At 48.8% G+C, this 144,179-nt stretch overlaps 3 protein-coding genes and 1 non-coding gene across 4 annotated transcripts in view; all 4 read right to left on the bottom strand.

Annotated features, from left to right (window-relative positions):
- LOC140715534 (extracellular superoxide dismutase [Cu-Zn]-like) overlaps nucleotides 1–14,121 on the bottom strand; it is a 26,273-nt gene extending 12,152 nt beyond the window's left edge. Inside the window, exons 1-2 of the mRNA XM_073027887.1 lie at nucleotides 14,065–14,121; nucleotides 11,530–11,681 (exon numbers count right to left, since the gene is read on the bottom strand). Of these exons, the coding sequence (XP_072883988.1) occupies nucleotides 11,530–11,681; nucleotides 14,065–14,121 (209 nt within the window). The remainder of the gene's footprint in view (nucleotides 1–11,529; nucleotides 11,682–14,064) is intronic.
- The window catches only part of LOC140715999 (retinol dehydrogenase 11-like), a 51,557-nt gene extending 32,889 nt beyond the window's left edge, over nucleotides 1–18,668 (bottom strand). The window contains exons 1-4 of the mRNA XM_073028631.1: nucleotides 18,590–18,668; nucleotides 17,920–18,111; nucleotides 16,501–16,662; nucleotides 16,165–16,281 (exon numbers count right to left, since the gene is read on the bottom strand). Coding sequence (XP_072884732.1) covers nucleotides 16,165–16,281; nucleotides 16,501–16,662; nucleotides 17,920–18,111; nucleotides 18,590–18,668 — 550 coding nt within the window. The remainder of the gene's footprint in view (nucleotides 1–16,164; nucleotides 16,282–16,500; nucleotides 16,663–17,919; nucleotides 18,112–18,589) is intronic.
- A 10,902-nt stretch (nucleotides 18,669–29,570) lies between these two features.
- Nucleotides 29,571–86,471, bottom strand: LOC140716000 (uncharacterized). The gene is made up of 6 exons (XM_073028632.1): nucleotides 86,323–86,471; nucleotides 79,337–79,392; nucleotides 59,426–59,545; nucleotides 52,689–52,840; nucleotides 31,956–32,073; nucleotides 29,571–30,346 (listed from the first exon to the last, which is right to left on the bottom strand). Exons 1-6 carry the CDS (start codon nucleotides 86,399–86,401, stop codon nucleotides 30,218–30,220), a joined length of 654 nt encoding a protein of 217 aa, XP_072884733.1. The 5' UTR covers nucleotides 86,402–86,471; the 3' UTR covers nucleotides 29,571–30,217.
- A 41,282-nt stretch (nucleotides 86,472–127,753) lies between these two features.
- trnas-cga (transfer RNA serine (anticodon CGA)) lies at nucleotides 127,754–127,835 on the bottom strand. The gene has a single exon. It is a non-coding gene; the product is annotated as a tRNA-Ser (tRNA).
- Nucleotides 127,836–144,179: the final 16,344 nt, after the last annotated feature.

Genomic DNA, 144,179 nt, shown 5'->3' on the forward strand with positions numbered 1-144,179 from the left:
GGAGTAAACGAGACCTTTTCAGAATGGCAGGCAGTGACTAGTGGGGTACCGCAAGGCTCAGTGCTGGGACCCCAGTTGTTTACAATATATATTAATGATTTATACGAGGGAATTAAATGCAGCATTTCCAAGTTTGCGGATGACACGAAGCTGGGCGGCGGTGTTAGCTGTGAGGAGGATGCTAATATTGGAGTATAAAAGTTGCATTGTTTGCTGGGTAACCAAAACTATGTAGTCAGCTTTGAGTTTGCTATTTGCTATGCATGTATCCAATTTAGTAGGAGAATGAAATCTTAAGAATGTAGAAGACAATGGTGTGTTAATGAGAGGTAGCTAAGAGATGTAGATTAGAACAGGATTAAGTCAATGGGTAGAAACAATAGTGGCGGATGTACTTGTGATACGCAACTGTAGACCGATTGGATATGCTAATACAACAAAACCAGGAGATTGCTATAAAAAATGCTATGTACAGGGATCGGTGGGCAATCAGCGACTAGCTCAATGACTGTCTCAGCTTTGATTTGCGAATTAAAGTTTAATACTTCTTGAAGAATCTTCTGCGTCTCCTGGTCGTTTGTGGGGCACGAGAAACCACGACAAAATTGGCGACCGCGGCAGGACCAGAAAGAAACCCGCGGAAAGGAAACGGCAGATTGGGGACGCTTCCCAGTCCTCTAGGGACCCCCACAAGGCTAACAGAATTAAGGGTGCACCCAAACAAAAGGTAAGTGCTTTTTGCGACAATTTGGACTAAGAATTCTGTTGGTTTTGGGGAGATCTTGGAGTCTCAGAAGTGTGGAACCACTGCCGAAGGGTCTCTCCGGTCCAAAGAATCTGGCAGAATTGGAGGCTCAGAGGATTGATCAAGAACACTGCAGTGAGGGTAAGTACAAATAAGCTAATAAGAAGTTAAGTGAAAAAAAAATTCCACGTGGTGTTGGTAAGTCCCTGTGGATGACCGCTTCGTATAAAACGAAGGTCTGAACGGGCAGGGAAAGGGAACATAGAGAAAATCCCTGTGGATACTGCTTCGTATGAAACGAAGGTCTGAACGGGCAGGGAAAGGGAACATAGAGAAAATCCCTGTGGATACCACTTCGTATGAAACGAAGGTCTGAACGGGCAGGGAAAGGGAAAATAGAGAAAATCCCTGTGGATACCGCTTTGTATGAAACGAAGGTCTGAACGGGCAGGGAAAGGTAACATAGAGAAAATCCTCGTGGATACCGCCTTAAGAGATAAGGGTCTGAATAGACGAGGTGCAAAGAGAAAGTTCTGTGGATACTGCTCTGAATAGAGGTCTGTACAGGCAGAACAGAGTAGGAAACAAGGACAGTCCAATATATAGTTTAAAGCTCTGGTAGATAGACGATAGACTAGGCATAGAATTAGAGTAAATAATATTATACAGTAAACGAACTGTGAATCTCTGAAATACCTTAAAAAGAGAGAACAACATGACAGGTAAAGGAATGGCAGTAGAGATTCTGAGCAAAAAATTCCCAGTAAATAAATATGAGATCACAAAAACTTCAGAAAAATGGGAAAAGAGAACCAAAAACCTGGTCACAAAATGGCCAAGAGAAGGAACGTTTGATGTAAGCTTGTGCGAAGAAATGAAGGCACTAATTAAAAATTACAAAGCAAAAGATAAATCTAAGAAAAGAGGGCAAAAAAGAGAACGAGAAATGGAAGTGCTAAAACTCTTCAGAACGGAGGGAGAAAGGCTGAGGAGGACAGGTAGAATATTGATTACAAACGAGGAAGACACTAAGGTGCTGGAGAAACAGCCTGTTAGGGAGAGAGAAGGGTACGGTGAGAAGCTGGCTTCAGCTCCATACCCGGATGCGAAAGAAACAGAAAAGCCCCCTCCCTATAATGAGGAAGGAACCCCTAAGCAGTGCCCCCTGCTGACGGGAACAGTAAACATGCAGGGAGAAGTACAAGTTTGGGATAATGAGGAGGAAAAAAGACAATATGAGAAGGAAAAAGCGGCGATATGGAAGGAGATACAGGCAGAAAGGATAAAGGTGGAACAGGCAAAGAGAGAAATGAAAGAAGAGATTGAACGGATGAAATACTTCAGAGAGGAAAAGGAGTATGAGGAGTATCGGTTATACCATAGAAATAAACAGACTAGAAAAGAAAGTGGCTCATCAGGGCAGGAAGAGATGAGGCATTCAAGAGGAAGTGGAAAAAAGATAGGAGATGAGAGTCTTCGAGAAACACAAGAGAGAAGGGAATCAAGCATGAGTAAGGATCATGAGGAGTCCCTGCCACAGGTGTACAGGCACGGACAGGAAGAAAGAGAAGGTGACTCATTGGAGGAGCAAGAGTTAAGTGGAGAGAGAAAGGATGCGAGAATTTGTGGGGAAGAGGTAGGAGGCAGAAGCCTAGAAGAGCAGAAGGAGGCGGTAGGGGAGCGACTTGTGGAAGTAGAGAGAGAGCTAGATAAGTTACTGAGAGGGGATTGCCAGAGGAGATGCGAAAAATACTCCAGGGGCCAACCAAGTATTGAATCAAGACAGAAAGGAAGGACTCCACAGGGAGACTGAGGGAAGAAGAGGACCCCGGAGAAATTTGTGTGGGAGGCAGTAAAGACATACCCTGAGACAGATGGGGAGTCAGGCGAGGAGGAGAGCCAGGGCAGGTGGGAAGAAGGAGGAAGAATGATGCCGTTGTTAGTTAAAGGATCAGGACAAGTGCAGTATATCCCTTGGGGATCCCAGGACCTAGAAGGGCTGAAAAACACTCTGCCCAATCTACATGAAGGAGCAGGGAAATGGATTAGAGCCTTAGAAGAAGAAACGGCAGGACGATTATTGGCAATTGGAGGTTTGAAGGCACTATTGATAAGGTTGATGGGAACCTCCAAATTTAACGAACTAATGGAAATGGCTGGCATTGTAAACTCGAACGACCCGAGAACTGATGGAGACGGGTTTGACAGAGTGAGGCAGAGGGTATGGCAGGCCCTCAGGAAGCTTTATCCACCCAAAGTGGACCCCAAAGCCTTAAAGGGGGATCCACTGGGAGACACTGAAAACCCAGCAGCCTACGTAGAAAACCTGTTGAAAAGGTGGAGACTGGAGACTGAGCAAGAGGTGGAGAATAGCTTATTTATGACCTCATTGTTCCGACATAGCATTTTGGATGCAATGTCTCCGCAAGTAAAATCCAAACTGGAGGAAGTGGTTGGACTGACGTCAATGACCCCACAAGAATTTAGAGACCACGTAGTCCATGCGGTTGAGAACTACCGGAAAGACAAACGAAGGTTGGCTGAGCAGCAGGAAGAGGTGCAAAGAAAGTTAATACAAATGCAGCTCGAAGAACTCAAAAAGAAGGAAAAAGAGAAAAGCAGAAAGATGCTGCCAGCAACCACCGGTCCGAGTACAGCCATCGAACTGGATGAAGCACCGCTATATGGAGGGACCGATCATACTGTAAGACAAGGGCCGGAAAACCCCATGCCAATAATCAACGCCTTTGGAGGAGCATTCCCACAAATGCCCTATCAGGAACAGACGAAGTTCAAACAGCCCAGACAGGACTGGAAGTCCCAAGGAGGGGTACAGAGGAGCTATGGGCAGAGGGGACCAGTGAGGAAACAGGGGGAACGAGAGGTAGAGAGATTGTGCTGGGGATGTAATCAGCCAGGTCACATGAGAAGAGATTGTCCGTTTACACCATGGCCTGTCACACACCAGCAGGAACCGATAAGAAGGGAACCAAAGTTTAGCCAAGGACCAGCCCCCACAGGCCCAAGTGGACCTGTGAACCCCTATGCGAGGTATTAGGGGTGCCCCGAGAACTCGAGTGGGAAAGGACATTACCCAATGATAACAAGGGAGGCAGATGAGGAACCCATTGTTCAGGTTATGTCAGAAAGGCAACTGACACCAATGATGATAGATACTGGAGCCACGTACACTTGCGTACAGCCACAGTATGCCCTTCAACCTTCCCATGTCAGGAAAGTTTATTAAGACAGTAGGGTTCTCGGGGAAAACGCAGTTGACACAGTGCACGGCTCCAGTGCGGTTGAGAATGGGAAATAAAGGAATTGTTTTGCCGGTGCTAGTATTTAAACGAACTCCGATTAATTTGTTAGGCAGAGATGCCTTATTGAAACTGGAATTAAAATTAGAATGCACCAGAAATGGGCTGAGTGTGGAAAGAGCAGGGGCTCAATTGACAGTGCGAGAAGACAAGAAGGATAGGAGTCTTTTGGATAGGAGACATCGCAGACCAGATTCAGGAAACCTGGGAAAAATGGAAAAAGGTCGTGCAGGCTATATTACCCAGGGCTGTAATGCCCAAATCTGAGCTACATTGTACAGTGATTTTTGACAAGACTCAGAACAGGGAGTTAGAGGAGAGATGGCACCTGGAGGCATGTACCCAACAGCACCTGGAACGGGAGGCTGTGATAATTGGAAAGCAAGGGGCAGCTTTACAAGTTAAGTGGAACACCTTTTTAGAAAAATGGTACAGGATACCGGAGGCTGTGCACAACGTAACGTTGTTGGTAAACAAGGGATATCAGTCTAAAGACTTAGGACGTTTGGTTAAGAGTGCTGAAACCGTAACAGTGTGGAGGAAAATCACACCGGAGGTGTGGATGTCAGAAGACAACAATTGCATTAAAATAATGGTAAGTGTAGATATGGTAGGGACAATGAGAGAGGTCGAAATAACTCCCCAACCACACATGCCATTGCTGGGAAAGGAAAGAGGCCAGCAGAAAGATAGAAGGTTAGATGAGTTGCCATCTATTCTGTGGTCACAGCATGACACGGACGTAGGGAAAATAAAAACAGTTAGTCCGGTGGAAATAAGGCTGAAAAAAGGAGCAATTCCACCCAGGAGACCACAATACCCTCTAAGACCAGAAGCAGAAGAGGGAATAGCATCGACAGTGCAGGAGTTGCTTGAAATAGGAGTGCTTAAAAGGACAAACAGTCCATGCAATACCCCGTTGCTACCGGTCTTAAAAGCAGATAAATCTAAGTGGAGATTGGTGCACGATTTGTGAGCGGTAAATGATGTGGTAGAGGACTGGCCAGCGGTAGTCCCCAACCCACACACGCTTTTGACTAATGTTCTGCCAGAAGCGAGTTACTTTTCAGTGATTGATTTGTGTTCGGCTTTCTTCAGCATTTCTCTGGCCGACCAGTGTCAGTATCTGTTTGCATTTACTTACAGAGGTGCTCAGTATACCTATACCAGAATGCCGCAAGGATTTAAACATTCACCACACGTTTTTAATCAGGTGTTGAAGGCAGACCTAGAGGGCATACCATTGGAAAGTACATTGTTACAGTATGTGGATGACCTGTTGATTTGCTCCCACAGTGAGGAACAGTGTGAGCAGGACACTATAACTCTGTTAGAGAAGCTGGCGCACGGAGGACATAAAGTATCCAAAAAGAAACTGCAATTTTGCACGCAGCAAGTGGAATACTTAGGCAGGGTAATATCCAAGGGAGTGAAGGCGATAGCACTAGATCAGATTGAGGCAATAACTAAGGCCCCCAAACCCCAGACTGTAGGGCAGATGATGACGTTTTTGGGAATGGCAGGGTACAGCTCAGATTGGATAGGAGAATATGCTGAGATTGTGGTACCTTTGAGAAAGATAATGAAAGAAGCAGGACATACAAATTTGAAGAACGGTTTACAGTGGAATGGAGAGGCGGAGATAGCTTTCAATACTATTAAGCAGGAATTGCAGTCAGCACCAGCATTAGCTTTGCCTGACTATGAGAAGGTTTTTCATTTGTATGTATCCAACCGACAGGAGGGTTATGTCACAGCGGTTCTAACACAAGAGACAGGCACAGGAAAAGCAAAGCAGCCGATAGCATACTACAGGACGAGACTAGATGAGGTGGCTCAGGGGTACCCATCCTGTTATCAGGGATTGGCGGCGCTGTACTATGCATATGAAAAGGCATCATCTGTAACCCTGGGCTATCCTGTGACTCTGTACACACACCACAAAGTAGCAGAATTGCTGGAAAGAGGGAAATTTGTGCTGACGCCAGCCAGGATAGCAGCGTATCAGATGCTATTGACATTTCCAGACATAACTATACAGAGATGCACTACCAGTAATATAGTCGATTTTGTTCCTTTGGGCTATGAAGGAGAACTCCATGATTGTGTAGGGAAGACGATGGCATTTGCCAAATTGAGAGCAGATTTACGGTCAGAACCACTAGAGGATGCAGATAAAAAGATTCTGTTCGTAGATGGCTCTTGTTATAGGGATTATGATGGAAATCATACAGGGTTCTCAGTAGTGCAGCAGGATCAGTTGAGCTATAAGATTATTAGGATGGAGTCCTGTCCCCAACCGTGTTCCGCCCAACAAGCGGAAATCAAAGCCCTGACAGCTGCATGTGAAATGATGGAAGGTGAGAAAGTAGACATCTATACTGATTCGGCATATGCTCATTGTAAGATTCAAAATTAAGATGTGCGTTTCTGACAGGTCCGGGTTAAAGTCAAAGGACAAATGCGATTTAATTATGTCTAGGGACAACTGTGATTTAATTATGTCTGGGTTAAAGTCTGTAAACAAGTGTGATCTAATTATGAATGCAGAAGCCTTGACAAAATTAACTGTTTGTGGAATCATTGAAGTCCTGAGATATGGACTATTGTTTTACAGAAACGTGTAAAAAAACAACTCCAAATATGGAATGGGATAAGACTATGTACCTCCCGACTCAGGGAAGAGGGGTGGTAAGGAAGAAGGATAAAACCTGCTGCCCTGTAAGGTTCAGGGTTCCCTTCTCTGAGGGGGCCCAGCTCTGCAGAACTGTTAATAAACTTTGTTTCCTTGAATTTGTCTTGAAGCCATTATTCGGGAGCGTGACTCGTTTCTGACACTCATGGAGTATGCCATTTGTTCGGGGCAGTGTGGAAACAGAGAGGTTTTAAAAAAAGCAGTGGAGATCCCATACAACATTGTCAGCAAATTCTAGACTTAATAAAAGCCATAACGAAACCTAAAGCATTGGCTATAGTAAAATGCCAGGCACATAAAAAGGAAAACGATGTAATAACAAAGGGAAATCAAGCTGCGGACGAGGCAGCCAGAAAAGCGTCTGGATGTACATCAGCTGTCATTGCCCCCCGGGTAAGCCTAGCTCCAGAACCTGAGGTAGAGGACCTAATTGAAATACAAGGTAAGGCAACTTTGGCAGAACAGACGATGTAGAAATGAAGGGGGGCCAAGCAGAACCCGGAAGGCTTGTGGACATGGAAGACGGTTTGTTGGTAGCGTCCACCCCTCTACTGACGATTCTGATTTCAGAAGCGCATGGGATTGACCATTGTGCAAGGGGGGAAGTGATAAAGAAAATAAAGAAGGATGGTTTTTGGTCACCTTATTTACAGGCTTCAGTGGACTTTGTCTTGCCACAGTGCGAGGTATGCGCACAGAATAATGTTCGGAAGGGAATTACAACCCCAATAGGTCACATTCCTGTACCTGAAGGACCATTTAAATATTTAGTGATCGATTACGTAGACATGATAAAGACAGTGAGAGGGAAGAGATACATGCTGGTAATAATCGATCGATTTAGCAGATGAGTGGAGGCGGTACCTTCAAGAGATCAAGGGGCAAAGACAGTGGTAAAATTTCTGACAAATGAAGTGATCCCAAGGTTTGGAATACCTACAGAAGTTAGCTCAGACAATGGTTCAGCTTTTATCTAGAAAGCGGTCAAATTGGTACTACAAGCGCTGAGGATAAAGCAAAGATTTGGATGTGTATACCACCCTCAGTCGCAGGGCATGGTAGAGAGAATTAATGGAATCCTGAAAGCCAAACTGAACAAAATCTGTGCAGACACTGAACTTAATTGGGTCGATGCTTTACCGTTAGCATTGATGAGTTACCGCATGCAAACTAATCGAATGACATGCCTGACACCGCACGAGATGCTCACTGGGAGGCCCATGCCAGTGCCCCAGTGGAGAGGGCCGTATTAGGGACCTAGTTTGGAACAATTGGAAATAGAATTGAAACAATACATGCAGCAGCTAACTATGATACATAGGTCTATTTATGCACAGGAAAAACAGAAAGAGCCGGAGACCGTACAAGGGGAAGGACCGATCAAACCAGGAGACCAGGTTTACCTGCGAGTTTTTCGGAGAAAGTGGAACGAGCCAAGAAGGGAGGGACCCTTTACGGTGACCAAGGCATCACCCACCGCAGTTCAGGTAGAAGGACGCTCCACCTGGTACCATCTGAACCACTGCACGAGGGCAGTCCTGCAAGGGCAATCAGGTGAGGTGTCCGAGGTAAGTGATGCGGAAGAGCAGTTAGCAGGAGACAGACAGCAGGAACAAGAAGCTGACACTGCACCGCAGGAGTTTGATCAATTGGTAAGGGAAATTTTTGATTCTGAGGACGGGCCTGAAGACCCTCAGGATGTGGTGGATAGTAGGGCTTCTTCAGATAATGGGGATGAGCTGGGAACGACCAGTCGTGCCCCCGGGGACAAAGCACCCACATACTCCAGTGCAGACTTGGAAACCATTAGTGTGGCAGATACGGAATGGGACTGTTAAGTCCCCACAGAACCTACAGAAAAGAAGTAAGAGGAGCACAACACTTACCTCCTCGCCATGGTTACAGACACGGACTAATCAGTGGTATCAATGGGCAACTTACACGGCAGGAATGATGAAGAGACAGAATTGTTATCTGTGCTCAAGGGAAAGCCCCACTCAGCATGTAGTTCCCATGCCTTATAACTCCTCCACCTGCACGCGGTGGCAAAGAGAGCACAGGGAACAATGTGAACGACGGTGTCCAGGTTCGGTTAAGGCTTGCTTCCTGAAGCTTTGTGTTGTAACAGATCCCTGCTATCAAAGCTGTATGAGAAACGCACCAGTGTGCCCATATTGGTGGATGTTATATCAGGCTTCCTCGCAGTTTGTGTGATGTTTGGAGAGAAGTGCTGTACTTTTATACCAAGTAACACTAGTCCAGAAGGATCGTTTACTAAGGCAATGTATAAGTTGAAAAGTCTAAGAAAGGAAGTTAAACAGAATGCAGGGTTTGGACATCAGTCATTTGACTGGTTAGAAAGTAGACTCAGAGGATGGGGAGCATGGCTGACTAAGATGGCAATAACTGTCAGTATTGTATTGTTGAGCTGTGTGCTTGTGCTGTGCTGTTTTCTTCCTTGTCTCAAATCTCTTGTAGTGCGTGCTGCAACCAAACAATTTCCGATGCTCGAGGCAATTACTGAAGCAAGCTTAGTGGAGAAAGAAACACCGAAAATGTATCGTTACAGCCTACAACACCTGCAGGATGAACAAGAGCAAAGCGACAGTGTGGGAGTAGATTGTAAGGGCTTCTGAGTTTTTTCCCCTGTCTCAGGTACAAAGGGACAGGTTTTTGGCTCAGCGGCCCAGGGTAACAGGGAGAGAATACTTTGAGGTCTATTGTAGTTTAACCCGAGATTTGGGAATAAGTGCTTGAGTTTATTGGGGCTTTTGTGTGCGGACTCTTAGTCTTCTTTCTCTGTGGGGATATATTGGAGTATAAAAGTTGCATTGTTTCCTGTGTAACCAAAACTATGTAGTCAGCTTTGATGTGGATTATGTAGTCTGAGTTTGCTATTTGCTATGCATGTATCCAATTTAGTAGGAGAATGAAATCTTAAGAATGTAGAAGACAATGGTGTGTTAATGAGAGGTAGCTAAGAGATGTAGATTAGAACAGGATTAAGTCAATGGGTAGAAACAATAGTGGCGGATGTACTTGTGAGATGCAACTGTTGACCAATTGGATATGCTAATGCAACTAAACCAGGAGATTGCTATAAAAAATGCTATGTACAAGGATCGGTGGGCAATCAGCGACTAGCTCAATGACTGTCTCAGCTTTGATTTGCAAAATAAAGTTTAATACTTCTTGAAGAATCTTCTGCGTCTCCTGGTCGTTTGTGGGGCACGAGAAACCACGACACTTAGAGGATGCAGGGTGACTTGGATAGGTTGGGTGAGTGGGCAAATTCATGGCAGATGCAATTTAATGTGGATAAAGGCGAGGTTATCCACTTTGGTTGCAAGAACAGGAAAGCAGATTATTATCAGAACGGTGGCCGATTATGAAAAAGGGGAGATGCAATGAGACCTGGGTGTCATTGTACACCAGTCATTGAAAGTGGGCATGCAGGTACAGCAGGCGGTAAAAAAGGCAAATGGTATGTTGGCATTCATAGCAAAAGGATTTGAGTACAGGAGCAGGGAGGTTCTACTGCTATTGTACAAGGCCTTGGTGAGACCGCACCTAGAATATTGTGTGCAATTTTGGTCCCCTAATCTGAGGAAAGACATTCTTGCCATAGAGGGAGTACAGAGAAGGATCACCAGATTGATTCCTGGGATGGCAGGACTTTCATATGAAGAAAGACTGGATCGACTAGGCTTATACTCACTGGAATTTAGAAGATTGAGGGGGGGATCTTATTGAAACGTATAAAATTCTAAAGGGATTGGACAGGCTAGATGCAGGAAGATTGTTTCCGATGTTGGGGAAGTCCAGAACGAGGGGTCACAGTTTAAGGGTAAAGGGGAAGCCTTTTAGGATCGAGATGAGGAAAAACTTCTTCACACAGAGAGTGAAGTTATTTAACATATTTAAGAGGGAGTTAGATATGATCCTAGTGGCTAAAGGGATCAGGGGGTATGGAGAGAAAACAGGTACAGGGTTCTGAGTTGGATGATCAGCCATGATCATACTGAATGGCGGTGCAGGCTCGAAGGGCCGAATGGCCTACTCCTGCACCTATTTTCTATGTTTCTATGTTTAAGGGTTATATGGGTCGGCACAACATGGAGGGCTGAAGGGCCTGTACTGTCCCGTAGTGTTCAAGGTTCTGTACCTCCCACCTGATGGTACCATGGCTACCATGACGAAGCTGACTAAGTTTACAAGTCTCTGCAGTTTATTTCAATCCTGTTCATTAGTGACCCCCTCCCCCCACCTCAGACGGTGATGCAGCCGGTTAGAACGCTCTCCACGATTGATCTGTAAAAATTTGCAAGTGCCTTTGGTGACACAGCAAACCTCCACAAACTCCACAGTCGCTGCAGTGCCCTCTTTATAACGGCATCGATATGTTGGGACCAGGTTAGATCCTCAGAGATCCTGACACCATGAACCCACTCCTTCCTGTAGAACAACGGTGGGCGCTGTTGGGCTGGAATGGTCATTCGATGCTAGTTTCCATGGTTCAGAACACAGTCTGGGAAGGTGGTCGAAATGGACTTACAGAGGGGCGGGGTGGGAAAATCTCTGGGAGGGGGAGCTGCGCCAAGTGTCACCGAGGGCCAGGACTCTACATCCAAGGCAGTCGGGGCGGTTTAAGATGGCCTTCTCTAACGTCTGCCGGTGCTGCCCCTTGTCCCTATCCCTCGTGTCCGAGAGGCAGCAGGGGGTTCTCAGGGGTCTGACACCCTCCCCACAGGACCCTGCTTTTGTCTTACCTGCCATGCCGCCTGTTATGAGGGTTGTAGTGCCCTCCCAATGTCTCACACCCTCTTGTCAAATCTCCAAACTCGTGGATGTGGACACCATGAGCCTTCTGGCTGGTTGAGAATCCGTGAAGGTCCAGAAGAATCCCATTCTGATCACCTCTCTGTGTCACCAGGCATGGAAATTAGCAGATTGTAATCCCCCAATATATTCCCAAACACAGAGTGAATCTCCCTCCACACCGTCCCATTTCACACTCCCGGGGTCAGACAGAGAGTGAAACTCCCTCCACACTGTCCCATCACACACTCACGGGGTCAGACACAGAGTGAATCTCCCTCCACACTGTCCCATCACACACTCCCGAGGTCAGACTCAGAGTGAAGCTCCCTGCACACCATCCCATCATACACTCCCGGGGTCAGACACAGAGTGAATCTCCCTCCACACCGTCCCATCACACACTCCCGGGGTCAGACACAGAGTGAATCTCCCTCCACACCGTCCCATCACACACTCTAGGGGACAGACACAGAGTGAATCTCCCTCCACACCGTCCCATCACACACTCCCGGGGTCAGACACAGAGTGAATCTCCCTCCACACCGTCCCATCACACACTCTAGGGGACAGACACAGAGTGAATCTCCCTCCCCACCATCCCATCACACACCCCCGGGGTCAGACACAGAGTGAATCTCCCTCCACACCGTCCCATCACACACTCCCGGGGTCAGACACAGAGTGAATCTCCCTCCACACCGTCCCATCACACACTCCCGGGGTCAGACACAGAGTGAATCTCCCTCCACACCGTCCGATCACACACCCCCGGGGTCAGACACAGAGTGAATCTCCCTCCCCACCGTCCCATCACACACTCCCGGGGTCAGACACAGAGTGAATCTCCCTCCACACCGTCCCATCACACACTCCCGGGGTCAGACACAGAGTGAATCTCCCTCCACACTGTCCCATCACACACTCCCGTGGTCAAACTCAGAGTGAAGCTCCCTGCACACCATCCCATCATACACTCCCGGGGTCAGACACAGAGTGAATCTCCCTCCACACCGTCCCATCACACACTGCCAGGGTCAAACACAGAGTGAAGCTCTCTCCACACCGTCCCATTACACACTCCCGGGGTCAGACACAGAGTGAATCTCCCTCCACACCGTCCCATCACACACTCCCGGGGTCAGACACAGAGTGAAGCTCCCTCCACACCGTCGCATCACCCACTCCTGGGGTCAGACACAGAGTGAAACTCCCTTTACTTTGCCCTTTCACACACTGGCGGGCGTACAGTGCATTGATAGACAATAGACAATAGGTGCAGGAGTATGCCATTCGGCCCTTCTAGCCAGCACCACCATTCACTGATCATGGCTGATCATCCACAATCAGTACCCCGTTCCTGCCCTCTCCCCATATCCCTTGACCACACTATCTATAAGAGCTCTATCTAACTCTCTCTTGAATGCATCCAGAGACTCGGCCTCCACTGCCTTCTGGGGCAGAGCATTCCACATATCCACCACTCACTGGGTGAAAAAGTTTTTCCGCATCTCAGTTCTAAATGGCCTACCCCTTATTCTTAAACTGTGGCCTCTAGTTCTGGACTCACCCATCAGCGGGAACATGCTTCCTGCCTCCAGCGTGTCCAATCCCTCAATAATCTTATATGTCTCAATCCAAGGGCTCATGGGAACGTAGAACCCTACAGCACAAACAGGCCCTTCGGACTGTTGCGCGCCAAAACCTTTCTCTGTGACTTTATCTACCTGTGATGCCACTTTCAAGGATATGGATCTGTGTACCCAGATCCCTCTGTTCTACGACACTCCTCAGTGCTGTACTCTACATTGCAGACGCACCCTAGTTTGTCTTCCCAAAAGGAACACTTACCATTGTCTGCCATTTTCCAGCTGGTCCACGTTCTAACGTAAGCTTTGTTAGTCCTCCTTTCGTCCCCTACACCCCTAATCCTGCTGTCATCCTCAAATTTGCTTATCCAGTTAACCACATTATCATCCAGATCATTGATACAGGTGACAAACAATAATGGACCCAGCACTCGACCTGTCACAGGCCTCCAGTTAGAGAGGCAACCTCTATTACCACTCTCTGGCTTCTCCCCAGAGACAGAGCCAGTGTCCAATCAAATTTACTACCTCATTTTGAATGCCAAGCGACTGAACCTTCTTGACCAACGTACCACCTGGGAGCTTGTCAAAGGCCTTGCTAAAGGCCAGGGAGATAACATCCACTGTCTTGTCTTCATTAACTCTGCTGGTAACATCCTCAAAAAATCTGTAAGGCTGGATAGACACGACCTTCCCCACACAACGTCATGTTGACTATCTCCAACCAGTCCATGTCTATCCAAATATTCATATATCCAGTCCCTGACAATACCGGCCAATAATTTCCTGGCTTATACTTAAGAGCCTTTCCAAAACGACGGAATAATATTAACTATCATCCAGCACCTCACGTGTGACTAAGGACATTTTAAATACCCCTGCAATCTCTACACTAACCTCTCTCAGGGGCCGAAGGAACACCTTGCCAGGCCCTGGGGATTTATCCACCCTCATTTGCCTCAAGACAGAAAAGACCTCCTCCTCTAATCCGTGTAGGGTCCATGATCTTGCTGCTGCTTTACCTCACTTCTGTAGACTCCTGCATAAACACAGATGCTCAACCATCTCTTTCAGCCCCAAGTATGGAGTACAGCTGATCTTCCAGAGGGCCAATTTTACCCCTTGCAATCCTTTTGCTCTTTATATATCTGTAGGAGCCCTTGGGAATCTCCTTCACCTTGACCGCTAAAGCAAACTTGTTCCTTCATTATGTCCTCTTGCATTTCTTATATTCCTCAACTACCTTATTCGTTCCTGCCCTGCCTATAGTTGCCCTGCACCTCCTTTTCAGTAACCAGGGCCTCATCATCTCTCAAACCAAGGCTCCCTTTTCCATAGATTCTGCCTGGCTTGCTGAGTTCCTCCAGCACTTTTTCTCTGTGTTTCCTAAACCTGCCGTCCTTGCCTTTTATTCTGACAGGGACATGCAAGCTGTGCTCTCAAAATTTCACTTGTGAAGGCCTCCTGTTTAAAGAGTAGACCTTTGCCAGAAAACGCCCTGCACCAGTCCACACTTGCCAGATCCTTTCTGATACCATCGAAATTAGCCTCTCTCCAATTTAGAATCTCAACCCGATGACCAGACCTATCCCTATCCTTCTCCGTAATCACCTTGCAACCAATGGCATGACGATCATGGGATACAGAGTGTTCCCCAACACAGTTTTGTGTTTTCACCTGCCTCATTCCCTAGTCGGACATCTTGTATCACACTCTCTCTAGTTGCGACTTCAGTGTACCGATTAAGAAAACTTGAACACTTTTGACAAACTCCAGCCCCAGTCGATATGAGGAAAGTTAAATCACCTTATGTTTTGTGCATTCTTTCCACAATGTTGTTCCTCTAAATCTGGCAGAATGTTGGGTAGTAGGTTGGCTGGGTAAGTTAACAAATTTCATGACACATGCCCGTGATAATAAACCTGATTCTGTAGGATAATCCCATTAACGTGGCTACAACGTTCTAATTACTCAGCTCCACCCATAAAGCCTCACGAGACGAGTTCTCCTGTCTGTCCTGATGGGGCGAGGCTGTGACATCTTCCCTGTCTAGTATTGCCACCCCTCTATCACAACGAACACAACGGAAGCTGGGAATACTGGGCTGCCAGTCCTGCCCTCCTGCCACCGAATCTCACTGAGGGCTACAATGTCCCATTCTCTGAGCTCATCCACCTTTCCTCCAATACTATATAACAATTACAGCACGGAAACAGGCCATCTCGGCCCTTCTAGTCCGTGCTGAACGCTCACTCTCACCTAGTCCCACCGACCCGCACTCAACCCATAACCCTCCATTCCTTTCCTGTCCATATACCTATCCAATTTTGCTTTAAATGACAATACCGAACCTGCCTCTACCACTTCTACTGGAAGCTCGTTCCACACAGCCACCACTCTCTGAGTAAAGAAATTCCCCCTCCTGTTACCCTTAAACTTTTGTCCCCAGCTCTCAATTCATGTCCTCTTGTTTGAATCTCCCATACTCTCAATGGAACTGCCAATCCACGTCAACTCTATCTATCCCCCTCATAATTTTAAATACCTCTATCAAGTACCCCTCAACCTTCTACGCTCCAAAGAATAAAGACCTAACTTGTTCAACCTTAGGTGCTGAAACCCAGGTTATATTCTAGTAAATCTTCTCTGTATTCTCTCTATTTTGTTGACATCTTTCCTATGATTCGGTGACCAGAACTGTACACGATACTCCAAATTCAGCCTTACCAATGCCTTGTATAATTTTAACATTACATCCCAACTCCTATACGCAATGTTCAATGCTCTGATTTATTAAGGCCAACATACCAAAAGCTTTCTTCACCACCCTATCCACGTGAGATTCCAATTCAATACTCTTGTATTGTCGGAATATACGCAGCTCGGAACGCTGCACCCACTATGCGCTCAACCGTTCGTGTGTAGGTTTAACAGCATCTTTCCCCGCTATCTGCTCTGGCCCCGTTCCCCTGTACCTGCCCCCTCCCCCAGGTTAACCTTGCAGGTGCCGAGCGAGTTCACGGGTGAAGAGGATGTTCGCCAACTTGCTCTGGCAGTGCGACAGCAGGGAATCATAATGCTCATTCATGTTGATGTCGTTGAAGCGAATCTTGCCTGCGAGAGGAATGGAGGAGAGAGGGGAGATGAGGGGGTGTGACAGGAATGGAGGGACAGAGGGAAGGGCTGCGGCGCTCCTAATACTGCCCCACCCACGGAGCTGCTCTCCCACCTCCCTCCTCACCGCCCCACCCACAGCACGGCACTAGCTCCCCGTTGTCTTACCCCCCCCCCCCCAATCACCTTTCCACCTGCCACCTTACCCCAGCCTCTCACCGAGGTAGTGTGCCCGGCTGGCCACGTTGATGATGCGGCTTGGCGCGCCGCGTTTCAGCTGTTCTAAAAGCAGGATGGTCAGCAGGAAGTGGCCGAGATGGTTGACACCGATCTGCAGTTCAAAGCCATCCTTTGTCACCTGTCTCGGACCAATGGGAGCCCCTGGGCAGGGGGAAAGGAGATGGAGGGGGTGCAGATAGAGAGGGGTTGGGTGCAATGTGGCGAGAGAGGGGCAAGTGTGAAAGAGGGGGGTGGCGAGGGGCGGAGTGAGAAAGGGGGGGTGAAAGAGGGGGGTGGCGAGGGGCGGAGTGAGAAAGGGAGTGGACAGCAGTGTGAAAGACCGAGGGAGTGTTGAAGGGAGGAAAGAGAGAGAGAGAGGGAGTGTTGAGGGGAGTGAGAGAAAGAGGTGATGGTTAGGTGTGTGACGGGAGGAGTGTTGGGGAGGTGAGAGAGTGGGTGGACGGTGAAATGGTGAGGGGAGGGGGTGACAAGAGGTGAGCAGGCGGGAGTGAAAGAAAAGATGGAGACGGAGATAGGGAAGTGGAAGAGAGGAGTGGGGATGACGAGAGAGAGAGAGGTGGTGTTCAAAGCATTAATGTTGGCTCTTCAGTTCGATACTGAATTACTCACCATGACCTGATCCCACACTCAATACCGACCCATTCCTCTCAACTGCCGAGCTTTCAGCTGAACTGCCGTTCATACTGAGCGAGTGATCGGGGTTAGTACACCGTTCAAGTCGCTGTACTGACTGGTGTCCCCAGCCTGGGATCGGTGCGGAAACACCCGCTGCGTCGAGACGTGTGAATGAGCTGGACACGGGAGGTGCGACGCGGACTTCGTGCGTGACGCGGATGCCGGCTGTGCTGTGGACATTGAGGAAGGTCGAGGCTGCAGCGGAAGAGAGGTGGATGCAGGGTGGAAGCGCAGAGAGTACTGTGGAGCATGCAGACGGGGGGTGGTCGAGCCGTGAAGAGTGTACTCGCGGGATGGGAGGACTGCGGAGGACCCCGAGTTGACAGGTTGACAGGTCTGGCCGGTGAGGGCTGGACTACCGAGGCGCGACACTATAACCGCTGTAGAGTCTGGCCAGTGTTGGTGAAGTTGTGCTGGAGAAAGTATAGAAGAGATTCCCCAGACTTGTTTGGAGGAGAAACTGTCGTGGCTTTACCCCAAGGTGCCCTTTTCACCTATTTAGTACCCTCCCTCTCCCCTCCCCACCACCCTTCCGTCGTCTCGCTCTCCCCTTTCCCTATCCTCCTCTGCTTCCCCTCCCCTTCCCCTTTTCTCCTCTCCACTCCCTGCTCCCAATTCCCCTTCCTCCCTCTGCCTCTCTACCCTTTCTCTCCCCACCCCCTTCTCCCTTCCCACTCCCAACCCCATCCCTCTCCGCCTCTCCCCTTCTGCCGCGGCACCGACCTGCGTTGTTGATGAGCACGTCGATCTTGCTCTCGGTCTCGGCTATCTCCCGGGCGAAGCTGTGCACGGACTGGATGGAGGCCAGGTCCAGCCGGGACACCAGGACCTGCTCGTTCCCCGTGCTGGCCCGCAGCTCCTTCGCGACCTCCTCGCTGCGCTGCGTGTCCCGGCAGGCCATGATTACACGTGCTCCTGTGGCAGGGCAGCAGGTCCGCAGGGATGAGGGGTGGGGGGGGGGGGGGAGAGGGAAGGGAGGTGATTGGGGGAGGGGAGAAATGTGAGGGGCCAGAGGAAGGTGGAAGAGGGGTAGGGTTATAGAAGGAGGGGAAGGAAACAGAGAGGGGGAACAGTGGGAAAAGAAAGGGGGAGGGAGTGAGCAGGGAGGCAGGAGGGAAGACCAGCGAGATGAGCAGAGAAGAGAGAGGGAGAGAGTCGGGCTATGGGGGATTGGCGCTGTATGACTGAAGGTTCGAGGAGGGGAAGGGGGGCATGTAGGGAACAGATCTGCGTGGGTAGGGGGGTTTGAGGTCAGGATTGAGTTGGTGCCCGGTTGTCGGGGGGTGGTGGAGATGAAGGAAGGTGTCTGTGTCTTTGGAACCCATGCCTATCTCCAGTTCATTTCCACGTCCGGGAGCAAGTGTGGAGGAGGCTCCGCGTATACAGTACCTACCTCTCCTCGCTAGTTCTCTGGCCGTCTCCTTTCCAATGCCGCTGTTGGCACCGGTGATGATCACGGTTTTCCCCTCCATCCGCCTGGTGCATCGGCAGACGCCTCCCGCGATCCAGTAACGTAAGATCACGAAGCCTGTTCCTTGGGAATAACGCAGTGTATACAGTCTCCCCGAATCTCTGCCTGTTCCAGACCTCTTCCGCCTCTCCCCTCCCCATCGATTCCTGCCAGGCCGGTGCTGAGTGACACCGCCTTTTGGGGGCTGTTGTAAGCCCGGGTCTCCGCTAGAGAGGTTACTCGACCATTACGCATCAAAGGAATTGGCAATGACCGGCTCCAGTAAGAGAAGGTCTGACCGCCCGCTCCCGAGTCCCCATGAACGGTGGTTCCCGTTAACCAGAGACACGGATAGATGCCTCACCCCGGCCTTCCCGCAGGTAACCCTGCTGTCAGCGTCGGCCACACAGTCATCTCAGAGGCCTCCGTCACATGAAGCCCTAGGTGGGGGACCATACAATCTTGTACCAATTCCACACACTAGAGGGGGCGCCGCCGCGTTGCGGGAGGGGAGTTGGGGAGGAGGCGCCGCGGGAGGGGGGTAATTCAAGGGCTCATGGATTCTATTGGCTAAAGACCTTGGGTGACACTGGGGGGTGGGGGGGAGGGAGAGAGGGTGTTGGGAGTGACCGGGTCCGAAGAATCTGTGGTCCATTATTTTCTTCATGGGGGGTGGCGGGACGGCCAGTGCTGTTGCTGTTGCTGTGCGCGTGTCCGGGCGGAGGACCGCGCAGCCCTCACCTGCGATGGCCACTCCGGTGATGAAGTAGGCGTGCTGGGACATGAGTCGGAGGGCACACTTGACGTAGCGGTAGGAGACACTGGCTGTGATGGCAGCTGCCTCGCCGGGCCTGATCACTAGGGTCCGTCTCATGGTGCTTATGCCGACGGCCAGCGCCTTCTGACGGGCTGCAAGCCTGCCTATACACACTGACCACCAATCTCCGGCCACTGTCCACCTCCCTGGGCAGTAACTGTCGCCGGGACAACTGTTGTTGGGTGGCAGTGGGAGCCGGTGACAATTCGCCCCCTTGCTGACGTCATACTTGATATCACCGACCATTCTGACCAATTAGATTCCCTCATTGCAGTGACTGGACTCTGTGCTCTCTCACCGCTCCTCCCACAGCACAGCGCTCCCTCCTCGTTCACCATCCCGCAGCGCGGCGCTCCCTCCTCATCCACCATCCCGCAGCGCGGCGCTCCCTCCTCGTCCACCATCCCGCAGCGCGGCGCTCCCTCCTCATCCACCATCCCGCAGCGCGGCGCTCCCTCCTCGTTCACCATCCCTCAGCACAGGGCTCCCTCCTCGTTCACCATCCCTCAGCATAGCGCTCCCTCCTCATCCACCATCCCGCAGCTCGGCGCCGCCTCCTCGTTCACTATCCAGCAGCGCGGCGCTCCCTCCTCGTTCACCATCCCGCAGCGCGGCGCTCTCTCCTCGTTCACCATCCCGCAGCGCGGCGCTCCCTCCTCGTTCACCATCCCTCAGCACAGCGCTCCCTCCTCGTTCACCATCCCTCAGCACAGCGCTCCCTCCTCGTCACCATCCCTCAGCATAGCGCTCCCTCCTCGTTCACCATCCCTCAACATAGCGCTCCCTCCTCGTTCACCATCCCTCAGCACAGCGCTCCCTCCTCGTTCACCATCCCTCAGCATAGCGCTCCCTCCTCGTTCACCATCCCTCAGCACAGCGCTCCCTCCTCGTTCACCATCCCTCAGCACAGCGCTCCCTCCTCGTTCACCATCCCTCAGCATAGCGCTCCTTCCTCGTTCACCATCCCTCAGCACAGCGCTCCCTCCTCGTTCACCATCCCTCAGCATAGCGCTCCCTCCTCATCCACCATCCCGCAGCTCGGCGCCGCCTCCTCGTTCACTATCCAGCAGCGCGGCGCTCCCTGCTCGTTCACCATCCCGCAGCGCGGCGCTCTCTCCTCGTTCACCATCCCGCAGCGCGGCGCTCCCTCCTCGTTCACCATCCCTCAGCACAGCGCTCCCTCCTCGTTCACCATCCCTCAGCACAGCGCTCCCTCCTCGTTCACCATCCCTCAGCATAGCGCTCCCTCCTCGTTCACCATCCCTCAGCATAGCGCTCCCTCCTCGTTCACCATCCCTCAGCATAGCGCTCCCTCCTCGTTCACCATCCCTCAGCACAGCGCTCCCTCCTCGTTCACCATCCCTCAGCATAGCGCTCCCTCCTCGTTCACCATCCCTCAGCACAGCGCTCCCTCCTCGTTCACCATCCCTCGGCACAGCGCTCCCTCCTCGTTCACCATCCCGCAGCGCGGCGCTCCCTCCTCATCCACCATCCTGCAGCGCGGCGCTCCCTCCTCATCCACCATCCTGCAGCGCGGCGCTCCCTCCTCGTTCACCATCCCGCAGCGCGGCGCTCCCTCTTCATCCACCATCCCGCAGCGCGGCGCTCCCTCCTCATCCACCATCCCGCAGCTCGGCGCAGCCTCCTCGTTCACCATCCCGCAGCGCGGCGCTCCCTCCTCATCCACCATCCTGCAGCGCGGCGCTCCCTCCTCATCCACCATCCCGCAGCGCGGCGCTCCCTCCTCACCCACCATCCCGCAGCTCGGCGCTCCCTCCTCGTTCACCATCCCTCAGCATAGCGCTCCCTCCTCGTTCACCATCCCGCAGCGCGGCGCTCCCTCCTCGTTCACCATCCCGCAGCGCGGCGCTCCCTCCTCGTTCACCATCCCGCAGCGCGGCGCTCCCTGCTCGTTCACCATCCCTCAGCACAGCGCTCCCTCCTCGTTCACCATCCCTCAGCACAGCGCTCCCTCCTCGTTCACCATCCCTCAGCATAGCGCTCCCTCCTCGTTCACCATCCCGCAGCGCGGCGCTCCCTCCTCGTTCACCATCCCGCAGCGCGGCGCTCCATTTTGTATAACAAAAGAACAAAATTTTATATCCAAGTACAATAGTTAGTGAATTCATATTAAAACCAGTTATGATAATTATCAATAACGCACTCAATTCATCGGGGTGCCCATCATTTCTGGAAATCCCCCACTGTATTATAATGGTCGCAAACTCTCTCTCCAAAGACAGCCGCATGTGACCCGGGAAGAGGAACAGGCAGTCGGCTCGGGCAGAAGACCTCGACAGACCGTTGCCTGGACCGTCAAATGCTATCTTGGCCAGACCCAAGCGAAAGCCTACCAGGAGATCCTCCGAGAGATACCCCCCCTCCTTACTGGGTGCCCCTAAACCAGGAGCGCGGGTCTGAGGTGCAGGAAGAACTTGAGGAGCATCCCCTTCAGATATTGACACCCTCTCCCACACCATGGAGACACGGGGCTCTCCCTCCTCCCGTCCACAGACAGGACAGGTGGACGGGGTATCCGTGAACCTGCTCACTGACCTGTGCAACACCCTCCACCCCGGGTCCCCAGTTGTACAGGGGAGAAAGCCCCCGTATAGAGAGACTTCCATTGGGGACCAACCCACCCACCTCACCGCCACGGCGTGGCCGGCTGACAGGTATAGGCAATGAAGTGTGCAAGAGCAGCCCATACGGCAGCTGTCTCGGCGCGTCGTGGGTATCTCCGCGACCCTCGGAGGCCGGAGCGACTCCGCACCCCCGTGGCGGAATGGGAAATGACCTCCCCCGCAGCCCGAGCGCCGATCCCTGTAGGTGCAGGAGCACTCTGACTGGGAGGAGGCCCTTCCCTGGACCAGCCACGTCTCCCGGAAAAAACCTGGCAGTTCCCGCATAGCGGCCTGGCCGATGCTCGCAGCAGGGAGCCACGAACCCTCCTGAAGGCAGTGCCCCCGAGGAAGAAAGTGCGTTGCCTGCGCATTAGGGTTAGGCTCAGTGCGCACGTACCTCTTCAGGGTCCTGAGGTCCTGACCACCCTCCGCAATCAGAACCGCAGCAGAGACCCAGCGCCTCCTGTTCCTCTGGACCCTGGCAACAAATACAGTGAACGGGACTAAAGTGACCAGCCGGCGCCAATGCATGGAGGCTACCAGCCGGTTGACGACCAGAGCCCTGCTCCGGTAGGAGGTTGTGCGGAGAAGACCCGTCCAGCGCCCTGCTCCGGTAGGAGGTTGTGCGGAGAAGACCCGGCCAGCGCCCTGCTCCGGTAGGAGGTTGTGCGGAGAAGACCCGGCCAGCGCCTTGTTCCGGTAGGAGGTTGTGCGGAGAAGACCCGGCCAGCGCCCCAGCCAGGCAGAGACTTTCGCCAATCGAGTCTCCGCGGTGGAGCTCAGGTAGACCCCCAAATCGAGGGGGTGTACGGTGCTCCACTCAAATGCTCTTAGTCCCATCACTAAAAGACCAGAGCACTTTCTCCAGATGACCCTGAAGGAGGGCGCGGTTGAGCAGAAGGGTTGTCAGTCTCGCGTCCTCTGGTCATAAGCAGACAGGACAGCCTTCATCTCCGCCTCACGCAGAACCAGACCTGTCAACCGCTTCCGAAGAAGGCAGAGGGAAGGCTCTACGCAGGCAGAATACAATTGCCCCGACATCAGGCAGCCCCCTTCCCAAAGCTAAAGTGCTCAGTCAAGGATTCAGTAATCTTTATCAGGCGCTCCGCAGCAGCGTGCAACAAGGGCGACAAAATGCGGTCCGAGTCCGAACGCGTGCCGGGCGACTCCCGAGCAGGTGTCAAACGCCTTCTCCTGATCGAGAGAGAGAGAGGGAGAAAAGGTGACCTTCCCGCCAGCCTCGCGGGAAAGGTGCATCCGTTCTCGGAGGAGGTGGATATTGTCCTGAATGGACCGGCCCGGGACCGTGTAGGACTGGGCTTTGTCCGGGCAAAGACCCGGAGGCACATTGGGCTCCGATCTCAGGCGGCAGCAGGAGCACGACCGCCCTATGCCAAGAGAGGGACATCTCACCTGTCCGCCAGGCCTTCGCCTGGGTCTCTGGGCTGTGACGTGACCACAGGCTTGGATGAGGCGGGACTATGATGTCAGTATGACACGCTGCGACAGAGCGCTGGGACCCTCAGTTGTCAGAATGGAGAGAGAGAGAGAGAGAGAGAGAGAGAGAGAGAGAGAGAGAGAGAGAGAGAGAGAGAGAGAGAGAGAGAGAGAGAGAGAGAGAAGGAGAGGGGGAGAGAGAGAGAGAGAGAGACAGAGACAGAGACACACACCGGTTCCGAAGCTGCTGCAGCAGTTTGCTACGATACGGGTAAAGTTTGCTGCTTACCCATGCCCAAAAGATGGAGCTGTTCAACGGCACATGGTGCACAGAGAATGTGTGACTGTCGCTTCGTGTAATCCGCATGCGGATTGTTGTTGGAGTATGCTGTGGAACCACTTTTGTTAACCCTTCCCTGGATGCGGGTGTAGGTTGTGGTTATCACTTGGAAGAAGGGATATTTCCGTGACATGTCACCTATTTCTACCCGTTTTTTGGAACGACGCGTCGGATAACATCTTCGGCGGCTGTTATTCTGTTTGGCCAGCGTGGGATCTGTGGGATTCATCGTAATTTCCTTCTCTCTACACTTTAAGGTGGATTTACAAATCTCTCCCCTCACTCGTTTGTTCCGTCGATTACTGAACCTTTCTACTTTGCCGTCTAAAGACCTTAAGAATTATTCTATGCTTGCTAGTTTGGGAGCTACATATACACACAGATCTATACGCATAACACTGTTAACTTCTGTTTATTTCGTTTAAGTTTCTATATTTTGGTAGATATTAATAAAGTTAGTGGCTTTAACATTAAAACCTGATTCATTCGTGACCTATTGCTGCTGGTACGTAACCGGGTAGTCAGCAACCAATGTGTCCCAGTAGACCCGGAGGAATTCCACAATCAACCCGTCCAACCCCGGGGACTTACTCCTTCGGAGTCCCGGGATGGGGGTAGGGAAAAGCGAGGCCCTGTGGTGCCGCAACAGCGGACTCCTCAGCCTGGCCTTCTGGCGTTTAGGGTAATTCTTACGAGTATGCCCAGATTCCTTGGAGGCATGGCACCGCAACCGGCCCGTGGCTTAGCGGATCCGGCAGGGTCACACTCCAAAGTATCCCGCAGCCGCTCCCGGTTCCGGCTCCATGTTCCCCTTGGCTTGAGCGGCATGCAGATGACCGGCGACCTCACCTCCACCGGGCGATGGAGGAGGTTTACTTCGTGGAGGTGGCGGGGCACGTATATAGAGGGTCACCTCCTACAAGGGGCCTGTAGCCGGGGTCACCTCCTACATGGGGCTCTACCGGCACGAAGACCCTTTCGACATCTATCCCCCTACTCGGGGCCAGGGACACCTCTCCAGCGGACGCGTGGGTGGAAAAGGGAGCTGACGCACCTTGCCGATCCCAGTAACACCATTGTCCCCACCCGCAGCCATAATAGCTCACTCCTCCTCAGCGCTCAAGGGAATACCAACCGTTCAGGATGAGGATTCATCAACGAAAAGGCAGAGCAACCTCGATGGGCCGAATGGCCTAATTGCTCTTCCTATGTCTTGTGGTCTGTCTACCCGTGGTTCGTCCAATGCGAGCCTTTAGAGTTATTCTTCCGCCACAAGCATCTTGCGGAGGCAGCTCGCCATGTGAAAGCCCCACGCTGTCAGAAATCAAACGCCGTGGAATTAAAACTCCGTCACAGCAGCACTTCGCCAGGGGCAGTTCCGAGAAGAGAGAAGGGGTAGGAGACCCCTCCAGACGGGCCGTCAAAGACGAAACTGCGCTCTCCTCCACCTTTCCTCCGTCCCCGCCACCGTTCTTCAGGACTTAATTCCCCAAGTAAATCGACTTGTTACGAGAGCTCACATACCAACAAATGTCCCACAGTGTGGCGCTCCCTCACCGCCCCTCCCGCTGTGCGGGGCCCCTCAGCTGGCGCGGGTTGAACAGTCTGAGGGAGTGATTCGGGAGAAATCCATCCCTCCCATCCCTCCCCACGGACCTCCCTCCGGGCACTCATCCCTGCAAACGGAAGAAGTGCTACACCTGCCCCCACACTTCTTCCCTCACCACCATCCCAGGCCCTAGACAGTCCTTTCAGGTGAGGCACCACATCACCTGCGAGTCAACTGGGGTGATATACTCTATCCGGTGCTCCCGATGTGGCCATTTATACATTGGGGAGACCCGCCGCAGACTGGGAGACCGTTTCACCGAACACCGGCGCTCAGTCCTCCAACAGTGGCGGGATCTCCCTGTGGCCACACACTTCAATTCCACAGACCACTCCCACTCCGACATGTCTGTCCATGGCCTCCTCTACTGTCAAGATGAGGCCACACGCAGGTCAATGGAGCAATACCTTATCTCCCGCCTAGGTAGCCTCCTTCCTGCCGGCATGAACATCCAACTCACTGACCTCCGTTGATACCCCTGCCCCCCACCCTTACCCCCATCCCTATCTATTATTTTAGTCTGGTTCTCTTTCTCTCTCTTTTGCCCCCCTCACTATAATCTCCCCCCAGCCCTACCTTTCTTTCTCTTTTATTTCCCATAATTCTCCACCTTCCCCCTAGCCAATTTTCCTCCAGCCTATCACTTCCCAGCTCTCTACTTCATCCCTCCCCCACTTCTTATCCCCCCTCGACCGTCCCATGTTACTTCAGTCCTGATGAAGGGTTTCGGCCCGAAACATCGTCACTACCTCCTCCCATAGATGCTGTCTGGCCTGCTGAGTTCTGCCAGCATTTTGTGTTTTTTATTTATTTCCAGCATCTGCAGATTCACTCGTGTGACCTATTAACCAGTGCGTCTTTGAACTGTGGTCAGTTGGAGAACGTACACCATCCTTACAGACAGCGCCGGGAATTGAACCCAGGTCGCCAGTACTGTAAAGTGTTGCGCTACGGCGCCGCCTTTAGTACGCAGCCGCAACAATGACGAACGGGCTTGGATGTGATTGGCGAAATGATTTAAAAACTTGTATATCATATCAGCTCTCCTGCGCAGCACCCTGCATTTGCCTGACACCTAGCCCCTCCCTGAGCCTCCATGGACGATGGCTTGTGGGTGTGCGCAGCAAGATCCCACAGGTAGACAGACCACAAGATCAATTAGGCCATTTGGCCCATCGAGTTTGCTCTGCCTTTTCGTCTTCTCCCTCAACCTCATTCTCAAGCCTTACCCCTGACCCTTGATGCCCTGACCAATCAGGAGCCTCTGCTTTAAGTATGTGTGACTTGGTCTCCACAGCCGCCTGTGGCAAATAACTCACCACCCTCTGGCTGAAGATATTTCTCCTCGTCTCTGTTCTGAATGGACATTCCTCCATTCCGAGGCTGTGCCCACTGATCCCCCACTCCCAGAAACATCCTCTCCACATCCTCCCTAGGTCTTTCAATATTCAGTAGGTTTCAATGAGATCCCCCCCCACCCACCCAATTCTTCTAAACTAGAGAGAGTACAGGCCCAGAGCAATCAAACAGTCCTCACACATTAACCCTTTCACTCCCCATTCATTCTCACGAACCTCCTCTGTACGAAGCTCAGGAGAAAGATGAAAGCATGAAATTATCAAAAAAAAGAGGGGAGGGGTGGAACGGACTGAAATTCACCACCCAGAGTTGGGAGAAAAAGGAGTAAGCGGAGATTCCTTTTCCCCGCGAATCTTAAGATCTTTTTTCCTCACATAGCACGATCAAGATTGCGTTTGAGTAAGGAACCAGTGTTTTTGGATATTAGACCATAAGACATAGGAGCAGAATTAGGCCATTTGGCCCATCGAGTCTGCTCCCCCATTCAATCATGGCTGATCCTTTCCTCTCCTCCTCAGCCTCAGTTCCCGGCCTTCTCCCCAAAACCCTTGATGCTGTGTCCAATCAAGAAACTAGCTCTGCCTGAAATACACCCAACGACGTGTCCTCCATAGCTGTGCATGGCAAAAAAAAATCCCACAAATTCACCACCCTCTGGCTAAAGAAATTACTCTGCATCTCTGTTTTAAATGGACGCCCCTCTATCCAGAGGCTGTGCCCTCTTGTCCTAGACTCCCCCACCATGGGAAACATCTACTCCATCCAGGCCTTTCAACATTCGAAAGGTTTCAATGAGATCCCCCCTCATCCTTCTGAATTCCAGTGAATACAGACCCAGAGCTATCAAATGTTCCTCTGTGATACCCCTTTTGTTCCCAGAATTATCCTTGTGAACCTCTTCTGAACCCTCTCCAATGTCAGCACATCTTTTCTAAGATGAGGAACCCAAAACGGTTCACAAGACTCAAGGTGAGGCCTCACCAGTGCCTTATAAACCCTCGGCATCACATCCAACCTCTACCACTGCATCCTCACCACCGACACTACCTGCAAGTTAACCTTTAGGCTGTTCTGCACAAAGACTTCGAGGTCCCTTTGCATCTCATATTTTTGGATTTCCCTCCACCCGTTTAGAAAATAGTCCGCACATTGATTTCTACAACCCAAGTGCATGACCACGCATTTTCCGACATTGTATTTCATTTGCCACTTTCTTGCCCATTCTCCTGATCTGTCTAAGTCCTTCTGCAGCCTACCTGTTTCCTCAGCACCACCTGCCCCTCCACCAAGCTTCGTATCATCTGCAAACTTGGCAAGAAAGCCATCTGTTCCATCATTCAAACCATTGATATACAGCATAAAATGAAGCAGTCCCTACACAGAGCCCTGTGGGACACCACTAGTCACTGGCAGCTGACCAGAAAAGGAACCTTTTGTTCCCACTCGCTGCCCCCAACCAATCAGCTAATGCTCTAACCATGTCAGTAACTCCATGGGCTCTGAACCTGGCAAACAGCCTCACGTGTAACGCCTTCTGAAAGTCTAAATGTACAACATCCACTGCATCCCCTTTATCTATCCTACTTGTGACCTCCTCAGGCAGGATATGAAGTACAAGGTGATAGGTGCTGAGCCAGATCTGCTGTGGTCAGATTGAACAACAGGACTGTCAGGAGAGTCTGACCAGCCTCCAGTTTCTCAAGTTCTTCACACCCAAACTCTTATTTCAGAAACTGAGGAGCCCTGACCTCACTCACCATTAGAACCCTCCATTGTTCTGTAACCACCTCTGACTCCTACAGCCCTCCCTGCCTCTGTAACTACCTCCCTCGCCTTCATCTCTATGCACCCCTCCAGCCCCTACATCCCTCCACATCTCTGTAACACACTCCCTCTATGTCTCTCCAACCTCCTCCCTCTCCATCTGTGTGAATCCCCTTCAGCCCCAGCACCCCTTCCTGTCTCTACATCCAGCTCTTACAACCTTTCCTATCCTCATTTACCCCTCTTCTCCCTACATCCCTCCCCATCTCTGTGATCTCCTCCCTCCTCTACAACCCTCCTGCCTCTGTTACATCCTCTCTCCACTACACCCCTTCCAGTTTGTGACCCTCCTCCTCCCTCACAACCCTCCCCCGCCCCTACAACCCTCCCTCCTCCACTCCCTCTACACCCTCCCTGCCTCTGTGACCCCTTCTTCTCCCACACTCCTCCTTGTCTCGTAACAACCTACAGCTCCTACAACCCTCTGTATCCTCATACCCCCCTTCCCCCCATACACCCCTTTTCTTCTATGACTCCCCTCCCTCCCTTACAAATCTCCTCATCACTGTGACCCACTCTCCCCATCTATGTAACTATCTTCCTCCCCTACACCCGCTCCCATCTCTGTAACCTGCGTTGGTCCCTCCACCCCTCCGTGTTTATGTATATCCCTCACTCCCGTACATCTCTCCTCATTTCTCTGACTGCACCCCCCCCCCCCCCATACCAGTCCGCATCTCTTGTCCTCCCCACTTTGGGATTCTTGAGGCCCCTGCTATTTCTAGACAGGGTGTACGTGGGGAGGACCGGCTCCCTGAAGGCCCACGGACCAGTGGACCCAGAGCACAATGTGACGTGTGCTGTGGGTGAAGTCACGTGACTTCATGACATCATGTGACGGCGCTGTGGGTGAAGTCATTGCACAGAAGCAGGTAAGTCGGTTACAGAGAAGAGCTTTGAACAGACACCGAGGGTGGTAGTGATCGTTTATTTATTGTGTGAAGCCCACCAGCGCCGGGGGCTGGGTGGGAGAGCAGGGAACCTGAACACTTGCCGCTGGTCTTCGGATTGGCCATCCCAGGGAACTCTCAGGAAATGGGACAAGGTGTCGGGATCAGTGACTCCCAGCCAGGGCTTTCGGGTCCTGTGCTGGAGAGTCCCTGGTCCGATGGATTACAGTCCTGCAACCACCAGCTTTAACCTCTACCGTCCCACTTCCTGAGGGCTCTCCTTCCCACGGAGAGGAGGTGGCATCGAGGGTTGGATTCTTGAGTCAACCTGCGGACTATGACTCTCAGGGACTTGAAATATATGATTAGTATTTCTCTTAATAGTAATTATTTTGTAACAGCCTTCTTTTCTGCTATCATAATTATATGTGCTGCGCGTGACTGTTGGTTCTCCTTGGCCCTGCAGGAATGCTGTTCCATTCATGTGTATCACTGGGTGACGATTAAAGTTGAACCTGGACGTGGAGCATGAGGTCCTGTACTTGAATCTGAAACTTCGGACCTGGATTTGGAATTTGGGTCTGCAGTCTAGGGTTTGGTCCCACTGAGCGGGTGAGGCGGGACACCGAGGGAGAGACTCCGGCTGGGGGGGCTGTAAGGCTCCGCCTCCCTCACTCCTGGGGCCAGCTTCTCTGGCTGGAGACCCCGATCACACAGCAGGCCAGTCGGAGGCCTGCATTTCCATGCTCTGTGCTGCCGGGCGAGTCCCGGTGGCCCATGTCATCCTCGTTCTTGTGAATCTGTCGCAGGGAACAAGAGATGGGTGTTAGTGGCAGGAGTGTAGAGCACGTTATGAGCAGGATGCATGGCAACTTCGCCTGTACTGACCAGAAACAGCCTCCCCGACAACACCCTCCTCCACGACTCCCTCCCTGTTTCCATCCATCCTCCTGACCCTATATTCCTCACCATCTCAATGACCCCCTCCCTCCCCTACACAATCCCCTGTCTCTGTGACCCCTCCCTTCCCTACACAATCCCCTGTCTCAGTGACCCCTCCCTTCCCTACACAATCCCCTGTCTCTGTGACCCCTCCCTTCCCTACACAATCCCCTGTCTCAGTGACCCCTCCCTCCCCTACATAATCCCCTGTCTCGGTGACCCCCTCCCTCCCATTCACCCCTCCCTGTCTCTGTGACCCCCTCCCTCCCCTACACAATCTCCTGTCTCGGTGACCCCCTTCCTCCCATTCACCCCTCCCTGTCTCTGTGACCCCCTCCCTCCCCTACACAATCCCCTGTCTCGGTGACCCCCTCCCTCCCATTCACCCCTCCCTGTCTCTGTGACCCCTCCCTCCCCTACACAATCTCCTGTCTCGGTGACCCCCTCCCTCCCATTCACCCCTCCCTGTCTCTGTGACCCCCTCCCTCCCCTACACAATCCCCTGTCTCGGTGACCCCCTCCCTCCCATTCACCCCTCCCTGTCTCTGTGACCCCCTCCCTCCCCTACACAATCTCCTGTCTCGGTGACCCCCTCCCTCCCATTCACCCCTCCCTGTCTCTGTGATCCCTCCCTCCCCTACACTCCTCTCGACTCTGTGACCCCCTCCCTCCCCTACACAATCCCCTGTCTCGGTGACCCCCTCCCTCCCCTATGCTCCTCTCGACTCTGTGACCCCCTCCCTCCCCTACACAATCCCCTGTCTCTGTGACCCCCTCCCTCCCCTACACTCCTCTCGACTCTGTGACTCCCTCCCTCCCCTACACTCCTCTCGACTCTGTGACCCCCTCCCTCCCCTACACAATCCCCTGTCTCGGTGACCCCCTCCCTCTCATTCACTCCTCCCTGTCTCTGTGACCCCTCCCTCCCCTACACTCCTCTCGACTCTGTGACCCCCTCCTTCCCATTCACCTCTCGCTGTGTCTCTGACCCTCTCCCTTGTCTACACCCTGTCTCTGTGACCCCTCTCTCCCCTACACCTTTCCCCGCTCTGTGATCACCCCCTCCCTCTACACAACTCCCTGTGTCTGTAACCCCTCCAGTCCCTACCCACCTCCCCATCTCAGTGACGCTCTCTGGCCCCTATACCCCTCAGTAACCTCTCTACTCCTAATATAAATTTTTCTCCACATTGACCCTCCTGCAGTGAGCTGCTGCCTCTCTGTCCCTCCCGCAGTACGGTACTCCCTCATGCCCCTCCTGCAGTGTGGCACTCCCTCACTACCTCTCCCTCAGCACCCATACATTGCTTGCGGCAGATCCCTCCAGGAGAGTTCATACCTCGGAGTTGAAAGCACTTGCGTTCTTCGAATGGGGGAGGGTGCTGTGAATTATTCCCCACTTTCCTGCTTTTATGCTTCAACAACCTACGAGGAGAAATGTGAAATGCCCTCCCCGCCCTCACTCACCACGACAGAACGGCCAATGATTGAGTGAGGCCCGTGGAGATGCAGGTGCATTTGTGCTATTGTTTGGTAGATGTCCCCCGTGGCGTTGGGTCGAAAATTCCCCAGGTCTCCTGCGTGACTGTGGGAAGAATAGAACAAGACTGAGAACGTGTCGGCTCCCGCAGACTCTCCCGGGTTAACGGACATCAGTGAACACAAGTGCCATTCTTTCCTCTAACCCGCCATAGACATCCGCCCTTGCGTTAAACATCACAGTTCGAATCCAAAAGCAGCGGGAAGACCGGTCGGGTGGGGTGTCGGGGCAGTGGGTATCTGGAAGCAGAGGATGGGACGGGGGGGGGGTGGTGGGAGGGGGTGATGAGGGAGGCTGAGGGTTACGGGAGGGAGAGGGTGATGGGAGGGGGAAGAGGTCTAGAGGATGACTGGAGGCAGAGGGTTACGGGAGGTGGTAACAGCAAGTGGAGGTTAAGTGGAAGAAGAGGGTGACGGGTAGTGAGGGTGACGGGAAGTGAGGGTGACGGGAAGTGAAAGTAACGGGTAGTGAGTGTGACGGGTAGTGAGGGTAACGGGTGGTGAGGGTGACGGGAAGTGGGGGTGACGGGTAGTGAGGGTGACGGGAAGTGAGGGTGACGGGAAGTGAAAGTAACGGGTAGTGAGTGTGACGGGTAGTGAGGGTGACGGGTAGTGAGGGTGACGGGAAGTGGGGGTGACGGGTAGTGAGGGTGACGGGTAGTGAGGGTGACGGGAAGTGGGGGTGACGGGTAGTGAGGGTGACGGGTAGTGAGGGTGATGAGAAATGGGGGTGACGGGAAGTGGGGGTGACGGGTAGTGAGGGTGACGGGTAGTGAGGGTGACGGGAAGTGGGGGTGACGGGAAGTGAGGGTGACGGGTAGTGAGTGTGACGGGAAGTGAGGGTGACGGGAAGTGAGGGTGACGGGTAGTGAGGGACACAGGAAGTGAGGGTAGGTCTGGAGTTGTGTTTTGTTATTGGAAGGCTGTGTACTGCGGGGACTGGTGTTGAATCCCGGCTACACACTCTACAGGTTTCAATACGGGTGGCGGGGGGGAGGGGGTAGTCCGAAGTGGGGCTGATTGGGCAGAGCCGCTCCAGATGCATGCTGATCCTGACGAATGGATCCTGGCGTGCTTTGGGAGATGGAATGGGTGCAGGACGTCGGTGCCGGCGAGGTGCAGTGGGTAGAGCTCACAGCGTAAGTGGCCCAGTCTGCCTGTGTGTGGAGTTTACGCACTGTTGCAGCCGTGCATCTGTTCTCTATCAGCTTTGTATTCTCGGTTGTGTTCGCTGTGTTTATAATGGTGAGTTGTCACAGGAGCGGGGGTGGTAAAAACGAGGGGAATAAGTTGCGCACTAGTGCCTTTCTCGGGGCTGTTGGACGCCGGGGACCGGCGGATGTTATGTCTTTTGTTGGCCGCTCGATTTCACTTAGTTTCATCGCTTCAGGATTGTATGCACGTTACTTGCTAATAAAGGATCGAATTCAGCAGTTCTCCAGCTCCAACAATCGCTATTGGTGTGCGTGCAGGGTGCGTAGAACGAGTATTACAAATCTGCAGTGGCAATTGGATAGTTAGAATTCGCCGCACGCACACTCTTCCAATGATTGTGGGGGTTCCCTTCGGTGCTCCAGACCCCTCCCAAATCCCAACACGGTGGTGGGTTAATTAGCTGCTGGAGATTGTCCGCAGTGTGCAGGGGTGAGGGGTAGAATTTAAAGGGACGGACAGGAAATGATAGATTAGTGTAGTGGGTTGTTGAAGGTCGATGTCGACTAGGTGCCCTGATGGGACCGTTTCTCCATTGTAGCACAGAGAACCAGAGGGCCTGAGCCAGGAGTCCGTTCACCGTTCCCTCTCCGCTGCGCGGTCGCGCGCCGACGGGAACGCTCCCGCGTGCACACGCTTTCTTGCCGCGCAGCTGGGATTTTCTTTTGATATGAAATGCCGCGCAGTTCTCGGGCCTCGTAAACGTTTCCTGCTCTCAGCGCAACGGTTGCTGCGCGCAGCTGTAAGAGAATCAGCGGGAACGCTTTGCGCGTCCAAGCATCACGAAGATGAGACTGCGGGTAGAGGGCGTGGAGGAGATGGCACACAGGACACTGTCTTAAGGAGACAGGGCACAGAATATTAGAGCAGGGAGGCTCGATACATCTTTTTGTGCCACGGCTGGCGTACTGGTCAGCACTGTAAGTGATTGTACTGGAGGGAGTGCAGAGGAAACTCACGGGGTTGTTGCCCGGTGTGGAGTGTTTCATTTACGGAGGGGCATTGAAGAGGTGGAGGAGGCCGAGGTATCCAAAGTTAGAGGCAGAGTGAAAAAAGACCTCGTGCTCCCGGTGTATATGATGAAGAAATATCTCGGGCTTCCAGCCGGGTCCAGATGTCCATTATAACCGACGTTTCTGCCAGCTTCATCAGGGATGATGCCTGGGCGTGTCTGGTCCGGTGGTACTAATACCCCGTAGTTCCACCCTCCTGATTGGTTAGTCCTCATCCAATGCGGTTTCTGCTCTCCACCTTGGGTCATGGGTTTCCATGACTTCATCGTGTGAGATAGGGGTGAAGGAGGAAGACTGGATGCCCCCCAAGGCTGGCAGGTCGTGTCGGAACTGAACACTAACCCAGAGAGACCACAGACTGACTGTGTCCAACACGTTACAGGAGAGATGCGACCCAGCGAGAGGGATCCAGGTGTGACATGCGGGTCCGAGTTGAGGACCAGCATGTCTCTGTCAGGACGGACAAGGATGACAAGGCTTGAGAACTTTGGAGAATTACACATCTCTGCGGGTAGAATTAAACATCTCTGCAGGTAGAATCACACATCTCTGCGGGTAGAATCACACATCTCTGCAGGTAGAATTACACATCTCTGCGGGTAGAATCACACATCTCTGCAAGTAGAATTAAACATCTCTGCGGGTAGAATCACACATCTCTGCAGGTAGAATTACACATCTCTGCGGGTAGAATCACACATCTCTGCGGGTAGAATCACACATCTCTGCGGGTAGAATCACACATCTCTGCGGGTAGAATCACACATCTCTGCGGGTAGAATCACACATCTCTGCGGGTAGAATCACACATCTCTGCGGGTAGAATCACACATCTCTGCGGGTAGAATCCACACAGACGGTTGATAATGCAGGTCTCCGGGCGACACCGACTGGTGAGTTGCCGATACTGGGGCAGGTTGTGAGAGGGTTCAGCAGGACCTAGCCCAGCTGGAAATGTAGGCTGGGAAATAAAAGTGAGTTCAGATGGAAGAGGGGTTGAGACAGTAAACGGTGTTACCCTCAGGAGAGGGATCTAGAAATGCAAGCGTGCAGCTTCCTGAAATGGCAATGTAGAAACATAGAAAACCTACAACACAACACCGGCCCTTCAGCCCACAATGCTGTGCCGAACATGTACTTACTTTAGAAATTACCTGGCCCTCTATCTTTCTAAGCTCCATCCCCCCCAAGAGTCTCTTAAAAGATCCTATTGTATCCACCTCCACCACCGCTGCCGGCAGCCCATTCCACGCACTCACCACTCTCTGAGTAAAAAACTTACCCCTGACATCTCCTCTGTACTAACTTCCAAGCACCTGAAACCTTGCCCTTGTGGCAACCATTTCAGCCCTGGGAAAAAGCCTCTGACTATCCACGCAATCAATGCCTCTCATTATCTTATACACTTCTATCAGGCCACCTCTCACCCTCCATCTCTCCAAGGAGAAAAGGCCGAGTTCACTCAACCTATTCTCATAAGGCATGCTCCCCAATCCAGGCAACATCCTTGTAAATTTCCTCTGCACCCTTTCTACAGTGCAGCGTAGGTCAAGTGGTTAAGTCGTTGGACTAATGATCTGAAGGTTATGAGTTCGAGCCCGAGCTGAGTTAGTGTGTTGTGTCCTTGAGCAAGGCACTTAGCCACACACTGCTCCAGTCCACCAGCTGAAAATGTGTACTGCGGGTTAACCTCGCGATAGACTGGCGTCCTATCTGGGGTGCCTGGTGAGCCTTTTTTAACTTTAACTCTTTCTATAGTTTCCACATCCTTCCTGCAGTGAGGTGACCAGAACTGAGCACAGTACTCCAAGTGAGGTCTGACCAGGGTCCTATATAGCTGCAACATTACCTCTCAGCTCTTAAACTCAATCCCACAGTTGATGAAGGCCAATACACCGTATGCCTTCTTAACCACAGCCAACCTGTGTAGCAGCTTTGAGTGTCCAATGGACTCGGATCAACATCCCTCTGATCCTCCACACTGCCAAGAGTCTGACCATTAATACTATATTCTGCCATCATATTTGACCTACCAAAATGAACCACCTCACACTTTTCTGGGTTGAACTCCATCTGCCACTTCTCAGCTCAGTTTTGCATCCTATCAATGTCCCGTTGTAACCTTTGACAGCCCTCCACACTATCCACAACACCCCCAACCCTTATGTCAACAGCAAATTTACGAACCCATCCCTCCACTTCCTCATCCAGTTCATCTATAAAAATCACAAAGAGAAGGGGTCCCAGAACAGATCCCTGAGGCACTCCACTGGTGACCAACCTCTATGCAGAATATGACCCGTCTACAACCACTCTTTGCCTTCTGTGGGCAAGCCAGTTCTGGATCCACAAAGCAAGGTCCCCTTGGATCCCATGCCTCCTTACTTGAGGGGCTGGTAAAGAACATCTATGGCATAGGTAGTAGGTGTGTTGAATATATCATCATTATGTGCCACGTCGTATGACGTGGGTGATCATCGTCTATCGCCACGATTGTCATTGGCTAATCTTCTTACAGAAGTGGTTTACCGTTGCCTTCTTCTGGGCAGTGTCTTTACAAGACGGGTGACCCCCGCCATGATCGATACTCTTCGGAGACTGTCCGCCTGGCGTCAGTGGTCGCATAACCAGGACTTGTGATCTGGACCGGCTGCTCGTACGACCTGCTCCCAGTGGCTTTGCATGACCCTCAGTGGGGGGGGGGGGGGAGGGTGGTGGCCTAAGCGGGTGCCACACCTTGCTCAAGGGTGACCCGCAGGCTTGCGGAGGGAAGGAGAGCCTTACACTTCCTTCGGCAGAGACACCACTCGCTGTACTTTCCTCAATCACTTTAAAATTATGCCCCCACCCCCCATCTCCCGGTATTAGCCATTTCTGACCAGTGGGAACAGCCTGGCTGTCCACTCTATCAAGTCATATCCCTCATCCTGTTTCACTCCAAAGAGAAACGCTCTAAGGCATGTCCGATCGAAGCACAATATTCCAAGCAGGAACATCCCAACTACAAGCGTTGAGATGTCACATGAAAAGGCCGGAAGTAACGTGGACGGTGTGTAGCTCAGTCGATGGTTGTTCTCCCGATCTCACCGATTTACTGGCAAACATTTTGTTGAAGGAGGGCGGTCTGGTGCCGCCCCCTATTGTTCGCTGGGCAGAAGTCAAGCTGTACTGTGCTCTCCGGCGTTCATGGAATCCGCGGAGGTCGGGTCGATTAAATTTCCTGACAGTGTCTTACTGATATCTGATACGTACTTGCTATCTTTATGTGCTTTGCTCTGTTGAGTGACTGTTGGTATTTTGTTTTGAACCTTTGCCCCGGAGTAACGCTGACGGTATTCATACATTTAATTATGTGTTTATTGAGATACAATACGGAAAAGGGAGTGTTGTCACTGTACTGTGTGTTACGGTGTGTCAGAGAATGGTTGTTACACAGTACAGTAACTCCCTGTGACACACCGTAACACAATGTACAGTAACAACACCACAACATGTGACACCCTAACACACAGTACAGTAACTACACCACTCCCTGTGACACACCCTAACACACAGTACAGTAACTACACCACTCCCTGTGACACACCCTAACACACAGTACAGTAACACCACTCCCTGTGACACACCCTAACACACAGTACAGTAACACCACTCCCTGTGACACACCCTAACACACAGTACAGTAACACCACTCCCTGTGACACACCCTAACACACAGTACAGTAACTACACCACTCCCTGTGACACACCCTAACACACAGTACAGTAACACCACTCCCTGTGACACACCCTAACACACAGTACAGTAACAACACCACTCCCTGTGACACACCCTAACACACAGTACAGTAACAACACCACTCCCTGTGACACACCATAACACACCGTACAGTACCAACACCACTCCCTGTGACACATCCTAACACACAGTACAGTAACTACACCACTCCCTGTGACACACCCTAACACACAGTACAGTAACAACACCACTCCCTGTGACACATCCTAACACACAGTACAGTAACAACACCACTCCCTGTGACACACCATAACACACCGTACAGTACCAACACCACTCCCTGTGACACACCCTAACACACAGTACAGTAACTACACCACTCCCTGTGACACATCCTAACACACAGTACAGTAACAACACCACACCCTGTGACACCCTAACACAAGTACAGTAACAATACCACTCCCTGTGACACACCGTAACACACAGTACAGTAACAACACCACTCCCTGTGACACACCCTAACACACAGTACAGTAACAACACCACTCCCTGTGACACACTGTAATACACAGTACAGTAACAACACCACTACCTGTGACACACCCTAACACACAGTACAGTAACAACACCACTACCTGTGACACACCCTAACACACAGTACAGTAACTACACCACTCCCTGTCGCACACCCTAACACACAGTACAGTAACAACACCACTACCTGTGACACACCCTAACACACAGTACAGTAACTACACCACTCCCTGTCGCACACCCTAACACACAGTACAGTAACAACACCACTACCTGTGACACACCCTAACACACAGTACAGTAACAACACCACTACCTGTGACACACTGTAATACACAGTACAGTAACAACAGCACCCCCTGTTACAGTGCAGTAACAACACCGCAGGTAAAGGCTACACAGGCAGAAAGGGAAGGAGTGGCCACTAGACAGCGTAGCAGTAGGCAGGTAGTACAGGAGTTCCCTGAGGTCATCTCCCTCCTAAACAGAAATACTGTTTTGGATACTGTTGGGGGAGATGTCTCATCAGGGGAAGGCAGCAGCAGCCGAGTTCATTGCACCATGGGTGGCTCTGCGGCACAGGAGGGAAGGAAAAGGAGTGGGAGAGCTATAGTGATAGGGGATTCGATTGTAAGGGGAATAGATAGGCGTTTCTGCGGCTGCAAACGAGACTCCAGGATGGTATGTTGCCTCTCTGGTGCAAGGGTCAAGGATGTCTCTGAGCGGCTGCAGGACATTCTGGAATGGGAGGGTGAACAGCCAGTGGTCATGGTGCACATAGGTACCAACGATATAGGTAAAAAACGGGATGAGGTCCTACAAGGTGAATTTAGGGAGTTAGGGGATAAACTAAGAAGTAGGACCACAAAGGAAATAACCTCTGGATTACTACCAGTGCCACATGCTAGTCAGAGTAGAAATAGGAGGATATTTCAGATGAATACGTGGCTTGAAAAATGGTGCAAGGGGGAGGGATTCAAATTTCTGGGGAATTGGAACCAGTTCTGGGGGAGGTGGGACCGGTATAAACAGGACGGTCTGCACCTGGGCTGGACTGGAACCAATGTCCTAGGGGGAGCATTTGCTACTGCTGTTCAGGAGGCTTTAAACTAATGTGGCAGGGGGATGGGAACAAGTGCAGAGAGACAGAGGGGTGTAAAATGGGGGTAGAAGCAAAAAGTAGTAAGGCAGGCAAATCCAGGGCAAAAATCAAAAAAGAGCCACTTTTCAACATAATTGTGTAAGGGCTAAGAGTGTTGTAAAAACAAGCCTGAAGGTTTTGTGTGTCAATGCAAGGAGCATTCGTAACAAGGTGGATGAATTGAATGTGCAGATAGTTATTAATGAATATGATATAGTTGGGATCACAGAGACATGGCTCCAGGGTGACCAAGGATGGGAGCTCAACATCCAGGGATATTCAATATTCAGGAGGGATAGACAGGAAAGAAAAGGAGGTGGGGTAGCATTGCTGGTTAGAGAGGAGATTAACGCAATAGAAAGGTAGGACATTAGCCTGGAGGATGTGGAATCGATATGGGTAGAGCTGCATAACGCTAAGGGGCAGAAAACACTGATGGGAGTTGTGTACAGGCCACCTAACAGTAGTAGTGAGGTTGGGGATGGCATTAAACAGGAAATTAGAAATGCGTGCAATAAAGGAACAGTAGTTATAATGGGTGACTTCAATCTACATATAGATTGGGTGAACCAAATTGGTAAGGGTGCTGAGGAAGAGGATTTCTTGGAATGTACGCAGGATGGTTTTCTGAACCAACATGTCGAAGAACCAACTAGAGAGCAGGCCATTCTAGTTTGGGTATTGAGCAATGAGGAAGGGTTAGTTAGCAATCTTGTCGTGCGAGGCCCCTTGGGTAAGAGTGACCATAATATGGTGGAATTCTTCATTAAGATGGAGAGTGACATAGTTAATTCAGAAACTAAGGTTCTGAACTTAAAGAAGGGTAACTTTGAAGGTATGAGACGTGAATTAGCTAAGATAGACTGGCAAATGATACTTAAAGGGTTGACAGCTGGCAGGGAACATAAAAACTGACTGTAAAAGCTTTTATAGATACGTGAAAAGAAAAAGATTGGTCAACACAAATGTAGGTCCTTTACAGTCAGAAACAGGTGAATTGATCATAGGGAACAAAGACATGATAGACCAATTGAATAACTACTTTGGTTCTGTCTTCACTAAGGAGGATATAAATAATCTTCCGGAAATAGTAAGGGACCGAGGTTCTAGTGAGATGGAGGAACTGAGGGAAATACATGTTAGTAGGGAAGTGGTGTTAGGTAAATTGAAGGGATTAAAGGCAGATAATTCCCCAGGGCCAGATGGTCTGCATCCCAGAGTGCTTAAGGAAGTAGCCCAAGAAATAGTGGATGCATTAGTGATAATTTTTCAAAACTCCTCAGATTCTGGATTAGTTCCTGAGAATTGGAGGGTGGCTAATGTAACCCCACTTTTTAAAAGAGGAGGGAGACAGAAACCGAGGAATTATAGACTGGTTAGTCTGACATCGGTGGTGGGGAAAGTGCTAGAGTCGGTTATCAAAGATGTGATAACAGCACATTTGGAAAGAGGTGAAATCATCGGACAAAGTCAGCATGGATTTGTGAAAGGAAAATCATGTCTGACGAATCTTAGAGAATTTTTTGAAGATGTAACTAGTAGAGTGGATAGGGGAGAGCCAGTGGATGTGGTATATTTAGATTTTCAAAAGTCTTTTGACAAGGTCCCACACAGGAGATTAGTGTGCAAACTTAAAGCACATGGTATTGGGGGTATGGTATTGATGTGGATAGAGAATTGGTTGGCAGACAGGAAGCAAAGAGTGGGAGTAAACGGGACCTTTTCAGAATGGCAGGCAGTGACTAGTGGGGTACCGCAAGGCTCAGTGCTGGGACCCCAGTTGTTTACAATATATATTAATGATTTAGACGAGGGAATTAAATGCAGCATTTCCAAGTTTGCGGATGACACGAAGCTGGGCGGCTGTGTTAGCTGTGAGGAGGATGCTAATATTGGAGTATAAAAGTTGCATTGTTTGCTGGGTAACCAAAACTATGTAGTCAGCTTTGAGTTTGCTATTTGCTACGCATGTATCCAATTTAGTAGGAGAATGAAATCTTAAGAATGTAGAAGACAATGGTGTGTTAATGAGAGGTAGCTAAGAGATGTAGATTAGAACAGGATTAAGTCAATGGGTAGAAACAATAGTGGTGGATGTACTTGTGATACACAACTGTAGACCGATTGGATATGCTAATACAACAAAACCAGGAGATTGCTATAAAAAATGCTATGTACAAGGATCGGTGGGCAATCAGCGACTAGCTCAATGACTGTCTCAGCTTTGATTTGCGAATTAAAGTTTAATACTTCTTGAAGAATCTTCTGCGTCTCCTGGTCGTTTGTGGGGCACGAGAAACCACGACAAAATTGGCGACCGCGGCAGGACCAGAAAGAGACCCGCGGAAAGGAAACAGCAGATTGGGGACGCTTCCCAGTCCTCTAGGGACCCCCACAAGGCTAACAGAATTAAGGGTGCACCCAAACAAAAGGTAAGCGCTTTTTGCGACAATTTGGACTAAGAATTCTGTTGGTTTTGGGGAGATCTTGGAGTCTCAGAAGTGTGGAACCACTGCCAAAGGGTCTCTCTGGTCCAAAGAATCTGGCAGAATTGGAGGCTCAGAGGATTGATCAAGAACACTGCAGGGAGGGTAAGTACAAATAAGCTAATAAGAAGTTAAGTGAAAAAAAATTCCACGTGGTGTTGGTAAGTCCCTGTGGATACCGCTTCGTATAAAACGAAGGTCTGAACGGGCAGGGAAAGGGAAAATAGAGAAAATCCCTGTGGATACCGTCTTAAGAGATAAGGGTCTGAATAGACGAGGTGCATAGAGAAAATCCCTGTGGATACCGCTTCGTATGGAATGAAGGTCTGAACGGGCAGGGAAAGGGAACATAGAGAAAATCCCTGTGGATACCGCTTCGTATGGAATGAAGGTCTGAACGGGCAGGGAAAGGGAACATAGAGAAAATCCCTGTGGATACCACTTCGTATGGAACGAAGGTCTGAACGGGCAGGGAAAGGGAAAATAGAGAAAATCCCTGCGGATACCGCTTCGTATGAAATGAAGGTCTGAACGGGCAGGGAAAGGGAACATAGAGAAAATCCCTGTGGATACCGCTTCGTATGGAACGAAGGTCTGAACGGGCAGGGAAAGGGAACATAGAGAAAATCCCTGTGGATACCGCTTCGTATGAAACGAAGGTCTGAACGGGCAGGGAAAGGAAAATAGAGAAAATCCCTGTGGATACCGCCTTAAGAGATAAAGGTCTGAATAGACGAGGTGCAAAGAGAAAGTTCTGTGGATACCGCTCTGAATAGAGGTCTGTACGGGCAGAACAGAATAGGAAACAAGGACAGTCCAGTGTATAGTTTAAAGCTCTGGTAGATAGACGATAGACTAGGCATAGAATTAGAGTAAATAATATTATACAGTAAACGAACTGTGAATCTCTGAAATACCTTAAAAAGAGAGAACAACATGACAGGTAAAGGAACGGCAGTAGAGATTCTGAGCAAAAAATTCCCGGTAAATAAATATGAGATCACAAAAACTTTAGAAAAATAGGAAAAGAGAACCAAAAACCTGGTCACAAAACGGCCAAGAGAAGGAACGTTTGATGTAAGCTTGTGCGAAGAAATGGAGGCACTAATTAAAAATTACAAAGCAAAAGGTAAATCTAAGAAAAGAGGGCAAAAAAGAGAACGAGAAATGGAAGTGCTAAAACTCTTCAGAACGGAGGGAGAAAGGCTGAGGAGGACAGGTAGAATATTGATTACAAGCGAGGAAGACACTAAGGTGCTGGAGAAACAGCCTGTTAGAGAGAGAGGGAGGTACAGTGAGAACACTGGCTTCAGATCCGTACCCGGATGCGAAAGAAACAGTAAAGCCCCCTCCCTATAATGAGGAAGGAACCCCTAAGCAGTGCCCCCTGCTGACGGGAACAGTAAACATGCAGGGAGAAGTACAAGTTTGGGATAATGAGGAGGAAAAAAGACAATACGAGAAGGAAAAAGCGGCGATATGGAAGGAGATACAGGCAGAAAGGATAAAGGTGGAACAGGCAAAGAGAAAAATGAAAGAAGAGATTGAACGGATGAAATACTTGAGAGAGGAAAAGGAGTATGAGGAGTATCAGTTATACCATAGAAATAAACAGACTAGAAAAGAAAGTGGCTCATCAGGGCAGGAAGAGATGAGGCATTCAAGAGGAAGTGGAAAAAAGATAGGAGATGAGAGTCTTGGAGAAACACAAGAGAGAAGGGAATCAAGCACGAGTAAGGATCATGAGGAGTCCCTGCCACAGGTGTACAGACACGGACAGGAAGAAAGAGAAGGTGACTCATTGGAGGAGCAAGAGTTAAGTGGAGAGAGGGAGGATGCAAGAATTTGTGGGGAAGAGGTAGGAGGCAGAAGCCTAGAAGAGCAGAAGGAGGCGGTAGGGGTGCGACTTGTGGAAGTTGAGAGAGAGCTAGATAAGTTACTGAGAGGGGATTGCCAGAGGAGATGCGAAAAATACTCCAGGGGCCAACCAAGTATTGAATCAAGACAGAAAGGAAGGACTCCATAGGGAGACTGAGGGAAGAAGAGGACCCCGGAGACATTTGTGTGGGAGGCAGTAAAGACATACCCTGAGACAGATGGGGAGTCAGGCGAGGAGGAGAGCCAGGGCAGGCGGGAAGAAGGAGGAAGAATGATGCTGTTGTTAGTTAAAGGATCAGGACAAGTGCAGTATATCCCTTGGGGATCCCAGGACCTAGAAGGGCTGGAAAACACTCTGCCCAATCTACATGAAGGAGCAGGGAAATGGATTAGAGCCTTTGAAGAAGAAACGGCAGGACGATTATTGGCTATGGGAGATTTGAAGGCACTATTGATAAGGTTGATGGGAACCTCCAAATTTAACGAACTAATGGAAATGGCTGGCATAGTAAACTCGAACGACCCGAGAACTGATGGAGACGGGTTTGACAGAGTGAGGCAGAGGGTATGGCAGGCCCTCAGGAAGCTTTATCCACCCAAAGTGGACCCCAAAGCCTTAAAGGGGGATCCACTGGGAGACACTGAAAACCCAGCAGCCTACGTAGAAAACCAGTAGAAAAGGTGGAGACTGGAGACTAAGCAAGAGGTGGAAAATAGCTTATTTATCACCACACTGTTCCGACATAGCATTTTGGATGCAATGCCTCCGCAAGTAAAATCCAAACTAGAGGAAGTGGTTGGGCTGACGTAAATGACCCCACAAGAATTTAGAGACCACGTAGTCCATGCGGTTGAGAAATACCGGAAAGACAAACGAAGGTTGGCTGAGCAGCAGGAAGAGGTGCAAAGAAAGTTAACACAAATGCAGCTCGAAGAACTCAAAAAGAAGGAAAAAGAGAAAAGCAGAAAGATGCTGCCAGCAACCACCGGTCCGAGTACAGCCATCGAACTGGATGAAGCACCACTATATGGAGGAACCGATCATACTGTAAGACAAGGGCCGGAAAACCCCATGCCAATAATTGTCTTTGGGGGAGCATTCCCACAAATGCCCTATCAGGAACAGACTAAATTCAAACAGCCCAGACAGGACTGGAAGTCCCAAGGAGGGGGACAGAGGAGCTATGGGCAGAGGGGACCAGTGAAGAAACAGGGGGAAAGAGAGGTAGAGAGATTGTGCTGGGGATGTAATCAGCCAGGTCACATGAGAAGAGATTGTCCGTTTACACCATGGACTGTCACACACCAGCAGGAACCGATAAGAAGGGAACTAAAGTTTAGCCAAGGACCAGCCCCCACAGGCCCAAGCGGACCTGTGGACCCCAATGCGAGGTATTAGGGATGCCCCGAGAACTCGAGTGGGAAGGGACATTACCCAATGATAACAAGGGAGGCAGACGAGGAACCCATTGTTCAGGTTATGTTAGAACTGACACCAATGATGATAGATACTGGAGCCACGTACACTTGTGTACAGCCACAGTATGCCCTTCACCTTCCCATGTCAGGAAAGTTTATTAAGATGGTAGGGTTCTCGGGGAAAACACAGTTGACACAGTGCACGGCTCCAGTACAGTTGAAAATGGGAAATAAAGGAATTGTTTTGCCGGTGCTAGTATTTAAAGGAACTCCGATTAATTTGTTAGGCAGAGATGCCTTATTGAAACTGGAATTAAAATTAGAATGCACCAGAAATGGGCTGAGTGTGGAAAGAGCAGGGGCTCAATTGATAGTGCGAGAAGACAAGAAGGATAGGAGTCTTTTGGATAGGAGACATCGCAGACCAGATTCAGGAAACCTGGGAAAAATGGAAAAAGGGCGTGCAGGCTATATTACCCAGGGCTGTAATGCCCAAATCTGAGCTACATTGTACAGTGATTTTTGACGAGACTCAGAACAGGGAGTTAGAGGAGAGATGGCACCTGGAGGCATGTACCCAACAGCACCTGGAACGGGAGGCTGTGATAATTGGAAAGCAAGGGGCAGCTTTACAAGTTAAGTGGAACACCTTTTTAGAAAAATGGTACAGGATACCGGAGGCTGCGCACAACGTAACGTTGTTGGTAAACAAGGGATATCAGTCTAAAGACTTAGGACGTTTGGTTAAGAGTGCTGAAACCGTAACAGTGTGGAGGAAAATCACACCGGAGGTGTGGATGTCAGAAGACAACAATTGCATTAAAATAATGGTAAGTGTAGATATGGTAGGGACAATGAGAGAGGTCGAAATAACTCCCCAACCACACATGCCATTGCTGGGAAAGGAAAGAGGCCAGCAGAAAGATAAAAGGTTGGATGAGTTGCCATCTATTCTGTGGTCACAGCATGACACGGACGTAGGGAAAATAAAAACAGCTAGTCCGGTGGAAATAAGGCTGAAAAAAGGAGCAATTCCACCCAGGAGACCACAATACCCTCTAAGACCAGAAGCAGAAGAGGGAATAGCATCGACAGTGCAGGGGTTGCTTGAAATAGGAGTGCTTAAAAGGACAAACAGTCCATGCAATACCCCGTTGCTGCCGGTCTTAAAAGCAGATAAATCTAAGTGGAGATTGGTGCACGATTTGTGAGTGGTAAATGATGTGGTAGAGGACTGGCCAGCGGTAGTCCCCAACCCACACACGCTTTTGACTAATGTTCCGCCAGAAGCAAGTTACTTTTCAGTGATTGATTTGTGTTTGGCTTTCTTCAGCATTTCTCTGGCCGACCAGTGTCAGTATCTGTCTGCATTTACTTACAGAGGTGCTCAGTATACCTATACCAGAATGCCGCAAGGATTTAAACATTCACCACACATTTTTAATCAGGTATTGAAGGCAGACCTAGAGGGCATACCATTGGAAAGTACATTGTTACAGTATGTGGATGACCTGTTGATTTGCTCCCACAGCGAGGAACAGTGAGCAGGACACTATAACTCTGTTAGAGAAGCTAGCGCACGGAGGACATAAAGTATCCAAAAAGAAACTGCAATTTTGCACGCAGCAAGTGGAATACTTAGGCAGGGTAATATCCAAGGGAGTGAAGGCGATAGCACCAGATCAGATTGAGGCAATAACTAAGGCCCCAAAACCCCAGACTGTAGGGCAGATGATGACGTTTTTGGGAATGGCAGGGTACAGCTCAGATTGGATAGGAGAATATGCTGAGATTGTGGCACCTTTGAGAAAGATAATGAAAGAAGCAGGACATACAAATTTGAAGAACGGCTTACAGTGGAATGGAGAGGCGGAGATAGCTTTCAATACTATTAAGCAGGAATTGCAGTCAGCACCAGCATTAGCTTTGCCTGACTACGAGAAGGTTTTTCATTTCTATATATCCAACCGACAGGAGGGTTATGTCACAGCGGTTCTAACACAAGAGACAGGCACAGGAAAAGCAAAGCAGCCGATAGCATACTACAGTACGAGACTAGATGAGGTGGCTCAGGGGTACCCACCCTGTTATCAGGGATTGGCGGCGCTGTACTATGCATATGAAAAGGCATCATCTGTAACCCTGGGCTATCCTGTGACTCTGTACACACACCACAAAGTAGCAGAATTGCTGGAAAGAGGGAAATTTGTGCTGATGCCAGCCAGGATAGCAGCGTATCAGATGCTATTGACATTTCCAGACATAACTATACAGAGATGCACTACCAGTAATATAGCCGATTTTGTTCCTTTGGACTATGAAGGAGAAACCCCATGATTGTGTAGGGAAGACGATGGCATTTGCCAAATTGAGAGCAGATTTACGGTCAGAACCACTAGAGGATGCAGATAAAAAGATTCTGTTCGTAGATGGCTCTTGTTATAGGGATTATGATGGAAATCATACAGGGTTCTCAGTAGTGCAGCAGGATCAGTCGAGCTATAAGATTATGAGGGTGGAGTCCTGTCCCCAACTGTGTTCCGCCCAACAAGCGGAAATCAAAGCCCTGACAGCTGCGTGTGAAATGATGGAAGGTGAGAAAGTAGACATCTATACTGATTCGGCATATGCTCATGGAGTATGCCATTTGTTCGGGGCAGTGTGGAAACAGAGAGGTTTTAAAAAAAGCAATGGAGATCCCATACGACATTGTCAGCAAATTCTAGACTTAATAAAAGCCATAATGAAACCTAAAGCATTGGCTATAGTAAAATGCCAGGCACATAAAAAGGGAAATGATGTAATAACAAAGGGAAATCAAGCTGCGGACGAGGCAGCCAGAAAAGCGTCTGGATGTACATCAGCTGTCATTGCCCCCCAGGTAAGCCGAGCTCCAGAACATGTGGTAGAGGACCTAATTGAAATACAAGGTAAGGCAACTTTGGCAGAACAGACGATGTGGAGAGGAAGGGGGGCCAAGCAGAACCCGGAAGGCTTGTGGAGCATGGAAGACGGTTTGTTGGTAGCACCCACCCCTCTACTGACGATTCTGATTTCAGAAGCGCATGGGATTGACCATTGTGCAAGGGGGGAAGCGATAAAGAAAATAAAGAAGGATGGTTTTTGGTCACCTTATTTACAGGCTTCAGTGGACTTTGTCTTGTCACAGTGCGAGGTATGCGCACAGAATAATGTTCGGAAGGGAATTACAACCCCAATAGGTCACATTCCTGTACCTGAAGGACCATTTAAACATCTAGTGATCGATTACGTAGACATGATAAAGACAGTGAGAGGGAAGAGATACATGCTGGTAATAATTGATCGATTTAGCAGATGGGTGGAGGCGGTACCTTCAAGAGATCAAGGGGCAAAGACAGTGGTAAAATTTCTGACAAATGAAGTGATCCCAAGGTTTGGAATACCTACAGAAGTTAGCTCAGACAATGGTTCAGCTTTTATCCAGAAAGCGGTCAAATTGGTACTACAAGCGCTGAGGATAAAGCAAAGATTTGGATGTGTATACCACCCTCAGTCGCAGGGCATGGTAGAGAGAATTAATGGAATCCTGAAAGCCAAACTGAACAAAATCTGTGCAGACACTGAACTTAATTGGGTCGATGCTTTACCGTTGGCATTGATGAGTTACCACATGCAAACTAATCGAATGACATGCCTGACACCGCACGAGATGCTCACTGGGAGGCCCATGCCAGGGCCCCAGTGGAGAGGGCCGTATAAAGGACCTAGTTTGGAACAATTGGAAATAGAATTGAAACAATACATGCAGCAGCTAACTATGATACATAGGTCTATTTATGCACAGGAAAAACAGAAAGAGCCGGAGACCGTACAAGGGGAAGGACCGATCAAACCAGGAGACCAGGTTTACGTGCGAGTTTTTCGGAGAAAGTGGAATGAGCCAAGAAGGGAAGGACCCTTTACGGTGACCAAGGCATCACCCACCGCAGTTCAGGTAGAAGGACGCTCCACCTGGTACCATCTGAACCACTGCACGAGGGCAGTCCCGCAAGGACAATCAGGTGAGGAGTCTGAGGTAAGTGATGCGGAAGAGCAGTTAGCAGGAGACAGACGGGGAACAAGAAGCTGACACTGCACCGCAGGAGTTTGATCAATTGGTAAGGGAAATTTTTGATTCTGAGGACGGGCCTGAAGACCCTCAGGATGTGGTGGTGGATAGTAGGGCTTCTTCAGATAATGGGGATGAGCTGGGAACGACCAGTCGTGCCCCTGGGGACAAAGCACCCACATACTCCAGTGCAGACTTGGAAACCATTAGTGTGGCAGATACGGAATGGGACTGTTAAGTCCCACACAGAACCTACAGAAAAGAAGTAAGAGGAGCACAACACTTACCTCCTCGCCATGGTTACAGACACGTACTAATCAGTGGTATCAATGGGCAACTTACACGGCAGGAATGATGAAGAGACAGAATTGTTATCTGTGCTCAAGGGAAAGCCCCACTCAGCATGTAGTTCCCATGCCTTATAACTCCTCCACCTGCATGCGGTGGCGAAGAGAGCACAGGGAACAATGCGTACGACGGTGTCCAGGTCCGGTTAAGGCTTGCTTCCTGAAGCTTTGTGTTGTAACAGATCCCTGCTATCAAAGCTGTATGAGAAACGCACCAGTGTGCCCATATTGGTGTATGTTATATCAGGCTTCCTCGCAGTTTGTGTGATGTTTGGAGAGAAGTGCTGTACTTTTATACCAAGTAACACTAGTCCAGAAGGATCGTTTACTAAGGCAATGTATAAGTTGAAAAGTCTAAGAAAGGAAGTTAAACAGAATGCAGGGTCCGGACATCAGTCATTTGACTGGTTAGAAAGTAGACTCAGAGGATGGGGAGCATGGCTGACTAAGATGGCAATAACGGTCAGTATTGTATTGTTGAGCTGTGCGCTTGTGCTGTGCTGTTTTCTTCCTTGTCTCAAGTCTCTTGTAGTGCGTGCTGCACCCAAACAATTTCCGATGCTCGTGGCAATTACTAAAGCAAGCTTAGTGGAGAAAGATACACTGAACATGTATCGTTACAGCCTACAACACGACAGTGTGGGAGTAGATTGTAAGGGCTTCTGAGTTTTTTCCCCTGTCTCAGGTACAGAGGGACAGGTTTTTGGCTCAGCGGCCCAGGGTAACAGGGAGAGAATACTTTGAGGTCTATTGTAGTTTAACCCGAGATTTGGGAATAAGTGCTTGAGTTTATTGGGGCTTTTGTGTGCGGACTCTTAGTCTTCTTTCTCTGTGGGGATATATTGGAGTATAAAAGTTGCATTGTTTCCTGTGTAACCAAAACTATGTAGTCAGCTTTGATGTAGATTATGTAGTCTGAGTTTGCTATTTGCTATGCATGTATCCAATTTAGTAGGAGAATGAAATCTTAAGAATGTAGAAGACAATGGTGTGTTAATGAGAGGTAGCTAAGAGATGTAGATTAGAACAGGATTAAGTCAATGGGTAGAAACAATAGTGGCGGATGTACTTGTGAGATGCAACTGTTGACCAATTGGATATGCTAATGCAACTAAACCAGGAGATTGCTATAAAAAATGCTATGTACAAGGATCGGTGGGCAATCAGCGACTAGCTCAATGACTGTCTCAGCTTTGATTTGCAAAATAAAGTTTAATACTTCTTGAAGAATCTTCTGCGTCTCCTGGTCGTTTGTGGGGCATGAGAAACCACGACACTAGGAGGATGCAGGGTGACTTGGATAGGTTGGGTGAGTGGGCAAATTCATGGCAGATGCAATTTAATGTGGATAAAGGTGAGGTTATCCACTTTGGTTGCAAGAACAGGAAAGCAGATTATTATCAGAACGGTGGCCGATTATGAAAAAGGGGAGATGCAATGAGACCTGGGTGTCATTGTACACCAGTCATTGAAGGTGGGCATGCAGGTACAGCAGGCGGTGAAAAAGGCAAATGGTATGTTGGCATTCATAGCAAAAGGATTTGAGTACAGGAGCAGGGAGGTTCTACTGCTGTTGTACAAGGCCTTGGTGAGACCGCACCTAGAATATTGTGTGCAGTTTTGGTCCCCTAATCTGAGGAAAGACATTCTTGCCATAGAGGGAGTACAGAGAAGGATCACCAGATTGATTCCTGGGATGGCAGGACTTTCATATGAAGAAAGACTGGATCGACTAGGCTTATACTCACTAGAATTTAGAAGATTGAGGGGGGGATCTTATTGAAACGTATAAAATTTTAAAGGGATTGGACAGGCTAGATGCAGGAAGATTGTTTCCGATGTTGGGGAAGTCCAGAACGAGGGGTCACAGTTTAAGGGTAAAGGGGAAGCCTTTTAGGATTGAGATGAGGAAAAACTTCTTCACACAGAGAGTGAAGTTATTTAACATATTTAAGAGGGAGTTAGATATGATCCTAGTGGCTAAAGGGATCAGGGGGTATGGAGAGAAAACAGGTACAGGGTTCTGAGTTGGATGATCAGCCATGATCATACTGAATGGCGGTGCAGGCTCGAAGGGCCGAATGGCCTGCTCCTGCACCTATTTTCTATGTTTCTATGTTTAAGGGTTATATGGGTCGGCACAACATGGAGGGCTGAAGGGCCTGTACTGTCCCGTAGTGTTCAAGGTTCTGTACCTCCCACCTGATGGTACCATGGCTACCATGACGAAGCTGACTAAGTTTACAAGTCTCTGCAGTTTATTTCAATCCTGTTCATTAGCGACCCCCTCCCCCCACCTCAGACGGTGATGCAGCCGGTTAGAACGCTCTCCACGACTGATCTGTAAAAATTTGCAAGTGCCTTTGGTGACACAGCAAACCTCCACAAACTCCACAGTCGCTGCAGTGCCTTCTTTATAACGGCATCGATATGTTGGGACCAGGTTAGATCCTCAGAGATCCTGACACCATGAACCCACTCCTTCCTGTAGAACAACGGTGGGCGCTGTTGGGCTGGAATGGTTATTCGATGGTAGTTTCCATGGTTCAGAACACAGTCTGGGAAGGTGGTCGAAATGGACTTACAGAGGGGCGGGGTGGGAAAATCTCTGGGAGGGGGAGCTACGCCGAGTGTCACCGAGGGCCAGGACTCTACATCCAAGGCAGTCGGGGCGGTTTAAGATGGCCTTCTCTAACGTCTGCCGGTGCTGCCCCTTGTCCCTATCCCTCGTGTCCGAGAGGCAGCAGGGCTTTCTCGGGGGTCTGACACCCTCCCCACAGGACCCTGCTTTTGTCTTACCTGCCATGCCGCCTGTTATGAGGGTTGTAGTGCCCTCCCAATGTCTCACACCCTCTTGTCAAATCTCCAAACTCGTGGATGTGGACACCATGAGCCTTCTGGCTGGTTGAGAATCCGTGAAGGTCCAGAAGAATCCCAGTCTGATTACCTCTCTGTGTCACCAGGCATGGAAATTAGCAGATTGTAATCCCCCAATATATTCCCAAACACAGAGTGAATCTCCCTCCACACCGTCCCATCACACACTCCCGGGGTCAGACACAGAGTGAAACTCCCTCCACACCGTCCCATCACACACTCCCGGGGTCAGACACAGAGTGAATCTCCCTCCACACCGTCCCATCACACACTCCCGGGGTCAGACACAGAGTGAAACTCCCTCCACACCGTCCCATCACACACTCCCGGGGTCAGACACAGAGTGAATCTCCCTCCACACCGTCCCATTTCACACTCCCGGGGTCACACACAGAGTGAATCTCCCTCCACACAGTCCCATCACACACTCCCGGGGTCAGACACAGATTGAAACTCCCTCCACACCGTCCCATCACACACTCCCGGGGTCAGACACAGAGTGAATCTCCCTCCACACCGTCCCATTTCACACTCCCGGGGTCACACACAGAGTGAATCTCCCTCCACACAGTCCCATCACACACTCCCGGGGTCAGACACAGAGTGAATCTCCCTCCACACCGTCCCATCACACACTCCCGGGGTCAGACACAGAGTGAATCTCCCTCCACACCGTCCCATTTCACACTCCCGGGGTCACACACAGAGTGAATCTCCCTCCACACAGTCCCATCACACACTCCCGGGGTCAGACAGAGAGTGAAACTCCCTCCACACCGTCCCATCACACACTCCCGGGGTCAGACACAGAGTGAAACTCCCTCCACACCGTCCCATCACACACTCCCGGGGTCAGACACAGAGTGAATCTCCCTCCACACTGTCCCATCACACACTCCCGAGGTCAGACTCAGAGTGAAGCTCCCTGCACACCATCCCATCATACACTCCCGGGGTCAGATACAGAGTGAATCTCCCTCCACACCGTCCCATCACACACACCCGGGGTCAAACACAGAGTGAATCTCCCTCCACACTGTCCCATCACACACTCCCGAGGTCAGACTCAGAGTGAAGCTCCCTGCACACAATCCCATCACACACTCCCGGGGTCAGACACAGAGTGAATCTCCCTCCACACCGTCCCATCACACACTCCCGGGGTCAGACACAGAGTGAATCTCCCTCCACACCGTCCCATCACACAATCCAGGGGTCAGACACAGATTGAATCTCCCTCCACACCGTCCCATCACACACCCCCGGGGTCAGACACAGAGTGAATCTCCCTCCACACCGTCCCATCACACACTCCCAGGGTCAGACACAGAGTGAAACTCCCTGCACACTGTCCCATCACACGCTCCTGGGTTCAGACACAGAGTGAATCTCCCTCCACACTGTCCCATCACACACTCCCGGGGTCAGACCCAGAGTGAATCTCCCTCCACACCGTCCCATCACACACTCCCGGGGTCAGACACAGAGTGAATCTCCCTCCACACTGTCCCATCACACACTCCCGAGGTCAGACTCAGAGTGAAGCTCCCTGCACACCATCCCATCATACACTCCCGGGGTCAGATACAGAGTGAATCTCCCTTCACACCGTCCCATCACACACTCCCGGGGTCAGACAGAGAGTGAATCTCCCTCCACACCGTCCCATCACACACTCCCGGGGTCAAACACAGAGTGAATCTCCCTCCACACTGTCCCATCACACACTCCCGAGGTCAGACTCAGAGTGAAGCTCCCTGCACACCATCCCATCATACACTCCCGGGGTCAGATACAGAGTGAATCTCCCTCCACACCGTCCCATCACACACCCCCGGGGTCAGACACAGAGTGAATCTCCCTCCGCACCGTCCCATCACACACCCCCGGGGTCAGACACAGAGTGAATCTCCCTCCACACCGTCCCATCACACACCCCCAGGGTCAGACACAGAGTGACGTTTCCACCACACTGTCCCATCACACACTCCCGGGGTCAGACACAGAGTGAAGCTCCCTGCACACCATCCCATCATACACTCCCGGGGTCAGATACAGAGTGAATCTCCCTCCACACCGTCCCATCACACACTCCCGGGGTCAGACACAGAGTGAATCTCCCACCACACCGTCCCATCACACACTCCCGAGGTCAGACTCAGAGTGAAGCTCCCTGCACACCATTCCATCATACACTCCCGGGGTCAGATACAGAGTGAATCTCCCTCCACACCGTCCCATCACACACTCCCGGGGTCAGACACAGAGTGAAGCTCCCTCCACACCGTCCCATCACACACTCCTGGGGTCAGACACAGAGTGAATCTCCCTCCACACCATCTCATCACATACTCCCGGGGTCAGACACAGAGTGAATCTTCCTCCACACCGCCCCATCACACACTCCCGGGGTCAGACACAGAGTGAAGCTCCCTCCACACCATCCCATCACACACTCCTGGGGACACAGAGTGAATCTCCCTCCACACCATTTCATCACATACACCCGGGGTCAGACACAGAGTGAATCTCCCTCCACACCGTCCCATCACACACTCCTGGGGTCAGACACAGAGTGAATCTCCCTCCACACCATCTATTCACATACACCCGGGGTCAGACACAGAGTGAATCTCCCTCCACACCGTCCCATCACACACTCCCGGGGTCAGACACAGAGTGAATCTCCCTCCACACCGTCCCATCACACACTCCCGGGGTCAGACACAGAGTGAAGCTCCCTCCACACAGTCCCATCACACACTCCCGGGGTCAGACACAGAGTGAAACTCCCTCCACACCGTCCCATCACACACTCCCGGGGTCAGACACAGAGTGAATCTCCCTCCACACTGTCCCATCACACACTCCCGAGGTCAGACTCAGAGTGAAGCTCCCTGCACACCGTCCCATCACACACTCCCGGGGTCAGACACAGAGTGAATCTCCCTCCACACCGTCCCATCACACACTCCCGGGGTCAGACACAGAGTGAAACTCCCTGCACACCGTCCCATCACACACTCCCGGGGTCAGACACAGAGTGAATCTCCCTCCACACAGTCCCATCACACACCCCCGGGGTCAGACACAGAGTGAATCTCCCTCCACACCGTCCCATCACACACTCCCAGGGTCAGACACAAAGTGAAACTCCCTGCACACTGTCCCAGCACACACTCCTGGGTTCAGACACAGAGTGACGTTTCCTCCACACTGTCCCATCACACACTCCCGGGGTCAGACACGGAGTGAAACTCCCTCCACACTGTCCCATCATACACTCCCGGGGTCGGACACAGAGTGAATCTCCCTCCACACCGTCCCATCACACACTCCCGAGGTCAGACTCAGAGTGAAGCTCCCTGCACACCATCACATCATACACTCCCGGGGTCAGATACAGAGTGAATCTCCCTCCACACCGTCCCAACACACACTCCCGGGGTCAGACACAGAGTGAATCTCCCTCCACACCGTCCAATCACATACTCCCGGGGTCAGACACTAGGTGGCGCTCCCTCCACACAGTCCCATCACACACTCCCGGGGTCAGACACAGAGTGAAACTCCCTCCACACCGTCCCATCACAAACTCCCGGGGTCAGACACAGAGTGAATCTCCCTCCACACTGTCCCATCACACACTCCCGAGGTCAGACTCAGAGTGAAGCTCCCTGCACACCATCCCATCATACACTCCCGGGGACAGATACAGAGTGAATCTCCCTCCACACCATCTCATCACATACTCCTGGGGTCAGACACAGAGTGAATCTCCCTCCACACCGTCCCATCACACACTCCCAGGGTCAGACACAAAGTGAAACTCCCTGCACACTGTCCCATCACACACTCCTGGGTTCAGACACAGAGTAAACTCCCTCCACACCGTCCCATCACACACTCCTGGGGTCAGACACAGAGTGAATCTCCCTCCACACCGTCCCATCACACACTCCCGGGGTCAGACACAGAGTGAAGCTCCCTCCACACCGTCCCATCACACACTCCCGGGGTCAGAAACAGAGTGAAACACCCTCCACACCGTCCCATCACACACTCCCGGGGTCAGACACAGAGTGAGTTTCCCTCTACACCATCTTAGTACACATACTTTGAGGGTCGGCACAACATTGTGGGCCGAAGGGCCTGAAGCATGCTGTACTATTCTATGGTCTATATCCAGGGTCTGACAGAGTGTGAAGCTCTCTCTACACCATCCCACCACACACTCCCGGGGTCAGACACAGAGTGAAGCTCCCTCCACACCGTCCCATCACACACTCCCGGGGTCAGACCTAGGGTGAAGCTCACTCCACACCGTCCCATCACACACTCCCGGGGTCAGACACAGAGTGAATCTCCCTCCACACCGTCCCATCACACAGTCCCGGGGTCAGACACAGAGTGAATCCCCCTCCACACCGTCCCATCACACACTCCCGGGGTCAGACACAGAGTGAATCTCCCTCCACACCGTCCCATCACAAACTCCCGGGGTCAGACACAGAGTGAATCTCCCTCCACACTGTCCCATCACACACTCCCGAGGTCAGACTCAGAGTGAAGCTCCCTGCACACCATCCCATCACACACTCCCGGGGTCAGATACAGAGTGAATCTCCCTCCACACCGTCCCATCACACACTCCCGGGGTCAGACACAGAGTGAATCTCCCTCCACACCGTCCCATCACACACTCCCGGGGTCAGACACAGAGTGAATCCCCCTCCACACCGTCCCATCACACACTCCCGGGGTCAGACACAGAGTGAAACCCCCTCCACACCGTCCCATCACATTCTCCCGGGGTCAGACACAGAGTGAACCTCCATCCACACCGTCCCATCACATACTCCCGGGGTCAGACACAGAGTGAATCCCCCTCCACACCGTCCCATCACACACTCCCGGGGTCAGACACAGAGTGAATCTCCCTCCACACCGTCCCATCACATACTCCCGGGGTCAGACACTAGGTGGCGCTCCCTCCACACCGTCCCATCACACACTCCCGGGGTCAGACACAGAGTGAAACTCCCTCCACACCGTCCCATCACAAACTCCCGGGGTCAGACACAGAGTGAATCTCCCTCCACACTGTCCCATCACACACTCCCGAGGTCAGACTCAGAGTGAAGCTCCCTGCACACCATCCCATCACACACTCCCGGGGTCAGATACAGAGTGAATCTCCCTCCACACCGTCCCATCACACACTCCCGGGGTCAGACACAGAGTGAATCTCCCTCCACACCGTCCCATCACACACCCCCGGGGTCAGACACAGAGTGAATCTCCCTCCACACCGTCCCATCACACACTCCCAGGGTCAGACACAAAGTGAAACTCCCTGCATACTGTCCCATCACACACTCCTGGGTTCAGACACAGAGTGAATCTCCCTCCACACCGTCCCATCACACACTCCTGGGGTCAGACACAGAGTGACGTTTCCTCCACACTGTCCCATCACACACTCCCGAGGTCAGACTCAGAGTGAAGCTCCCTGCACACCATCCCATCATACACTCCCGGGGACAGATACAGAGTGAATCTCCCTCCACACCGTCCCATCACACACTCCCGGGGTCAGACACCGAGTGAATCTCCCTCCACACCATCTCATCACATACTCCCGGGGTCAGACACAGAGTGAATCTCCCTCCACACCGTCCCATCACACACTCCCAGGGTCAGACACAAAGTGAAACTCCCTGCACACTGTCCCATCACACACTCCTGGGTTCAGACACAGAGTAAACTCCCTCCACACCGTCCCATCACACACTCCTGGGGTCAGACACAGAGTGAATCTCCCTCCACACCGTCCCATCACACACTCCCGGGGTCAGACACAGAGTGAAGCTCCCTCCACACCGTCCCATCACACACTCCCGGGGTCAGAAACAGAGTGAAACACCCTCCACACCGTCCCATCACACACTCCCGGGGTCAGACACAGAGTGAGTTTCCCTCTACACCATCCCATCACACACTCCTGGGGTCAGACAGAGTGAGTTTCCCTCTACACCATCTTAGTACACATACTTTGAGGGTCGGCACAACATTGTGGGCCGAAGGGCCTGTAGCATGCTGTACTATTCTATGGTCTATATCCAGGGTCTGACAGAGTGTGAAGCTCTCTCTACACCATCCCACCACACACTCCCGGGGTCACACACAGAGTGAAGCTCCCTCCACACCGTCCCATCACACACTCCCGGGGTCAGACCTAGGGTGAAGCTCACTCCACACCGTCCCATCACACACTCCCGGGGTCAGACACAGAGTGAATCTCCCTCCACACCGTCCCATCACACACTCCCGGGGTCAGACACAGAGTGAATCCCCCTCCACACCGTCCCATCACACACTCCCGGGGTCAGACACAGAGTGAAGCTCCCTCCACACCGTCCCATCACACACTCCCGGGGTCAGACACAGAGTGAAGCTCCCTCCACACCGTCCCATCACACACTCCCGGGGTCAGACACAGAGTGAATCTCCCTCCACACCGTCCCATCACACACTCCCGGGGTCAGACACAGAGTGAATCTCCCTCCACACCGTCCCATCACACACTCCTGGGGTCAGACACAGAGTGAATCTCCCGCCACACCATCCCATCACACATTCTCGAGTCAGAATCTCACCTGTCTTCGGAAGTAGATGTTTCCGGATATCGAAGTCTCATTTTTGGGCAACTGGCTGTTGGGCATCACATGACAGACAGCGTGACTGTTTTGGTGTCCCTCGCGCCAATGTCTCGGGTGCTGGAAAACACAAAGGCGCAAAGTCCAGTCCTCGCTCTCGACGGCAGCAACTGTGTCCCTGGGACTGGTCACCGAGGGATGTTCAGGAGGAGGGCGGGGTGGTGAGTGTGACGGAGGGAGGGGCACGTGTGTCCAGACAGCGGAAGGCGAGGCTGCCTCAGGGTGTGGTGGGGGTACTGGGGATTGACTGAGAGGGGCACGTAGGCCGGGAGAGGATGAAGAGGGCCAGCTCTTGTAAACTAATCCAGTTTGGCCCATGGTCCTCCAAATCTTTCCGAGCTGTCTGAACTAAACCTTGCAACCGTACACTCTACCATGTCTGGTGGCAGCTCAGTCCACATTCCCACGACCCTCTGAATCTTACCCCACTCAACTTAAACCTGCATCCTTCACTTTTCCACCCCCCCCCCGGGGCCATCCACGTTCTGTACGCCCATCATAATTTAAAAACCTTTGTAAAGGCAGCTTTTATGCTTTATTGGGGCTTTTGTGCGCGGACTCTTAGTCTTCTTTCTCTGTGTGAGACCCTATGGGTCTCAAAGGGGGGATATATTGGAGTATAAAAGTTGTATTGTTTGCTGTGTAACCAAAACTACGTAGTCAGCTTTGATGTGGATTATGTAGTTTGAACTTGCTATTTGCTATGCATGTATCCAATTGAATGTAGAAGACAATGGTGTGTTAATGAGATGTAGCTAAAAGATGTAGATTAGAACAGGATTAAGTCAATGGGTAGAAACAATAGTGGCGGATGTACTTGTGATATGCAACTTTCGAGCGATTGGATATACAACTAAACCAGGAGATTGCTATAAAAAATGCTATGTACAAGGATCGGTGGGCAATCAGCGACTAGCTCAATGACTGTCTCAGCTTTGATTTGCAAAATAAAGTTTAATACTTCTTGAAGAATCTTCTGCGTCTCCTGGTCGTTTGTGGGGCACGAGAAACCACGACACTTAGAGGATGCAGGGTGACTTGGATAGGTTGGGTGAGTGGGCAAATTCATGGCAGATGCAATTTAATGTGGATAAAGGTGAGGTTATCCACTTTGGTTGCAAGAACAGGAAAGCAGATTATTATCTGAACGGTGGCCGATTAGGAAAAGGGGAGGTGCAACGAGACCTGGGTGTCATTGTACACCAGTCATTGAAGGTGTGCATGCAGGTACAGCAGGCGGTGAAAAAGGCAAATGGTACGTTGGCATTCATAGCAAAAGGATTTGAGTACAGGAGCAGGGAGGTTCTAGTGCAGTTGTACAAGGCCTTGGTGAGACCGCACCTAGAATATTGTGTGCAGTTTTGGTCCCCTAATCTGAGGAAAGACATTCTTGCCATAGAGGGAATACAGAGAAGGATCACCAGATTGATTCCTGGGACGGCAGGACTTTCATATGAAGAAAGACTGGATTGACTAGGCTTATACTCACTGGAATTTAGAAGATTGAGGGGGGATCTTATTGAAACGTATAAAGTTCTAAAGGGATTGGACAGGCTAGATGCAGGAAGATTGTTTCCGATGTTGGGGAAGTCCAGAACGAGGGGTCACAGTTTAAGGATAAAGGGGAAGCCTTTTAGGACCGAGATGAGGAAAAACTTCTTCACACAGAGAGTGGTGAATCTGTGGAATTCTCTGCCATAGGAAACAGTTGAAGTCAGTTCATTGGCTATATTTAAGAGGAAGTTAGATATGGCCCTTGTGGCTAAAGGGATCAGGGGGTATGGAGAGAAAGCAGGTACAGGGTTCTGAGTTGGATGATCAGCCATGATCATACTGAATGGCGGTGCAGGTTCGAAGGGCCGAATGGCCTAGCTCTCTGTTTCTATATTTCTATCACTGATCGCAGGAGCCACGGTCACGGTCCTCCGGTCAGAGCAGCTGGTGCTGCCCCCTGGTGTTCGCTCGGCAGCAGTCAAGCTGTACTGTGTTCGGCTGCTGATTCCTTCGGCGTTCGTGGAGTCCGGGTTGGGTCAATTAAATTTCCTGACAGTATCTTACTGATATCTGACATGTACTTGCTATTTTTATGTGTTACGTGTGCTTTGCTCTGTTGAGTGGCTGTTGGTATTTTGTTTTGAACCTTTGTCCCGGAGTAACGCTGACCGAGTTCATACAGTTAATTGTGTATTTATTGAGATACAATACAGCAACGGCCCTTCTGGCAATTCGAGCCGCGCCGGTTGTTACGGTGTGTCACAGGGTGTGTTGTCACTGTACTGTGTGTTATGGTGTGTCAGAGAATGGTTGTTACACAGTACAGTAACTCCCTTTGACACACCCTAACACACCGTACAGTAACAACACCACACCCTGTGACACTCCCTAACACCCAGTACGGTAACAATACCACTCCCCGTGACACACCGTAACACACAGTACAGTAACAACACCACTTCCGGTGACACACCCTAACACAAAGTACAGTAACAATACCACTCCCTGTGACACACCGTAACACACAGTACAGTAACAACACCACACCCTGTGACACACCCTAACAAACAGTACAGTAACAACACCACTCCCTGTGACACACCCTAACACACAGTACAGTAACAACAGCACTCCCTGTGACACACTCTAACACAGTACAGTAGCAATACCACACCCTGTGACACACCCTAACACACAGTACAGTAACAACACCACTCCCTGTGACACACTCTAACACAGTACAGTAACAATACCACTCCCTGTGACACACCGTAACACACAGTACAGTAACAACACCACTCCCTGTGACACACTCTAACACAGTACAGTAACAATACCACTCCCTGTGACACACCGTAACACACAGTACAGTAACAATACCACACCCTGTGACACACCCTAACGAACAGCACAGTAACAACACCACTCCCTGTGACACACCCTAACACACCGTACACTAACACCACCAATCCCTGTGACACACCCTAACACAAGTACAGTAACATCACCACTCCCTGTGACACACCCTAACACTCGGTACAGTAACAACACCACTCCCTGTGACACACTATAACACACAGTACAGTAACAACACCACTCCCTGTGACACACCCTAACACACAGTACAGTAACAACACCACACCCTGTGACACACCCTAACACACAGTACAGTAACAACACTACTCCCTGTGACACACCCTAACACACAGTACAGTAACAACACCACTCCCTGTGACAGACCCTAACACACAGTACAGTAACAACACCACACACTGTGACACATCCTAACACACAGTACAGTAACAACACTACTCCCTGTGACACACCCTAACACACAGTACAGTAACAACACCACTCCCTGTGACACACCCTAACACACAGTACAGTAACAACACCACTCCCTGTGACACACTGTAACACACAGAACTGTAACAACACCACTCCCTGTTACACACAATAACACAATGTACAGTAACACCACTCCCTGTGACACACCATAACACACAGTACAGTAACACCACCACTCACTGTGACACACACTAATACGCAGTACAGTAACAACAGCACCCCCTGTGACACACCGTAACACACAGTACAGTAACAACACCACTTCCTGTGACACACCCTAACACAAAGTACAGTAACAATACCACTCCCTGTGACACACCGTAACACACAGTACAGTAACAACACCACACCCTGTGACACACCCTAACAAACAGTACAGTAACAACACCACTCCCTGTGACACACCCTAACACACAGTACAGTAACAACACTACTCCCTGTGACACACCCTAACACACAGTACAGTAACAACACCACTCCCTGTGACACACCCTAACACACAGTACAGTAACAACACTACTCCCTGTGACACACCCTAACACACAGTACAGTAACAACACCACTCCCTGTGACACACCCTAACACACAGTACAGTAACAACACCACACCCTGTGACACATCCTAACACACAGTACAGTAACAACACTACTCCCTGTGACACACCCTAACACACAGTACAGTAACAACACCACTCCCTGTGACACACCCTAACACACAGTACAGTAACAACACCACTCCCTGTGACACACCCTAACACACAGTACAGTAACAACACCACTCCCTGTGACACATCCTAACACACAGTACAGTAACAACACCACTCCCTGTGACACACACTAACACACAGTACAGTAACAACACCACTCCCTGTGACACACCCTAACACGCCGTACAGTAACAACACCACTCCCTGTGACACACCCTAACACACAGTACAGTAACAACACCACTCCCTGTGACACACCCTAACACACAGTACAGTAACAACACTAATCCCTGTGACACACCCTAACACACAGTACAGTAACAACACCACTCCCTGTGACACACCCTAACACACAGTACAGTAACAACACCACTCCCTGTGACACATCCTAACACACAGTACAGTAACAACACTACTCCCTGTGACACACCCTAACACACAGTACAGTAACAACACCACTCCCTGTGACACACCCTAACACACAGTACAGTAACAACACCACACCCTGTGACACATCCTAACACACAGTACAGTAACAACACTACTCCCTGTGACACACCCTAACACACAGTACAGTAACAACACCACTCCCTGTGACACACCCTAACACACAGTACAGTAACAACACCACTCCCTGTGACACACCCTAACACACAGTACAGTAACAACACCACTCCCTGTGACACATCCTAACACACAGTACAGTAACAACACCACTCCCTGTGACACACACTAACACACAGTACAGTAACAACACCACTCCCTGTGACACACCCTAACACGCCGTACAGTAACAACACCACTCCCTGTGACACACCCTAACACACAGTACAGTAACAACACCACTCCCTGTGACACACCCTAACACACAGTACAGTAACAACACTACTCCCTGTGACACACCCTAACACACAGTACAGTAACAACACCACTCCCTGTGACACACCCTAACACACAGTACAGTAACAACACCACTCCCTGTGACACATCCTAACACACAGTACAGTAACAACACTACTCCCTGTGACACACCCTAACACACAGTACAGTAACAACACCACTCCCTGTGACACACTGTAACACACAGAACTGTAACAACACCACTCCCTGTTACACACAATAACACAATGTACAGTAACACCACTCCCTGTGACACACCATAACACACAGTACAGTAACACCACCACTCACTGTGACACACACTAACGAACAGCACAGTAACAACACCACTCCCTGTGACACACCCTAACACACCGTACACTAACACCACCAATCCCTGTGACACACCCTAACACAAGTACAGTAACATCACCACTCCCTGTGACACACCCTAACACTCGGTACAGTAACAACACCACTCCCTGTGACACACTATAACACACAGTACAGTAACAACACCACTCCCTGTGACACACCCTAACACACAGTACAGTAACAACACCACACCCTGTGACACACCCTAACACACAGTACAGTAACAACACTACTCCCTGTGACACACCCTAACACACAGTACAGTAACAACACCACTCCCTGTGACAGACCCTAACACACAGTACAGTAACAACACCACACCCTGTGACACATCCTAACACACAGTACAGTAACAACACTACTCCCTGTGACACACCCTAACACACAGTACAGTAAGAACACCACTCCCTGTGACACACCCTAACACACAGTACAGTAACAACACCACTGCCTGTGACACACTGTAACACACAGAACTGTAACAACACCACTCCCTGTTACACACAATAACACAATGTACAGTAACACCACTCCCTGTGACACACCATAACACACAGTACAGTAACACCACCACTCACTGTGACACACACTAATACGCAGTACAGTAACAACAGCACCCCCTGTGACACACCGTAACACACAGTACAGTAACAACACCACTTCCTGTGACACACCCTAACACAAAGTACAGTAACAATACCACTCCCTGTGACACACCGTAACACACAGTACAGTAACAACACCACACCCTGTGACACACCCTAACAAACAGTACAGTAACAACACCACTCCCTGTGACACACCCTAACACACAGTACAGTAACAACACTACTCCCTGTGACACACCCTAACACACAGTACAGTAACAACACCACTCCCTGTGACACACCCTAACACACAGTACAGTAACAACACTACTCCCTGTGACACACCCTAACACACAGTACAGTAACAACACCACTCCCTGTGACACACCCTAACACACAGTACAGTAACAACACCACACCCTGTGACACATCCTAACACACAGTACAGTAACAACACTACTCCCTGTGACACACCCTAACACACAGTACAGTAACAACACCACTCCCTGTGACACACCCTAACACACAGTACAGTAACAACACCACTCCCTGTGACACACCCTAACACACAGTACAGTAACAACACCACTCCCTGTGACACATCCTAACACACAGTACAGTAACAACACCACTCCCTGTGACACACACTAACACACAGTACAGTAACAACACCACTCCCTGTGACACACCCTAACACGCCGTACAGTAACAACACCACTCCCTGTGACACACCCTAACACACAGTACAGTAACAACACCACTCCCTGTGACACACCCTAACACACAGTACAGTAACAACACTACTCCCTGTGACACACCCTAACACACAGTACAGTAACAACACCACTCCCTGTGACACACCCTAACACACAGTACAGTAACAACACCACTCCCTGTGACACATCCTAACACACAGTACAGTAACAACACTACTCCCTGTGACACACCCTAACACACAGTACAGTAACAACACCACTCCCTGTGACACACCCTAACACACAGTACAGTAACAACACCACACCCTGTGACACATCCTAACACACAGTACAGTAACAACACTACTCCCTGTGACACACCCTAACACACAGTACAGTAACAACACCACTCCCTGTGACACACCCTAACACACAGTACAGTAACAACACCACTCCCTGTGACACACCCTAACACACAGTACAGTAACAACACCACTCCCTGTGACACATCCTAACACACAGTACAGTAACAACACCACTCCCTGTGACACACACTAACACACAGTACAGTAACAACACCACTCCCTGTGACACACCCTAACACGCCGTACAGTAACAACACCACTCCCTGTGACACACCCTAACACACAGTACAGTAACAACACCACTCCCTGTGACACACCCTAACACACAGTACAGTAACAACACTACTCCCTGTGACACACCCTAACACACAGTACAGTAACAACACCACTCCCTGTGACACACCCTAACACACAGTACAGTAACAACACCACTCCCTGTGACACATCCTAACACACAGTACAGTAACAACACTACTCCCTGTGACACACCCTAACACACAGTACAGTAACAACACCACTCCCTGTGACACACTGTAACACACAGAACTGTAACAACACCACTCCCTGTTACACACAATAACACAATGTACAGTAACACCACTCCCTGTGACACACCATAACACACAGTACAGTAACACCACCACTCACTGTGACACACACTAATACGCAGTACAGTAACAACAGCACCCCCTGTGACACACCCTAACACACAGTACAGTAACAACACCACACTCTGTGACACATCCTAACACACAGTACAGTAACAACACTACTCCCTGTGACACACCCTAACACACAGTACAGTAACAACACCACTCCCTGTGACACACCCTAACACACAGTACAGTAACAACACCACTCCCTGTGACACACCCTAACACACAGTACAGTAACAACACCACTCCCTGTGACACATCCTAACACACAGTACAGTAACAACACCACTCCCTGTGACACACACTAACACACAGTACAGTAACAACACCACTCCCTGTGACACACCCTAACACGCCGTACAGTAACAACACCACTCCCTGTGACACACCCTAACACACAGTACAGTAACAACACCACTCCCTGTGACACACCCTAACACACAGTACAGTAACAACACTACTCCCTGTGACACACCCTAACACACAGTACAGTAACAACACCACTCCCTGTGACACACCCTAACACACAGTACAGTAACAACACCACTCCCTGTGACACACTGTAACACACAGAACTGTAACAACACCACTCCCTGTTACACACAATAACACAATGTACAGTAACACCACTCCCTGTGACACACCATAACACACAGTACAGTAACACCACCACTCACTGTGACACACACTAATACGCAGTACAGTAACAACAGCACCCCCTGTGACACACCGTAACACACAGTACAGTAACAACACCACTTCCTGTGACACACCCTAACACAAAGTACAGTAACAATACCACTCCCTGTGACACACCGTAACACACAGTACAGTAACAACACCACACCCTGTGACACACCCTAACAAACAGTACAGTAACAACACCACTCCCTGTGACACACCCTAACACACAGTACAGTAACAACACTACTCCCTGTGACACACCCTAACACACAGTACAGTAACAACACCACTCCCTGTGACACACTGTAACACACAGAACTGTAACAACACCACTCCCTGTTACACACAATAACACAATGTACAGTAACACCACTCCCTGTGACACTCCATAACACACAGTACAGTAACACCACCACTCACTGTGACACACACTAATACGCAGTACAGTAACAACAGCACCCCCTGTGACACACCGTAACACACAGTACAGTAACAACACCACTTCCTGTGACACACCCTAACACAAAGTACAGTAACAATACCACTCCCTGTGACACACCGTAACACACAGTACAGTAACAACACCACACCCTGTGACACACCCTAACAAACAGTACAGTAACTACACCACTCCCTGTGACACACCCTAACACACAGTACAGTAACAACAGCACTCCCTGTGACACACTCTAACACAGTACAGTAGCAATACCACACCCTGTGACACACCCTAACACACAGTACAGTAACAACACCACTCCCTGTGACACACTCTAACACAGTACAGTAACAATACCACTCCCTGTGACACACCGTAACACACAGTACAGTAACAACACCACTCCCTGTGACACACTCTAACACAGTACAGTAACAATACCACTCCCTGTGACACACCGTAACACACAGTACAGTAACAATACCACACCCTGTGACACACCCTAACGAACAGCACAGTAACAACACCACTCCCTGTGACACACCCTAACACACCGTACACTAACACCACCAATCCCTGTGACACACCCTAACACAAGTACAGTAACATCACCACTCCCTGTGACACACCCTAACACTCGGTACAGTAACAACACCACTCCCTGTGACACACTATAACACACAGTACAGTAACAACACCACTCCCTGTGACACACCCTAACACACAGTACAGTAACAACACCACTCCCTGTGACACACCCTAACACGCCGTACAGTAACAACACCACTCCCTGTGACACACCCTAACACACAGTACAGTAACAACACCACTCCCTGTGACACACCCTAACACACAGTACAGTAACAACACTACTCCCTGTGACACACCCTAACACACAGTACAGTAACAACACCACTCCCTGTGACACACCCTAACACACAGTACAGTAACAACACCACTCCCTGTGACACATCCTAACACACAGTACAGTAACAACACTACTCCCAGTGACACACCCTAACACACAGTACAGTAACAACACCACTCCCTGTGACACACCCTAACACACAGTACAGTAACAACACCACTCCCTGTGACACACTGTAACACACAGTACAGTAACAACACCACTCCCTGTGACACACCCTAACACACAGTACAGTAACAACACCACTCCCTGTGACACACCGTAAAACACAGAACTGTAACAACACCACTCCCTGTGACACACCATAACACACAGTACAGTAACAACACCACTCCCTGTGACACACCGTAACACACAGTACAGTAACCACACCACTCCCTGTGACACACCGTAACACACAGAACTGTAACAACACCACTCCCTGTTGCACACAATAACACAATGTACAGTAACACCACTCCCTGTGACACACCATAACACACAGTACAGTAACAACACCACTCCCTGTGACACACCCTAACACACAGTACAGTAACAACACCACTCCCTGTGACACACCCTAACACACAGTACAGTACCAACACCACTCCCTGTGACACACCGTAACACACAGTACAGTAACCACACCACTCCCTGTGACACACCCTAACACACAGTACAGTACCAACACCACACCCTGTGACACACCCTAACACACAGTACAGTAACCACACCACTCCCTGTGACACACCGTAACACACAGAACTGTAACAACACCACTCCCTGTTGCACACAATAACACAATGTACAGTATCACCACTCCCTGTGACACACCATAACACACAGTACAGTACCAACACCACACCCTGTGACACACCCTAACACACAGTACAGTAACCACACCACTCCCTGTGACACACCGTAACACACAGAACTGTAACAACACCACTCCCTGTTGCACACAATAACACAATGTACAGTATCACCACTCCCTGTGACACACCCTAACACACAGTACAGTAACAACAGCACTCCCTGTGACACACTCTAACACAGTACAGTAGCAATACCACACCCTGTGACACACCCTAACACACAGTACAGTAACAACACCACTCCCTGTGACACACTCTAACACAGTACAGTAACAATACCACTCCCTGTGACACACCGTAACACACAGTACAGAAACAACACCACTCCCTGTGACACACTCTAACACAGTACAGTAACAATACCACTCCCTGTGACACACCCTAACACACAGTACAGTACCAACACCACTCCCTGTGACACACCGTAACACACAGTACAGTAACCACACCACTCCCTGTGACACACCCTAACACACAGTACAGTACCAACACCACACCCTGTGACACACCCTAACACACAGTACAGTAACCACACCACTCCCTGTGACACACCGTAACACACAGAACTGTAACAACACCACTCCCTGTTGCACACAATAACACAATGTACAGTATCACCACTCCCTGTGACACACCATAACACACAGTACAGTACCAACACCACACCCTGTGACACACCCTAACACACAGTACAGTAACCACACCACTCCCTGTGACACACCGTAACACACAGAACTGTAACAACACCACTCCCTGTTGCACACAATAACACAATGTACAGTATCACCACTCCCTGTGACACACCATAACACACAGTACAGTACCAACACCACACCCTGTGACACACCCTAACACACAGTACAGTAACCACACCACTCCCTGTGACACACCGTAACACACAGAACTGTAACAACACCACTCCCTGTTGCACACAATAACACAATGTACAGTATCACCACTCCCTGTGACACACCCTAACACACAGTACAGTAACAACAGCACTCCCTGTGACACACTCTAACACAGTACAGTAGCAATACCACACCCTGTGACACACCCTAACACACAGTACAGTAACAACACCACTCCCTGTGACACACTCTAACACAGTACAGTAACAATACCACTCCCTGTGACACACCGTAACACACAGTACAGTAACAACACCACTCCCTGTGACACACTCTAACACAGTACAGTAACAATACCACTCCCTGTGACACACCGTAACACACAGTACAGTAACAATACCACACCCTGTGACACACCCTAACGAACAGCACAGTAACAACACCACTCCCTGTGACACACCCTAACACACCGTACACTAACACCACCAATCCCTGTGACACACCCTAACACAAGTACAGTAACATCACCACTCCCTGTGACACACCCTAACACTCGGTACAGTAACAACACCACTCCCTGTGACACACTATAACACACAGTACAGTAACAACACCACTCCCTGTGACACACCCTAACACACAGTACAGTAACAACACCACTCCCTGTGACACACCCTAACACGCCGTACAGTAACAACACCACTCCCTGTGACACACCCTAACACACAGTACAGTAACAACACCACTCCCTGTGACACACCCTAACACACAGTACAGTAACAACACTACTCCCTGTGACACACCCTAACACACAGTACAGTAACAACACCACTCCCTGTGACACACCCTAACACACAGTACAGTAACAACACCACTCCCTGTGACACATCCTAACACACAGTACAGTAACAACACTACTCCCAGTGACACACCCTAACACACAGTACAGTAACAACACCACTCCCTGTGACACACCCTAACACACAGTACAGTAACAACACCACTCCCTGTGACACACTGTAACACACAGTACAGTAACAACACCACTCCCTGTGACACACCCTAACACACAGTACAGTAACAACACCACTCCCTGTGACACACCGTAACACACAGAACTGTAACAACACCACTCCCTGTTGCACACAATAACACAATGTACAGTAACACCACTCCCTGTGACACACCATAACACACAGTACGTAACAACACCACTCCCTGTGACACACCCTAACACACAGTACAGTAACAACACCACTCCCTGTGACACACCGTAACACACAGTACAGTAACCACACCACTCCCTGTGACACACCGTAACACACAGAACTGTAACAACACCACTCCCTGTTGCACACAATAACACAATGTACAGTAACACCACTCCCTGTGACACACCATAACACACAGTACAGTAACAACACCACTCCCTGTGACACACCCTAACACACAGTACAGTAACAACACCACTCCCTGTGACACACCCTAACACACAGTACAGTACCAACACCACTCCCTGTGACACACCGTAACACACAGTACAGTAACCACACCACTCCCTGTGACACACCCTAACACACAGTACAGTACCAACACCACACCCTGTGACACACCCTAACACACAGTACAGTAACCACACCACTCCCTGTGACACACCGTAACACACAGAACTGTAACAACACCACTCCCTGTTGCACACAATAACACAATGTACAGTATCACCACTCCCTGTGACACACCATAACACACAGTACAGTACCAACACCACACCCTGTGACACACCCTAACACACAGTACAGTAACCACACCACTCCCTGTGACACACCGTAACACACAGAACTGTAACAACACCACTCCCTGTTGCACACAATAACACAATGTACAGTATCACCACTCCCTGTGACACACCATAACACACAGTACAGTAACAATACCACTCACTGTGACACACACTAATACACAGTACAGTAACAACACCACTCCCTGTCACACGCATCCTAACACACCGTACATGACAATACCACTCCCTGGAATCGATACATGTTGTTTTTTTTGCAATGCAGTGCATGATATCGAAACATTGATCTAATTTAGAAAACATTTCATGACATGAAGACATCATTCTAAGTTACAATAAGGAATAAACTGTATTTTTCAAAGAAGGAAGTGTGAGGTAGTGGTTCATGGATCATCGAACAATCTGTTGTCAGAGGGGCAGTGTGGGTTTAGTACTTTTTTTTAAGGATTATACGGGTCGGCACAACATGGAGGGCTGAAGGGCCTGTACTGTGCTGTGGTTTTCTATGGTTCTATGGGTACAAGACTTTGCCAAAATATTTATTGCCTCTCTTTATGACAGAGACTGCTCTGCCTTCTCTCTGACAGTTGTAGTGTGAAGAGGGATGCACCAGATGGTGAGGGCCCTTATGATGGATACCGCCTTCTTGATGCCACCATTTTGAAGCTACTGGAGGCATTGGGCCCAAATTAGATCTTCTGAGATTGATGTTGAGTGTGAGGTTGGTGTTGCAACGCTTTCGACCAGCTGAACTCCCGTCTCTCCGTTGCTTTCTGAGATCCTGCCAACAGCAGTTGTGCCATTGGCAAGCTTATACGTGGCATTTGAGCTCTGCCTTGCCACAGAGTCATGGGCGCAGAGGGAGAAGGTCGACGGGCTATGCAACCATCCTTGAGTTGTGCCAGTCTAGGTCATCATCGTGGAGGAGATATTATCGACAATCCATGTTGACTGTGGTCCCTTGATGAGGAAACCAAGGACCCGGTTGCAGAGGGGGGCAGAGAAGGCCATATTTTGAGGATTGTTGATTAGTACTGAAAGCTGAGCTATAATCAATAAAAAACAGCCCAACGTATGTTTTGCTGCCGAGTGGAGAGCCGGTGAGATTGTGTCCGCTGTAGACTAGTTGTGACTGTCGGAAAATTGCAGTTGATCCAGGCCCCCTAATCAGGCAGGAGTGAATTCTAGCTACGACCAACCTTCTCAAAGCACTTCATCACAGTAGATGTGAGTGCTTCCGGGAAATACTCACTGAGGCAGCTCACCCTGCTCTTCTTGGGCACTGCTATGGTTGTCGCCCTGTTGAAGCAGGTGGGAACATCCAGCAGCAGCAGCGAGAGATTGAAGATGTCCTGGAACATTCCCGCCGGTTAGTTGACACAGGCTTTTGGAGCTCTACCAGGTACACCATCAGGGCCAACCGCCTTGCAAGTGTTCACCCTCTTGAAGGATGCTCTGACAGAGACAGAGATCACAGAGTTGCCGGATGGTTCGGGGATTAGCACAAGCATCGCGGTATTCTCCCTTTTGAAGCGTGTATAAAAAGCGTTCAGCTCATCAGTGTGTTTCTGCCGTTCGTGTTCTTGATGCACTGGGTCCTCTGATCCCAGAGGTGATCTGTTGGTGGCAGTTGGTCAGAAACTTCAGGCTGGCCTGGCTGAAGTCTCTTGCGAAGATCGGGAAGGCATCAAAGGAGCGCTGTCTCGTGACCGCTGAGCCGGTCTGTCATTGGCCAAGTGTGGAACGAACACCAGGCTGACAGTGGAGAACTTCCTCGGAAGATAGAACGGGATGGCATTTGACCGCCAGATGTTCCAGGTTGGGAGAGCAGGACTGAGACAGAACTGTCAAGCCAGCGTGCCACGGTGAGTGAGTCATGAAACAAATGGCACCGCCCGGCCCATGCGGTGAAGCCCTCGGACTGCGGCGCTGTGCCTGGAGTCCGTGGAGTGAGCCACGTCTCTGTGAAGTGAAGTACACAGCAGTGTCGGATATCCCTCCGGGAATGCAGTCCGCACCGGAAGTCTTCAGTTTTATTTTCCCGAAACTGTACGCTAGCCGGGAGAATGGTGGGGAGGGGGAGCAGGACTGACGGTCCTGTATTCCAGTTGTACCTGCAGCCCTGGTCCCTGGGACAATGGCGACGTTACCTGGGCTTCCAGATGCTGCTCTCACTCCTGGAGTTCCGCGTCGGCCGGTAGTTCATTTGAACGGCTTGAAACAGTGTCGCTTACTGTGTGTCTGCAGAGCCCAGCTGCATCAGGACCATTGGATAGCGTTCCGGAACATGCTGCAGGTTGGGATGACGGAGGCAGAGACTCCCTCAGCATTCGGGATGGATCTGGATGAGCACGCGAATCACCAGCATACTGTGTAGTCAGCCGCGCAGCCGGCGTTGGGAAAGGGAGTCACTTTAAATCAGGGGTTCCCAACCTTTCTTTATGCCATGGACTAAGACCATTAAACAAAGGGGTCAGTACACCCCAGTTTGGGGACCCCTGCTATTGATAGGTACTTGATGGTCAGTCAGGACGTAGTGGGCCGAAGGTCCTGTGCTTGTGCTCTATGACTTTCGGGCAAATGAGGTGCTTGAGGAGTATAAGAAATGTGAGAGAACACTTGGGGAACTCAGGAAGGCCTAAAGAAGGCATAAGTTTACTCGAGGATACAAGGCGAAGGGGAATTCCAAGGGCTTCTACAGATCGGTTAAGAGCAGAAGGAAGATCAGTATGGTTATCTATGCGTGGAGCCTAAAGAAATTCAGGAGATGTTCTGGATTCGTACTCGGGGATCTATAGATCTGAGGCAAAGAATCAGTGATAATCGTGGACCCCATACAGATTACAGAGGAGGAGGTGTTTGCTGTCTTGAGGTAAATTAGGGTGGATAAATCGCCAGGGCCTGACAGGGTGTTCTCTTGGACCCTGTGGTAGGCAAGTGCAGAAACGTCAAAAGCTTTAGCAGAGATATTTAAAATGTCCTTAGCCACGGGTAAGGTTGTGGAGGATTGGAGATGGCTAACGTTGGCCCACTGTTTAAGAATGGCTCTAAGAATTAACCAGAAAATTATAGGCTGGTGGCCTGACATTAGTAGTGGACAAGTTATTGGAAGATATTGGATCTGGGAGTTCAGATACATAATTCCCTGAAAGTGGCGTCACAGGTAGACAGGGTTGTAAAGAAGGTTTTTGGCATCCTGGTGTTCATAAATCAAAGTATTGAGAATAGGAGTTGAGACGTTATGGTGAGGTTGCATAAGACATTGATGAGGCCAAATTTGGAGTATGTGTGCAGTTCTCGTTTGCCTAACTATAGGAAGGATACCAATAAGATTGAAAGAGTGCAGAGAAGATTTACCAGGATGATGCCTGCCTTCAGGAGTTGAGTTACAGGGAAAGATTGAACAGGTCAGGACTTTATTCCTTGGAGTGTAGAAGAATGAGGGGAGATTTATTAGGGGTTTACAAAATTATGAGGGGTATAGACAGAGTAAATGTGAGTCGGCCCTTTCTACGAGAGGACATGGCTTCAGGGTGAAAGGTGAAAGGTTTAGGAGGAACATTAGGGGGAACTTCTTCACTCAGAGAGTGGTGGGAGTGTGGAACGAGCTGCCATCTGACGTGGTAAATGCAGGCTCGCTCTTAAGTTTTAGGAATAAATTGGATAGATACGTGGATGGGAGAGGTCTGGAGGGTTATGGACTGGGTGCAGGTCAATGGGTCTAGCAGAATAATGTTCTGGCACAGTCTAGAAGGGCCAAATGGCCTGTTTTCTGTGCTGTAGTGTTCTAAGGTTCTATGGTTCTAGGAGGGGGATATCAAAGTATTTGGATAGATTGAGCCTGATTCCAGATAGTCAGCGTGGTTTTCTACATGCTAGGTCATGTCTAACCAATCTTACAGAGTTTTTCAAGGAAGTTACCGAGAAAGTGGATGAAGGCAAGGCAGTGGATGTTGTCTTTAGCAAGGCCTTTGACAAAACCCTCCATGGGAGGCTGGTCAAGAAGGTTCATTTGCTTGGCATTCAGGATAATGTAGTATCGGCCTCACGGGTGGTAGATGGTTGCCTTTTTTATTAATGACTGGTGGCGTGCCGCAGGGATTGCCGGCTCCATTGTTGCTTGTCATCTGTATCAACAATCTGGATGACAATGTGACAAACTGGATCAGCAGATTTGCGGATGACACCAAGATTGGGGGTGTAGTGGACAGTGAGGAGGACTATCAGAGCTTGCAGTGGGATCTGGACCAGCTGGAAAAATGGGCTGGAAAATGGCAGATGGAATGACAAGTGGGAGGTGTTGCACTTTGGTAAAACCAACCAGGGTAGGTCTTACACAGTGAACAGTAGGGCAGCTTTGGATCTGGGAATACAGGTCCATAATTCATTGAAAGTGGCATCACAGGTAGATAGTATGGTAAAAAAAAAATCTTTTGGCACATTGGCCTTCATAAATCAAAACATTGAGTGCAGGAGATGGGATGTTATGTTGAAATTGTATAAGACATTCGTGAGGCCTAATTTGGAGCATTGTGTGGAGTTTTGGTCACCTCCCTACAGGGAGGATGTAAATAAAATTGAAAGAGTACGGAGAAAATTTACAAGAATGTTGCTGGATCTCGTGGACCGAGATTGGAGATAAAAGGAGAGATTGGATAGGTTAGGACTCCTTTCCTCGGGATGTTGAAGATTGAGAGGAGATTTGATAGAGGTAAACAAAATTATATGGGGTATAAATGGGGTAAATGCAAGCAGGCTTTTTCCGCTGTGGCTGAATGGACCTGAGGTCATGGGTTAAGGGTGAAAGGTGAAAGGTTTTGAGGGGAACACGAAGAGAACTTCTTCACTCGGAGAGTGGTGAGCGTGTGGAAGAGCTGCTAGCATGTGGTGCATGAAGGTTTGATTTCAATGTTTAAGAGACTTAAGGATAATACATGGATGGTAGAGGTGTAGAGGGCTATGGTCCCAGTGCAGGTGGATGGGAGTAGCCAGTTTAAATGGTTTGGCATGGGCTAGATAGGCTGAAGGGACTGTTTCTGTGCTGTACCTTTCTATAACTGGATGACTCTATGTGTTACAGTTTGGGAGGGAAAACCAAGGTAGGAGCTAACTGGTCAGTGGTAGGGGACTGAGAACAGAGGGATCTGGGAATATGGATCGTTGAAAGTGGTCTCACAGGTAGATAGGGTTGTAGAGGGAACTTTTGGCACATTGGACTTCATAGATCAAAGTACTGAATACAAGAACTAGGAAGTTACATCGAAGTTGTTTTAGATGTTAGTGAGGCCTAATTTGGAATATTGTATGCCGTTCTGGTCACCTGCCTACAGGAGAGGTATCAATAAGATTGAAATAATAAGCAGAAAATTTACAAGGACTTTGGGGGCTCTTGAGGACCTGAGTACCCAGAAGGCTGAGTGCTTAGCCTCCCACTTTGTGACTGTGTTGCTAAGCACAGCTCCAATGCCAAGTTTGCTGATGAAACCATGTCATAGGCTGAATCAAAGATGGTGATGAATCAGCATGTAGGAGGGAGATTGAAAATCTGACATCTCAGTCAGGGTATCAGAGCAGATAGAGTCGGCAACTTTAAATTCCTCAGTGCTTAAATTTCAGCACTTAAGTGCAATTACAAAGAAAGAACCGAAGCATTTCTACTTCTTCAGAAGTTTGCAAAGATTCAGCATGACATCTAAAACTTTGAAAAACTAGAGATGTGTGTTGGAGTAAGCAGAATAAGTTTGGCACAGAGCAGATATAATGATGTGTCTGTTTCTATGCTGCAGTGTTCCATGACTGTATAACTCTCCCAGATTAATACAAGCAAACCAGTGCCATTATGGAGTTTTTGAATCACATATTACAGGAACAGTGAGACCACCCTCACTATTAAGCTCTCATTTTGTCCAGTCCTGCACCAAATCCAATTTTTATTCCGCCTTTTCCATTTTCCCTTCCCATATCCGACCACTCACGCTGGGACAACTGATAGTGTCCAGTTAGCTCACCCACCAAAGTTGGAACAGAACTGGATTCCATTCAGTCAGTGCAGCAGGTAAAAGTTCACCGACTCCGAGGGAAGCTTCTACCCACAGTTATCGGCCTCTTGTACACTAAGAGATGCACTCTAGTCTTTGCCTAGTCCTATCATCCTACACCCAGACCATAACCCTCTGTCCTCTTTTCATCCAAATGTTGAAATAGAACCTGCGTCCACCACTTTGGCTGGCAGTTCCCTCCACACTGTCGCCATCCTCTGAGTGAAGAAATCTGCTGGCTTTGCACTTTCTCTGTAAGTGCACCATGTTTTCCCTTTGACTCTGCACATATATACTGTGTGGAATGGTCGGCCCGGGTGTCCCACAAGCAAAGGCTCTTCATTGTGTCTCAGTTACATGTGGCTATATAAAATCAATATTCCAGAAATAATTACGCCACATTTATTCTCTTGTTCCGCTTCGAGGGAAGGTGTGGTCTTTACCGAACTACATCGTCTGGTGCCTGTGTAAAGCGGTGCACAGACCAGGTCGTGGGTTCCCAGCAGGTGAGACTGGGGTGGGACATTGCTGAGGGCTGGACCTGGTGTTTGGACGGTTTTAAGAGAGGCAGAGAAGCCTCTCCTAGAAGCGTCGGTGAAAATGGAGATGAGTAGAGGTAGCAGTTAAGAGCAAGAAGCTCAGTGCGATACATACCCCATGACCATGCCCCTGGTGTCCATGGGGCCTTCCCTCGTTTGATTGGTCACAGCCTGAGTGAGAAAGAACAGAGGTGATGACATTGTCCTATTTCTCCCTGTCATTACGGCTGCATTGTTAAAACCATCTATTGTTACCTTAGATATCCCAAGTACCACAGGGCTAACTCTTCCCAAACCCAGACCCAGATATGGGATTATCCCACAATGATTTTCCAAACACCACTGGGCTAACTCTTCCCAAACCCAGACCCGGATATGGGATTATCCCACAATGATTTTCCAAACACCACAGGGCTAACTCTTCCCAAACCCAGACCCGGATGTGGGATTATCCCACAATGATTTTTCAAACACCACTGGGCTAACTCTTCCCAAACCCAGACCCGGATATGGGATTACCCACAATGATTTTCCAAACACCACTGGGCTAACTCTTCCCAAACCCAGACCCGGATGTGGGATTATCCCACAATGATTTTTCAAACACCACTGGGCTAACTATTCCCAAACCCAGACCCGGATGTGGGATTATCCCACAATGATTTTCCAAACACCACTGGGCTAACTATTCCCAAACCCAGACCCGGATGTGGGATTATCCCACAATGATTTTTCAAACACCACTGGGCTAACTATTCCCAAACCCAGACCCGGATGTGGGATTATCCCACAATGATTTTTCAAACACCACTGGGCTAACTCTTCCCAAACCCAGACCCGGATGTGGGATTATCCCACAATGATTTTTCAAACACCACAGGGCTAACTCTTCCCAAACCCAGACCCGGATGTGGGATTATCCCACAATGATTTTTCAAACACCACAGGGCTAACTCTTCCCAAACCCAGACCCGGATGTGGGATTATCCCACAATGATTTTCCAAACACCACAGGGCTAACTCTTCCCAAACCCAGACCCGGATATGGGATTATCCCACAATGATTTTCCAAACACCACAGGGCTAACTCTTCCCAAACCCAGACCCGGATATGGGATTATCCCACAATGATTTTCCAAACACCACAGGGCTAACTCTTCCCAAACCCAGACCCGGATGTGGGATTATCCCACAATGATTTTTCAAACACCACAGGGCTAACTCTTCCCAAACCCAGACCCGGATATGGGATTATCCCACAATGATTTTCCAAACACCACAGGGCTAACTCTTCCCAAACCCAGACCCGGATGTGGGATTATCCCACAATGATTTTTCAAACACCACAGGGCTAACTCTTCCCAAACCCAGACCCGGATATGGGATTATCCCACAATGATTTTCCAAACACCACAGGGCTAACTCTTCCCAAACCCAGACCCGGATATGGGATTATCCCACAATGATTTTCCAAACACCACAGGGCTAACTCTTCCCAAACCCAGACCCGGATGTGGGATTATCCCACAATGATTTTTCAAACACCACAGGGCTAACTCTTCCCAAACCCAGACCCGGATGTGGGATTATCCCACAATGATTTTCCAAACACCACAGGGCTAACTCTTCCCAAACCCAGACCCGGATGTGGGATTATCCCACAATGATTTTCCAAACACCACAGGGCTAACTCTTCCCAAACCCAGACCCGGATGTGGGATTATCCCACAATGATTTTTCAAACACCACAGGGCTAACTCTTCCCAAACCCAGACCCGGATGTGGGATTATCCCACAATGATTTTTCAAACACCACAGGGCTAACTCTTCCCAAACCCAGACCCGGATATGGGATTATCCCACAATGATTTTCCAAACACCACAGGGCTAACTCTTCCCAAACCCAGACCCGGATGTGGGATTATCCCACAATGATTTTCCAAACACCACAGGGCTAACTCTTCCCAAACCCAGACCCGGATGTGGGATTATCCCACAATGATTTTCCAAACACCACTGGGCTAACTCTTCCCAAACCCAGACCCAGATATGGGATTATCCCACAATGATTTTCCAAACACCACTGGGCTAACTCTTCCCAAACCCAGACCCAGATATGGGATTATCCCACAATGATTTTCCAAACACCACTGGGCTAACTCTTCCCAAACCCAGACCCAGATATGGGATTATCCCACAATGATTTTCCAAACACCACTGGGCTAACTCTTCCCAAACCCAGACCCAGATATGGGATTATCCCACAATGATTTTCCAAACACCACTGGGCTAACTCTTCCCAAACCCAGACCCAGATATGGGATTATCCCACAATGATTTTCCAAACACCACATGGCTAACTCTTCCCAAACCCAGACCCGGATGTGGGATTATCCCACAATGATTTTCCAAACACCACAGTGCTAACTCTTCCCAAACCCAGACCCAGATATGGGATTATCCCACAATGATTTTCCAAACACCACAGGGCTAACTCTTCCCAAACCCAGACCCGGATGTGGGATTATCCCACAATGATTTTTCAAACACCACAGGGCTAACTCTTCCCAAACCCAGACCCGGATATGGGATTATCCCACAATGATTTTCCAAACACCACTGGGCTAACTCTTCCCAAACCCAGACCCAGATATGGGATTATCCCACAATGATTTTCCAAACACCACAGGGCTAACTCTTCCCAAACCCAGACCCGGATGTGGGATTATCCCACAATGATTTTTCAAACACCACAGGGCTAACTATTCCCAAACCCAGACCCGGATGTGGGATTATCCCACAATGATTTTCCAAACACCACAGGGCTAACTCTTCCCAAACCCAGACCCGGATATGGGATTATCCCACAATGATTTTCCAAACACCACAGGGCTAACTCTTCCCAAACCCAGACCCGGATGTGGGATTATCCCACAATGATTTTTCAAACACCACAGGGCTAACTCTTCCCAAACCCAGACCCGGATGTGGGATTATCCCACAATGATTTTCCAAACACCACAGGGCTAACTCTTCCCAAACCCAGACCCGGATGTGGGATTATCCCACAATGATTTTCCAAACACCACAGGGCTAACTCTTCCCAAACCCAGACCCGGATGTGGGATTATCCCACAATGATTTTTCAAACACCACAGGGCTAACTCTTCCCAAACCCAGACCCGGATGTGGGATTATCCCACAATGATTTTTCAAACACCACAGGGCTAACTCTTCCCAAACCCAGACCCGGATATGGGATTATCCCACAATGATTTTCCAAACACCACAGGGCTAACTCTTCCCAAACCCAGACCCGGATGTGGGATTATCCCACAATGATTTTCCAAACACCACAGGGCTAACTCTTCCCAAACCCAGACCCGGATGTGGGATTATCCCACAATGATTTTCCAAACACCACTGGGCTAACTCTTCCCAAACCCAGACCCAGATATGGGATTATCCCACAATGATTTTCCAAACACCACTGGGCTAACTCTTCCCAAACCCAGACCCAGATATGGGATTATCCCACAATGATTTTCCAAACACCACTGGGCTAACTCTTCCCAAACCCAGACCCAGATATGGGATTATCCCACAATGATTTTCCAAACACCACTGGGCTAACTCTTCCCAAACCCAGACCCAGATATGGGATTATCCCACAATGATTTTCCAAACACCACTGGGCTAACTCTTCCCAAACCCAGACCCAGATATGGGATTATCCCACAATGATTTTCCAAACACCACAGGGCTAACTCTTCCCAAACCCAGACCCGGATGTGGGATTATCCCACAATGATTTTCCAAACACCACAGGGCTAACTCTTCCCAAACCCAGACCCAGATATGGGATTATCCCACAATGATTTACCAAACGCCACAGGGCTAACTCTTCCCAAACCCAGACCCGGATGTGGGATTATCCCACAATGATTTTTCAAACACCACAGGGCTAACTCTTCCCAAACCCAGACCCGGATATGGGATTATCCCACAATGATTTTCCAAACACCACTGGGCTAACTCTTCCCAAACCCAGACCCAGATATGGGATTATCCCACAATGATTTTCCAAACACCACAGGGCTAACTCTTCCCAAACCCAGACCCGGATGTGGGATTATCCCACAATGATTTTTCAAACACCACAGGGCTAACTATTCCCAAACCCAGACCCGGATGTGGGATTATCCCACAATGATTTTCCAAACACCACAGGGCTAACTCTTCCCAAACCCAGACCCAGATATGGGATTATCCCACAATGATTTTTCAAACACCACAGGGCTAACTCTTCCCAAACCCAGACCCGGATATGGGATTATCCCACAATGATTTTCCAAACACCACAGGGCTAACTCTTCCCAAACCCAGACCCGGATGTGGGATTATCCCACAATGATTTTTCAAACACCACAGGGCTAACTCTTCCCAAACCTAGACCCGGATATGGGATTATCCCACAATGATTTTCCAAACACCACAGGGCTAACTCTTCCCAAACCCAGACCCGGATGTGGGATTATCCCACAATGATTTTCCAAACACCACTGGGCTAACTCTTCCCAAACCCAGACCCAGATATGGGATTATCCCACAATGATTTTCCAAACACCACTGGGCTAACTCTTCCCAAACCCAGACCCAGATATGGGATTATCCCACAATGATTTTCCAAACACCACTGGGCTAACTCTTCCCAAACCCAGACCCAGATATGGGATTATCCCACAATGATTTTCCAAACACCACTGGGCTAACTCTTCCCAAACCCAGACCCAGATATGGGATTATCCCACAATGATTTTCCAAACACCACTGGGCTAACTCTTCCCAAACCCAGACCCAGATATGGGATTATCCCACAATGATTTTCCAAACACCACAGGGCTAACTCTTCCCAAACCCAGACCCGGATGTGGGATTATCCCACAATGATTTTCCAAACACCACAGGGCTAACTCTTCCCAAACCCAGACCCAGATATGGGATTATCCCACAATGATTTTCCAAACACCACAGGGCTAACTCTTCCCAAACCCAGACCCGGATGTGGGATTATCCCACAATGATTTTTCAAACACCACAGGGCTAACTCTTCCCAAACCCAGACCCGGATATGGGATTATCCCACAATGATTTTCCAAACACCACTGGGCTAACTCTTCCCAAACCCAGACCCAGATATGGGATTATCCCACAATGATTTTCCAAACACCACAGGGCTAACTCTTCCCAAACCCAGACCCGGATGTGGGATTATCCCACAATGATTTTTCAAACACCACAGGGCTAACTATTCCCAAACCCAGACCCGGATGTGGGATTATCCCACAATGATTTTCCAAACACCACAGGGCTAACTCTTCCCAAACCCAGACCCAGATATGGGATTATCCCACAATGATTTTTCAAACACCACAGGGCTAACTCTTCCCAAACCCAGACCCGGATATGGGATTATCCCACAATGATTTTCCAAACACCACAGGGCTAACTCTTCCCAAACCCAGACCCGGATGTGGGATTATCCCACAATGATTTTCCAAACACCACAGGGCTAACTCTTCCCAAACCCAGACCCGGATGTGGGATTATCCCACAATGATTTTCCAAACACCACAGGGCTAACTCTTCCCAAACCCAGACCCGGATATGGGATTATCCCACAATGATTTTTCAAACACCACAGGGCTAACTCTTCCCAAACCCAGACCCGGATATGGGATTATCCCACAATGATTTTCCAAACACCACAGGGCTAACTATTCCAAAGTCAAAGTCAAAGAACTTTAGTGATCAAAGTATGTATAATTTATACAATCTGAAGATGTTTTTTTACAGGCAGCTACAAAACATAGAAGCCCACCAGATTCCATTAAAACTAAAGACGGTTAAGCACACTATGTGCAAAGAAAGAAAAAGAAGAAAAAATCGTGCAAGCAATAAAGTGAGTAAGTGTCTTTGAGAACTGAAGTTCACAAAAGTGAGTTCACACTGTGATAGTTGCAAGTCACAGCCACAGTTCAGTGCAGAGACGAGTAAAGCTCGTGGAGTAACGAGCTGAAGTTTAATGCACCTTGTCCTTTTCAATCTAACCTGGTTCTTAAACTGACCTTGCTCTCAGACCCGGACCCTGCTGCTTCGATACGTTCTTCCACCTCGACTTGTCCCATATCCAACTTTTCCAATACAGCGCAGCGCTTAAATCAATCAAACCTTGGGTCTTTCCCAAACCCGGATGTGGGATTATCCCACAAGGATTTTCCAAACACCACTGGGCTAACTCTTTCCAAACTCTAAACTGGATGTGGGATTATCCCACAAGGATTTTCTAAACACCACTAGGCTGACCTTCCCACACTCTGACCGGATTGCCCCGGGTCTGAACATCGAATGCTGATCACTCACAACGGTTAGCTGGCTGCTTGCAAATCTAGCAATGTTTCACATTTGAACCAGATAAGAGAGAAGAACGGAGAGGCAGATAGTAGAAGGTGGGACCGAGTGAAAAAAGTTTAGAAGGAGGTACAAGGAGAGTGAGGAGGAGGAGAAACAGAGATTTAGAAGATCGAACAGCACAAGACAGAACCAGCCCATGTCCGCAGCCAATATAACTGATCTTTCCTCTCAAATCTTGGTCTATATCCCCATCTACCTCCTGTTCTTGTCCCTTTTGAAATGTCTCTTAAACGGAAATATCGTGTCTGCTTCCACCGCGTTCCCTGGCAGCTTGTTCCAGGTTTCACCAGACTCTGTGGTAATAAACTCTGCCTCACTCATCTTCATTAATCATCTACCCGTCCCTCGACTAGAACCCTTGCATTTAGACTCATCTACCCGGGAAAGAGACTCTGTGTTCTATATCTAAGCTGCTGGTAATTCCACAGAGTAGGAGAGTGGGAATAAGACCGGAGGTGGAGAGAGAGACTGACAGAGTAGGTGAGGGAGATAGGGTGAGTAAGTCGGGAGAGGGGAAAGTGGGAACAGGATGGATGTAAAGAGGGAGGAACGAGACTGGAGAGGCATACATTACAGAGTGAGGGGTAGGGAGTGAGGACAGTGGATGGGTGCCTGCACCATACTTACAGTTCCTGTACATCTGAGAGGAGACGAGAACGGTGACCAGGAGCAACTGTAGGACGAGCAGGAGCATTGAGCGACCCATGGCTGAGTGTGTTCTGCTGCTCCAGTGCCTGTCATTAAATCCTCTCCCTCCCCCCTCAGTCAATCATTAACTCCGGGGTCAGAGTCACTGATAAACCTCCTGCTCTCTCTGCAAAGCACTGGCAGTGATGGAGGCTTCTGAATTCTATACTCAGACCCCCACAGGATAGAGCCTTGTTTGTCAGACTCCACCTCTCACTGAAACTGGGAACACAGACTCCAGACCAGCTCCCTCTTGCAGACCCAATGGAACTGAGGGAGCTTCCCCCTTACTGCCCCTCCCACAGTGTGGAGCTCCCTCCTCGCTGACCCTCCCGCAGTGCAGAGCTCCCTCCTCACTGACCCCCCCCCCCAGTGTGGAGCTCTGTGTGGAACAACACACTCTAACGTCGATTGGTCCACTCTAAGATTGAAAAATGCACCTTAACATCGATTGCTGTGCTCTAATGTTGAATAACGCGCTCTAATGTCGATTCATGTGCTCTAATGTTGATCGATGCGCACTAATGTCAATCGATGTGCTCTTAACATTGAATGATATTCTGTAGCATCAAAAGATGAACAATAACAATGATCAAGAGATTCTGACATTGACCGATGTGCTTTAACCTCCAGCGATGCACACCAACACCGTGCTCTAACATCAAACAATGTGCTTTAACATCAAATGATGCACTCTAGCATCGACTGATGCGCTCTAACATTGAAAGGTGCACTCTAACATCAAATGATGTGCACTAACATCAAACGATGCACTCTAACATCGAGCGATGCGTTCTAACATCAAACAATGTGCACTAGCATCAAACAATGTGCCCTAATGTCAACAATGTGTAATAATGTTCAACAATACACTCTAATGTTGAACGTCCAGCTTCACTCATTAGGTCCGTGTTTGACTCCCTGGCCATACTTGAATGGAAGGGGGTCTTTCCCAGAACCAAGTGATAGAGAGCCTTTCTATACATACTGTTTATCTAGAGCAAGAAGATAACTAGGGGCTGGAACCACTCCAGGAGGGAACATGTGCTTGGAGGCAGAGGATGTGTAAGGACTTAACTGAGTACTTTACATCAATATTTATCAGGAGGCAGGAAGTGGAGGATAGGGAGATTTGTGTGGAGTGTGCTTGACGGGATGTACCCGAGGTTACTGATAGCAATTATTGGGACTTTGACGAAGATCTTCATGTCCTTTCCTTCCATGGGTGAAGTCCTGGAGGACCGGTGAGTAGCTAATGTTTCAAGATTCAAGAAGGGAAATAGGGAATATCCTGGAAACTAGACTGGTGAGTCTCACGTCAGAGGCAGGGAAGTTACTGGAGAAGTTAGGGCGAAGGTGTATGTGCATTTGGAAAACCATGGCCGAATGAGGGAGAACTAGCATAGCTTTGTATGGGGTCAGCTGGTCTCACTAACTTGCTTGAGTTTTTCGAGAAGGTGAGAAAGGTGATTGAACGTGGAGCTGTGGATGTTGTCTATGTTACTGGAAGGACGTGGAGGCATTGATGAGGGTGAAGAAAAGGTTTACCAGGTTGGACAAACTTGGGTTGTTTTCTCTGGAGTGGCAGAGACTGAGGGGAGACCTGATGGAGGTTTAGAAGATCAGGAGAGGTATAGACAGAGTAGACAGCCAGTCTGCATTTAAGGTGGGGGTGGGGAAGCTTCAAAAGAGATGAGTAGGGCAGTGAATGGTGGGTGCCTGGGATGGTGGTGGACTCAGATACGATAGAGCCGTTTCAGAGGCTCTTAGTCTCGGTGTGCACTCGCAGTACAGGACCCCAGTGTGGCGGAACAGCAGACTCCCTGTCGTGGTGGTCGCAGGCATTGACTCCACCCAGGCGCGGAGGGCGGCCGACGCCCCACAAAGAGTCAGAGACATGACGGTTGGACGTAGGGATACCAAAAGAGTATGGGAGGCACGACTGAGGCAAATCATTTTACAACGCATCGTAGGACTCCAATAACAGAGCACGACGTGAGTCCCCTTTAAGTAATCAAAGAACCCGGGAAACTCGTGCTGGTCACAAACAGACCAAACAGAAAGCCCGGGCTTCACGGCTCTAACATCAGAATCAGGTTTATTATCGCCAGCATGTGATGTGAAATTTGATAACTCAGCAGCAGCAGTTCAATGCAATACATAATCTAGCATAGAAAAAATAATAAATAAAATAACAATAATAAATTAACAAGAAAATTAATTACTGTATACGTATATTGAATAGATTGAAACATATGCAAAAACAGAAATACTGTATATTAAAAACAGTGAGGTAGTGTTCACAGGTTCAATGTCCATGTAGACATCGGGTGGCAGAGGGGAAGCAGCTGCTCCTGAATCGCTGACTGAGTGCCTTCAGGCTTCTGTACCTCCTCCCTGATGGTCACAGTGAGACGAGGGCATGCCCCGGGAAATGCAGGTGCACAAGAAATCCAGAAGCCCCAAGATCCATGGCAAGTGGCAGAGGCCTGAAAAGCACCCTGAAGGTGGCCGGAGGTGCACAGAATGGGGCGGGGGGGGGGGGGCATTGTGCAGGCTGAAGGGATCGGCTTAGTTGAATATTTGATATGGAATTTGGTTTCCACTCTATTGCAGACCTGTTCTGTGTTCTAAAAGAGAGGGAAACCAGCCCAGTCAGCTGGAGGAACAGAGCAACTGGGAATCAAGAAGACTTACAGGATTTAGCTGAGTGCAGAGATCCCAAAGAGAGACGGGGAGAGGTGTACAGACCGAGGGGGTTACAGACGGAGAGGTGTACAGACCGAGGGGGTTACAGAGACAGGGAGAGGTGCACAGACCGAGGGGGTTACAGAGACAGGGAGAGGTGTACAGACCGAGGGGGTTACAGAGACAGGGAGAGGTGCACAGACCGAGGGGGTTACAGAGACAGGGAGAGGTGTACAGACCGAGGGGGTTACAGAGACAGGGAGAGGTGCACAGACCGAGGGGGTTACAGAGACAGGGAGAGGTGTACAGGCCGAGGGGGTTACAGAGACAGGGAGAGGTGCACAGACCGAGGGGGTTACAGAGACAGGGAGAGGTGTACAGGCCGAGGGGGTTACAGAGACAGGGGGAGGTGTACAGACCAAGGGGGTTACAGACGGAGAGGTGTACAGGCCGAGGGGGTTACAGAGACAGGGAGAGGTGCACAGACCAAGGGGGTTACAGAGACGGAGAGAGGTGTACAGGCCGAGGGGGTTACAGAGACAGGGAGAGGTGCACAGACCGAGGGGGTTACAGAGACGGGGAGAGGTGTACAGGCCGAGGGGGTTACAGAGACAGGGAGAGGTGCACAGACCGAGGGGGTTACAGAGACAGGGAGAGGTGTACAGGCCGAGGGGGTTACAGAGACGGGGAGAGGTGTACAGGCCGAGGGGGTTACAGAGACGGGGAGAGGTGTACAGACCGAGGGGGTTACAGAGACAGGGAGAGGTGCACAGACCGAGGGGGTTACAGAGACAGGGAGAGGTGTACAGGCCGAGGGGGGTTACAGACGGAGAGGTGTACAGGCCGAGGGGGGTTACAGAGACAGGGAGAGGTGCACAGACCGAGGGGGTTACAGAGACAGGGAGAGGTGCACAGACCGAGGGGGTTACAGAGAGAGGGAGAGGTGCACAGACCGAGGGGGTTACAGAGACAGGGAGAGGTGTACAGACCGAGGGGGTTACAGAGACAGGGAGAGGTGCACAGACCGAGGGGGTTACAGAGACAGGGAGAGGTGTACAGGCCGAGGGGGTTACAGAGACAGGGAGAGGTGCACAGACCGAGGCGGTTACAGAGACAGGGAGAGGTGTACAGGCCGAGGGGGTTACAGAGACAGGGAGAGGTGCACAGACCAAGGGGGTTACAGAGACGGGGAGAGGTGTACAGGCCGAGGGGGTTACAGAGACAGGGAGAGGTGCACAGACCGAGGGGGTTACAGAGACAGGGAGAGGTGCACAGACCGAGGGGGTTACAGACGGAGAGGTGTACAGGCCGAGGGGGTTACAGAGACAGGGAGAGGTGTACAGACCGAGGGGGTTACAGAGACAGGGAGAGGTGCACAGACCGAGGGGGTTACAGAGACGGGGAGAGGTGTACAGGCCGAGGGGGTTACAGAGACAGGGAGAGGTGCACAGACCGAGGGAGTTACAGAGACAGGGAGAGGTGTACAGGCCGAGGGGGGTTACAGACGGAGAGGTGTACAGGCCGAGGGGGGTTACAGAGACAGGGAGAGGTGCACAGGCCGAGGGGGGTTACAGACGGAGAGGTGTACAGGCCGAGGGGGGTTACAGAGACAGGGAGAGGTGTACAGGCCGAGGGGGTTACAGAGACAGGGAGAGGTGCACAGACCGAGGGGGTTACAGAGACAGGGAGAGGTGTACAGACCGAGGGGGTTACAGAGAGAGGGAGAGGTGCACAGACCGAGGGGGTTACAGAGACAGGGAGAGGTGTACAGACCGAGGGGGTTACAGAGACAGGGAGAGGTGCACAGACCGAGGGGGTTACAGAGACAGGGAGAGGTGTACAGGCCGAGGGGGTTACAGAGACAGGGAGAGGTGCACAGACCGAGGCGGTTACAGAGACAGGGAGAGGTGTACAGGCCGAGGGGGTTACAGAGACAGGGAGAGGTGCACAGACCAAGGGGGTTACAGAGACGGGGAGAGGTGTACAGGCCGAGGGGGTTTCAGAGACAGGGAGAGGTGCACAGACCGAGGGGGTTACAGAGACAGGGAGAGGTGCACAGACCGAGGGGGTTACAGACGGAGAGGTGTACAGACCGAGGGGGTTACAGAGACAGGGAGAGGTGCACAGACCGAGGGGGTTACAGAGACGGGGAGAGGTGTACAGGCCGATGGGGTTACAGAGACAGGGAGAGGTGCACAGACCAAGGGGGTTACAGAGACGTGGAGAGGTGTACAGGCCGAGGGGGTTACAGAGACAGGGAGAGGTGCACAGACCGAGGGGGTTACAGAGACAGGGAGAGGTGTACAGACCGAGGGGGTTACAGAGACAGGGAGAGGTGCACAGACCGAGGGGGTTACAGAGACAGGGAGAGGTGTACAGGCCGAGGGGGTTACAGACGGAGAGGTGTACAGGCCGAGGGGGTTACAGAGACAGGGGGAGGTGTACAGGCCGAGGGGGGTTACAGACGGAGAGGTGTACAGGCCGAGGGGGTTACAGAGACGGGGAGAGGTGCACAGACCGAGGGGGTTACAGAGACAGGGAGAGGTGCACAGACCGAGGGGGTTACAGAGACAGGGAGAGGTGTACAGGCCGAGGGGGTTACAGATGGAGAGGTGTACAGGCCGAGGGGGTTACAGACGGAGAGAGGTGTACAGGCCGAGGGGGTTACAGACGGAGAGAGGTGTACAGGCCGAGGGGGTTACAGAGACGGGGAGAGGTGCACAGACCGAGGGGGTTACAGAGACAGGGAGAGGTGTACAGGCCGAGGGGGTTACAGACGGAGAGGTGTACAGGCCGAGGGGGTTATAGAGACAGGGAGAGGTGTACAGGCCGAGGGGGTTACAGACGGAGAGGTGTACAGGCCGAGGGGGTTACAGAGACAGGGAGAGGTGTACAGGCCAAGGGGGTTACAGACGGAGAGGTGTACAGGCCGAGGGGGTTACAGAGACAGGGAGAGGTGCACAGACCGAGGGAGTTACAGAGAAAGGGAGAGGTGTACAGGCCGAGGGGGTTAGAGACGGAGAGGTGTACAGGCCGAGGGGGTTACAGAGACAGGGAGAGGTGCACAGACCGAGGGGGTTACAGAGACAGGGAGAGGTGTACAGACCGAGGGGGTTAGAGACGGAGAGGTGTACAGGCCGAGGGGGTTACAGAGAAAGGGAGAGGTGTACAGGCCGAGGGGGTTACAGAGACAGGGAGAGGTGTACAGGCCGAGGGGGTTACAGAGATGGGGAGAGGTGTACAGGCCGAGGGGGGTTACAGAGACAGGGAGAGGTGCACAGACCGAGGGGGTTACAGAGACAGGGAGAGGTGTACAGACCGAGGGGGTTACAGAGATGGGGAGAGGTGTACAGGCCGAGGGGGTTACAGAGACAGGGAGAGGTGTACAGACCGAGGGGGTTACAGAGATGGGGAGAGGTGTACAGACCGAGGGGGTTACAGAGACAGGGAGAGGTGTACAGGCCGAGGGTGTTGAAGATGGAGAGGTGTACAGGCCGAGGGGGTTACAGAGACGGGGAGAGGTGTACAGACCGAGGGGGTTACAGATGGAGAGGTGTACAGACCGAGGGGGTTACAGAGACAGGGAGAGGTGTACAGGCCGAGGGGGTTACAGACGGAGAGAGGTGTACAGGCCGAGGGGGTAACAGAGATGGGGAGGGTTGTAGTGGCCAGAGGAGTAACAGAGATGGGAAGGAATGTATGGGTCAGAGGGGGTTACAGATATGGGGAGGGGTGTAATGGTCAGAGGGTTTCACAGAAACAAGGAGGGGTGTACGGGACAGAGGGTGTTACAGAGGGGGAGGGGTATACAGGTCAGAGGGGGTCAGAAACTAGGAGGGGGTGTACGAGACAGAGGGGGTTACAGAGACGGGGAGGGTTGTAGTGGCCGAAGGTGTTACTGAGATGGGAAGAGCTGTGTGGGACAGAGGGGGTTACAGAGACGGGGAGGGACATAGGAGGTTAGAGAGTCTGTACAGAATTTGCTGTGACTGGTACAGATCGATTGTTGCTGTCCTGAACCTTATCTGCTGGTCAAGAGTCTATTTGTTGTGGAGGTTGAGCGGTGTATCAAGATTGGGCTGGACCCAGCAATGCGTCTCCGTTCCAGATGGCGGGCGGGTCTCGCTGGAGCCCAGCCCCTGCAGTGCAGGCAGTCTGGAAGCAGGGGAGCTTGTTACAGGTGACATTTAACATAGCGAGAGAACAAGGCAGGGCTGGTTCACAACGCCATCAGTTTAGTGAGTGGAAGGCCGTTAACAGTGAGACGGGGGAGAGTTGGGGAACAGCATGTTCCGGTTTGAGCTGCAGAGCAGGGCTGTTAGGAGTGGGGAACATTGATGGAGGGGGGATATTGAGGCTCTGTTTGGGGGAAAAGACAGATGGGATCAGGGACTGTCCAGGAGCACCGGAGATATTTCTGACAGGTTCAGAGCACAAAGAGGACATGAGACTGCTTTTAAAGATAAAAAGACAGAAGATTATGCAGAGGAATGGGCCTTTATGACCACGGGACTATTAGATATAGGAGCTGAATTAGGCCATTTGGCCCATCGAGTCTGCTTTGCCATTTCATCATGGCTGATCCATTTTCCCTCTCAGCCCCAGTCTCCTGCCTGTACCCCTTCATGCCCTGACTAAACAAGAATCTATCAACCTCTGCCTTAAATATACCCAATCACTTGCCTTCCACATCCACCTGTAGTAACGAATTCCACAGACTCACCACCCTCTGGCTAAGTAAACACCTCCACATCTCCATTCTAAAAGGACGCCCCTCTATTCTTAGACTCCCCCACCATGGGAAACATGCTCTCCACATCCGCTCTATTGAGGCCTTCCAACATTCGATAGGTTTCAATGAGGCCTCCCCTCATTCTTCTGAATTGCAGTGAATACAGGCCCAGGGCCATCAAACGCTTGTCATACTGCAATCCTTTCAATCCTGGAATCATTTTCGTGAACCTCCTTTGAACCTTCTCCAATGTCCGCACATCCTCCCTTAGATAAGGGGCCCAAAACAGCTCACAATACTCCAAGTGAGGCCTCACCAGTGCCTTGTAAAATCTCAACATCACATCCTTGCTTTTATATTCTAGTCCTCTCGAGATCAATGCTAACCCTGCGTCTGCCTTCCTCACCTTCTGCTGTACCCGCCTAAAGTGGAACTTCCCAGTGGCCAGACATTTTAATTCCTGTTCCCGTTCCCATTCCGACATGTTGTTCCACGGCCTCCTCTTGCGCCCCTCAGAGTGGAGGAGGAACACCTCAGGCTCTGTATGGGTAGCCTGATGGCATGAGTATTAATTTCTCCTTCCAGTAAAAAATATTCCTTCCCCCTCCCTCTTCTATTCCCCATTCTGGTTCTTCACCCGCTATCATGGCTCTTCCTCCTTCCCTTTCTCCTCTGGTCCACTCTCCTCTCCTATCGGGTCACTTCCTCTCCAGCCCTTTACTTTCCTCTCCATCTGGCTTCACCTATCACCTTCTAATTAGTCCTCCTTCCCTTACTCCACCTTTTTATTCTGGCATCTTCTACTCTCCTTTCCAGTCCTGATGAAGGGCCTCGGTCCGAAACTGTGACTTCCATAGACACTGTCTGACCTGCCGAGTTCCTCCAGCATTTTGTGCGTGTTGCCTCTTCTTTCAAATTACCCCCCTTTTGCCTTAAGTGAATGCCCTCTGGTAATAGAGATTTCCACTCTGAGAAAATAATACTGGCTGTCCTCTCTATATCTCACATTATCTTACCGCCTTCTGCTTGGTGTTCGCCCAGTCTCAGATGCTCCAGAGAAAACAAAGCTCAAATTTCAAAAAGTTTAACGTAAGTTTATTATCAAAGTACATATATACAATCCTGAGATTCATTTTCTTGTGGGCATACTCAATAGATCTATAATGGATCAATAAATATAATGGAAGCAGTGAAAGGCCACACCAACTTGGGCCTTCAATCAGTTTGCAAAAGAAAACAAACTGTGCAAATGCAAAAAGAGATAAATAATAATAAATAAATAATCAATAAATATCAAGAACATGAGGTGAAGAGTCATTGAGTCTATAGGTTGTGGGAACGTTTCAGTTCTGGGGCGAGTGAAGTTGAGTGAAGTTTTCCACTTGGGTTCAAGAGCCTGACGGTTGAGGGGTAATAACTGTTCCTGAACCTGGTAGTGTGAGTCCTGAAGCTCCTGTAGCTTTTACCCGATGAGGTTAATGAACATCCTGAGTGATTCTACAAGTATGTTAGAGCAAAAGGGAGAGATTGGGTGGGGTGCTGGAGGACTGGACACTGGCTAATATGCCTTTATTTGAGAAGGGCTACCAGGAATTCTTTTTCATCTCTGTTCTAAAGGGATGTCCTTCAATGTTGAGGCTGTGCCCTCTGCTCCTAGACTCCCTCACTATAGAAAACATCTTCTCCACATCCACTCTGTCTAGGCCTTTCAATCTTGTATAGGTTCCAATGACAGCCCTCCTTCATTCTTTTAAACTCCAGTGAGTAGAGGTGCAAAGCCATCATACGCTCCTCATGCGTTAACCCTTTAATTCTTGTTAACCTCCTCTGGACCTGCTCCAATGTCAGCAAAGAGGCCCAAAGCTGCTCACAATGTGGTCTTATCAATGCCTTATATAGCATCAACATCACAACCTTGCTTTTATATTCTTGTCCTCTTCCTTACTACTATCTCAAACTGTAAGTCAAACTTCATATAATCCTGCACTAGGGCTCCCTAGTGCACCCTTCGAATTTCTGAACTGTCTCCATTTAGGAAATAGTGTCTGCCTTTATACCTTCTGCCCAGGTGCATGACCGTACACTTCCCTATACTGTCTTCCAACTATTGCCCATTCTCCAAGCCTGTCCGAATCCCATGTATCTGTGCTCCAGTTCTCCGGTTCTAAATTGGAGGAAGACCAATTCTGATGGGATCTGAAAGTATGGATTGGGATACTGTTTTCTGGCAGTAGTGTACTTGGGAAGTTGAAATGCCTTCAAAAGTGAAATTTTGAGTGTACAAAGCTTATAACTGCCTGTCAGAGTAACAGGTTTAGGGTTTTGAGAGACATTGGAGGCCCTGACTAAGATAAAAAGGGGGTACATAGCAGGTATAGGCAGGCAGGAACAAATGAGTTACTTGGAGGGCCATGCAAGAGCGCACTTAAAGAAATCAGGAGGGCTAAAAGAAGGCTCGAGGTTGCTTTAACAGACAAGGAGGATCCTAAGAGCTTCTACGGGTGTGTTAAGAGCAAAAGGATTGCAGAGGACAGAACTAGTCCTCTGGATTATCAGAATGGTTATCTATGTGTGGAGCCAGAAGAGATGGGGGAGATCATAAATGGATTTATTTGTATTTGTATTTACAAATACAAATATTTGTATATTTACACACATGGGAGGTTGGTCAAGAAGGCTCATTCACGAAGGTAGTAAATTGGATAAGAGATTGTCTTAGTGGGAGACGCCAGAGAGTGTTAGTAGAGGGTTGCGTCTCTGACTGAGGCCCTGTGACTAATGGAGTGCCGCAGGGATCAATACTGAGTGTGTTGTTGTTTGTCATCTATATCAGTGATCTGGATGATAATGTGGCAAGTTTGTGGATGACAGCAAGACTGGAGTGTAGTGAACAGCCAGTAAGACTACCGAAGCTGCAGAGAAAATGGGCTAAAAATTGGGAGATGGAATTCAAAGCATTTAGGTGTGAGGGGACCAGCCAGGGTCGGTCTTACACAGTGAGCGGTCGGGCACTGAGGAGTGTGGCAGAGCAGAGGGATCTGAGAATACAGACCCATAATTCATTGACAGTGGCTTCACATTAAAAAAAAGCTTATTGATTTTCAGAAATCAAAGTACTGAGTACAGGAGTCATGATGTTATATTGAAGAGGCCTGATTAGGAGTATTGTGTGCTTTTTGGTCACCTGCCAACAGGAAAGATGCAAGTAAGATTGAAAGTAGTAGGCCACCGTCGTTCCCAGGGGATTATGGGTTTGCGCCTCTGGTGGACTGTGTCCTCTCCAGGGTGCAAGCCTGTGTGGGGAGATTTGAAGAACCGGCTGTTGCCCACGCAGCGGGTTCCCCCTCTCCACGCCACTGATGTAGTCCAAGGGATACAGCTTGGCACCAGTGTCGTCGCAGAGGTTGCCAGAGTGAAGTTGTAAATAACATCAAACTGCCTTAGGGACCCCTGCTCAGGATTTCTTCCTCGGGGTTTAGGCCCGAAGCCTTTCCCGTGGGTGGGTATGGCCGCAAGGCAGCGGAGGTTTAAAATCAGAGTTTTCCTTCTCCTAGGCGGGCAGCTATCCAAGGCTGACAAGTCCAACCTGCCTGAAGCAACTGGTTTTGAGGCGACAGTGGTCCGCCTTTGCCCCTCCTCTTGTCAGTAGAAACAGTTCCGCTGAGTCTAGTAGCTAAGCCACACGTGAAGGCCAAGAGTTGGACTTGGTTGTCAGAGGCTGTTAGAGGCGCGCGCCATTTGGGCATTTTATAGGTAGTGGGAGCTTATCCGCACGTCACCCCGGCTATGACAACCTTAGCAACCAAAATTGAAAGAGTACAGAGACAATTTCAAAGGACGTTGTGTGACTGGACGGCCTGAGTTATAAGGAAAGATTGAAAATGTTAGAACGTTATTCCCTAGAACATAGAAGATTGAAGGGAGATTTGATAGAAGTATACAAAATTATGAGGTGTAAAGATAGGGGGTAAATGCAAGTAGGCTTAAATGTAATGCTTAAGAGAAGTTTGGATAGGTACATGGTTGGAAGGGGTACAGAGGACTAGATACAGTAGATAGGACTAGACTGTTCAACTGGTTCAGCATGGTCTAGATGGGCTGAAGGGTTTATTTCTATGCTATGGTTTTCTATGACTGTGACTCACTGACTTATATAAGGCTCAGAGTGCAGCTCTCTCCAAACCATCCATCACACACTCACGGGGTCAGACACAGAGTGAAGCACGCTCCACACCGTCCCATCACACACTCCCGGGGTCAGACACAGAGTGAAACTCCCTCCACACCGTCCCATCACACACTCCCGGGGTCAGACACAGAGTGAATCTCCCTCCACACCGTCCCATCACACACTCCCGGGGTCAGACACAGAGTGAATCTTCCTCCACACCGTCCCATCACACACTCCCGGGGTCAGACACAGAGTGAATCTCCCTCCACACCGTCCCATCACACACTCCCGGGGTCAGACACAGAGTGAAACTCCCTCCACACCGTCCCATCACACACTCCCGGGGTCAGACACAGAGTGAATCTCCCTCCACACCGTCCCATCACACACTCCCGGGGTCAGACACAGAGTGAATCTTCCTCCACACCGTCCCATCACACACTCCCGGGGTCAGACACAGAGTGAATCTCCCTCCACACCGTCCCATCACACACTCCCGGGTTCAGACACAGAGTGAAGCTCCCTCCACACCATCCCATTACACACTCCCGGGGTCAGACACAGAGTGAAACTTCCTCCACACCATTCCATCACACACTCCTGGAGTCAGACACTGAGTGAAACTCCCTCCACCCCGTCCCATCACACACTCCCGGGGTCAGACACAGAGTGAATCTCCCTCCACACCGTCCCATCACACACTCCCGGGTTCAGACACAGAGTGAAGCTCACTCCACACCATCCCATCACACACTCCCGGGGTCAGACACAGAGTGAAACTTCCTCCAAACCGTTCCATCACACACTCCTGGAGTCAGACACGGAGTGAAACTCCCTCCACCCCGTCCCATCACACACTCCCGGGGTCAGACACAGAGTGAATCTCCCTCCACACCGTCCCATCACACACTCCCGGGTTCAGACACAGAGTGAAGCTCCCTCCACACCATCCCATCACACACTCCCGGGGTCAGACACAGAGTGAAACTTCCTCCAAACCGTTCCATCACACACTCCTGGAGTCAGACACTGAGTGAAACTCCCTCCACCCCGTCCCATCACATACTCCCGGGGTCAGACACAGAGTGAAGCTCCCTCCACACTGTCCCATCACACACTCCTGGAGTCAGACACTGAGTGAAACTCCCTCCACCCCGTCCCATCACATACTCCCGGGGTCAGACACAGAGTGAAGCTTCCTCCACACCGTCCCATCACACACTCCCGGGGTCAGACACAGAGTGAAACTTCCTCCACACCATTCCATCACACACTCCCGGGGTCAGACACAGAGTGAAGCACCCTCCACACAGTTCCATCACACACTCCCGGGGTCAGACACAGAGTGAATCTCCCTCCACACCGTCTCATCACACACTCCCGGGGTCAGACACAGAGTGAAACTCCCTCCACACCGTCCCATCACACACTCCCGGGGTCAGACACAGAGTGAATCTCCCTCCACACCGTCTCATCACACACTCCCGGGGTCAGACACAGAGTGAATCTCCCTCCACACCGTCCCATCACACACTCCCGGGGTCAGACACAGAGTGAATCTCCCTCCACACCGTCCCATCACACACTCCCGGGTTCAGACACAGAGTGAAGCTCCCTCCACACCATCCCATCACACAATCCCGGGGTCAGACACAGAGTGAAACTTCCTCCAAACCGTTCCATCACACACTCCTGGAGTCAGACACTGAGTGAAACTCCCTCCACCCCGTCCCATCACACACTCCCGGGGTCAGACACAGAGTGAATCTCCCTCCAAACCGTTCCATCACACACTCCTGGAGTCAGACACTGAGTGAAACTCCCTCCACCCCGTCCCATCACATACTCCCGGGGTCAGACACAGAGTGAAGCTCCCTCCACACTGTCCCATCACACACTCCTGGAGTCAGACACTGAGTGAAACTCCCTCCACCCCGTCCCATCACATACTCCCGGGGTCAGACACAGAGTGAAGCTTCCTCCACACCGTCCCATCACACACTCCCGGGGTCAGACACAGAGTGAAACTTCCTCCACACCATTCCATCACACACTCCCGGGGTCAGACACAGAGTGAAGCTCCCTCCACACCGTTCCATCACACACTCCCGGGGTCAGACACAGAGTGAATCTCCCTCCACACCGTCTCATCACACACTCCCGGGGTCTGACACAGAGTGAAACTCCCTCCACACCGTCCCATCACACACTCCCGGGGTCAGACACAGAGTGAATCTCCCTCCACACCGTCCCATCACACACTCCCGGGTTCAGACACAGAGTGAAGCTCCCTCCACACCATCCCATCACACACTCCCGGGGTCAGACACAGAGTGAAACTTCCTCCAAACCGTTCCATCACACACTCCTGGAGTCAGACACTGAGTGAAACTCCCTCCACCCCGTCCCATCACACACTCCCGGGGTCAGACACAGAGTGAATCTCCCTCCACACCGTCCCATCACACACTCCCGGGTTCAGACACAGAGTGAAGCTCCCTCCACACCATCCCATCACACACTCCCGGGGTCAGACACAGAGTGAAACTTCCTCCAAACCGTTCCATCACACACTCCTGGAGTCAGACACTGAGTGAAACTCCCTCCACCCCGTCCCATCACATACTCCCGGGGTCAGACACAGAGTGAAGCTCCCTCCACACTGTCCCATCACACACTCCTGGAGTCAGACACTGAGTGAAACTCCCTCCACCCCGTCCCATCACATACTCCCGGGGTCAGACACAGAGTGAAACTTCCTCCACACCATTCCATCACACACTCCCGGGGTCAGACACAGAGTGAAGCTTCCTCCACAGCATCGCATCACACACTCCCGGGGTCAGACACAGAGTGAAACTCCCTCCACACCGTCCCATCACACACTCCCGGGGTCAGACACAGAGTGAATCTCCCTCCACACCGTCTCATCACACACTCCCGGGGTCAGACACAGAGTGAAACTCCCTCCACACTGTCCCATCACACACTCCCGGGGTCAGACACAGAGTGAATCTCCCTCCACACCGTCTCATCACACACTCCCGGGGTCAGACACAGAGTGAATCTCCCTCCACACCGTCCCATCACATACTCCCGGGGTCAGACACAGAGTGAATCTCCCTCCACACCGTCCCATCACACACTCCCGGGGTCAGACAGAGTGAATCTCCCTCTGCATTCCTGAAGAATGGAGATCCCTCATCACTGTCCTCCCAGAGAACGGAGGTCCCTCATCAATTCTTGCACAGAATAGAGATCCCTCATCACTGCCCTCCCACAGAATGGAGATCCCGCATCACTGACCTCCCACAAAATGGAGATCCCTCATTACTGCCCTCCCACAGAATGGAGATCCCTCATCACTGCCCTCCCACAGAATAGAGATCCCTCATCACTGACCTCCCACAAAATGGAGATCCCTCATCACTGCCCTCCCACAGAATGGAGATCCCTCATCACTGCCCTCCCACAGAATAGAGATCCCTCATCACTGACCTCCCACAAAATGGAGATCCCTCATCACTGCCCTCCCACAAAATGGAGATCCCTCATCACTGCCCTCCCACAAAATGGAGATCCCTCATCACTGCCCTCCCACAGAATGATCCCTCATCACTGACCTCCCACAGAATAGAGATCCCTCATCACTGACCTCCCACAAAATGGAGATCCCTCATCACTGACCTCCCACAGAATGGAGATCCCTCATCACTGCCCTCCCACAAAATGGAGATCCCTCATCACTGACCTCCCACAAAATGGAGATCCCTCATCACTGCCCTCCCACAAAATGGAGATCCCTCATCACTGACCTCCCACAGAATGGAGATCCCTCATCACTGCCCTCCCACAAAATGGAGATCCCTCATCACTGACCTCCCACAAAATGGAGATCCCTCATCACTGACCTCCCACAAAATGGAGATCCCTCATCACTGACCTCCCACAGAATGGAGATCCCTCATCACTGACCTCCCACAAAATGGAGATCCCTCATCACTGCCCTCCCACAGAATAGAGATCCCTCATCACTGCCCTCCCACAGAATGGAGATCCCTCATCACTGACCTCCCACAAAATGGAGATCCCTCATCACTGCCCTCCCACAGAATGGAGATCCCTCATCACTGCCCTCCCACAAAATGGAGATCCCTCATCACTGCCCTCCCACAGAATGGAGATCCCTCATCACTGCCCTCCCACAAAATGGAGATCCCTCATCACTGCCCTCCCACAGAATGGAGATCCCTCATCACTGACCTCCCACAAAATGGAGATCCCTCATCACTGCCCTCCCACAAAATGGAGATCCCTCATCACTGACCTCCCACAGAATGGAGATCCCTCATCACTGACCTCCCACAAAATGGAGATCCCTCATCACTGACCTCCCACAGAATGGAGATCCCTCATCACTGCCCTCCCACAGAATGGAGATCCCTCATCACTGACCTCCCACAAAATGGAGATCCCTCATCACTGCCCTCCCACAAAATGGAGATCCCTCATCACTGACCTCCCACAAAATGGAGATCCCTCATCACTGCCCTCCCACAGAATGGAGATCCCTCATCACTGCCCTCCCACAGAATAGAGATCCCTCATCACTGACCTCCCACAAAATGGAGATCCCTCATCACTGCCCTCCCACATAATGGAGATCCCTCATCACTGCCCTCCCACAGAATGGAGATCCCTCATCACTGACCTCCCACAAAATGGAGATCCCTCATCACTGCCCTCCCACAGAATAGAGATCCCTCATCACTGACCTCCCACAAAATGGAGATCCCTCATCACTGCCCTCCCACAGAATGGAGATCCCTTATCACTGACCTCCCACAAAATGGAGATCCCTCATCACTGCCCTCCCACAAAATGGAGATCCCTCATCACTGCCCTCCCACAAAATGGAGATCCCTCATCACTGACCTCCCACAAAATGGAGATCCCTCATCACTGACCTCCCACAAAATGGAGATCCCTCATCACTGCCCTCCCACAGAATGGAGATCCCTTATCACTGACCTCCCACAGAATGGAGATCCCTCATCACTGCCCTCCAACAAAATGGAGATCCCTCATCACTGACCTCCCACAAAATGGAGATCCCTCATCACTGACCTCCCACAAAATGGAGATCCCTCATCACTGCCCTCCCACAAAATGGAGATCCCTCATTACTGCCCTCCCACAGAATGGAGATCCCTCATCACTGACCTCCCACAAAATGGAGATCCCTCATCACTGCCCTCCCACAGAATAGAGATCCCTCATCACTGCCCTCCCACAGAATGGAGATCCTTCAGCATTGCCCATCTCTGCACTGATTTGTCAGCAAATTTGGGCTCTTGGCCTGGGTAAAGCCTCTCACACACTTGGAATGAAAGCAGACACCTGACTTTCTAAATTAGAGTTGAACTCTTCACACTTTATGGCTTCCTTGTAGCATATGGAGTCCGGCACAGAGTCCGGCCCTGTAGCTCAGAAGGGTAGGGAAAGGCAGAGGAAGGCAGTAGTAATAGGGGACTCGATAGTTAGGAGGTCAGATAGGCGATTCTCTGGACGCGATCATTACCATTACCATTACCATTACCATTATCATTATACTTTATTGTCACCAAACAATTGATACTAGAGCGTACAATCATCACAGTGATATTTGTCTCTGCACTTCGTGCTCTCTGAAGTACAAATTGAAGTAAATATAATAAAAATTCAAATTATAAATCATAATTAGAAAATAGAAAAGGGAAACTAAGGTAGTGCAAGTCAGGTCCATCTATTTGGAAGGTACACCCAGATCCGGGTTGGAAAGAAGCTGTTCCTAGATCTGGCCATACAAATCTTCATGCTCCCGAACCTTCTCCCGGAGGGAAGTGGGACAAAAAGTGTGTTGGCTGGGTCGATCGTGTCCTTGATTATCCTGGCAGCACTGCTCCAACAGCGTGCGGTGTAAAGTGAGTCCAAGGATGGAAGATTGGTTTGTGTGATGTGCTGGGCTATGTTCATGATCTTCTTGCTGCTTCTTCCGGTCTTGGACAGGACAACAGGAGACCCGGGTGGTTGTTTGCCTCCCTGGTGCCAGGGTCCGGGATGTTTCTGATCATGTCCAAGATATCCTGAAGTGGGAAGGTGAGGAGCCAGGGGTCGTGGTACATATAGGTACCAATGACATAGATAGGAAAAGGGAATAGGTCCTGAAAGGAGAATACAGGGAGTTAGGAAGGCAGTTGAGAAGAAGGACCACAAAGCTGGTAATCTCAGGATTACTGCCTGTGCCACGCGACAGTGAGAGTAAGAATGGAATGAGGAGATAACAGATATTTGTAGTAATCACAAGGTTGTGATTGTGGGAAACTTTAATTTTCCACACATAGACTGGGAAGCCCATTCTGTAAAAGGGCTGGATGGTTTGGAGTTTGTAAAATGTGTGCAGGATAGTTTTTTGCAGCAATACATAGAGGTACCAACTAGAGAAGGGGCAGTTTTGGATCTCCTGTTAGGGAATGAAATAGGTCAGGTGATGGACGTATGTGTTGGGGAGCACTTCGGGTCCAGTGATCACAATGCCATTAGTTTCAATATAATTATGGAGAAGGATAGGACTAGACTCAGGGTTGAGATTTTTGATTGGAGAAAGGCTAACTTTGAGGAGATGTGAAAGGATTTAGAAGGAGTGGATTGGGACAATTTGTTTTATGGGAAGGATGTAATAGAGAAATGGAGGTCATTTAAAGGTGAAATTTTGAGAGTACAGAATCCTTATGTTCCTGTTAGGTTGAAAGGAAAGATTGAAAGTTTGAGAGGACCATGGTTTTCAAGGGATATTGGAAACAGTTCAGAAAAAGAGGGAGATCTACAATAAATACAGGCAGCATGGAGTAAATGAGGTGCTTGAGGAATATAAAGAATGTAAAAAGAATCTTAAGAAAGAAATTAGAAAAGCTAATAGAAGATATGAGGTTGCTTTGGCAAGTAAGGTGAAAATAAATCTAAAGGGTTTCTACAGTTATATTAATAGCAAAAGGATAGTGAGGGATAAAATTGGTCCCTTAGAGAATCAGAGTGGACAGCTATATGTGGAGCTGAAAGAGATGGGGGAGATTTTGAACAATTTCTTTTCATCGGTATTCACTAAGGAGGATATTGAATTGTGTAAGGTAAGGAAAACAAGTAGGGAAGTTATGGAAACTATGATGATTAAAGAGGAGAAAGTACTAGAGCTTTTAAAGAATATAAAATTGGATAAGTCTCCAGGTCCTGACAGGACATGAGGGAAGTTAGTGTAGAAATAGCAGGGGCTCTGACAGAAATATTTCAAATGTCATTAGAAACGGGGATGGTGCTGGAGGATTGGCGTATTGCTCATGTGGTTCCATTGTTTAAAAAGGGTTCTAATAGTAAACCTAGCAATTATAGGCCTGGAAGTTTGACGTCAGTGATGGGTAAATTAATGGAAAGTATTCTTAGAGATGGTATATATAATTATCTGGATAGACAGGGTCTGATTAGGAGCAGTCAACATGGACTTGTGTGTGGAAGGTCATGTTTGACAAATCTTATTGAACTTTTTGAAGAGGTTACTAGGAAAGTTGACGAAGGTAAAGCAGTGGATGTTGTCTATATGGACTTTAGTAAGGCCTTTGACAAGGTTCTACATGGAAGGTTAGTTAGGAAGGTTCAATCGTAAGGTATTAATATCGAAGTAGTGAAATGGATTCAACAGTGGCTGGATGGGAGATGCCGGAGAGTAGTGGTGGATAACTGTTTGTCAGGTTGGAGGCCGGTGACTAGTGGTGTGCCTCAGGGATCTGTACTGGGTCCAATGTTGTTTGTCATGTACATTAATGATCTGGATGATGGGGTGGTAAATTGTTTTAGTAAGTATGCAGATGATGCTAAGATAGGTGGCGTTGTGGATAATGAAGTAGGTTTTCAAAGCTTGCAGAGAGATTTAGGCCAGTTAGAAGAGTAGGCTGAAAGATGGCAGGTGGAGTTTAATGCTGATAAGTGTGAGGTGCTACATTTTGGTAGGAATCATCAAAATAGGACATACATGGTAAATGGTAGGGCATTGAAGAATGCAGTAGAACAGAGTGATCTAGGAATAATGGTGCATAGTTCCCTGAAGGTGGAATCTCATGTGGATAGGATGGTGAAGAAATCTTTTGGTATGCTGGCCTTTATAAATCAGAGCATTGAGTATAGGAGTTGGGATGTAATGTTAAAATTGTACAAAGCATTGGTGAGGCCAAATTTGGAGTATTGTGTACAGTTCTGGTCACCGAATTATAGGAAAGATTTCAACAAAATATCTTTTTAAAAAAAACTTTTTTTTAATTGTGTTTTCAAGTAATTACAGAATAAAAGTGTATGAAAAAGAAAATGTATGTTACCCATCCCCCCTCCCCTTAACCCCTCCCCCTAACATCCCTATAGAAAAAAAAAGAAGAAAGAAAGAAAAAAAAAGAAAGAGTGCCTGGATATCGGAAGATCCCCACATGCTCCATGGAGTTCGTAATAACTTTAGTATATATATTTATTTCTTTCCCCAAGTAACCAATTATTTCATCTGATTTCAACAAAATAGAGAGAGTACAGAGAAGATTTACTAGAATGTTACCTGGGTTTCAGTACCTAAGTTACAGAGAAAGGTTGAACAAGTTAGATCTTTATTCTTTGGAGTGTAGAAGTTTGAGGGGTGGACTTGATAGAGGTATTTAAAATTATGAGGGGGATAAATAGAGTTGACGTGGATAGGCTTTTTTCATTGAGAGTAGGGGAGATTCAAACAAGAGGACATGAGTTGAGAGTTCGTGGGCAAAAGTTAGGGGTAACACAAGGGGGAATTTCTTTACTCAGAGAGTGGTAGCTGTGTGGAACGAGCTTCCAGTAGAAGTGGTAGAGGCAGGTTCGATATTGTCATTTAAAGTAAAATTGGATAGGTATATGGACAGGAAAGGAATGGAGGGTTATGGGCTGAGTGCAGGTCGGTGGGACTAGGTGAGAGTAAGCGTTCGGCACGGACTAGAAGGGCCGAGATGGCCTGTTTCCGTGCTGTGATTGTTATATGGTTATATAGTACTGTGCAATAGTCTTCAGCTCACTAGGCTAAGACCTTTGCACAGCAAACACTGTATTTTGTCAATGTGGAGAGGAGAACGTGTTCGTAAATCTGGCAGGAGTGAAGGACTTGGGAATGGTGAGGGTATAGTGTGGGACAGATGGCAAAGATGGAGTGCCAGGGGCAGGGCCGGTGTGGGTGCAGACATGCCCATGCTTAATACTCCAGGCAAGATCATTTGATTTGCAAACAATTGGTTTATTGATCATTACAGAATGTATCTCTGGTGCCTCCTGCTCCCTCCCCTCTATCTTCCCCCTTTCCTAACCTTGATTCCCCTCTCCCCTCCCCCTTCCCACTCTCAGTCCACAATAGAATACCCATATCAGAATCAGGTTTATCATCACTCACATATGCCATGGAATGTGTTTTTATTTTGTGGCAGCAGTACAGTGCAATGCATAAAATTACTACAGTACTGTGCAAAAGTCTTAGGCACCGAGCTATATAGATGTGTCTAAGACTTCTGTGTAGTATTGTAATAGGAAGTCCATTCAGCCCATCATGTGTATTCATCCTATTCAATACTGCATATCAGGGTTAATATCACTGGCACAGATCATGAAACCTGTCTTTGCAGCAGCAGTTCCATGCAATAATAATAGAAAAGGTGTTAATAAAATAGTTAAATTAAATAAATAGGACAAAAATGGAAAACAAAATAAAGTCGTGAGCTGGTGTTCATGGGTCCATTCAGAAATCTGATGGCAGAGGGGAAGAAGATGTTCTTGAATCGCTGTGTGTGTGCCTTCAGGCTCCTGTACCTCCAACTGATGGTAGTAATGAGAACAAGGCAAAACGTGGATGCTGCCTTTCTGAGGACGCCCGGGATGATGGGGAGGCCAGTGGCCATGGTGGAGCTGGCCGAGTTTACAGTTGGTCAGCTGTCCTCCACCCATTCCCGTGTTGTCATTGAGCAGGGCTTGGTGACTGGAGTGCAGACAGTTAACACAATCTCGTCTCCAGCCGCTCAGCACAGGCACAAACAGGTACTGTTTACTCAGGGCTTATCCAGTTTGCTCTGATTGTACTGTGGACAAGGTGAAAGTTCAGGTAAACAAGTCAGAAAGTTCGGGTAAACTCTACTTTGTGGACATTAGCCACTGTTCTTATTTGCTTTCAGAGTGTGTGGACTTGTACTTCCATTGATTTCAGCAACCCCAGACACGTTCCCTTTCTGCAACAGGGTTACTTTCCCTCCTGCCTTTTATGTCTCCATGGCCTGCAGCCAATTAGCTAAGGGGTGCGAGTCTTCACCTCCCTCTTTGATAGGTTGGTTAAGAAAGCGAATGGTGCATTGGATTTCATTAATCGGGGGTTTGATTTCAAGTGCTGCGAGTGCCACAGCTGACGAGGTAACTTCTTCAGTTTTAACTTCCCTCTCTCTGAATAGAGGAGAACGCAAATGCAGAGAAAAATTGGAAGAAAAGATCCAAGGAGGCTTTACTGGATTCCTTTGCAGGCAAGGTACAGGGAGAGGGTTCAAAATCATTAACCAGAGTTTCAGAACCTGGAGATTTCTACAAACAAAAACACAAAAAGATGACTCCAAGACTGAGCAAAGAAACAAGGGATAAGGAACTTAGAGAGGGCTACAGACAAGGCACAGGTGATAACAATGAGCTAATAATTAGCCTAATAGGCAGGTGAGCAAGGAGGGGTTGCCTCCCTCTAGTGGCCAGTTTGAGGTGTGACAGGTGCAGGATGGATGCATCCCAAAGAGGAGGAAATATTTTAAAAGGCGGACGAGGCAACCGTGGCTGACAAGTGAACCCAAAGATAGAATGAAAGCAAAAGAAAGGACATATATTATAGCAACAATTCTTGGGAAATCGGAGGATTTCCCAGGAAATCCAACAGAAGGCAACTAAAAAGCAATAAGGAAGGAAATGACAGACAAGAGACCATCTGCAGATGCTGGAAATCTGAGCACAACACACAAAATGCTGGAGGAACCTGGCAGGCCAGGCAGCATCTATGGAAAAAAAGTACAGGTGACGTTTCAAGCGGAAGAATGTCTCTGCTCGGGCGCCTGCAAATTTGGCACTCGTCTTCATCAAGGCACGAGGGAACACCTTGTCAGCCCCCCGGGGATTTACCCATCCTAAGTTGCCTCAAGACAGCAATCACCTCTTCCTCTGTACTCTGTATAGGGTCCATGACCTCAGTGCTACTTTGTCTCACTCCTACAGACTGCGTCCGCCTCCCGAGTGCTGTCCACATGAGGACTTGTCCTGTCAAGAGAACACCACCAGCTGCAACTGTTGTCCACACGGGGCATGTCATTACCACCAGGTGTTCTACAGCAACGACAGATCAAGTACCTCTGCTGCATCCAGCAAAAGTGGGAGTTTCCGGTGGCCCAATATTTTAATTCCTATTCTGACATGTTGGTTCATGGCCTTCTTTTGTGCCACGATGAGGACACCTTCAGGGTGGGGGAGCAGTACCTCATATTCTATCTGAATAGTCTCCAATCTAACATTGATTTCTCCTAAGGTAAATTTTTTCTTCCCTTCCTCTCTTCTTCTATTCACCACTCCGGCCTCTTACATCTTCTTATCTGTCCATCACCTCCTCCTGGTGCCCCTTCTCCTTCTCTTTCTCCCATGGTCCATTGTCCTCTCCTACCAGATTCCATCCTCTCCAACCCTTTACCCTTCCCTATCACTTTCTAGCTATCCCTCTTCCTTTCCCCATCTTTTTATCCTGGCCCCTTCTCCCTTCCTTTCCAGTCTCCAAGAAGGATCTCGGCCCGAAACATCGACTGTTTGTTAATTGTCATAGATGCTGCCTGACCTGCTGAATTCCTCCAGCATCTGCAGAATCTCTAGACTTTGAAAGGATGCGCGGGGATCTCATTGAAACCTATGGAATGTTGAAAGAACTAGATAGGGTGGATGTGGAGAGGATGTTTCCTGTTGTGGGTGTATCCAGAACTAGAGGCACAGCCTCAAATTTAAGGGGGCAAACTTTTACAACAGAGGTAAGGAGGTACTTTTTTTAGCTAGAGAGTAGTGAATCTGTGGAATGCTCTACCACAGGCTGTGGTGGAGGCCAGGTCTGTGGGTATATTTAAGGTGAAAGTTGATCGGTTCCTGATCAGCAGGGCATCAAGGGATATGGTAAGAAGGCAGGCGTATGGAATTGAGTGGGATCCGGGATCAGCCATGATAGAATGGCAGAGCAGACTTGGTGGGCTGAATGGCTTAGTTCTGCTCCTATTTCTTATGGTCTTATGGCTTTGTGTTTATCAGTTGGGAGTATTGTTCACAGGGGTTATGTCATTGCGGCAGGTCACCACCAGGTGGGAGTGTTGAACCCCGGCGACCTCTCATTGCAACAGGTTACTACCAGGTGGGAGAGTTGGGTGTACTTGGAGATCTGGGTGAGCGGTTTCAGAAAATTTGACCACTCTGGATAGATGTCCTGGATTAATACAAAAACGGTATAGCATTTAGAACACGGAACAGTTCAGCGCAGTATAGGCCTTTACGGACAACGTTGTGCTAATCTTTTAACCTACTCTAAGATCTATCTATACCTTTCCTCCCACAAATAACTCTTCATTTTTCTTTCATCTATGTGCACATGCAGGGGTCTCAGGAGGTAGTGGGGGAACAAAATGCACAGCCCAGGGTGGTGGTAGAGGCTGATACAATACGGATATTTAAAACACTCCTAGATAGGGGCATACAAAGATATAAGGAGAGAAGCGTTAGATGGACCCTGGTGTGAGTTTATTTACTTCGACACAGCATTATGCACAGAATGGACTGTGTGGGTCTGTACTTTTATATGTTCTATGTTCTATGATCTATGTTCTGTGTTCCATGTTGTATCTTTGCTCTTACTAAATATCTACAAGGTAACTCTGAATAGTCGCATATTTTGGGCATGAATGTTGATCTGATAAAACTGAAACTAATGTGCGTTTCCAAAATGCAAACTTACAAACTTTTGACCGACTTTTATCATTCATCTTCTCAACATCCAGCACGGTGGGATTTAGCGAAGGGTAATAGAACCGGCATGTGATAACTTAGGTTATTTTCTAACTGCTATCAGGTTTATTTACTGGCTAAACTGGGCTCTTATAGGGGGGAAATTTTGGCCTTATTAGTCGAGAAATTTTCTAGTCGCTGGATAGTATTGTAGATTTATTTGTGGCACTCTTTCACGTTGAAGACTTTGTGATGGTCCCTGGACATGCGCCGGCACCCATCTTTCCATTCACACCATAACGTTGAGATTTCTGACTGCAAATGCAAATCTCTCCTTTGACTTTAAATCCTTGTTTCTGGAATATATCTTTCTGCTGTATATCTCGGGTCTTTCATGATTAACACTTTAGAAGAAAGTAGTGTTCTGTTCCTACAATCTAAATGAATTTGTAATCATATTGTAAGCACATCAACGACCTAATCTATTGTCTACCATGTTAACTACCAACGCCTCTGAGTGGAAAATCCGAAATAAGGTAGTGGATTCGGACAAGTACAAAGTAAAACTGTCCCAACCATTGAACAGACTTCCATGGTCCTCACCAGCTTCACCGTACTCTTTACCCGCTTCTGTCATCAGGTAGAAGGGTATAAGAGCCTCAGGATTTGCACCACCAGGCTCAAGAGCAGTTACTACCCCTCAGCCGTCAGGCTGTTGAACAAAAGGGGATGACTACACTCACTCCGCCTCTGGTGTCCCACTACCGATGGTCTCATTTTAAGGACTCTTTTATCTTGTTATTTCATGCTCATTACTCATTGCTATTTATTTATGTTTGCATTGGCACAGTTTGTTGTTCATTGATCCTGTTTCCAGTTACTGTTCTATAGATTTGGTAAGTATGCAGGCAGGAGAAGAATCTCAGGGGTTGTATATGGTGAGATGTAGTGATACCAAATTTTATTTTGAACTTTGAACTTCTGAACTTTGTTCACTCTGGTATTCTTCTCACGATTGCCATGTGTAAATGTGTCAGTACCTCCAGTTGAACTTTGTCTTTTTGTGTGTTCCCCCCCCCCCCCAGCCATCAGTCTGTGGTTTTGTATTGCCATGTGCTCTTGCTTGTTTCCATGCCCCGTGTGCTCCTGTCCCCGCTCCTGCTCTACTCCGGCCCCTGTATCACTGAGTACTCCGTCTCTCACCTGTTTCTCAGTATTACCTGTATTGCTGCCACCTGTGTCTCATTGTGCTTCACCTATCATCTGCCTTTCTGTTTATTGCTCAGTCCTGTGTTTTCACCTGTTTGTTGCCAGATTGTGCCACTGAGCCTTTCCAGCATTTGTATCTGTACTCTGTTCGGCTGAATATCGACTCTGTCTGTTTCCCTATTCTGGTATTTGGATTTCTCTGGATGTTTTGATCTCTGCCTGAACTTTGACGCCGACTTCGTTGCCCCCCCCCCCCCCCATACAGATTTGCTACTCAGTAAATATCACAGTGCGCAGGGTACATGGTCTGCAATTGGGTCCCGGCTGCAGCGTCCCTACAAAATGTTTGTCTAACCCTGGCTGCATCGAATATGGTCCACTATCAGGACAGGGTGAATGGTCCTTGGCCTTCTGTTTCTGACCATATTGGGCAAGCGCTCATTCAGGGCTGCTGTCACACCACATGTGGCTGGGCTTATTAATTTTACATCCTGTCACAAATCCGGGTATTTTCTTTCAATTCTTTTTTGTTAAAATTTTTTTATTAGTTTTTCAAAACATTTTACAAAATTAAAACCCCCCAAATCCCAATGAGGAGCATTAATACAGTGCAAGATTAAGCATATAATAACAATATGCTACAAAGGAAGAGAATTTAGCAAAAAAGCACCTAAATTAAAGACAAGTGAGCTTAGTGTCCTCCCCAAGCCCCACAACACAAGAACAAAAAAACAACAACTCCAGACCAACCACCACACAATATAAAGAGTATAAGTCCGGACAGTCAAACTCCCAGACTGTGAATACACTTAGCAACAGAGGATAATAATGCCTACTACCAGAAAAAAAGGGAGCTGAAAGCAAGGGACCGAAAGAAGAGAAAAAAAAGAAAAAAAAACCCTAGTCAAGAGGAAGGTTATGAAAGTACTCGATAAAAGGTCCCCAGACCTTATGGAACTTTAGATCCGAATTAAGAACTGAATAATGAATTTTTTTCGAGGTCCAAGCAGGCCATAATGTCGTTAAGCCATTGCGCATGGGTGGGCGGGGCAACATCTCTCCATCTAAGGAGGATCAAGCGTCTCGCCAGGAGAGAGGCAAAGGATAGTATTCGGCATTTGGTCGGACCCAGACATAAATCTGTCTCGCCCCAAAAACCGAACAGAGCAATTAAGGGGTTAGGTTCTAGGTGCTGATTCAGAATACCCGATAATGTAGTGAAGACATCTTTCCAGAATTTCTCCAAGCTAGGACAGAACCAGTACATATGGATGAGAGAGGCCTCGCCCCTCTTGCATTTATCACAGAGCGGACTAATGCCAGGGTAGAATCGAGATAGTTTAGATTTAGACATATGGGCTCTATGAACAATCTTAAACTGTAAAAGGCAATGGCGAGTACAAAGGGAGGTTGAGTTAACCGATTTGAGAACTGAGTCCCAGCTCTCCTCGGATAAGGAGATATTTAAATCCTGCTCCCAGGCCATTTAAATTTTATCCATAGGGGCCCGTCGTAAGGCTGCTAGTTTATCTTGGATAATTGATATTAAACCTTTATCTAGTGGATTAATGGAAAGAAATAGGTCCATAGCATTTTTCGCAGGCATTTCAGGAAAGTTAGGAATTAAAGGAGCAGTAAAGTGTCGGATTTGGAGATATCTGAAAAAGTGAGCGTTAGGCAGGTTGAACTTAACAGAGAGCTGCTGAAAAGAAGTGAAGCGATTATCAATGAAGAGATCTTCAAAATGTCTAATGCCCTTCCTGTACCAAACATGGAATGCTGAATCGTACGTAGTAGGTAAAAAAAGGTGATTATGTGCGACAGGGCTAGAAACGGAAAACCCCTGGAAACCATAGCATTTCCTGAACTGAGCCCATATACACAAAGTGTGTCTAACCAGAGGATTAGCTATTGATCTGGGCAGACTGCTAGGGAGTGCAGAGCCAAGAAGTGCAGATATAGATAATTCTTTAGTGGAGCTCAACTCCATCGCCACCCAGTTAGGGCACTCGGGTTGACCGTGGAAGAAAGACCAGAAGGCAGCACAACGTATATTAGCTGCCCAGTAATATAAGCGAAAGTTAGGTAAAGCCATGCCACCCTCTTTTTTAGATTTTTGGAGGTGGATTTTATTAATTCTAGAGCGCTTATTCTGCCACAGATATGACAAAATAATAGAGTCTAAGGAATCAAAAAAAGATTTAGGAATAAAAATTGGGATAGATTGAAATAAGTATAAAAATTTGGGGAGAACATACATTTTAACAACATTAATACGACCTACCAAGGACATAGATAGAGGTGACCATTGTACCAGACTCTGTTTTATAGCATATGAAAGATTGACAAAGTTTTCACGAAAGAGATCTTTAAACTTCCTTGTGACTGTTATTCCAAGATAAGTAAATTGATTATGGACTACTTTAAAAGGGAGATCACGAAATATTAGTTCTTGTGCTTCTTTATTAATTGGGAAAAGTTCAGAGATCTGGCTAAACTGGTCAAGAAGTGAAAACATTAGAGGTAAGGATGTATTTTCTTTCAATTCTTCATTCATTAAAAACCTCTTTACCTTCTCCCTTTCTCTGTCAGATGAGATATTCCTCACTTTCGCACGCAACAGAGGAGCAAACTGCGAATGATTCTGTTCACCATACGTTTCCTTTGAGATGTGGCATACATCTAGAAGGTGGGAATGAAATATTCCTCTTTAGCTACTTCTCCTTTTCTCCAAAGGAGTAAATATTGCATTTTAATTTGCCTCAAATTTCGGTAATTTATGATTTGCTCTTCTATCATTTGTTCCACTTGGAACCTTATGCCACCTTCTTTAAAATCCAATTGTTCTAGCAGCAACACACATTGTCCACGAAACATCATGGTGCAGTTCTTAACTACGGGACATTATTGTGCAGCCCCCCCCCCCCACATGCTAATAGGACGTCTTTATACGTGGTGAGTCCGCATTCAGTGGACTCTTTATGTTCCATCAGAAAAAAACCCTGCCCTTTCTAGACCCTGGAGATGCCACAAAATGCACCTCGAGCGTGTGCGGGCTTCCGGCCATTTTCTGGCGGCCCAATCCGACAGAGAGAGGAGGCTGCAGACATTTGAAAAGGAGTGTTTGTGGAATTCTGATTACTTCCCATGGCCCAATCGAATCGCGATTCATTAGCAAGGGCAAATAAAAATAAGCTGGGGACAAGCGGAGCGGCCATTGGTGGAGTGGCTATGGTGTGGTGAACCAGTATTAGAGTGGGGAGGCTTTGGGTCGACAGGTTTGCGTCAGGCAGGTTTCTGGTAATTTCTTCGTCAGTTCATGCTGTGTTGTGTACGTTGTGTGAGATTGGGGTATTCTGGGAAACCTCCAGCCATCCGTGATCTACACCAGCTGTACCGAGCTGCAGCTTCTCAGGGAATCTTATAGGGACGGGCAGATGCAGCTTGGTGACTTCCGGCTCTGCAGAGGTGACAGGTAGAAGCTGCAGGGAGGTAGTCACCCCAGTGTTGCAGGAGGCAGGTAACTCGGCGACTGTTAGGGGCGGGTAAGGATATGGGCTGCCAATGCAGTACCCCTGTGGCCATTCCCCTCATTAGTGTGTTGGATACTGTTGAGGGAGATGATCTACCAGGGGAAGCCGCAGGGACTGGATCTATAATATTGAATCTGGCGCTGAACGGAAGGGAGAGGACTGCAGTAGTGATGGGGATTCTACAGTGAGGGGAGTAGAATCGAGGTTCTGCGGCCGTGAAAGAGACACCCTGATGGCATGTTGACTCCCAGGTTTCAGAGATGACTCTGATCGGGTCGAATACATTTTAAAGGGGGTAGGTGAGCAACTAGAAGTCTTTGTACATATTTGCAGTAATGACTGCAGATGACAGTAATGCAGTAGGAAAGGGAGGAGGTCCTGAAGAGAGAATTTAGGGAGTTAGTTAGAAAGCTGGAAAGCTGGATGGTGATCTTTGGATTACTGGAGAAGGTATGACCTGTACAAAAGGGACGGATCACACCAGAACTTGAAGGAGAGCAATAACCACACAAGCAAGTTTTCTAGAGCTGTTGGGGAGGGTTTAAATTAATCTGACTGAGGAGGGGGCGAGGGCTGGGTTGGGAAGTTGGTAGACAACGAGATGCAGTGTACAGCGACACCTTCAGGAAGGACAAGCAGATCATAGCGCAAAATTGCAGTCAGCATAACATGGCGACAAAACCTAAAAGGGTAACAAATTGTCGGGGTGCTGAAGCAGGGACCCGATCGCAGACCATGTCCTGTGCGCAGTGACATTTACTGAGTAGCAAATCTGTGGGGGCGGGGTGGGGGGCAACAAAGTCTGCGTCAAAGTTCAGGCAGAGATGAAAAATTCCAGAGAAGTCCAAAACCCAGAATCGGGAACTGGCAGAGTCGATATTCAGACGGACAGATTTCAGATGCGAATGCTGGAAAGGCTCAGGAAAACTCATTGGCACAATCTGGCAACAAACAGGTGAAAACACAGGACTGAAATACACTGAGCGATAAACAGAGAGGCAGATGATAGGTGGAGCACAATGAGACATGGGTGGCAGCGATACAGGAAATAATGAGAAACGGGTGAGAGACGGAGTACTCAGTGATACAGGGGCCGGAGTAGAGCAGGAGCGGGGACAGGAGCACACGGGGCATGAAAACAAACAAAAGCACATGGCAATACAAAACCACAGACTGATGGCCAGGAAGGAACACACAAAAAGACAGAGTTCAACTGGAGGTACTGACACGAATACAGGACTGAAGGTGTTATATTTGAATGCACGCCATAAACATAATATGGTGGATGATTTTCCAGCGCAGTTGGGGATTGGTGTTATGATGTTTTGAGCATTGGTGAGTCGTGGCTGAAATGAGATCATAGTTGGGAGCTTAACATCCGATGACACACGTTGTAATTGAAAGGACAGTCAGGTACGCAGAGAAGGTGGGCTGGCTCTGCTCCTAAAACTGAAATTAAATCCATTGAAAGAGGTGACATGGGATCGGAAGATGTAGAATCCTTGTGGTCAAGGGTACAGAGACCTGGATGGGAGTTTTATACAGGGTTCTGAATAGAAGCCAGGGCTAGGCGATCAGATACAACAGGAGATGGAACACCCAGTTCATAAGATCAATATTGAAATATTCATAGGGGATTTGAATATGCAGGTAGGTTGGGAAAATTAGGTTGGTGCTGGATCGCAAGAGAGGGAGTTTTGTAGAATGCCTACGAGATGGGTTTTTAGAGCAGCTTGTGGTTGAGCTCACTAGGGAAAAGAATCTAGGCTGGGTTTAGTGTAAGTAACTGGATTTGATAAGGGGGCTTAAGACAGGTGAACACTACGGAGGAAGTGATCATTATATGATAGTCTTCAACCCTGCAACTTGAAAGGGAGAAGTTAAAGTCAGATATATCAGTATTACAGTAAAGGGAGTCATAGAGGAGTCGGAGAGGAGCTGGACAAAGTCAGTTGGAAGGGACACTGGCAGGGATGGCTGCAGAGCAGCAATGGCTGGAGTTTCTGGGAGCTATTTGGAAGGCGCAGGATACACACGTAAAGGAGAAGAAGTATTCTAAAGGTACGATGATGTAATCGTGGCTGAAAGGGAAATCAAAAACTGGATAAAAGCAAAAGAAATGGCATTTAATAGAGCAAATAAATACTGGAAAGTCAGAGAATTGGGAAGCTTTTAAAAGCCAACAGAAAGCAATGAAAAAAAAAGAACGATGGGGGGGGGGTGGGGGAGATGAAATATAAAGGGACATGTGTGCAAATGCTATCACTAGAGAGAAGGTGCTTGGGAAGCTGAAAGGTATGAAGATGGACACGTCACATGGACAAGATAGATTACACTCCAGGTTCTGAAAGAGGTGTCTGGGGAGACTGTGGCGGCATTAGTAATGATCTTTCAAAAATGACCAAGTCTGACATGATTCTGGTGATCTAAGAATGCAAAATGGCGCTCCGAAAAGGGAGAGTGGCACCAGGAAGGAAATGATAGGCCAGTTACTCTGACTTCAGTCGTTGCTGAGGACCATTGTTAAAGATGAGACTTCAGGGTGCTCTGAGGCCGAAGTCAGCATGGTTTCCTTAGGGACTGTATGTTCCATGACGAGTCTGAATTCTCTGACAACATAACAAGCAGGATAGAAAGAGAAGAATCGGTGGATGTTGTGTGCTTGGACTTTCAGAGACCTTTGATAAGGTGTCACATATGAAGCTGCTTTACAAGATAAGAACCCCTGGTATTAAAGCAAATATACTAGAATGGACAGAGGATTGGCAGGAGGCAAAGCTTGGGAATAACAGGAGCCTTTTCTGTTTGGCTGCCGGTGAGCAGTGGTGTCACACAAGGGTCTGTCTCGGTACCGATTCATTTTATGTTACGATTTGGATGGCGGGATTGATGGCTTTGTGGCCACGTTTGCGGATGACACGGAGGTAAGTGGAAGGGCAGGTAGTTGTGAGGAAGCGGGGAGGTTGGAGATTAGGGGAATGGGTAAAGAGTGGCTAGTGGAATACAGTGCCATGCACTTTGGTCGAAGGAAGAGAGACGTGAACTATTTTTTAAACGGGCAGAAACTGCAAACATCTAAGGTGCAAAGGGACTGGAGAGTCCTCATGTGGGATTCTCTGAAGGTTAACTTACAGGCTGAGTCAGCGGCGAGGAAGTCAAATACAATATCAGCAGTCATTTCGAGACGAATGGAATATAAAAGCAATTATGTAACGTCGAGGCTTTCCACTTGGAGTATTGCAAGCAGGTTTGGGACCCTTACCTCGGATAGGATGTGCTGACATTGGAATAGGTTCAGATGACACAAAGGTTGGGGGTGTTGTGGATTGTGTGGAGGGCTGTCAGAGGTTACAGCGGGACATTGATAGGATGCAAAACTGGGCTGAGAAGTGGCAGATGGAGTTCAACCCAGGTAAATGTGATGTGGTTCATTTTGGTAGGTCAAATATGATGGCAGAATATAGTATCAATGGCAGTGTGGAGGATCAGAGGGATCTTCGGGTCCGAGTCCATATAGCGCTCAAAGCAGCTGCGCAGGTTGACTCTGTGGTTAAGGTGTATGGTGTACTGGCCTTCCTCAATTGTGGAATTGAATTTGGGGGTCGAGAGGTAATGTTGCAGCTATATAGGACCCTGGTCAGACTCACTTGGAGTACTGTGCTCAGTTCTGGTCACCTCACTACAGGAAGGATGTGGAAGCCATAGAAAGGGTGCAGAGGAGATTTACAAGGATGTTGCCTGGATTGGGGAGCATGCCTTATGAGAATAGGTTGAGTGAACTTGGCCTTTTCTCCTTGGAGCGACGGAGGATGAGAGGTGACCTGATAGAGGTGTACAAGATGGTGAGAGGCATTGATCATGTGGATAGTTAGAGGCTTTTTCCCAGGGCTGAAATGGTTGCCACAAGAGGACACAGGTTTAAGGTGCTGGGGAGTAGGTATAGAGGAGATGACAGGGGTAAAATATTTACTCAAAGAGCGGTGAGTGTGTGGAATGGGCTGCCGGCAACGGTGGTGGAGACGGATATGATAGGGTCTTTTAAGAGACTTTTGGATAAATACATGGAGCTTAGTAAAATAGAGGGCTATGGGGAAGCCTAGTAATTTGTAAGGTAGGGACATGTTCGGCACAACTTTGTGCCCTAAGTTTTCTATGTTTCTATGTTTCTAACGTTCTCTACAGATGTAGCTTGGAGAGCATTCCAACTGGCTACATCGCCGTCTGGAATGGTGTGCGGGGGGCACTGCACAGGATCGAAGTAAGCTGCAGAAAGTTATGAACTCAGCCAGCTCCATCATGGATACTGGCCTCTCCAGTATCTAGGACCTCTTGAAGGAGTCATGCCTCAAAGAGGCACCGTCCATTCTTAAGGACACACATCACCCAGGACATGCCCTCGTCTCATCCCTGCCAACTGGGAGGTGGTACAGGAACCTGAAACAACGCATTCAATGATCCAGGAACATCTTCTTTCCCTCTGCCATCAGATTGCTGAATGGATATTGAATCCATGAACATCACCTCACTTCGTTTTTTAATCCCTATTTAATTTAAGTTCACATTTTACTGTAATTCACAGTTATTATTATTATGTATTTCAATGTACTGCTGCTGCAAAGCAACAAATTCAACGACACTAGTCTTTTGTGCCAATCCTCGCTCTGGAAGACATTAACTGTATGCCGGAAATTCGGCAGAGTCAGGAGGCAGAAGAGAGCGTAATTGCTATTACTAAGGAGAAGGTGCTTGGAAAGGTGAAAGGTCATACTATAGTTGGACCAGGTGGACTCGACCCAGTGTTCTGAATGAGGTAGTTGAAGAGGTTGTGGAGGAATAAGTAATAATTTTTTAAAGATTCAGTAGACTCCTTCATGGTCCGGGTGTTGGGGGGAGTGGGGAACTGGTAACTTGTAAATGTTACTTTACTCTTTAAGAACTGAGGAAGAAGGTAAAATGGACATTATAGGCCAATTACCCTGAATTTAGTGGTTGGGAAGATGTTGGAATCTATTATTAAGGATGGAGTTTCGGGTACTTGGAGGCACATGATAAAATATGTCAAAGTCAGCCAGGATATCTTAAGGAAAAATCTTGCCTGAAATATCTGTTGCAATTCTTTGAGGAAATAACAGACAGAATAGACAAAGGAGAGTCAGAAGATGTTGTGTACTTGGATTTTCAGATGGCCTTTGATAAGATGCTTACATGAGGCTGCTTAACAAGATAAGAGCCCATGGTATTAAAGGAAGGATACGAGCATGGATAGAAGATTGGCTGATTACCAAGAGGCAAAGTGTTGGAATTGGTGTGACCTGTTCTGGTTGGCTGTCGGGGACTAGTAGTGTTCTGCAGAGGTCGATATTGAGTCCGCTTCTTTTCACGTTATATGTAAATGATTTAGATGACGGTGTGATGGCGTTTTGGCGTTTGCAGGCCATGCTAAGATAGGGGGAGGATGTAGTGTTCAGGAAGCAGGGAGTCTGTAGAGGGCTTGGTCAGATTCGGAGAATGGGAAAAGAAGTGGCAGATGGAATATAGTGTAGAACAGTGTATGGTCATGCATAAGTAAAGGCGTAGGCTATTTTCCAAACGGGGGGAAAATTCAAAATTCAGGGCTGCAAGGAGACTTGGAAGACCTCATGTAGGAGAGCCGAAAGGTTAACTTGCAAGTTCAGTCGGTGATAAGGAAGGAATGTAATATTTCGAGAGGACTAGAATATGAAAGCAAGAATGTGATGCTGAAGCTTTATAAAGCGTTGGTAAGACCTCATTTGAAGTAATGTGAGCAGATTTGGGTCTGCTATCTAATAAAAGATGTGCTGGCACTGAAGAGGGTCCAGAGGACCTTCATAAGGATGATTCTGGGAATGAAAGGGTTAACGCATGAGGAGTGTTTGATGGTTCTGGACCTGTAGTTTTTTAGACGAATGAACGGGGATCTTATTGAAACGTATAGAATATTGAAAGGCCTAGATAGAGTGGACGTGATAAGACGATTCCTATGGTGGGTCAGTCCAGGGCCAGAGAGCACTGCTTCAGAATAGGGGAATAATGTCTTTAGCCAGACTTTGGCGAATCTATGGACTTCATTGCCACGGTCGGTTGTGGGAAGCGGTCTTTCAGTATATTTATAGTAGAAGTTGATAGGTTCTTGATTAGCAAGAGTGTCAAAGGTTACGGGTCGAAGGCAGGCGAATAAGGTTGAGAGGGATCAGCCATGATGGAATGGCGGAGCAGACTCAATGGGCCGATTGGCCTCACCTTGCTCCCATGTCTTATGAACTAGTGTAGGGTTAGGGTTTACAGAAATTGATAATTGGGCGTCTATTATTCAGGCTGTATCAATGAGTACGGTTGAGAGTGGAGTGAAGAGCGCAAAAAACGGACCAGGAAAATTTAGACAAGCTATTTGAAGGGCGAAGCATGCCACATACCGTATAAAGTGGCTATCTGTGAAATTATACGGTTTCCTATGAAAATCGGAAATGACGAACTTCATTTGAACGATGCTAGATGAGTTAATGTTGATTTGAGAACTAGTCTGTTTGCCTTCTACACCAGGCACGGAAAACACCTGGTGTACCAAGCAGTTTGACTAGGAACGAATCATATAATGCGTGTACGGTATGAGGTTTTGAGCGTAGGGTCAAGAGGGTGTACAGGAACCCTCAGGAGGCAGCGATCATCACATAATTGAATTCATTCTGCAATTTGAGAGTGAGAAGCACAAGTCACAAGTATCAGTATCTCAATGGAATACAGGGAATTACAGAGGCATGAGACAGGAACTTGCCCAGGTGGAGGGGGATGCTGGTGGGGACGACGGCAGAGCAGAAGCGGCTGAAGTTTCTGGGAATAGTTCACAAGGCGCAGGGTAGATATGTCCTACAGAAGAAGTTGTTCTCAAATGGTAGGGGCAAGGGTAACCGTGGCTGACAAGGGAAGTTAAAGACTACGTATAAGCCAATGAAAGGGTATATAAGGTAGCAAAAGTGAGTGGAAAGCTGGACGATTGAGAAGCTTTTAAAATCCAACAAAAGACAACGAAGAAGGTATAGAAGAGAAAAGATGAAATGAGGGCAAACTGGCCTATAATACAAAGCAAGATATTAAAAGTTTTTACAGTTATACAAAGAATAAAATGGTGGTGAGAGTTGATATTGGACCACAGGAAAATGATGCTGGTGAGGTAGTAATGGGGGGGGGGGGGGAACAAAGAAATGGCAAATGAACTTAATAGGTACTTTACTTCAGTTTTTACTGTGGAAGATGCGGTCTCTGTGTGCCAGAGGTTTGTGAATGTCAGGGAGCAGGACTGAGTGCCATTGCTATTACAATGTGCCAGGCAACCTCTAAGGTCTTAAGCTGGATGCGTCGCCTGGACCAAATGGACTACACTCCAGAGTCCTGAAAGAGGTTGCTGAAGAGATAAAGATGCATTGGTCATGATGGATGAAGAAAGGTCTGAGATGGATGGTTCTGTCATGGTACCGGAGGACAGGAAAATTGAAAATGTCACTCCACTCTTTAGGATGGGAGGAATACAAAATAGAGGAAATGATAGGCCAGTTAGCCTAACCTGAGTGGTTGGGGGGTTGTTGGAGTCCATTAACGAAGCTGAGGTTTCAGGGTACTGGGAGACTAATGACAAAATAAGTCGAAGTCAGCATCGTTTCTGTAAAGTGAAATCTTGCCTGAAAAATCTGTTAGAATTGTTCGAGGAAGTAACCAGCAGGGTGGACAAAGGAGAGGTGGTGAATTTACTTGGGTTTTCAGAAGGCATTTGATAAGATGCCTCACACGAGGCTGCTTAACAAGGAAAACTCTTATGGTGTTATAGGAAATATATAGATCTGAAGGTCACTGGTTCGAGACTCAGCTGAGGCTGTGTGTGTGTCGTTGAGCAAGGCACTTAACAACACATTGCTCTGTTCGGTACCAAGCTGTATGGCTAATGCCCTTCCCTTGGACAACATCGGTGGCGTGGAGAGGGGAAGGCTTGCAGAATGGGCGACTGCCGGTCTCCCATACAACTCTGCCCAGGCCTGCGCCCTGGAAACCTTCCAAGGCGCAAATCTATGGTCTCACGAGACTAACGGATCCCTATAGATAGAGGAATGGCTGACAGGTAGGAGGCAGCGAGTGGTAGTAAAGGAGGCCTTTTCTGGTTGGCTGCCAGTGGTGTTCTTTAGTATTTGGGACGGCTACTTTTCACATTGTTTATCAATGATTCAGATAGTGGGATTGATGACTTTGTGGCAAAGTTTGTGGATGATACGAAGTCAGGTGGTGGGGTAGGTAGTACCGAGGTAGTAATCCGATTGCAGCAGGACTTGGAGAAACTGGAAGAAAGGACAAAAATGTGGCAGATGGAATACAGTTTCGGGAAATGTATCAGAGTGCATTTTGTTAAAAGGAACAATGGTGCAGACTATTATATAATTGGGGAGAAAATTCAAACATCAGAGGTGCAAAGGGACCTCGGGGTCCTCGTGCAAGACTCCCAGAAGGTTAATTCACAGGCTGAGACTGTGGTAAAGGCGGCAAATGCAACGTTGGCATTCATTTCAAGGGGAATTGAATATAAAAATACTGTGAGATAATGCTGAATCTTTATAAGACACTAGTCAGGCCGCACTTGGAGTATTGTCAATCGTTTTGGGCCCCATAGCTCAGAAAGGATGTATTGTCATTGGAGAGAGACCAGGGGAGGTGTCCGAGCATGATTCAGGGACTTCAGGGGTTAACATATGAGGAGCGTTTGGCAGCTTTGGGCCTGTACTCACTGGAATTTAGAAGAATGCGTGGGGATCTCATTGAAACCTGCTGAATGTTGAAAGGGACAGATAAGGTGGATGTGGAGAGGATGTTTCCTCTGGTTTCCTCTCCAGAACTAGAGAACACTGCCTCAGAATCGAGGGGCGACCTTTTAGAACGGAAGTAAGGAGGAATTTTTTTTTTAGCGAAGGAATGGTAATCTGTGGAATGCCGTACCACATACTGCGCTGGAGGCCAAGTCCGTGGGTATATTAAACGCAGAGGTTGTTAGATTTCTGATTGGTCGGGGCATCAAGCGATATAGTGAAAGGGCAGGTGCATGGGGATGATCAGCCATGATGAAACGGCCGAACAGACTCGATGGGCTGAATGGCCTAATTCTGCTCCTATGTCTTATGGTCTTGTGGAAACACATCTAAAGCTTTGAGTTCAACTGTATTCTACGCACACAGGAAAGAATTCAACGACCACGAATGAACTCCAACGAAAGTTCTCCTTGGATGACCGAGACAGACGGTACATTAGGACGGTTATAGGATGGGAGATAATCTCATGGAGAATCGTAAGTCTGAAAAGACTCCACAGGCTGGAAAACACAATGTCATTAAATTCCCAAGGGGCTTAGGAATGCGATGTCTCTATAATTCTACGTTTCTATGAGCTTATTTTGCTTAGGATAATGCTTTAAAATATCCAATTGGTCGGAATTTTCGGCGTGTATTCGAATCATTACGGCCCATTTTGAATACTGTCAACTGAAAACAATCACCCGCAAGCCGCAGCAATGACACATCTTTCCTTTCGTCTCACAAATCATTACATTCGGCTAGTTGGCAAGGCAATATTGGAAACTCTTTTTTTACCATTGGAGTTCAGTAAAGGACGCAATTTGACCATCTAGCAGAACACGCGCCAGAGTAACGGTTTTTAGCGGGTGAACCTGCCATGTTCACATTGCACGGTTTAGCCGCTGTTTCCTGCTGTGCATCTCATCGAACAGTGGCCGCAAATTACTAGCCGAGAGCATCACTGTTAAAGTTTTCGCAGTGTTAGTTGCTGACTGAAATTGATGATCCGTGTCCAGGATCAGCCACAATAAAATTGTACTCGGTGTGCGATCATGGAATAATAATTATGTGCGTTTACTGAGCAACCTGCAGTTCCTGTTGACGCCATCGCCATCGACCCTCTCCCCATCTTTCTTCTGATGCTGTCCTGGCCTTCCGTCACACACCGGGCTTAACGACATAGTTCCCGTTCTTGTTAAATACAGGAGACCAGTTGCAGCCAATATCGCCAATAGTAAAGTTGCAACTCTTCTCCAAGTCGCTCGTACCTGTCCGCACAAACTCCCCCCCCCCCCTTTTTTTTAACCCCAAATCAAGCGATTTCAGAGCTGGAACCCGATTTGAGATATTTCTTTTTAATGATTAACTGTACTCTAATCTTTGACATTTTGTATATAGAACACATATCAATACAGAACAGGCGCAGGCCCTTCGGCCCACATTGTGTGCTAAATTAATTACACTGTAAAACAAATATTCAGCTGAACCAATCCCTTCTGTGCACACAATGTACATATCATTCAATTACTTGCAGATCCATATGACTATCTGAGAGCCACTTGAATACCTTATTCATGTTTATCTCCGCCACCCCCAGGCACCCAAAAACATTGCCCAAACATCTCATTTGAGCTTAACCCCTGTCTCTTCTGTCATTTTATTTTTTCAGCCATAGTCGTGTGGGTGGAAATAACTGGTTGCATTCTTCTGAACGGTGTAGAGTTAGGTAAGGAAGAAATACAAAGAGATCTAGGAGTCCTTGTTCATCAGTCACTGAAGGTGAATGAGCAAGTGCAGCAGGCGGTGAAGAAGGCTAATGGAATGTTGGCCTTTATTACAAAGGGAATTGAGTACAAGAGCAAGGAAATCCTCTTGCATTTGTACAGAGCCCTGGTGAGACCACACCTGGAGTATTGTGTACAGTTTTGGTCTCCAGGGTTAAGGAAGGACATCCTGGCTGTAGAGGAAGTGCAGCGTAGATTCACGAGGTTAATTCCTGGGATGTCCGGACTGTCTTACGCAGAGAGGTTAGAGAGACTGGGCTTGTACACGCTGGAATTAAGGAGATTGAGAGGGGATCTGATTGAAACATATAAGATTATTAAGGGATTGGACAAGATAGAGGCAGGAAATATGTTCCAGATGCTGGGAGAGTCCAGTAACAGAGGGCATGGTTTGAGAATAAGGGGTAGGTCATTTAGGACAGAGTTAAGGAAAAACTTCTTCTCCCAGAGAGTTGTGGGGGTGTGGAATGCACTGCCTCGGAAGGTAGTGGAGGCCAATTCTCTGGATGCTTTCAAGAAGGAGCTAGATAGGTATCTTACGGATCAGGGAATCAAGGGATATGGGGACAAGGCAGGTACCGGGTATTGATAGTAGATGATCAGCCATGATCTCAAAATGGCGGTGCAGGCTCGAAGGGCCGAATGGTCTACTTCTGCACCTGTTGTCTATCTATGTATTTCGTAATCTCGTGAACCTCAATAAGATCTCTCCTCAGCTACTGCTACTCCAGAAAAAAAAAAGAGAAAAGGCGTCTGAATTTAGTAAGACCTTCCTTATGGAAAATATCCTCTATTCCAGGCACCATCCTGGCAAACCTCTTCTGCATTCTCTCTTGAGCCTTGACATCCTTCCTGTATGAGCGTTCAGAAATGAATATGATACTTCAGTTCCGTATAACGGCAGTATATAACTCTGCAAAACAACTGCCCGACTCTCGAACCTAGTTCAAAGTAAATTTGTTATCAACGTACATATATGTCACCATATGCAACCCTGAGATTCATTGTCTCGCAGGCATACTCAATAAATCCGTAGGCAATAACCATAACAGAGTCAGTGAACTAGCACATCAGTTTGTCGTTCAACCAGCGCGCAAAAGACAACAAATTGCGCAAATATGAAAAAGAAATAAATAATGGGACATTATTATGAGATGAAGCGTCTTTGAAAGTGAGTCCTTAGGTTGTGGGGATATTTCAACAACGGGGCAAGTGAAGTTGGTTCAAGAGCCTGAAGGGCGAGGGGTAGTAACTGTTCCTGGACATGGAGGTGTGAGTCTCGAGACTCCTGTACCTTCTTCATTAGGGCAGAAGGAAAACAATTCATGCAGAGTCGCTGCGAGCAGGGTTCGAACCTGCGCGGGGAAACCCCATTGGATTTCGAGTCCAACGCCTTAACCACTCGGCCATCACAGCCACACAAGAAAGATGAACTTCCCATGCAATTTCTTCACTACCCCATCAATCTATGTGATTACTTTCACGGATCTATGAACTTGCAACCCAAGATCCCTCTGCGTATAATCACTGTTATGGATCTTGCATTACCTGTGTATTTGATCTCCGAAAGTGAGACATATCATATTTCGCCTTGTTAACCACCGTTTCCCATTTCTCGACCCATATCTGAAAGTGATCGATATCCCGATGTACCACTTGCCAGTCGTCCGTGCTGTTCACAAGAGCAGCGATCTTGGTATTTTCAGCAAACCTGCCAGGCACGCAGTTATGCTTTCGTCCATGTAATTTATATGTACATCACAAACAGCAGCGATCGCAGTACCGGTTGCTACAGAACACCACTCGTCACAGACCTCCGGCCGAACAGGTGCCATTGACTGTTACCCTGAGGTCACTTGTATAGCTACTGACATTGCGCCAGTGTCCAGAACTGCAGAGTACATGTTAAATATTCCTCACTGTTGGTTCCCTTCTCTCTCCCCAGTAAATATCAATGCGTGGCAGAGCCATGGAGCAGTGAAGTTCAGAAACAGGCCCTCAGTGTCAGGTCGCTGGAGCAGGGATCCAATCGCAGACCCAGTACTGTGCACACAGTGATATTAATTGAGTACCAGATCTCGAGCAGCAAACAACGCCGGCGTCAAAGTTCAGGCAGAGATCAAAACATCCAGAGAAATCCAAAAACCAGAATCGGGAAACAGACAGAGTCGATATTCAGCCGAACAGAGTGCAGATACAAATGCTGGAAAGGCTCAGGAAAACTCACTGGCACAATCTGGCAACAAACAGGTGAAAACACAGGACTGAAATACACTGAGCGATAAACAGAGAGGCAGATGATAGGTGGAGCACAATGAGACATGGGTGGCAGCGATACAGGAAATAATGGGAAACAGGTGAGAGACGGAGTACTCAGTAATACAGGGGCTGGAGTAGAGCAGGAGCGGGGACAGGAGCACACGGGGCATGAAAACAAACAAAACCACATGGCAATACAAAACCACAGACTGATGGCCACGAAGGAACACACAAAAAGACAGAGTTCAACTGGAGGTACTGACACGAATACAGGACTGAAGGTGTTATATTTGAATGCACGCCATAAACATAATATGGTGGATGATTTTACAGCGCAGTTGGGGATTGGTGTTATGATGTTTTGAGCATTGGTGAGTCGTGGCTGAAATGAGATCATAGTTGGGAGCTTAACATCCGATGACACACGTTGTTATTGAAAGGACAGTCAGGTACGCAGAGAAGGTGGGCTGGCTCTGCTCCTAAAACTGAAATTAAATCCTTTGAAAGAGGTGACATGGGATCGGAAGATGTAGAATCCTTGTGGTCAAGGGTACAGAGACCTGGATGGGAGTTTTATACAGGGTTCTGAATAGAAGCCAGGGTTAGGCGACCAGATACACCAGGAGATGGAACACCCAGTTCATAAGATCAATATTAAAATATTCATAGGGGATTTGAATATGCAGGTAGATTGGGAAAATACAGGACTGTAAAACACAGGACTGAAATACACTCAGCAATAAACAGAGAGGCAGATGATAGGTGAAGCACAATGAGACACGGGTGGCAGCAATACAGGTAATAATGAGAAACAGGTGAGAGACGGAGTACTCAGTAATACAGGGGCTGGAGTAGAGCAGGAGCGGAGACAGGAGCACACGGGGCATGAAAACAAACAAGAGCACATTGCAAAACAAAACCACGGACTGACGGCTGGGGGGGGGGGAAACACACAAAAATACAGAGTTCAGCTAGAGGTACTGACAGTAACCCCCCCCCCCCCACAGACGCCTCCTGGCGTCACAGCAGGTAGGGCTGGGTGCTGGCGATGGAATCCCTGATGAGAGAGGGGTCCAGGATGTTATGGGCAGGGACCCAGCACCTCTCCTTAGGACCGTAGCCCTCCCAGTCCACAAGGTACTGGAGCTGACCCATCGATGAGCCGTGGAGGAGGGGGTTTTGGGGATAGGACACAGGGGATGACTCTTGAAAGGCTTGATGCGGGACCCATGGAAGGTGGGATGAATGCAGCGGAGAGTGGAGGGGAGCTTGAGACGGGCGGCATCAGGGCTGATTACTTCAGCAATGGGAAAGGGGCCAATGAAGCGAGGGGCGAACTTGTAGGAATCTACCTTGAGTGGCAGGTCTCGGGTTGAAAGACCTCGGAGAGACTTAAATTCACAATTACAACCAAAATTAGACTCTTCCACTAGAAAATACTGGCGTGGAAACTGAAAAAAAAGATAGCAGAAAAAGCAATTCATACAATTAGGAATCCAAGAACAAAAATGATAAAAATAAGCTAAGTGTAATTCAAGAAGCTTTCGAAGTGTTTTACAAAACTCTATATTCCAAAGTTCCAGGGGTACGCATAACCCAAATTGACACCTTCCTGAATTCTCTAGAATTACCCACTTTAAGCGAAGAACAAAATAGAATGATGACTGCTGACATAACTGAAGCTGAACTTCAGTTGCAATTAGTAGACTTAAATTAAGCAAGTCACCAGGATGAGATGGGTATACGAAAAGGTGGTACAAAGAATTTTAAAATGAGTTAATTCCTATCTTACTCCCCACAGTGAACTGGGCTCTAAAGAAAGGCATAAATGCCACCCAGCTGGAAGGAAGCGATAATCTCAGCTATACCGAAAGAAGGCAAGGATAAAATGGAATGTGGGTCATTTAGACCAATATCCATTCTTAATGTACATTATAGATTATTTACCTCCATCATGGCCAAACGATTAGAAGAGTTTTTTTTTACCCATACTGATACGTAACGATCAGAAAGGTTTTATACAACAAAGCCAAACTCAAGACAATATACGAAGGACACCTCACATTATGGATCAGATACAAAAAACATAAAATCGAAGCAATAGTGATAAGCATGGACGCTGAAAAGGCATTTGATTCGGTTAACTGGAATTTTCTTTACAGAGTTTTACATAGATTTGGTTTCCATGACACAATTATTAAAATTATACAGGCACTATATGTCAACCCCAGTGCTAGGATTAAACTCAATGGATATTTATCAAATAGTTTTACCCTAGAAAGGGGCGCGAGACAGGGTTGTGCATGGTCACCACTACTCTTCGCATTATATCTGGAACCATTAGCTCAATCCATCAGACAAAATGAAGATATGATGGTAGTTACTATTAAAGGGACAGAGCATAAATTGGCTTGTTACGCAGATGACATTTTGATCTATCTAGGGCTACCAATATACTCTTTACCTAAATTGATGCAATTCCTTGAACAATATGGTCAATTATCAGAATACAATATCAACATAGATAAAACCCAATTACTTTCATATAACTATAGCCCACCAAGAGAAATTGAAAGTAGATATCCCTGGGCATGGAAAATTGAGTCTTTCAAGTATTTGGGCATCATTATGTAAAAATATTTGACAAAATTATCAGAATTATCAGAATTATCAGAATTCCTTAAAAAAATAAGGAAGAGATAACAAGATGGAACCTAATTCCCTTTTTTTTAAAGTCTCAGTTCAAGGATTGAAACGATTAAAATGAATACACTGCCCAGACTGTTATATCTCTTTCAGACACTACCAATAGATATTAATCAAAATCAATTCAATGAATGGAACAAAACGTTATCGAGATATATTTGGGAAGGTAAAGGGCCTAGAGCTAATCTCAAAACTTTGCAATTAGCCAAGGAAACGGGTGGATGGGGCCTACCTTCTCTTAGAGATTGGAGAAACATTGAGGAGGGGATAATTTCCATCCCCATACAAGCAATTTTGGCTGATAACAACCTATAAAGGTACATAAATACTATTCATAACCCATGGGTGAAATTGACTCTTAAAATATGGAAAACTATTATAAAAGAATATAAACTAGAGGGAGATATTGCAATTCTTAAATGGTGTGCATATGACTCGGATTTTACTCCGGATAAACTGGATGCTAGATTTAAGGACTGGACAGCTAAAGGAATAACAGTTCTTTGCAAGATAATGAAAGAAGGAACACTGTTCAGTTTTGAAATGTTTAAAAAGAGACACTTATTAGAAAAAAACAAGACTTTTATCGGTATTTACAGATGCGACAATATGTTAATAGGATGGTTAAAATGTAGCTAAGGCAAGAACATATTTGATAGAGCTATTTAGAAAAGCATATAATTCGGATAACGGTAGTAGAATCATTTCAAGCCTGTATAAAGGTTTGTCAAATCTTAAAACACATTCGACTTCATACAAAATGGGAGAAGGAAAGAGGGATAATTCTATCTGAGGATATAATAATATGGAGGTATCAATGGAAGTGTACCAGTTCACAGGAATGGAGCGAGTTCGGATGGAAAAACTTGATAAGATATTTTAGTACACCCTCTCAGAAATCGCATTATGATAGTAACTTCCCTGCTTACTGGAGAAATTGTGGAAATCAAAATGGAAACCATTATTATATTTTCTGGGAATGCCCCGTTATCAAAGACTATTGGAGTGGGATTAACAATGCCCTACATGACATCTTTAAATGTGAAAAACGCTTAGAAAGTAAGACTATATATTTTGGGTATATACCTCAGGAATGGTTGAAAAGAGATACATATTTAATGACATATACTGCTTGTGGCTGGTAAAAAGACTCTTACTAGGAAATGGTTATCATAGGAGAACCCAACCTTAAACGCATGGATGGAAATTACAATGGGCATTTACAAAATGGAGAAGATAACAACATCTGTTAATCATAAGTTGGAACAATTTGATTCATACTGGGAAAAATGATTTAACTACATAACACCTCATAAGCCTGATTTTATCGTCACAAGTCAATGAATATGTTGTAAAAAAAAGATCACTCCCTACTTGTACACGGTTTTCTCCTTACGCTTGTTCTTTCTTTCCTCTCTTTCCTATAAGATAAATATTATGTGGAGATTTGTGGCATATATGATATATATGTAGAATATCTGAAATACATCTTATGGAAATGCTTGTTTGATGATGAACTTCAATAAAAAGTAAATTAGAGAAAAGAAAATATACGCAGAAATTGGAGACTACGATAGTGTAGATGTTAGTGTGACACCATCGCACCTCGGGGCGTCGGAGTCTTCTGTCCAGTGTAAGAAATGTTTCCTCTTGGTGCTTCGCTTCCCCCCCCGTAGACCAACGACTGAAGGGGTTAGGAGGTTAATTTGGGATTGTAAATTCTCCTGCGATGAAGCGAGGGTTTTATCGGAGGATTCCTCCTCGGCGCGGTTCTTTTGTGCGGAAAGACACAAATAACTGTTAGATTGACCTTAGACACGTGATGTACATTTATGCAATTATATCACGAAATATGTGAAAATAGACCATTCGACACCCTGCAGAAGGAAGGACCATTCTCGTCAGAATATTAAAAGGGGACTCTTCTGAAATGAACAAATACGGTTACATTCAGAGCAAACAGAATCCAGCCGAGTAAATATGCTGAAGGTGGAATCCGAGACAAAAGCGAAAACACAAACTAAAAGAACAGAAGGCGAGGTAATAATTCAAAAAAAAAAAAGACTTCGGTACGAATTACAGTGATCCTAATCTATTGACAGGGTAAGTGAAAATCAACATTTTAATATATAAATTATTTTAACGGAAATATAAAAAAAATAGGAGATTAAACTACGGGAAACAAACGTCCATGTTCCAAAGCCACCGAGATTGGATCATGATTTTGGACGTATAGCTTGTCTTTGGCGTGACTAAATTTGTAGAACGAATCCATATCGATTAGACAAATCAATGATTTTAAATATAATTCTACTCGTATAAAGATCACATCAACAATTGAGGATATTAAATTTGCTGCCCTTGTTGGAAAAAGTGGCTTCTAACCTTCATGCACCTGGCTACACAGATTTATAGTATATTTATGTGTATGTGAGCTCATTACAAAACATACAATTCAATATAACGTTTTATCTGCAGAGTCGGCCATTCAATGTGACCAGATGATTCACTCCTTTCTTCATCTCTTCCCTGAATTTCCTCAGGGACAGTGTGTAGATACACGTGTTGGTGCAGGTGCAGAGAAATTGAAACATGTACCCAGACTCTTGCAGGATAAACGATGGTGAATTAAGATATCTGTCTGTATAAAAGTAATTTTGAATCTGCCAGATCATAACAGAAACGATAAAGGGGATCCACAATAAAATGAAATTTGCTGAGAGCGCGAACAGCAAAATCATTGACTTTCTCCGGTTCTCCACCTCTGAATCCTTCTTATTGTCATTGCTGCTCCGGAGTCCTCGGCGGACCCTGTTTGCCGCGATAATATGTCTGACTGTTAAAGCATTGAACAATAGAATTAAACCGATTGGCAATGATGGTGTAATGATAGTATTAAACAGCTGGTAAGCTTTCCACACCGGTGAAGTGAAGTGTCCTGCACTAGAAATACAGCGCCAAGGAACGTTGTCAATAATCGCGTAAGGATCCACTGAAAAGTAAAATGGAACACACCTTAAACAACTCTCGATGCCCACAATCGCTACCACTATAGTCGCCGTCCTCTCAGTACAATATCGTTTCCGCAGCTTTTGACTACAAATTGCAATGCATCGATCAAACGTAAAAACAACCGTCAGCCAAACAGAACAGTCCATGGCAGCGAGCCGAAACACAAGCACCGTAGCGCAAATCGGAGTGATGAGCAAAAATCTCGCAAAAACATAAATATTATTGATACGGTCGAACATTACGCCAATGATAACACCCGTTAGATCAGCTGTTGCCATCGCCACCAGGTAACGGGTGATGCATTTGGAGAGTCCGCATTTTCCACGGCACAGGATCACAATCGCCATCAGATTAACTGCAAGGAAGAAAATGAGAGTTACTTTCAAGCGAGCAAAATCCGGCGCATTTTACTTCATTTGCATGCAGAGAACTGCTTACAGACTGAACGGAAACAATCCTTCTGATTCCATCCCTGGTTAAGCTGGCCTCGATCCATGAAGTGCTTACACTGTTTGTCCAGGCTTGCACTCATGCCTGAGGTCAATGGAAGGATTTGAGTAAGAGCTGAGTCTGCTGATTTACAGCAGTTTGCAATGGGGTTCAGCACTCCACGGCATATTCAACAGAGGAACGCTGCTCGACGTTTCAGTCTCGAATAGGTCCAGCATTGTAGATGGTAAAATATAATGGGTTCCATATGGACCTTTCCTCAGATGTAACACATGCGAGTCCAGGAACCCGCAGCGTTAACATTAAGACCAGAAAAAAAAGTCCAAAAGAGAAAACGGAACTGTCATATTTGCTTTAGTTATTGTAATTGAAAACACACTTAGATAATTATATAGAAGATGAGTTTTCATGTGTTGCATGATGGTGTACAATAACCACAGTCCGGCTGCAGGTCGATGGGACGAGGCAGTTTAAATGCTTTTAGCATGCCCTGTGTCTATAACATTAAATATGTCTTGTGAATAAACCGCAAAGCTCCGTGACATGTTTTAGTGGTGGTAAGGGTTTCTTTTCGTTGTTGTAAAGCTTCGGCTTTGGGCATTGATACCGACTCCTTAGAGCGATATCTACCATTCATGCTTTGGAAGGTTGGGCGAGGTAAAACGCTGGAACTACATTAATGTTAGTGCGAACTCTGTTACTACAATTGACAAAGACGCCGGCTATAAGGAACGGTCGGAAGAAGAGAGAAGCACATCTTTGAAACCTGATCAGACCGACATCCCTCGTCAGACAATCAGTTTGTGCAGAGGAATTTACGGCGAATGTGATGCAGTGATGCTGACTGAGCGGGAAGAAATCGCACACATTCTCCAGCCGGTTACTTACGAGGGATACCAATAGCAGTCAGCACAGGATAATAAATTGCTGGATATTCCATTTTCCCTGTCACTTGACGATTAGGTTATAATGCACCTAGCTCCGAAAACTACTGCTGATTGCTTTGAAAGCTTTTATAAGGGAGACGATGCTGTACTGTCTAAGGAAAGGTTACCAGCTTATTAGTCACATCAGAGACAGCCCAGTAAACAAACAATTAAGATTAGCTATATCTGGACATTGCGCAGCACTGCAATCGAAATCGCTCATCGAGGGAATCACAACAAAATACATTTTAGTACACACTTTCAAAGGTAAATTTCGTACGTCCTTCCCTATGACACAAAATTTCAGAAGCTTGTTTTTAACTTTATTATCTCGATTAACTAATTACCATTTGTAACAGTAAGTACAGGGCTTTATGGTTCCTTAAAGGGAATCGCAGAGGCATGTGAGAAGAGTTGGCCCGAATTCATTGGAAAAAAAAAACACACACTGGCAGGGATGCCGGCAGAGCGGTAATGTTGGAAATTCACGACGCAATTCAAAAGGCAGAGGATATATACATTCCAAAGCGGAAGAAGTCCTCTACAGACAAGCTGACACAACCGTGGATAACAGGAGAAGTCACGGCCAACATCAAAGCCAAAGAGAGGGCATATAATAGAGCAAAAATTAGCGAGAGGTTAGTAGGTTTCAAAGGTACATTTAATGTCAGATCAATGCATACAATATATACCTCGGAGTCCTGCCATATGCAGAAGTTCGCTGACGACACGGCCATAGTGGGGTGTGTCAGGAATGGACAGGAGGAAGAGTATAGGAAACTGATACAGGACTTTGTGATATGGTGCAACTCAAACTACCTGCGCCTCAATATCACCAAGACCAAGGAGATGGTGGTGGACTTTAGGAGATCTAGGCCTCCTATGGAGCCAGTGATCATTAATGGAGAATGTGTGGAGCAGGTTAAGACCTACAAGTATCTGGGAGTACAGTTAGACGAGAAGCTAGACTGGACTGCCAACACAGATGCCTTGTGCAGGAAGGCACAGAGTCGACTGTACTTCCTTAGAAGGTTGGCGTCATTCAATGTCTGCAGTGAGATGCTGAAGATGTTCTATAGGTCAGTTGTGGAGAGCGCCCTCTTCTTTGTGGTGGCGTGTTGGAGAGGCAGCATTAAGAAGAGGGACGCCTCACGTCTTAATAAGCTGGTAAGGAAGGCGGGCTCTGTCGTGGGCAAAGTACTGGAGAGTATAACATCGGTAGCTGAGCGAAGGGCGCTGAGTAGGCTACGGTCAATTATGGAAAACCCTGAACATCCTCTACATAGCACCATCCAGAGACAGAGAAGCAGTTTCAGCGACAGGTTGCTATCGATGCAATGCTTCTCAGACAGGATGAAGAGGTCAATACTCCCCAATGCCATTAGGCTTTACAATTCAACCGCCAGGAGTAAGATATGTTAAAGTGCCGGGGTTGATTGTATTTAATGTATTTAAGTAAACTTCTTAAGAACTTTTTAAACGCTATTATTAATGCTTTTGGAGAGAGTGATTTAGATGCATATCATATTTTTACTGAGTTAAGTATTGTATGTAATTAGTTTTGCTACAACAAGTGTATGGGACATTGGAAAAAATGTTGAATTTCCCCATGGGGATGAATAAAGTATCTATCTATCTATCTATCTATCTACCCTGAAATATTTTTTTCTTCGCAACCATCCACGAAAACAGATGTGTGCCTCAAAGAATGAATGACAGTCAAATGTTAGAACCCCAAAGTCCCCTCACCAACTCCCCACTTCCGCGCCCAAGTGGCAGCAAGCAACAATCCTCCCTCCCCCACTGACAAAATAAAAAGCATCGGCACCTGCCAGCGAGCGCTCAAGCATTAATAAAGACACAGACTTGCAGTTACCCCAAAGTCTACATTGTCCAGCCGGCTTTCGGCATACCACAGGTTCTCTCTCTCCCTAATAAGGGAGAAAGATGTGTCTCCGTTTTCATAGCGAGCGGGGAGACATCACAAGCAGCTCGCTGGTTTACCAAGTCTGCCACATAACTTTTTTCGAGCTCTGTGCCAAAAAAGAACGAATCTCTGGTCACACAGCCGCAGATATTCCGACTTCCCTGACGACATACGGGTCCCCTGTCGTGACACGGACCATCGATCTCCAGGGTCTCCAGCCACCCGAGTTCCTAGACTTCCAAAACCGAGCCGAATGCTTAAGCCCGAGCCCTTGGCGTACCGAACGACGGCCAGTTCTGCTACCCTGAGAGCGGTCACCAACCCCGCAAAGAACCTCAGTCAGTGTGCAACTCCAGGTCAGGGTCTTCAAAAAGAACCTTGATAGGGAAAAATAAAGATATTAAAGATGGAAATAGAGCTGTTTGCAAAGATGCAAGCAAAGGAGTCGCCGTCTAGCGCCATTATCACTCCACTCTGCCTCCTTTCATTTGCTATTAAAAACTGATAGAAGGCTACTAAAATATTATCCATGAAGGAAAAGATGGAATGCCAAAGTGAGCAGCTAATAATATTAAAATACCACATGTTTCGTCAGATGCATAAAGTTTAAAACAGACGTGTGAGTGGCTATCGGACCGTTGGTAAACGATACGCAAGAGGTAGTAATGGGATACAAGAAAATGGCGGAACAACTACATAAGTATTTTGCATAATCTTCACCGTGGAAGACACCAGAAGTTCGACAGAGCCAGTAGTTAGAAATTTGTGACGTTGTCATTACCAGGGAGTCGTTTCTTCAGAAACTGATAGGTCTGAAGATAGATAAGTCACCGGGATCAGATTGCGTTATGCCCAGGGTTCTGAAAGAGGTGTCTGAAAAGATTGTGGATGAACTAGTCATGGTTTTTCAAGAATCACTGGATTCTACAATAGTTCCCGTAGAATGGAAATGTGCAGGTTAGATACACAAAGGGAAAGCGATAGATGTTGGACACTTGGATTTTCTAAAGGCACTTAATAAGATACCGCACAAGATGCTGCTTAATAAGTTAAGCGTCCATGCTATTATAGGAAATCTACTAGCATAGATAAAGCAGTGGCTGACTGGCAGGACGCAAAGAATAGGAATAATGCTTGTCTGCCAGTGACTAGAGGTGTTCTACACAGATCTGGGTTTGGAGCGCTTCTTTTTCCTTTATATGTCAATGACTTGGGTAATGGAAGTGATGGTTTTGTTGCAAAAATTGCGGACAATGCGAAGATAACTGGAGGGGCAGGAAGCTTCGAGGAAGTGGGGAGGCTGAAGAATGCCTTAGATCGGTTCAGAGAATGGGCACAGAAATGTCAGATGTAATAGTGTCGCAAAGTGTGTGGTCATGCACTCTGGTAGATGAAATAAATGGGCAGACTATTTTTAAATTGAGAGAAATTTCAAAAAGAAGAGGCGCCAGTGTACTAGGGAGCCCCTATTGAACTGAATTGAATTGATTTTATTTCTCACCTTCTTCATATATACGAGGAGTAAAAATCTTTGCGTTGTGTCTCCGTCTAAATGTGCGGTGTGCAATCATGGCAATTTATAATAAATAGAATAGTCAATATAACATATAAATACACTCATATCAGTGTGAGTTAATCAGTCTGATGGCCTGTTGGAAGAAGCTGTCCCAGAGCCTGTTATTCCTGGCTTTTATGCTGCGGTTCCATTTCCCGGATGCTAGCAGCTGGCGTAGATTGTGAGTGCTGTGAGTCGGGTCTCCAATAATCCTTTGGGCCCCCTTTTTCACACACGTCAATACAACTGTCCTAAATCATGGGAAATTCGGATTAGATTAGAACTGTGGGTGGCGATAAATTTACGGTAAACGGGGAGTAAAGGAGGGGAATTAGTACACAGCCCTGAGGGGCTCCTGTGTTGACGGTCAGAGGGGTGGAGTTGAGGAATCCCGCTCTTACTACCTGCCGGCGAACCGACAGGGAACTCTGGCGCTGCATAAGGCAGAGTCAAGGCCGAGGTCTCTGAGTTTCCTGTCGAACCTGGATGGAATTATGGTGTTGGATGCTGAACTGCAGTCCAAGAAGTCGCAAGGCCGCGGAAACGAACGACATCCTAGGGCGAGTACTCAGGATGTGCGCAGCATAGCAGGCAGGTGTGTTCAGAAACGTTTCAATCTCTCCCTCTTCCAGTGTAGAGTGTCATCCTGCTTCAAATTATCCATCATTGTCCCTGTATCAAATAAGACCAAGGTAACATGCCTGAACGACTGACGTCCTTTCGCACTCACCACAATAATAAGGAAATTTGTTTGAGAGGCTGGTCAAGGATTACGTCTGCAGCTTCCTACCACCCAAAGTGGACCCCCCGCGATTCACCTACGGACACAACCGATCGATAGACGGCACAATAGCCACTGCTGTATATACCGTCCTTACACATTTGGAGAAGAAGGATACGTATGTGAGAATGCTGTTCTAGGCTTGATTCCCAAAGTTATTAATTTGCATGTTGAGACGGTGGTAAGGGAAGCATAGGCCATGTTAGTACTTATTTCAAGAGGAACTAGGATATAAAGGCAAGGATGTAACGTTGAAGCTTTATGAAGCAGAGGTGAGGGGCCTCGCCGACTCAGTTTTCTGAGTAGTTCTGGGCCCCTTATCTTAAAATGGCTGTGCTGACACTGGAGAGGAGGTTCAAAGGAGGTTCGGGAAAATACCTCCAGGATTGAACGGCTTGGCACATGAAGAACAGTTGATGGAGGAGAAGAGGAAATTCTCTATATTGGGAGAGTCAACGACCAGAGGTCACAGCCTCAGAATGGAAGGGCTGTGGCGACCCTCTTCCCAGCGCACTCGAACCGGCTCACAAAGCGGCGTGCGCCGGCATTGAGGCCGGTCCCAAAGAGGGCGCCAAGCCTGCTTCACCAGCAAGGGGAAAAGCCCGCGCGCGGGACGGGACTGTGAATACGCGCCCCCTACAGCATTCCCGCCCGGGGAGGGCGGGAACAGGAAGGCTTTAAAGCGAGGCCGCGAAGTTTGAATAAACCTCTTTTTGCAACTGCAGCTCATCGACTCCGTGTCATTATTTCAGCACTGTGTGTCGCACACCGCTACAATTGGTGACCCCGACGGCCCAAACGATATTTGGACCGGATATGAGCGACGCCGGATCTGTTCATGCAGTTTCCGTTCAAACTGCCAAGCTTCTGGACGCTGCGACCTCACCTATGGTTCCAGCAAGCAGAAGCCCAATTCCACATTCGGCAGATAACCTCGGATCCCACACGTTACTACTACGTGGTGAGCTCCCTCGAGCAGGAGACAACCGCCCAGGTTGAGGAGTTCATACAGTCTCCCCCGGAGGACGGCAAATACACAGAATTCAAAGCCCTGCTCATAAGGACTTTCGGACTCTAACGGCAGAGCGAGCTGTCCGCTTACTGCACCTGGATTGTTTGGGGGACAGGCCACCGTCGGCTTTGATGAACGAGATGCTGTCCCTGGCCGGCGGACACAAGCCCTGCCGCATGTTTGAGCAGGCGTTCCTGGAGCAGCTGCCCGAGGACATACGCCTGCTGCTGTCCGACGCGGATTTCAGCGACCCCCGGAAGGTGGCGTCCCAGGCAACGTGCTGTGGAAAGCCAAGAAGGAGAGTGGGGCGTCCGTCGCACAGATCACCAGGCCACGCTCCCAGCAGCAGACCAGATCAAGCTCGGCCGCTGAGCCCACTAAACCGAGAGGCAGTGAGGAGACCAACGAACAATGGTGCTTCTACCACCAGCGGTGGGGCGCAGAATCCCGCCGCTGTAGCCCGCCCTGCAAGTTCCCGGGAAACGCCAGGGCCAGCTGCCGCTGATGGCTACGGAGGCTGGCCATCGGGATAGCTTCCTGTATGCCTGGGACAAGCAGTCGGGACGCCGATTTTTGGTCGACACTGGAGCCGAGATCAGCGTCTAACCTCCGACGAGTTACGACACCCGCAACAGAGCACCGGGTCCCACCGTGAGGGCCGCGAACGGCAGCACAGTCAGGACCTACGGCACCCGTACGGTGAGGCTACAGTTCGGCTACAGTTCGGCTCCAGCCGGTTCACGTGGGACTTCACACTGGCCGCCGTAGCCCAACCGCTCCTAGGAGCGGATTTTTTGCGAGCTCACTGCCTACTGGTCGACCTGCCAAGGAAGAGACTGGTCCACGCCGAGACCTTTCAAACGTTCTCCCTGAGTGAAGCCCAGTTGCCGGCCCCACACCTAGACTCCATCGCGCTGTCCGACAACGACTTCACCAGAGTCCTGGCGGATTTCCCATCGGTTCTGGCGCCGCAGTTCACGGCAGCCATGCCCAGACACGGCGTACAGCACCACATCCCGACACAAGGACCACCCCTCCACACTCGTGCTCGAAGGCTTCCCCCGGACAAGCTCCGACTGGCGAAGGAGGAGCTCATGAGGATGGAGGAATTGGGGATCATACGGTGGTCCGACAGCCCATGGGCCTCCCCCCTGCACATGGTGCCCAAAGCAACAGGGGGCTGGAGACCATGCGGCGACTACCGCAGGCTGAACGAGGCTTCAACACCGGACCGCTACCCTGTGCCGCACATTCAGGACTTTGCAGCAAACCTGCACGGCGCACGGATCTTCTCCAAGGTAGACCTCGTCCGAGGATACCATCAAATCCCGATGCTTCCGGACGACGTCCCCAAAACTGCACTCATCACCCCGTTCGGCCTTTTCGAGTTCCTCCGCATGCCGTTCGGCCTAAAGAATGCCGCACAAACGTTTCAGCGGTTAATGGACGCGGTGGGACGCGACCTGGACTTCGCTTTCATCTATTTGGACGACATCCTCATAGTCAGCAGCAGTCGTCAGGAGCATCTGTCCCACCTCCGTCAACTTTATGCCCGACTGAGTGAATACGGCCTAACAATCAATCCGGCCAAATGCCATTTCGGGCTCGACACCATCGACTTCCTGGGCCACAGGATTACTAAAGACGGGGCAACCCCTCTGCCCGTCAAGGTAGACGCGGTCCGCCATTTCCCCCGACCCAATACAAGCAAAGGCCTTCAGGAATTCGTGGGTATGGTGAATTTCTACCTCCGCTTCCTCCCTTCAGCTGCCCGAATCATGCTGTTCGCCCTGATGTCGGGTAAGGGCAAGGACGTTACCTGGGTCGAGGAGTCCGCCGCCGCTTTCATTAAAGCCAAAGAAGCCTTGGCAAACGCCGCGATGCTGGTGCACCCCAGAACAGACGTCCCTACCGCCCTCACAGTGGACGCATCTAACACGGCAGTCGGTGGGGTGCTGGAACAGCTCATCGAGGGTCGCTGGCAACCCCTGGCGTTTTTCAGCAAACACCTACGGCCACCGGAGCTCAAATACAGTGCTTTCGACGGGGAATTGTTGGCGCTATACCTGGCAATCCGCCATTTCAGGTACTTCTTAGAAGGCAGGCCCTTCACCGCGTTCACGGACCACAAACCTCTTACCTTTGCGTTCACGAAAGCATCCGACCCCTGGTCGTCCCGCCAGCAGCGACATCTATCCTACATCTCCGAATACACGACGGATGTCCGGCATGTCTCGGGAAAGGACAATGTCGTGGCGGACGCCCTCTCCCGCCCTAATATCCAAGCCCTGTCCCAGGGGGTAGACTATGAAGCGCTGGCGGAGGCGCAGCAGGCAGACGAGGAGATCCCTAGTTACAGGACCGCAGTCCCCGGTTTGCAGCTCCAGGACCTCCCCATAGGCCCAGGTGAGAGGACCCTACTCTGTGACGTCACCACCGGCCAACCCCACCCCGTCGTCCCGGCAGCCTGGCGGCGGCGCGTTTTCGACTCCATTCACAACTTAGCGCACCCCTCCATCAGGACTACCGTCCGGATGGTAGCCAACAGGTTCGTTTGGCACGGATTCCGCAAGCAGATCAGTGAATGGGCCAAAACGTGCATGCACTGCCAAACAGCCAAGGTGCAGCGGCACACCAAAGCTCTGCCGCAGCAGTTCCACCCCACCCGCCGGCGTTTCGACCACATTCATGTGGATATCGTGGGCCCCCTGCCAGTGTCGCGAGGAGCGCGGCACCTCATGACTATCGTGGACCGGTTCACAAGATGGCCAGAGGCGGTCCCGCTCACCGACACCACCTCCGAATCTTGCGCCCAAGCACTGATTGCAACCTGGGTATCTCGCGTTGGCGTACCGACCCACATTACCTCCGACAGAGGCGCCCAGTTCACCTCCAGCCTCTGGTCAGCTATGGCCAGCCTTTTGGAGACACAGCTGCATCACACCACTGCCTACCACCCACAGTCGAACGGACTAGTGGAGCGTTTCCACCGTCACCTGAAGTCGGCTCTCATGGTCCGCCTCAGAGGACCTAACTGGGTGGACGATTTTCCTTGGGTCCTGCTTGGAATCCGCACGGCGCCCAAAGAGGATCTGCACACCTCGTCGGCCGAGTTGGTGTACGACGCACCCC

This window comes from Hemitrygon akajei, chromosome 24, assembly GCF_048418815.1.
Source record: "Hemitrygon akajei chromosome 24, sHemAka1.3, whole genome shotgun sequence".
Classification (NCBI taxonomy): Eukaryota; Metazoa; Chordata; class Chondrichthyes; order Myliobatiformes; family Dasyatidae; genus Hemitrygon; species Hemitrygon akajei.

Bases quoted from the DNA above. Each gene is read 5' to 3' on its own strand.
- LOC140716000 (XM_073028632.1), bottom strand. From the start codon at position 86,401: ATGGGTCGCTCAATGCTCCTGCTCGTCCTACAGTTGCTCCTGGTCACC. The intron at 79,393-86,322 runs GTAAGTATGGTG...TTTCTCACTCAG, and splicing joins CTCTCAGATGTACAGGAACT to GCTGTGACCAATCAAACGAG. The intron at 32,074-52,688 runs GTAAGACAAAAG...TTCTTCCCACAG, and splicing joins CATAACAGGCGGCATGGCAG to TCACGCAGGAGACCTGGGGA.